This window comes from Bufo gargarizans, chromosome 1, assembly GCF_014858855.1.
Source record: "Bufo gargarizans isolate SCDJY-AF-19 chromosome 1, ASM1485885v1, whole genome shotgun sequence".
Taxonomy (NCBI): Eukaryota; Metazoa; Chordata; class Amphibia; order Anura; family Bufonidae; genus Bufo; species Bufo gargarizans.
In genome coordinates this window covers 754,177,072-754,321,250 of record NC_058080.1, presented here as the reverse complement: position 1 = coordinate 754,321,250, position 144,179 = coordinate 754,177,072, and the positions used below count along the sequence as shown (strand labels likewise).

At 45.3% G+C, this 144,179-nt stretch overlaps 4 protein-coding genes and 2 long non-coding RNA genes across 13 annotated transcripts in view; 3 read left to right on the top strand and 3 right to left on the bottom strand.

The window, feature by feature from the left end:
• Positions 1-19,754: 19,754 nt before the first annotated feature.
• Positions 19,755-32,192, bottom strand: LOC122938161 (zinc finger protein 2-like). Its single transcript, XM_044293507.1, has 4 exons — positions 32,137-32,192; positions 31,993-32,057; positions 27,942-28,716; positions 19,755-20,995 (listed from the first exon to the last, which is right to left on the bottom strand). Exons 1-4 carry the CDS (start codon positions 32,165-32,167, stop codon positions 19,848-19,850), a joined length of 2,019 nt encoding a protein of 672 aa, XP_044149442.1. The 5' UTR covers positions 32,168-32,192; the 3' UTR covers positions 19,755-19,847.
• A 271-nt stretch (positions 32,193-32,463) lies between these two features.
• On the bottom strand, positions 32,464-45,609 carry LOC122938155. Its single transcript, XR_006389982.1, has 3 exons — positions 45,508-45,609; positions 32,652-32,796; positions 32,464-32,523 (listed from the first exon to the last, which is right to left on the bottom strand). It is a non-coding gene; the product is annotated as an uncharacterized LOC122938155 (long non-coding RNA).
• An 18,978-nt stretch (positions 45,610-64,587) lies between these two features.
• Positions 64,588-111,629, bottom strand: LOC122925173 (zinc finger protein 2-like). Of its 7 annotated transcripts, none has more exons than XM_044276676.1 (8): positions 111,297-111,629; positions 76,872-77,021; positions 76,596-76,775; positions 76,389-76,512; positions 76,241-76,305; positions 75,559-75,788; positions 73,869-73,921; positions 64,590-65,731 (listed from the first exon to the last, which is right to left on the bottom strand). In XM_044276676.1, exons 2-8 carry the CDS (start codon positions 76,947-76,949, stop codon positions 64,725-64,727), a joined length of 1,737 nt encoding a protein of 578 aa, XP_044132611.1. In that variant the 5' UTR covers positions 76,950-77,021; positions 111,297-111,629; the 3' UTR covers positions 64,590-64,724. The 7 variants fall into 7 exon arrangements, with proteins under 7 accessions (XP_044132616.1, XP_044132617.1, XP_044132618.1 ...); XM_044276680.1 differs by lacking the exon at positions 111,297-111,629 and adding an exon at positions 87,490-87,538; XM_044276677.1 differs by lacking the exon at positions 111,297-111,629 and adding an exon at positions 83,706-83,896.
• A 2,142-nt stretch (positions 111,630-113,771) lies between these two features.
• On the top strand, positions 113,772-123,124 carry LOC122938150. The gene is made up of 3 exons (XR_006389981.1): positions 113,772-113,817; positions 122,685-122,833; positions 122,964-123,124. It is a non-coding gene; the product is annotated as an uncharacterized LOC122938150 (long non-coding RNA).
• Positions 123,125-123,298: 174 nt separating this feature from the next.
• Positions 123,299-129,272, top strand: LOC122938139 (gastrula zinc finger protein XlCGF26.1-like). Of its 2 annotated transcripts, none has more exons than XM_044293479.1 (4): positions 123,299-123,347; positions 123,430-123,494; positions 124,565-124,672; positions 127,699-129,272. In XM_044293479.1, the coding sequence occupies exons 2-4, from the start codon at positions 123,461-123,463 to the stop codon at positions 129,060-129,062; spliced, it is 1,506 nt and encodes a 501-aa protein (XP_044149414.1). In that variant the 5' UTR covers positions 123,299-123,347; positions 123,430-123,460; the 3' UTR covers positions 129,063-129,272. The 2 variants fall into 2 exon arrangements, with proteins under 2 accessions (XP_044149414.1, XP_044149405.1); XM_044293470.1 differs by having other exon boundaries at positions 123,307-123,347; positions 124,522-124,672.
• A 5,946-nt stretch (positions 129,273-135,218) lies between these two features.
• LOC122938131 (oocyte zinc finger protein XlCOF7.1-like) overlaps positions 135,219-144,179 on the top strand; it is a 20,510-nt gene continuing 11,549 nt past the window's right edge. Inside the window, exons 1-2 of the mRNA XM_044293458.1 lie at positions 135,219-135,258; positions 142,683-142,729. The gene's annotated coding sequence lies outside the window, so the exon portion shown is untranslated. The remainder of the gene's footprint in view (positions 135,259-142,682; positions 142,730-144,179) is intronic.

Below are 144,179 nucleotides of genomic sequence, written 5' to 3'. Positions count from 1 at the left end.
TAACCCTTCAGGTGAATGCCGTAAAAAAAATTTAAAATAAAAACGATGTAAAAAAAGCTATTTTTTGTCACCTTACATCACAAAAAGTGTAATAGCAAGCAATCAAACAGTCACACGCACCCTAAAATAGTGCCAATAAAACCGTCACCTCATCCCACAAAAATCATACCCTACCCAAGGTAATCGCCCAAAAACTGAAAAAATTATGGCTCTCAGACTATGGAAACACTAAAACATGATTTTTTTTTGTTTCAAAAAAGAAATCATTGTGTAAAACTTACATAAATAAAAAAAAAGTATACATTTTAGGTATCGCCACATCCGTGACAACCTGCTCTATAAAAATATCACATGATCTAACCTGTCAGGTGAATGTTGTAAATAACAAAAAATAAAAACGGTGCCAAAACAGCTATTTCTTGTTACCTTGCCTCACAAAAAGTGTAATATAGAGCAACCAAAAATCATATGTACCCTAAACTAGTACCAACAATACTGCCACCCTATCCCGTAGTTTCTAAAATGGGGCCACTTTTTTGGAGTTACTACTCTAGGGGTGCATCAGGGGGGCTTAATATGGGACATGGTGTAAAAAAAAACAGTCCAGCAAAATCTGCCTTCCAAAAACCGTATGGCGTTCCTTTCCTTCTGCGCCCTGCCGTGTGCCCGTACAGCGGTTTACAACCACATATGGGGTGTTTCTGTAAACTACAGAATCAGGGCCATAAATATTGAGTTTAGTTTGGCTGTTAACCCTTGCTTTGTAATTGAAAAAAAAAATATTAAAATGGAAAATCTGCCAAAAAGGTGAAATTTTTAAATTGCATCTCTATTTTCCATTAATTCTTGTGGAACACCTAAAGGGTTAACAACGTTTATAAAATCAGTTTTGAATACCTTGAGGGGTGTGGTTTCTTAGATGGGGTCACTTTTATGGAGTTTCTACTCTAGGGGTGCATCAGGAGGGCTTCAAATGGGACATGGTGTCAAAAAACCCAGTCCAGCAAAACCTGCCTTCCAAAAACCGTATGGCATTCCCTTTCTTATGCGCCCTGCCGTGTGCCCGTACATCGATTTACGACCACATATGGGGTGTTTCTGTAAACTACAGAATCAGGGCCATAAATATTGAGTTTAGTTTGGCTGTTAACCCTTGCTTTGTAATTGAAAAAAAAATATTAAAATGGAAAATCTGCCAAAAAGGTGAAATTTTTTAATTGTATCTCTATTTTCTATTAATTCTTGTGGAACACTTAAAGGGTTAACGACGTTTGTAAAATCAGTTTTGAATACCTTGAGTGGTGTAGTTTTTTAGAATGGGGTCATTTTTGGGTGGTTTCTATTATGTAAGCCTCGCAAAGTGACTTCAGACCTGAACTGGTCCCTAAAAATCGTGTTTTTGAAAATGTATAAAAAATTTCAAGATTTGCTTCTAAACTTCTAAGCCTTGTAACATCCCCAAGAAATAAAATATCATTCCCAAAATGATCCAAACATGAAGTAGACATATGGGGAATGTAAAGTAATAACTATTTTTGGAGGTATTACTATGTATTATAAAAGTAGAGAAATTGAAACTTGGAAATTTGCAATTATTTTTAAATTTTTTGGTAAATTTGGTATTTTTTTATAAATAAAAAAGATTTTTTTTTTTACTTTATTTTACCAGTGTCATGAAGTACAATATGTGACGAAACAATCTCAGAATGGCCTGGATAAGTCAAAGCGTTTTAAAGTTATCAGCACTAAAAGTGACGCTGGTCAGATTTGCAAAAAATGGCCAAGTCCTTAAGGTGAAATAGGGCTGAGACCTTAAGGGGTTAATAAGATTCCGTCCATAGCGACCGCTCCTCACAAGGCTTCTTTCTGACTATCTTCTCAAGATGGCCGCCGATGCCCTTACCCTGAGGCTAAGACCTCCCTCCCTAACTACCCAGAATTGATTCGGCTCATCTCAGGAACGCGCAGCCTCACCCCAACCAATCGGCTTTCTCCTGACTTAAACACGCCCTCTTCCTCCTGTTTAGTTGATTGCGAATTTTTATCGGAAATATTCTAATCACGACTTTTTAGTGCGAATATCGGCACTTTCCTGGTCCGACGGGAGCGCGCACGCAGCGTTCGGGACTGCCCACTACTGCGTCCTCTGTAGATAGGAGACGGAGGAGACCTAGCTACGCTGTTTTAGCCGCACCACTAAAATGCTTGGGGGAGGAAAGAACATGCTGCAATTACTAGGTAATTGAATACCTATACAAAAGTATTAACTAGGGAACTAAGGTAAACTTAGACCAATCCAATTACATAAAAAAAATATGACAGTTACCCTTTAAAATTCACTTACTGTAGATTTCCCAACCACATCTGCCGGAAGTCTCTTCCCAGTTTCAGCCACTCTTTCAGTAAAATAATATTTCCTGACATTGCTCATAATGTTACCCCCAGCTAATTTCAGATTGCGCCCCCTTGTTCTTGTGTTTAGCTTCTTATTGAGAACAGGTTTCAATCATGTCCCCCCTTTACTCCAGGCTATACAGATGGGAACACCTCTATGTTAGAATATACCACCGGATTTGAGTTATATTGTGAAAACTCAGATCCAACAGTATATTCTAACACAGAGGCGTTCCCATAGTGATGGGGACGCTTCAAGTTAGAATATACTGAGAACAGTGTACTTAACTGCCCCCTGCTGCCTGGCAGCACCCGATCTCTTACAGGGGGCTGTGATCCGCACAATTAACACCTGAGGGGTTAACTGTGCGTATCTCAGCCCCCTGATCGGGTGCTGCCAGGCAGCAGGGGCTAGACCCCCCTCCCTCCCCAGTTTTAAATTCGTTGGTGGCCAGTGCGGCCCCTCTCCCTAGTATTAAATTTATTGGTGGCCAGTGCGGCCCCCCCTCCCTCCCCAGTATTAAATTTATTGGTGGCCAGTGCGGCCCCCCTCCCCAGTATTAAATTCATTGGTGGCCAGTGCGGCCCCCCCTCTCCCCCCCCACAGACATCTCAGGTAAGTATAATGCTTCTAAAATTGCTAAGTAACCATGGCAGCCAGGACTGCAGTAGCGTTCTGGCTGCCATGGTAACTGATCGGAGCCCCATCGATTAAACTGGGACTTCGATTGGAATTCTCCGCAGCCACCAATGATGGGGGGGGGGGGGGTGATTTTAATTGGGGGGGAGAGGGGGGGCCGCACTGACCACCAATTAATTTAATACTGGGGAGGGAGGGAGGGGAGGCCGCACTGTCCACCAATGAATTTAATACTGGGGAGGGAGGGAGGGGGGGCGCCGCACTGGCCACCAATTAATTTTATACTGGGGAGGGAGGGGGGCCTCACTGGCCACCAATGAATTTAATACAGGGGAGGGAGGGGGGGCCGCACTGGCCACCAATGAATTTAATACTGGGGAGGGAGGGGGGCCGCACTGGCCACCAATGAATTTAAAACTGGGGGGGAGGGGGGTCTAGCCCCTGCTGCCTGGCAGCACCTGATCTTACAGGGGGCTATGATACGCACCTGAGGGGTTAATTGTGCGGATCACAGCCCCCTGTAAGAGATCGGGTGCTGCCAGGCAGCAGGGGGCAGTCATGGACACAGTTCTCAGCATATTCTAACGTGAAGCGTCCCCATCACTATGGGAACGCCTCTGTGTTAGAATATACTGTCGGATCTGAGTTTTCACAATGTGAAAACTCAGATCTGAAAAAGATGTTATGCAGACGGATCCGTTCTGAACGGATGCAAGCGTTTGCATTATAGGTGCGGATCCGTCGGTTCAGATACCAGACGGATCCGCACCAAACGCAAGTGTGAAAGTAAAGTAGAACTGGCTTAGTTGCCCATAGCAACAAATCAGATTACACCTTTGTATTTGGACAGCTCCTTTGGAAAATGAAAGGCAGAATCTGGTTGGTTGCTATGGGCAACTATGCCAGTTCCACTTTACACCAGTCTGATAAATGATCTCCTAAGCTCTTTAAAGGGAATCTGTCACCATTACCATGTTTAATAAAATACCTTATCTCCTGCAGTGGTCTTCTTTCTTCTCTTCATGGTTTTATTTTGTTAAAAAAGCGATTTTTGTATTATGCAAATGACCCTCAAAGGTGCCCAGAGGGGTGTTATTCATCACTCTTTGAGCCCAGTAACGCCCCCCTGCAGTTCCTAGCCCACCTTAATTTAGAGCCCAAGCACGCCTCCTCGTTATGAACTATCGTCCCACAGCCTAGTTTAACGGCGCCGCCCCCTCCGATACATCAACTAATTCATTCAAACTACGCACCAGGAATCTTCATTTCGTCCGCTGGAAATCTCGTGCAGGCGCAGTACCGCCTACTGCCTGCGCCTGTGCGATCCAATAGCTCCTGTATCCAATGGCCATACTGTAAAGTGGGGTCTGGTTGAGGACCTCCCCACTCCAGTAATGCCTGACACTGGGTTTTTTGACTAGGCCCATGTGCAGCACGAGGCCCCAAAACGTCCTCATCTCGGCTGCACTGACCGGAGTCCAGCCACCGGACCTAGCCAAAAAGGAGTCCGGGTGTTGAGCAATGAACTGTTGGGCGTACAAGTTCGTTTGCTCCACCATCAGAGTCACAAAGTGGTCACTGAAAAAAAAGACTAAAATAGTCATATTCAGTGAAGCCCACTGTGGGAATCTGGATTCCTGCTTGGCCAACAAAATCAGGAGTCACGGGCTCAAAATCTTCTGGGGTACACCATACAAGTTCACCGGTAGGGGGCTCAGGTGGACTTATCTGGTGGGCCGGAAAACTAGTACGAGCCCCAGAGCTGCTCGTACTAGTGTGGGCCACAGGGTCCCTGGCATGGCGGTACCCTGTCTCCGCCACCTTGGGGGCTCATCATCATCGCTAGATGATGAGGAGGACTCGGATGACAAAAAGAAAGTGGGGTCATCCTCGTCCTCACTGGGGCTCTCGGAGTTGGAGGCAAGCAGGTCGTATGCCTCCTCGGCCGAGAACGTCTGGCGGGCCATAGGGGAGTGTGTGTGTGCGTGTGCGTGCGTGTAAAACTTTATTCAGTGTGCGTGTGTGTGGGGACGGGTGTTCGCGTGCTTTGCCCTACACCTAACAGAAAAAAAAACTACTACTACTTCAGGGGAAGAAGCCAGTTATCTAGTGAAACATGTTGGGGGGCAGATTTAGTTTTTAAGTCAGCGATCCCCTCCACTGCCAATTAGCTAGTAGTAGTCCGGCTGGCCTACTTATCAAAGCTAGAGTAATTTAGCAGTGAGACACGGCATCAAAACTGTGAACATACCGCATACAGTGTGCACAATCATAGGGATAGACAAACCTTTTTCTTTTTTGGTTTGTTAATTAAAATAAAATAAAGGTACAAAGCACTCATTTTAACTCAAATAATAATAAAAGTGAAGTATTAAAAAAGTTTCACCTGGGGCAAGACAGGTTCAACGCCTGTATAGGCATTTGTAAATAAATTATATAGAGAGCTCGGAATACCCTAGAATTATGGGTCCCTTCAAACTAACGACGTGGTACTTGCTGGAGGACCTGAAAGATAAACTGGGGGCACTGAAAATTTCCCTAGAGTTTCCTGGAAAATTTCCTAACACAAAGTCTTATTGGATGGTATGGGGTGGGAATTAGTCAAGAAGCTGATACAAAGGTTTTGGGGAAATAGGGTTAGGGAGGGGGGGGGGATATTCTATCATTGTTATTATGTATGACATACAGTACAGACCAAAAGTTTGGACACACCTTCTCATTCAAAAGAGTTTTCTTTATTTTCATGACTATGAAAATTGTAGATTCACACTGAAGGCATCAAAACTATGAATTAACACATGTGGAATTATATACATAACAAAAAAGTGTGAAACAACTGAAAATATGTCATACTCTAGGTTCTTCAAAGTAGCCACCTTTTGCTTTGATTACTGCTTTGCACACTCTTGGCATTCTCTTGATGAGCTTCAAGAGGTAGTCACCTGAAATGGTCTTCCAACAGTCTTGAAGGAGTTCCCAGAGATGCTTAGCACTTGTTGACCCTTTTTCCTTCACTCTGCGGTCCAGCTCACCCCAAACCATCTCGATTGGGTTCAGGTCCGGTGACTGTGGAGGCCAGGTCATCTGGCACAGCACCCCATCACTCTCCTTCATGGTCAAATAGCCCTTACACAGCCTGGAGGTGTGTTTGGGGTCATTGTCCTGTTGGAAAAAAAATGATGGTCCAACTAAACGCAAACCGGATGGAATAGCATGCCGCTGCAAGATGCTGTGGTAGCCATGCTGGTTCAGTATGCCTTCAATTTTTAATAAATCCCCAACAGTGTCACCAGCAAAGCACCCCCACACCATCACACCTCCTCCTCCATGCTTCACGGTGGGAACCAGGCATGTAGAGTCCATCCATTTACCTTTTCTGCGTCGCACAAAGACACGGTGGTTGGAACCAAAGATTTGGACTTATCAGACCAAAGCACAGATTTCCACTGGTCTAATGTCCATTCCTTGTGTTCTTTAGCCCAAACAAGTCTCTTCTGCTTGTTGCCGGTCCTTAGCAGTGGTTTCCTAGCAAGATATTCTACCATGAAGGCCTGATTCACACAGTCTCCTCTTAACAGTTGTTCTAGAGATGTGTCTGCTGCTAGAACTCTGTGTGGCATTAACCTGGTCTCTAATCTGAGCTGCTGTTAACCTGCGATTTCTGAGGCTGGTGACTCGGATGAACTTATCCTCCGCAGCAGAGGTGACTCTTGGTCTTCCTTTCCTGGGGCGGTCCGCATGTGAGCCAGTTTCTTTGTAGCGCTTGATGGTTTTTGTGACTGCACTTGGGGACACTTTCAAAGTTTTCCCAATTTTTCAGACTGACTGACCTTAATTTCTTAAAGTAATGATGGCCACTCGTCAGGGCCGGCTCCAGGTTCATGTGGGCCCTTGGGCGATAAATCCCAGTGGGCCCCCATGAGGCATTTTTTTACATTGACATGTCCCCCTGTGGCTCCCGTGACAAAAAATTGGAAGGCACACCGTCACAAAATAAAGGAGTATATACCAAAAATAGGTGTAATGACCGGTGTCATGCTCAGGGAGGAAAACAGGGAAAGCCCTGCCCAAGGGAGAGGGAAAGGTGGTGACCCCTAACTCACCTTGCGGCTGACACCTGACTGCCCTGACGTCCCTAGACGGGTTCCTCACCCGTGCGGCGATCACGTGCCTAAACCCTGGCTTTCCCTGAAATGAGCTCTAGATAGTGAACGGGCCGGTGGGATCGCTAGTCCGCACCACTGCACTAAGAGGGAAACACCAGGGAGAGGACAGACAAATACAGACAAACACAAACACCCAGGTGGGCGACCACAGCAGTCCACAAAGGTCCAACAGGGATCCGGAGGGTAGCGTTCTGAATCAACAGTCAGAGAACGCAGCAACACAGCTCCAGTGGGTCAGGATAGATGTCCAGGCAGGAAGCTCTATCTCTGGCAACCAGAGAAGTGTGAGAGAGGAATATAAGGAGGTTTGGGAGTGCTGGACAAGGAACAGCTGAGGAGAAGGAGCTACGGATCCCTGAGTGAGCCAAAAGGGTTTGCAAAGCAAACCCAGAAAGCTACCATAAGGAAAACAGCCCTATCTTAAATAGAGCGTGCAGCCAACCGCTGCGACTTCCTGACCCCGGGTATAACGGAGTCAGGCGTGGTTCTCGATACCCTCGTGACAATAGGAGGTGCTCAGTGGAGAGGCTGTTTATGCCACTATCAAATAATACATAGATCCACGGCACACTCAAATAATAATATGTTTGAGAAGAATGTTTTATTGTTGTGTCCAACACCAACTTGGTTATATTATAACAAAGAAGCAGGGCCAACGTTTCGGTCCAAACCGGACCTTGATCACGGCCTGTAGACAATACAGAAATATTTATATAACATCAGTAGGTTGTTGGATCACAATGGTCAAATACAGAATATAACAAAATAAAACAAAGCAAAGAAAGTCCACATATTAGAAAAAGACTCATAAGTAATGAGAAGCAGCTGAATAGGTATTACTCTAACCGATAGTGGAGAGAATGAACCAAAAGGTGAGAGCTAGTCAAATCCTGTGGCTCCCACACGGTATAATGACCCCCAGTGGCCCCTATACAGTATAATGACTACTAGTGGCCCTTCACACAGTATAATGACTACTAGTGGCCCTTCACACAGTATAATGAACCCCCAATTCCCCCCCCCCCCTGTATAATGACCACCTGTGGCCCTGCATTCAGAATAATAACCCCCAGTCGCCCCCATTCAGAATAATGACCCCCAGTAGCCCCCAGACTGGGGGAATACTGTATGGAGGGGGCTCTGGGGGTCATTATACTGAATGGAGGGTCATTGGTGATCATTATACTAAATGGGGGACACTGGGGGTCATTATACTATGTAAAGGACCCTCACAGTATAATGACCCCACAGTGACCCTCCATTCAGAATAATGACCCCCAGTCGCCCCCACTCTGGGGGTTATGCTGTATGGAGGGGGCATGAGGGGTTATTATATTTAATGGGGGCTCTGGTGGTCATTATGCTAAATGGAGGGTCAATGGGGATCATTATACTAAATGGGGGGCACTGGGAGTCATTATACTGTGTAAGGGGCCCTCACAGTGTGATAAATGACCGCCCAGTGGCCCCCTCACATACCTATCATTGCTGGAGAGCAGGGGAGCTGGCAGTCCTGTCCATCACTAACCGCAGCTCCCTGCGCTCCTTCTCTCCGGCGGCCCGCTGCAGCAGTGAGCCAGGCCTGGAGGAGAGAAGGAGATGTGCAGTGATGTAGCTAGAACTGACTGGGCCCCACAGCAAATTTTAGTACGCCCCCCTCCCCCCCAATGTGTGTTCACATCACGTTTTTCCTATCGGTTTGATGTATACAAATGTGCAGCACTCCACGTTTTTGTATCCTGCAAAGTCAAGTAAAAAATACATACGTTATATGTTTTTTTACAATGGAACTGTATGGTGAACGGACGCCACTGTACGGCATCAGTCTGAGGCATCTGTTAACGCATACATTTTTGGTATACATTAAATGGATGGCACAAATGGGATGTGAACCCAGCACTAGTGTCAGAATAAGCCCCAGTACACAGCGGAGCAGCGTGGCGGAGAGGGGAGATCGCCATATACTGACAGAGCGCTACCTGCTCCTGGTGGTCAGGGATGAGGACTGTGTTTCCCAAGGATCATTTTCTACTGGGAAATACAGGGCACAGTATAATACACCAGAGTATATATAATATAAAGATATTAGCCCTACCCCCAAATAATAATACAATTAGGGGGTCATTTATTATATAGGAATACGTCTATATTAGGCGTAATTTCTGACACAGATTGTGGCGCAAAGGTCCTTAGCACCGCAATCTGTATCTTTTCCCGCTCATGCCAGGTCTAAAAAAAGTGGTGTGGGCATGGAAGGGGATACAGTTATGGCCATGCAGTTATTGGATACCACCGCCATATAGTGATAACACCGCCATACAGTGATAAAACCACCATACAGTGACCGGATAAAAGGGTATAAGAGGGCACAGTACAGGGAATGACTATGGGCACTGCACAGGGTGTGGTAAGAGGGCACAATGCAGGGTATAAAGGGGCACAGTACGGGGTTGGGGGCACAGTCACATGACCCTGTGACGTTAGAAGGTCCTTATGGTAAATGCGCTTCAGATGCCACCATAATGAGAGGCAGAGGAGTGAGACAGGGGCCCTGGATGGACAGGAGGGGAGGACACAGCAAGTAGGTGGAAGGGGCTCTGAGGGGGATTCCTACAACAAGTAGTGGCAGGAGGTCTGTGCAGGGCAGCAATAGGAGATAGGAGGGTGGGACAGGAGCTCTGGATACATGAAGGAGGAAAGGAGACAGCAGGGGCCCCATGAGGATGAGATAGGACAGGATATGGGGGGGGCAGGTGTCATGGAGGCAAACTGCTTAATGAAACAGTAACACAACTAAATAAAATGAAGCAGCATATCGAAGAGTCCCCCCCTTCTGTCCCACAGACAAGAGACAGCCACAGTGCAGGCCAGTGGCGTCGCCAGGGGGGGGCCAGAGGGGGCCACGGCCCCCCCTACATCAAGCTGTGCCCCCCATGTGCCCCCCCAACTAAAATGTCCCCCATTCATTTTGATACTAGTGTTGGTCTGTGCTGCCTGCTGCGCACTGTGTAGGCACTCCTACCGGACATCTAAGTTCACACATCTCAGTCTGATGATCTGACTGAGTCTTGGTACCCGGGTGCCGTTGCGCTCTCTCTCACTCTCCGCCCACTGCCGCCGCACACGTCATAAGCCCCGCCCCGCCATGTCATAAGCCCCGCCCCCGCCCGGCACGTCACAATCCCCGCCCCGCCACGTCATAAGCCCCGCCCCCAGCCCCATACCAGTTGAGTCAGACTCAGTGTCTGAGCTAGTCTCAATCACCTAGTCGAGACTAGCTCAGCTGATCTGAATTTATTCAACTACTGGCAGCAGTGCGGGAGGCGCTCCTGCTCCTCCTCCTAGGCGTGTGATGTCACCGTGAGTAGCCCTCCCACTGCCTGTAGTCTAACTTGCTTAAAGGGGTTCTGCACCTTCATTTAACTGATGATCTATCCTCTGGATAGATCATCAGCTTCTGATCAGCGGGGGTCCGACACCCGGGACCCCCGCCGATCAGCTGTTTGAGAAGGCAGCGGCGCTCCAGCAGCGCCGCGGCCTTCTCACTGTTTACCGCCGGGCCGCCCGCCCACTGACGTCACGACTTGTATCAACTAGAGTGGGCGCGGCTAAGCTCCATTCAAGTGAACAGAGCTTAGCCGCGCCCACTCTAGTTGATACAAGTCGTGACGTCAGTGGGCGGGCGGCCCGGCGGTAAACAGTGAGAAGGCCGCGGCGCTGCTGGAGCGCCGCTGCCTTCTCAAACAGCTGATCGGCGGGGGTCCCGGGTGTCGGACCCCCGCCGATCAGAAGCTGATGATCTATCCAGAGGATAGATCATCAGTTAAATGAAGGTGCAGAACCCCTTTAAGCCAGCCAGGGCCAGACGAGACTAGAGACTGACTGAGACAGACGAGACAGTGTGTGGCCTGGTGTGGCCCTACCGATACCGAACAGACAGACAGACAGACAGACTGGACTGAGACTGACCTAGTGATGACGGTGTGTAGCAAGCAGGACACTCAGGTTAACTTAATAATATAAGGTACTACAACTTACAAGTAGTGAGTGAGTGGACTGACTAAGGGCTCTTTCACACCTGCGTTCTTGTCTTCCGGCATAGAGTTCCGTCGTCGGGGCTCTATGCCGGAAGAATACTGATCAGGATTATCCTAATGCATTCTGAATGGACAGTCCGTCCTTCAGGATGCATCAGGATGTCTTCCGTTCCGGAACGGAACGTTTTTTGGCCGCAGCAAATAGCGCAGCATGCTGCGCTTTTTGCTCCGGCCAAAAATCCGGAACACTTGCCGCAAGGCCGGATCCGGAATGAATGCAAATTGAAAGGCATTGATCCGGATCCGGCCTTAAGCTAAACGTCGTTTCGGCGCATTACCGGATGCGACGTTTAGCTTTTTCTGAATGGTTACCATGGCTGCCGGGACGCTAAAGTCCTGGCAGCCATGGTAAAGTGTAGTGGGGAGCGGGGAGCAGCATACTTACCATCCGTGCGGCTCCCAGGGTGCTCCAGAGTGACGTCAGGGCGCCCCACGCGCATGGATGACGTGATCGCATGGCACGTCATCCATGCGCATGGGGTGCTCTGACGTCATTCTGAAGCGCCCCGAGAGCCGCACGGACTGTAAGTATACTGCTCCCCCGCTCCCCACTGCTACTATGGCAACCAGGACTTTAATAGCGTCCTGGCTGCCATAGTAACACTGAACGCATTTTGAATGTGTAACGTGTAATTCCGGCAAGTGGAGTACACGCCAGATCCGGACAACGCAAGTGTGAAAGAGCCCTAAGACTGAGAGGAGAGCTGGCTGGCGGCTGCCCCTGAATCTTCCTGATTTAAAAGTTAAAGGGGTTCTGCACTTTCATTTAACTGATGATCTATACTCTGGATAGATCATCAGCTTCTGATCGGCGGGGGTCCGACACCCAGGACCCCCGCCGATCAGCTGCTTGAGAAGGCAGCGGCTCTCCAGTAGCGCCGCGGCCCTCTCACTGTTTACCGCCAGCCCAGTGATGTCACGAGTTACGACTAGTATCAACTAGCGTGGACGTGGCTAAGCTCCATTCAAGTGAACAGAGCTTAGCCGGGCTCAGGCTAGTTGATACTAGTCGTGACGTCAGTCACTGGGCCTGCGGTAAACAGTGAGAAGGCTGCGGCGCTGCTGGAGCACCGGTGCCTTCTCAAACAGCTGATCGGTGGGGGTCCTGGGTGTCGGACCCCCGCCAATCAGATGCTGATGATCTATCCAGAGGATATATCATCAGTTAAATGGAAGTGCAGAACCCCTTTAAAGTTACTGTCAGTGCAGCCTGGATGATTACAGTGTTTACTTTACCGTTTAGAGAAATCCTGTTCAAATGTGAGTGGTGGGAGCGTGATGTCATGAGTCATTACACGGTCATAGGGGGGAAGGATCTGTGGATGATACTCTTATAGTGCTATAGGGAGGGGGATCGGGGGTCTGTGGATGTCATGACACTGTTATGGGGGGGGGCAGGGAATCTGTAGATGACACTGTTATAGGGACGAGGATCTGTAGATGACACGATTATTGGGGGGGAAATCTGTGCCACTCTGTGGATGACACTGTTAGGCTCCATTCAGACATCCATAACAGCGGCAATGTACGGGTCGGCATTTTTTTTTCGGGAACGGAATTGCGGACCCGGAAGTCCGGGTCCGCATTTCCGTATCCGCCAGCACGTCGTGCTGCCCTATAGAAATGAATGGGTCCGCAATTCCGTTATGCAAATTTCGGATGTGTGAATGGGGCCTTATGGGGAGAGGGATCCCGGTATGACACTGATATGGGGTGGATCTGTGGATGACACATATAGCATAAGATGCTATAAACGGTATGTCATCCACAGATCCCCCTCCACAAGGGTCATGCACAGATCCCCCTCCATAAGGGTCATGCACAGATCCCCCTCCATAAGGGTCATGCACAGATCCCCCTCCATAAGGGTCATGCACAGATCCCCCTCCATAAGGGTCATGCACAGATCCCCCTCCATAAGGGTCATGCACAGATCCCCCTCCATAAGGGTCATGCACAGATCCCCCTCCATAAGGGTCATGCACAGATCCCCCTCCATAAGGGTCATCCACAGATCCCCCTCCATAAGGCTACTTTCACTTGCGTTCGGAGCGGATCCGTCTGGTGTCTGCACAGACGGATCCGCTCCTATAATAATACTGAGTACAAGTACTTCAGGTGCTCGCCGATAGCGATACTATCGGTTCATGCCATGTGACAAAGAGAAGGGGACTTGACACAGCTGGTAGATGCTGTATCTGGAGTAATTCCAGCATGCCCAGGCAGCTAGGACATGTTGAAATCTGAGTGATTATTTTTATTTTTTTTTAAACCACAGACAGCAGGACTTTTCTTCCCTATTGCGGTTTTAGGTATTGGGTAAAGTATCGCAGCATTTCTACAGCATACTTGTGTAAATGTATCGTTGTTATAGCTGCCCCCCCCTACTTTTGTCCTGGCCCCCAGTGTGCCCCCCCAAAATTTGAAAGCTAGAGACGCCACTGGTGCAGGCTCACTCACAGACTGTCTTCACACTTCTCTGCTCCAGCTCCAGCCCTGCGGTCTCTCTCCTCAGGCAGCGTGTGTCCTGTGTAGAGGGGGCGTGTCCTGTGTAGAGGGGGCGTGTTCTGAGTCTCTGCAGCTCAGAGGGCCCACCAAAGGGGTACTGCGTAAGTGAAATGACAGCAGTGAGAGCTCCCATCTGTATTGATGGAAGTGCTCGTAGCAGCTCAGTGGGCCCCCCCAGGAGCATTGGGCCCCGGCACTTGCCCGGGGATGCCGGGTTATGACGCCGGCCCTGCCACTCGTTTTTCTTTACTTAGCTGCTTTTTTCTTGCCATAATACAAATTCTAACAGTCTATTCAGTAGGACTATCAGCTGTGTATCCACCTGACTTCTCCACAACGCAACTTATGATCCCAACCCCATTTATAAGGCAAGAAATCCCACTTATTAAACCTGACAGGGCACACCTGTGAAGTGAAAACCATTTCAGGTGACTACCTCTTGAAGCTCATCAAGAGAATGCCAAGAGTGTGCAAAGCAGTAATCAAAGCAAAAGGTGGCTACTTTGAAGAACCTAGAATATGACATATTTTCAGTTGTTTCACACTCTTTTGTTATGTATATAATTCCACATGTGTTAATTCATAGAAAAATGATCACTGTCAAATCATTAACAGATTTAACAGTGATCATTAAGATGACAATACCCCTTTAAAGGTGGAAAAAGTTCTGAAATGATTTATTTTAACAGGGGTGTGTAGACTTTTTATATCCACTGTACTTTGGGACACTGATCTCAACATACTGAGGGTGATGCCTTTTCCTATTGTCCTAACAGTAGCACAATAATGGGGTATTTTGGGCCCGTGGGCTAGTAGGACATTTTTAGGACTTTATATATCCACTGTACTTTGGGACACTGATCTCAACATACTGAGGGTAATGCCTTTTCCTATTGTCCTAACAGTAGCACAATAACGGGTTATTTTGGGCCCGTGGGCTAGTAGGACATTTTCAAATAATTAATTTCATTACAGTCCTCAACATTGAAAGTGCAACACCAAGAAAAATGAGCCATCGTGTTCTGAAAATCGAGGCACATGTCACTAAGATCTGCAGATGATGAAATTTTCAAGCACCTAGCTCCAAATCTGTGGCATGTGGTAGGGGCATAAAAGAAACATTGAAAACAAACAAAAAAATGCTATCATGTTGTGTGGGATAATTGTGTGATGCCTCCTATTCCTCGAAGTGGCAGTTATCACCACTTGGGTGGGATGGAATCCTTGACCTGAGAGATATTGGTTTATCAATTAAGTAGCTCACTAGGATCCTATGCTGAGTTGTCATCACTGGTCAGCGTTGCGTGTCCCTGTGGTTGGGAGAAATGAAATGAAAGCAAAAAGAGCACAGAGGACAACCTCTGCATGGACGGATCGTATGATTAGAGGAATGGTGCTTTGTGATCCATTCTGTACTGCACGTGAAATTTTCACATCCCAAGCCTAAGGTGGCAAACAGTGTCTACACAAACCATCAGAAGGCATCTGCACTCAATTGTCTCATAGACCAGGTCCAATGACTCCTCTTATGGGCAATCCCGCCTTTTCCCCGGGGTGTCAAGTGAATAGATTTCTGAAATGGCCCCGACCTGCATGTCCGAGAGTTAGGGATGCCATGACGGATTCTAAATTGACTCAGTTGGATGCCTTGGTGCCTTCGAATGTGAAACAAGGGAGTTGTTGGCTCAAATATGCCCAGCTGAAAGCATTTGTTGACGGATTATTTGCACTTTCCTCATATCCGGCAATGTCGGACTTCGATTCCCTCTTTCTCAAACCCGACACACACGACAAACTGTTCTCACAGTTATACAAATCTTACTAAAACAATGCAATAATGATCTAGCGCCCTATTTCCAAAAATGGGAAATGGATCTCCGATTGTCCTTCTCACCTGAGGAGGTTGACAAAATGTGTGCGTTCTCTCATGGATTGTCCATAGCAACTTCAGCCCAGGAAAAAATGTTTCCTTCTACTTCCAACTTATGTTGGAGATGTAAGGCAGATGAAGGTACTTTGTTACATATTTGGTGGGCTTGCCCTATGATCAAAATCTTCTGGGACAAGGTGCTACGGGTCTATAAGAAGTTCTCTGGGAAGGAAGTAGCAAATACCCCCCAAATTACCCTTCTTTCGCTAGTGCCTGGTTCTTTGGCGCAAGTAAAGAAGAATGCGCTAAGGTTCTTCCTCACGGCAGCCTGCATGACGATCCCGAGACATTGGAAATCTGTCGGAATACCCTCCCTGCATGAATGGGCGACGGAACATGGGCGAAGGAACTTCGACATTTACTGAGAATGGAAGAACTGATCGCTCTTTCGCATGAACAAGAGGAGAGATTTGAACGAAGATGGCGTCGTCTTTCTGAATTCCTTAGCTCCTCCGAGTTCTTAGTGGTATTTGTTGATGAGGTTGATGATGCTATACAGTCCACGGAACCTTCTCTAAGTCTAGATGAGATTTAGTGCTTCAACATTCGAGATGGCTCTATTGAGAACTAGACCGATTTCACAGAATACCCCCCCCCCATCATCTTCCCTTCCCTTTTCCTTCCCCTCTCAGCCTTTCCTCCCCCCTCTTTCCTTCCCTCTCTTCCCCCTGGTGTTTGTCAATTTACGTCTGAACGTTCCAATATCAAGACTGACCAGGCTGATTTAGTGAGTTTATTACTGTATGTAGCTTAGAGCAACTTTTTAATGGTCTCAATTGCAAAAGCTTAAATTATGGGGATCCTGCACGATCCTATAAGACTTATCTGTACATTTTCAAGAGATTGTTTTGCTGTTTTTGTCCTCTTATGAAAAATAATAAAAACAGAGTAAACACAGAAGGAATCTGCATAACATAGGGCTACGAGCCAGCCGTCCAGCTCAAGGTGTTCCATGACCTCACCCCAACTCTTTCTGGGCTTAGGTCTTTTTCACTCCCATCCTGAAGACAATTAAGAACAGTGTTAATGGAAGGCTTGCAATCATGTCAAGCCAGAAATTCATTCTTAATCCTGTGTCCCTAAGCTAAGCAAATTTTAACCTTTTTACTCCACAGCGGTCCGAAGATCATTGATCTTCAAAAAACTGTAACTAGTTTGAGGGCATACCATTCTTCTTTTTAAATTTCGAAAACTCTACTCACTAACCAAACTTTAATAAAATAATTGCAGAGATAGCACAAAGCCGACTATGGCATAAAAATTTGGTTTCACACTGCCGGCAGTAGCTCTCTGCATGTGGTATTGCATGGCTATTATGGGGTCCGGCAGAAATCCAGCCACTACTCGGCAATTCATGGAATTGTCTGCTGGACCAATATGCACCAATATGATCCTGCCCCAGTATTTGCACCTCTTGAACTGAAATAACCAACTTTCCTTCTGAAGTGGTCTAATCTCCAGTATCAGCCACCGATTGGGTCTCTTTGATGAAGATCAGTGTCAATATCATACCTGCCTATTGCTCTGAAATCACAAAAAACTGTTGCAATGAAAAAGAGGAATAGGAGACTGCCTTGCCCGGCTTGTTAGCATAATATAATTAATACAATTATCCTATATAAAAAGCTCACAGGTTATCAGACAAGATCCATTCCTGGAGACTCAGGTAATGGCTAAAAGGAAGTGGGGCATGTCGAAGCTAGCTGAGATCTTGAGCCTGATAAAACAACTGCTTCTGAACATTACAAGAACTTCTTGCCTTTCTGTGTTATTCCCCCCTTCTTATTTGTTCTGTGAGCTCAAGAGCCGAAAACAAACAGTGGGAAGTAAGGGAAATCATGCCACAGCTAGGGTTGGGCAATAAACCGGTATTAACAATATACCGCGGTATTAAGAAACAGAGATATGGCGATATCACCATTTCTTAATTACCGTGGTATTTTAGTGATGTTATAGGGGCAGTCGCATGTCACAGTGCTGAATGTCTCTAAAATGTCCGGTGCACATTACAGCCGGCACAGTGGAGAAGGAGAGAGTCCCTCCCCACTGTGATCCGGCTGCCGCTGTGCCACTAATGAGAAAGTAATCGCGAGGAGAGGGGGAGGGGCTGTGGCCGCTGCACCACCAATGAAAATTACCCTTAATACAAATATAAACTGCGGGTGCTGGCCGTATTACATACCCAGCACCCGGTATTAATGGCAGGAAGCAGCACCTGAGGGGTTAATTGGGACGGGTCGGCAGGATCCCTGTCATTGAGGCCGAGTGCCGGCTGTTTGATATGGCTGGCATCCGCAGTCTATATTTGTATTATGGGGTTAATTACATTCATTGGTGGTGCAGTGCACCCCCTCCCATACCCCAGTATTATAAATTATAATCCTCGGTGGCGCAGTCCGCCCAACCCCCCAGGATTATAAGCATTGGTGGCAGTGGCCACAGGGTCCCCTCCCCTCTTCATTGGTGGTGCAGTGGTAACTTCTGATCGGAGCCCCAGCAGTAAAATCTCAGGGCTCCGATCGGTTACCATGGCAGTCGGGATGCTATTGAAGCCATCCATGGCTGCCATGGTAAGCTCCCTGCTGCTGTGTGCACAAAGAACAGGGCAGCAGGGATAGTGTGAGATCCTATGCACCCTAATAGATCTCTATTAGGGTGAATAGGACAAGGAATGAAAAGATCCCAGGTTCTAGCCCCATAAGTGGGCTAATAGTTATTAAATAAAAAAGTTTAAAAAAAACAAAACACCAAAATATAAAAATTTTAAATCACTCCCTTTCCCAATTTACATAACAAAATATATAAACAACCAAAAAAATAATAATTAGGTATCGCCATGTCCGAAAAAGTCAAAACTATTAAAGTATTGAAAAATATCTCCTATGTTGTAAACGCCGTAAAAAAGAAAAGAAAATGTAAAAAACACACGATTTTCCATTTTTTTGTCTCCTTCTCCCCTAAAAAATAGGATAGGACTGTTCTATCATGGGCCGCACGTTCCATAAATTGCGGAATACACACTTTTTTGGGCATTACATTTTTCTTTGCATTTATTGAGTATTGCATTACTTTTTTATGGGACTGAAATTGAATCAAAATTTTAGTATTGTGACAACCCTAGTCACGGGGGTATAAGTCCTTTAGATCACAAAGAAATGGCATCTAGTGGCTGTAAACCCCCAGAGCCAGGAGACCGGCGCTGGATAACAGTTGCTGCACTCTAGGGGCTGCTGCATAGAGAGGCCGGGACTGAGAACATTCACTGCGCTCTGGTGGCTGCAGTAATATGGCTGTAGTGCGTAGGCACTAAGACACATATGGAAAGCACCAGTCTTTATTAAATGACCCCCAATGTTTTATTTGACTGAAAGGCATCTTTATGATGCCAAGGTGCCCTTCCTGACAATGTGCACCTATGATGGGCACACTCTAAACAACCCACTTACCAGGGTTTTCCACTAGGATGTCCCATTTCTATGGGAGCGGTGAAGATGGCTGATCGCTGCTATCTCCAGCACTCCCATAGACAATGAATGGAGCAGCAGGGGGCACGGTCAGTCCATCAGATTTGGGGGAACGTTGACCCCGTTCTTAATGGGCAACTAAGAGCTACTACTGCATCGGGGCATCAAGGAGACATTATAATGCATGGGGGCAACAAGGAAACACCCCCCAAAAATTTGAGTGTTTTTTTTCTAAATGGGCATTTATCGCGATATATATTGTTATAGTGGGAATATTTTTGATATCGCCCGACCCTAGTCACAGCAGTACAGTGCTGGCAGAAGGGAGATGCCCCCTGCTTCTGAGTGAAATGCATCTCGTTTTGCAGCCAAAAGAGGGAATAATACAGTATGTCTGAAAACAAAGCAAAACATTAAGGAATCCCAAACATAACTGCTCCTTCACTGTTATCATTGTACAAAAAAGCACAGCCATTATGCAACCTTTTTTGTAAACTTAGGTACGCTATAACATTTGAAGAAAGAATGATCCAAACCCAAACATAAAGGGCTAACATTTATTAATAATTGCTAATAAGTTTTGAAACACTGATTTGCTATTTGGATAACAGACCTTAATTGTATATGTTTTATCATCATCCATTGCTATTATTTGCTTTTCCTTTTTGTGGTAGGATATACCAGTATTTTGCCTCCAATTATTGTAGGTTTTTCTTTGTGTGTGTTCATTCTCTGGTGCTTAAGGAAACTTGATTTCTGAGTAAAACATTTCCCACATTCTGAACATGAATATGGCTTCACTCCTGTGTGAGTGTTTTGATGTACGATGACGTTCACTTTCTGAGCAAAACACTTGCCACATTCTGGACATGAGTATGGCTTCTCCCCTGTGTGAATTCTCAGATGTCCAACAAGATGTGATTTCTGAGTAAAACCTTTGCCACATTCTGAACATGAATATGGCTTCTCTTCTGCGTGACTCTTCAGATGTTGAGCAAGAAGTGATTTCACCGCATATCGTTTCCCACATTCTAAACATGAAAATGGTTGGTCTCCTGTGTGAATTTTTTGATGTATAACGAGAGATGATTTAGATTTGTAACATTTCCCACATTCTGGGCACGAAAATCTTTCTTCTCTGTGACTTCTTTGATGTGCATTAAGAGATGACTTCAGACTAAAACACTTTCCACATTCAGGACATGAAAATGGCTTATCTTCACTGTGAAGGCTTTGATGTTTGACCATACTTAATTTATGAATAAAACATTTCCCGCATTCTGCGCATGAATATGGTTTCTCTCCTGTGTGATTTCTCTGATGTTCAACGAGTCTTTTTTTCTGGTGAAAACGTTTCCCACATTCTGGACAAGAAAATGGCTTCTCCCCTTTGTGACTCACCATGTGTTGAACAAGATGTAATTTCCGAGTATAACTTTTTCCACACTCTGAACATGAATATGGCTTTTCTCCTGTGTGAATTCTCTGATGTCTTTCAAGATCTGTTTTCAGAGAACAACATTTCCCGCATTCTGAGCAAATAAATGTTTTCTTCCCTGTGTGCGTTCTTTGACCTACAACATCCTTTTTGTGACTATTATTCTGATTTACAGCTTGTGATGAATCAGAAGATAGGAGATGTTTAAAAGGATCAGATGATTGATCTCTGCTGTGAAGGGCTGAGGGTACATCTGAGACAATGACATGTTTTTCATATGTGTCTTGAGTAATACCACCTTCATCTGCTTTAAAATATGAAGATACCAGAGGTGTCTCTGAGCTCCTGGAACAGTCATCTGCCAAGTAAAAACCTAAATTATTATTTTTGAATACTATAACTTTAAAATTATATAGATATAACCTTTATAACTTTTCTGTTTAAAAAGTTCCATACAAATTCTAAAGCATGAATGAAAATTGAATTATTCCACATCAGACAGTGGTGGAAAACAGATCAAAATCTAACTCAGATCAAGGATAAGCCAATTTATATCTGATAGGAAGGTTACCTTTACCAACTGGAATACCCTTTTACCTACCTCATAGAAAGATTAGGGCCACCATTAGAAAACCTTCATAAACGCAAAATCCAGCACCAAAAATATAAAAACTGTAATTTTTATTCCTTCATATTAAAAAATATCAAACGCAGTTCCGCCCGGATGGAACACATCATTACTCATAAGTAAGGCTTCGTTCACATCACCGTTCAGTCATTCCTTTCTCCTGCCCCGTTTAGGGGCAGGAAAAGGGAAAGGACGGATTCGGCACATAACTGAGCTGAACGAATCCTATGGGCCCCATAGACTATAATGGGGTCCATTAGGTTTCCACTCAGAAGAAGATTTTTGAAGTGGAGACAAAAGTCCTGCATGCACAACTTTTGTCTTTGCTCCAAAATCTTCTCCTGAACGGAAACCTAACGGATCCCATTATAGTCTATAGGCCCGTGGGCTCCGTTCAGCTCAGTTATGTGCTGAATCTGTCCTTTCCATTTTCCTGCCCCGTAACGGAAAGGCTGAACAGTAATGTGAACGAAGCCTAAGGCTAGTTGCACACTAATGCTAAAATCTTTCAGCAGAGGAACAGCCTGCGTGAATTCATCGTATCCAGCAAAGTACCTCCAGACACCAATGACTATTATAGGACCTTGCGGGGATCCGGCCTGTTTCCAGCATTAGTCCTGGGATTTGGCCACACAAAAAACGGTTCTCGCAGAGGATTTTGTCTGGCCGAATTATGGTGCTAATGCCAGAAAAAGGCTAGATCCCATTATAGTCAAAGGGCTCAGTCGGGGAAAGGCTGCATGAGGCAGTATAAACTCCCTCCAAAGGCACATTTACATGGTGCAGTTTTTGCGGAGCCTATAAGAACCGGCCCAGAGAAAGGAAAAAAAAAAGACTAACAAAGTACCATATTTTTCGCCCTATAAGACGCACTTTCTCCCCCCCCCCCCCAAAGTAGGGAAAAAATATCACTGTGTCTTATAGGGCAAATACTAATGAGCAATTTCATTATGGAAGTGCTCATTAGTACCGGAGGCCCAGAAGGCAGTGAATGAAGCACTCCCCGGGCTCTGTACTCATCACTTTCTGGTCCTGTACCGTCAGCTGTACTGTGACTGTGCATAGCGCGAAGACGCTCTGTGACCTCACACTGTGCTGTGACACAACACAGAAGAAAAATAAACGAACCAGCACCTCCATAATAAGTGAATATGAGAACGCAGGTGCACGCTACCTTGGCTGAAACACAATTGGATTAGTAGAACTACAGGTAACAGCACTCTGCTAGTCAATTACACAAAGATATAAGCAAACACTGAAAGAATAAATACTTGGTGGTCATACTTACTGCAAATGCAGCTAGAAGCTCTTTGCGAATATAATTGATCAAAAATATTTCGGGCCCATCTACCAGTCGACAAGGTAGCTTCTAATCAGATGGGTCCTACTCTAACATGCCTCTCCTGGGCTTACAGCCTACAATCTGGGCAAAGTAGTACCAAGCTGCATCCTACACATGCCTCTCCCAGGCTATGAGCCTGCAGTATGGGCTGAGTAGAATACAGCTGTAGAAGCTATCTAATTAAAAGCACATGGTAAATGGGCTGGTGGTGCACGGTTCAATCTCACCACCAGGGGTAGCCACCCCCCTAGTGGCAGTGACAATGGGGAAGAAAAATAAACGAACCAGCACCTCCATAATAAGTGAATATGAGAACGCAGGTGCACGCTACCTTGGCTGAAACACTACTTTGCCCAGATTGTACTACTTTGCCCAGATTGTAGGCTGTAAGCCCAGGAGAGGCATGTTAGAGTAGGACCCATCTGATTAGAAGCTACCTTGTCGACTGGTAGATGGGCCCGAAATATTTTTGATCAATTATATTCGCAAAGAGCTTCTAGCTGCATTTGCAGTAAGTATGACCACCAAGTATTTATTCTTTCAGTGTTTGCTTATATCTTTGTGTAATTGACTAGCAGAGTGCTGTTACCTGTAGTTCTACTAATACAACACAGAAGAAGAGAGAGAGAGCTGGATCCTGGGAGCCCACGGCGTCCAGAGCAGAAGAGGTACGTTGATTTTTTTTTTATTTGCTCTGAGGCATGGGGGTCTGATCATTCACATTGGGGTCTGAGCTGAGGTCTGATTTTGGGTCTGATCTGAGTTTCTGATTGGGGATGTGAGCTGAGGTCTGATTAACATTGGGGGGTCTGATCTGAGGTCTAATAAAAAATAATTTTTCTTATTGCGCTCCTCTAAAACCGAGGTGCCTCTTATGGGCAGGTGCGTCTTATAGGGCAAAAATACGGTAGATAGTATCTAACACAAGGAACAAAAGATTTTAGGATTTGTAGGAATTTTCCATGCGATTATAGTGGAGTAATATACGTCCTGGAGTGCCCGTGTGGTCTCCAGTACGTGCGAAGAACTATGAGGAAATTAAAAATCAGAATCTAAAAACATTTGGAGTATCAAAAAGGATATAAATCAAGAAAAATTTGTAGCAAATAATAGCTTTATTTTAAGAAAATATGGCTGTAAAGTGATTACATAAAAAAGTGTCACGGCTGTGTTACAGTCTCGGTGTTTGCTGTGACACGTTTGCCGTGTATGCTGGTTGCCTGGTGCAACGTGTAGTTTATGCAGCATATGTGTGCACTGCTCCCTGTATCCTGGTTCCTTCCTGTCACGGCTAAGGATAGGGAAAACCCTCAGCCGTGCGATGCCGGGAGATGTTAATGGGTACTCAGCCAGAACAACAGAAATAGGGAGCAGGTCACCTCCTATTGCGTCCCTAATCGGACCCTAAACTCCTAACCGTATGAGCCAACCCTGATGGTAGGAGGGCTCATACACCGGAACCTAATAGTCCCTGCTAGCCCTCAGGGTGGCCCTGGACTAGGAGCTGGGTAGACAACCTGTTCCTCCTGGACACAGAAACAGGAGTCTCAAGTGGCCAAGCTACAAAGAAAAGGGAACAGAAACAGTCATATGGCAATGGCAGGTAAGTGCAACTAATACCACACCTACCTGCCACAGACACAGAGCCTGGAACCCAAGTATAAATGCTGCTGTCCAAAACAACACAAGAGACAGAGCACACACACCACACAGGAAGCCAGGAAACCATACGCTGCAATAAATAAGCATAACACACAAACACATCCTCATAACATCTCCCGGCATCGCACGGCTGAGGGTTTTCCCCATCCTCAGCCGTGACACTTCCCTGTCTGGTACTTGTGGGGTTAAGTTCCTGGGCTGGGTGTGGTGCCATTTATCCTGTTGCTGAGGGCCAGGAGGACACTATTACCAGGGTTCTACAGGGTGAGTTAGGGCCCTAGGTTACAGTGTATGAATGTCACGATGAGTGTGGGGGGGGGGGGGACTCCACACTGAACACAGGAGGGAAGGGGAACAGTAACTGGGCCTGGAAACTAGGGAAGAAACAGGTCACCTCCTATACAACCCTAATCCAGGCCCTGACTACCTATCAATATGTATAGACATTGAAGGTAGGAATATTAATAAGCAGGATACCTAGGCCCTGGTTTCCCTATACGGCCCTGGAGTAAGTATAGGACCAGAGACAACCCATTTCTCCCCAGATTGGCAAATGGAAGTCTCTGTCTCAGGCTTAGATACAACAACAGGGAATATAACAAATACACACAAACGCGACACTTAACTTCTGTAGAGATGGAAGAACTGGAACACCAGAGAGGATCTCACACCAGCTCAGCCAAACCCAAATTAAGCTATCAACCGCATAGTCAGAAGGGTGGGGTGAGACTATAAAGGGTAGAAGTGATGACCACTGAGCAACAGCTGAGAACAGGGAAGTAGTCATTAACCCTATCAACACTGAATCAAGAGAAATCAAGGAGGCTGTTAGATTCCTCCACGCTCTTCAATCTTCTTGATTTCCTGACATCAGTCACCTGAGGGTCCGTGACAATGAACTTCCATCCCATCGAGGCCTGTTCATACTTATAGTTAGTCAGGACTAGCATTAGGGTTGCTCTAGGAGGTGACTAGCTCCCTTTCTCCAGTGTCCAGGCCTAGTTTTTGTTCCCGCTTCCCATCGGTGTTCGGTGTGGAGTTTCTCCCCCACATCACACCGTGACAGAAAGATCTTTGGGGGAAACGAAGACTGAATGAGAGGAAAGCAAGGAGTGATCGACGTTATGAATGCGTAGCATTCAGTGAAGGGAATCCCATTGCTGATTGAGTAATGAAGTCACAGGACTTCATTCACAAGTGTAGCGGAGGGGGTGGGCAATAGAAACTCCTTCTCTGATTGGTGGTAATAGCCACGTGATTTAATTCATTATGAGAGCGCAGTTTTTCAAATATATTCTAATCATTTAGTGATGAGTGAAGCGAACTTCGGCTCCTAGATCCGATGTCGCTTTGCTCAAAACTTCGGATTAAGGGTTGCACGGCCATGCCCATATTGCGGGCCGCAAACAGCAGGTCCATAATATACGGCACCAGCCATTTGTGCACTGCTTCACGGCTGCGGATCTATTCACTTGAATGGGTTAGCAATCTGGAAGGTGTGGTGTGGAACGGAGGCACGGAACCCCACGGAAGCATTACGGTGTACTTCTGCTGGGTTTCTCTCCGTGCCTCCGCACAGCAAAAAAATAAAATAATAACTTGTACAATTTTTTTGCTGTGCAGACAGATCCCGGACCCATTCAAGTTGAATGGGTCTGCATCCGTCTGCGGAAACTGCATGGATGTTTTCCATGCATTGGTGACGACAAATTGCGGTCCCCAAAGCACAGAACGTCTGTATGAGCCCTAAAGCTGTACGGAGATCGGTCTCCGTATAGCATAAAAATGTACAACCTCCGATGAGGCGAAGTTAGTTATTTGCGAATTCGTGCAAGACTTTGTTGAATAAGTTTGTTATTTGATTTTTAAAAGTGAAAAACCACGGAGCACGAATCACTGAGAGAACACCGACAAAGACTGTAGTACAGAGGAGCAGCGGAGATTGAAGGTAGAGAACGGCAAACTGGTGGATAGATACTGGGATAGCAGCTGTTTATATTGGGAAGAACTGGATTCTTATCTTTCCAGTGTTCGTGCAGAGTGGATCCGGTAGTGTGGAACATTTACCTTGAGAATTAATGCCTATTCTTGTTTGGATCCTGCAGCCAGGGTTTTACGTTTAAAAAGTACAGTTCTTCTATAGTCTATGATCAATTATGGCAGAGGATTTTAATGCTAGTGTGCAACTAGCCTAAGGGCTCATGCATACGAACGTATTTTCTTTCCGTGTCCGTTCCATTTTTTTTCCGGACCTTATACGGAACCATTCATTTCAATGGGTCCACAAAAAAACGGAAGTTACTCGTGTGCATTCCGTGTCCGTATGTCCGTTCCGCAAAAAGATAGAATATGTCCTATTATTGCCCGCATCACAGACAAGGATAGGACTGTTCTATTAGGGGCCATCTGTTCCATTCCGCAAAATACGTAAGGTCGTGTGCATGAGCCCTAAGGATGTATTTAATCAGAAACAGTTTTTATAATTCTGCTGCTCAATTTTTTGTTTATGGATTCCATTCAAGTGACCCGAGCCATAGTGGTATCTCTACACTGATTGAAGATCTGTAAACGGACCTACACAACTGAAGGGCGAACTGTTTGGATTCTTTTATTTATCCTCACCCTTATCAGAAAGCCTCCCCTGGACCCATCTTTTATGCAGGCATTAAAATTAACGGTTGACATGGCTTTAGCAAAACTATCCTTCTAGATAAATGTCCTTGTCATTTTTGGGACCCAGAACCCAGAAATTTTCATCCATATTTAAACTGTATTTTGGCTGAAAGGGGAACCATGTGTCTGAAAATAGTGCCCGAACAGAAAGTTAAAGGAGTTGTGAGTAAATACTGATGACCTATCCTAAAGAGAAGTCACCAATATCAGTTCGGCAGGGGTCCGACTCCTGTTTAAGGAGGTAGCGGAGCTCCTACTTACGCTTCAAACATAGGCTACCTTCACACTTGCACTTTCTCTTTCTGCTATTGAGATCCATTATAGGATCTCAATAGTGGGGGGGAAACGCTTCCGTTTTTTCCCCGTTCATTGTCAATGGGGACAAAACTGAACTGAGCGAAACGGAATGCACCAGAATGCATTCTGTTTGGTTGCGTCCCCATCGTGGACAGAATAACGCTGCGAGCAGCGTTTTTCTGTCCGTGATGTGGTGCGGAGCAAGACTGATCCCTCCTGACACACAACGTAAGTCAATAGGGACGGATCAGTTTTCTCTGACACAATAGAAAACTGATCTGTCCCCCATTGACTTTCAATGGAGTTTATGGCGGATCCGTCTTGGGTATGTTAAATATAATACAACCGGATCCGTTCATAATGGATGAGGACGGTTGTATTATCAGAACGGAAGCGTTTTTGCTGATCCATGACGGATCCAGTAAAAAACGCTAGTGTGAAAGTAGCCTTACTTGTGCGTCGTCTCTCTCGTGCAGGCAGCGCAGTGTAATTACAACTTCAAGTGAATTGGACAAGAAGTTGCAATTATACTGCACCACCAATACAAGCGAGAGGATCCGCAAGTTGACTTGAAGCAGGATCGGCGGGTCATCAATAGTTATATCCACTGCACTTCCAACTGAAAATACAACAAATTATAGCTGTAGCTGAATAAGTAGAATATGTGACTCTTCTCTGCTTTATTCAGTGGATATTACTCACCTGGCTGGTTATATGTAGGAGATTCTTCCATATACTGTTCATCATCCCACACATATGTGTCCATAGTAATTTCCTCCTTACACTGGTCATCACCTTCCACATATGTATCCGTAGGAAGTTCCTCCTTACACTGGTCATCACCTTCCACATATGTATCCGTAGGAAGTTCCTCCTTACACTGGTCATCACCTTCCACATATGTATCCGTAGGAAGTTCCTCCTTACACTGGTCATCACCTTCCACATATGTATCCGTAGGAAGTTCCTCCTTACACTGGTCATCACCTCCCACATATGTCTCCGTAGGAAGTTCCTCCTTACACTGGTCATCACCTCCCACATATGTCTCCGCAGGAAGTTCCTCCTTACACTGGTCATCACCTTCCACATATGTATCCGTAGGAAGTTCCTCCTTACACTGGTCATCACCTCCCACATATGTCTCCGTAGGAAGTTCCTCCTTACACTGGTCATCACCTCCCACATATGTCTCCGCAGGAAGTTCCTCCTTACACTGGGCATCACCCCTCACATATGTCTCCGTAGGAAGTTCCTCCTTACACTGGTCATCACCTCCCACATATGTCTCCGTAGGAAGTTCCTCCTTACACTGGACATCAGCACTCACACATGTTTCTGTAGGAGGTTCCTCCTTACACTGGTCATTAGCACTCACACATGTTTCTGTAGGAGGTTCCTCCTTACACTGGTCATCACCGATCGCATATGTTTCTGTAGCATTAATATTATTCAGATCTTCCTCCTGATTCAAAAGCTGTGAAACAAATATTGTAAAAGTCACCAGAAGGTCAGAGAAGTCACAGAAGAAGAAATAATTCCTTATTATGATAACCAACAGCCAAATAGCTGCAGGTCTCCCAGAAGTTGCCATAGATATCAGATGGTAGATAAGTCCATCAAGTTCAACCAAGGGATGGGTGGGGACGCGAATCCCAGAAGGAACTGAGACTCAGATTTCTACACATTTTCATAAGCATTAATGTCATTTACTTTTAAGAATTCATCTTAACCCTTTTTAAAACTGTCCACTGTTCCTGCTGTGACAATGTCCTGAGGAAGTCTTGCACTTGATGTCCCAAACTGTGAGGTTCAGAATGGGTTGGATATGCTCCAGAATCAGTAATATTGAAGTACCAATATTAAGTATGATGCAAGCAAAATATCTGTTATTGTGCATCCTCCAATAAATCAAATGCAATGCAATTTAAATTCTGATGTTTCGGTCCTGAACAGAGAGAACAATGCAAGTACGTAGAAAGTAATATTGCATGTGGGTAATAGATGATCTGGTGATCATAGGTGTAGTTATTCTGTAGTTGCAAGCACTAGTCAATGTAGTCATTGGATGGGGCCAGGTGGCTGCCATGAAAGGATGGTATGGATGCAGGTGTCTGTGGATGCACATATAGTCACTAGTATAACCATAGTGGTTGTGAGTGCAACAATGTTAAAAGTGCATTATATTATATGTTGGGTCAGTTTTAAATTCCTTCTAGAATTATATTCATCTGTCTTCTTTGGTCTTGAGGTAGTGTGCAGATGCTCTGTAGACTATCTAGTCATGATTCTGGGAAGCACGCTGGTTCTGGGTGTGCAGCCAAAGAGTGAACAAGGAGACAAAAACATAGATAAGGGGAGTACGTAAAAGGGGAGTAGAAGGGATCATCCTTCTTCTGTACCAATCAATGTAAATGTCAAATGTTAGGTTTATGGTTTATGAAGGTTGGCATGTATCCATCACCTTGTCTGTAAGTATTATATAATCTTATGCACTGCTTCATTAAAGTAGAATGATCTTGTTGGACTTGGATTTGGATTTCACATGATAATCAATGGAACCTGATTGAGGTTCGATAACAGGGTTGAAGCTTATAAAGTATAAAAACCACATGGAAGGAGAACAAAACATAAAGCAATCTGTAGGGAGATCGAACTTGCATGATGAATAGTGAATATTTAGGAATGTCGAGCATGGGGAGTCCACCCAGTGTCGGCTCGGACACTTACCAAGAGAGAGGAGGCAGGAGGAGTGAAAGAAGACCCCAGAGGACAGCGGTGTGACGCTGAGGGGTGGACACATGTAGCACTGGCGAGTGTGCTAGTGTGCCACGTATGGCGTCTTATGAGTCCCAGTGCGGTTGTGCTGTGAGCAAAGTTTCGCTATTACGTGGATCGGACAATATCGTGTGGTGGTGTGACGTAATGGAGAAGTGTCTGTTAGCATCTGTGTCTTCTGCATGTATAGGAAGAAGCACAAGACTAAGGGCTAATGTGGAGCACCACGAGAACCATGTGTGATAAAACATATGTATTGAAGAGAAAATGGTGTGCGGTAAATAGATAATGTCATGAACAGGGACGTAGCTATAGGGGGTGCAGAGGTAGCAGTCGCTACCGGGCCCAGGAGCCTGAGGGGCCCAAAGACCCTTGTGCCACATAAGAAGACACTGGTATTCTAGAAGGTGTATGCAAGTTACACTTCTGGCTGGACAGAAGGGGTTAGGTTAAGAATTTGGTATGGAGGAGGGGGGGAGGTGCAGTTTCAATTTTTGCCTCCTGCAGCACGAAGGTTTGAGGGAAGGGGGGCCCAAGCTGAACTCTTGCACCAGGGCCCATGAGCCTTTAGCTACGCCCCTGGTCATGAATGAGATGATGCTTGTGTAACATTATGTAGTGTGATGGAAAGGCGAGATATATAAGTACTGTTCTTTGGTGTATGTTATGGCGAAAAAGAATAAAGGGAGAAAAGAAGAGTAGTAAAGAAAAGGAGAAAAGGGAGGAGAAAAAGGGGGGGAGCAAAAGAAAAACAAGGAGAGAGGGGAGAGAATAAGGAGAAAAAGAAGGTGAAAAAAGGGAAAGAAGGAGAAAAAAAAGGGGAGAAAGGAGAAAAAAGAGAATCACATGGGGGGGACTGGGAGGGAAGGATGGGGGGAGGATTGGAAAAGAGGGTTTTGGATCAATGTGTCTAAAAGGCAAAGTAACACCATTAGTAATAAAATATGAAACAATGCGTAACAATGGATAATAAATCAGATGGTAAACATGAAGTCTACAAGGCAGAGTAACACCATTAGTAACAAGACATGGAACAATGCATCGTGGTGGATAATAAATTAGATAATGAAAGTAAAGTCTCGGTTGAGGCCCCATCGGGAAGGAATTGAAGTGAGTATATCCAAAAAACGTCTCATTCTCTCAGAAGACGTACGTGGTTACCGCCTCTTCTTGGACGTTGCACTTGTTCGATGATTTGAACTTTAAGTTGAGCGATATTGTGACAAGCTTTATAGAAATGGTCAGGAAATGAAAGCCAGTTCTTTTGGCATCTAATGGTAGACTTGTGACTGATGATGTTGTCACGGATAGATTGTGTGGTTTCTCCCACGTAGAGGAGACCACAGGGACACTTGAGGTAAATGACAAATGGAGAGTCGCATGTGAGGAAACCTTTCATGGAGAAGGATTTGCCAATGTGAGGGTGTGTGTTTTTATATATCAACGCCTGTATACCCACATGCAATATTACTTTCTGTGTACTTATGTTGTTCTCTCCGCATTTGTTTGTGGTGACTCTGTGACCAAGGTCCGAGTTCACGACCGAAACATCAGAACTGAAAGTCATGTGTGAGCTTATGCCCTCTGTTATTGCATTTTATTTAATGGAGGATTCCCAGTAAGAGATATTTTACTGCATCATACTGAAGTGCGTTGGTACTTCAAGATTATAGACATCAGATGATAACTCAAACATGTATCCTCAGCATGGCTATATGTGGTACAAGTTGTTTCAGGGAAGTAGGGGAGATTAGCTTCTGCCAGACAAATTTGGTGTCATTTGTCTTGGGTAGAAATCCAACCTACGGTACTTGTTTGTTAGTCCCACCAGCAGTCTCCATAGCTAGAACATTGTGAGAAGATTCAGATAACATCTAATGTCTATGGTCAGCTTTAACCCCGTCATCTCCACCTTTCTCATTAAACAAATATACTTCACAGCCCTCTACAGATCATAGGGAATATCTCCATCTACCTGATGATCCTGTGGAAGAAGAGGACTGGGACATCTCTCTGGTGTTCTTCTCTTACTGGATCTTCCTGTAGGAGACACATACAGTGACTGAATTATCTGTATTGTAAAAATAAATTCAAAGATGTGTGTATTTAGTCCTAGTACCTGGTGATGTGAGGGGCTGGTGGTCCTCCATCGTGACGTCCTTGTACAGATCCTTGTGTCCTTCTACATACTCCCACTCCTCCATGGAGAAATAGACAGTAACATCCTGACACCTTATAGGAACCTGACAACACAATGACACAGTCATCACCCAGACCCCACCAGTGCTGTTACTGTATAATGTCCCAGCATTCCCAGCAGTGTCACCTCTCCAGTCAGCAGCTCCACCATCTTGTGGGTGAGTTCTAGGATCTTCTGTTCATTGATTTCCTCATGTATCAGGGGGTGAGGTGGAGGCCCCGTGATTGGGTTCAGGGTTCTTCCCCATCCTTCAGACACAGGAGCCTGACAGCGCTCACTAGAGGTCTTCTTCACCACTGTGTAATCCTGGGTATGGGGAGACAGATTTACAAATATCAATACTGACATTTCCATTTCAATCTCCTTTCCAGTCATATCACCTGTTATTACCATAGATAAGAATGATGCAATGTGACATCATCAGAATCTCTCACCTCTCCGGTAAGTTGGAAGAGTATCTCTAGGGTGAGATTTAATATCCTCTCGGCCATCTTGTCTCTGTTCCCATCCATTCCTCATGGATCAATCAGGAAAATTCTCTTTTATATAAGATATCAGATTATTTTATATTGCGGGAACCTGAATTGAAAGAAGGTGAAACAATTTAAAAGCCATGCAAAAATACATTAGGGCTACTTTCACACTTGCATTAGCAGGGTCCCGCGGGCTGTTCCGGATCCGTGCTAACGCTAGCCCACCGAAGCCGGAAGTCCGCTCTGGCCTTATTCACTATAATGGGGGCGGGCCAGAGGTCCGGCGGCAGCATGGCAAGCATGCCGGGAGGTGGCCGGACAAAAACTACTGCACGCTGCGTTTTTTGTCCGGCCGCCTCTCGGCTTGTTTGCCGTGCTGCGGCCAGACCACCGGCGCGCCCCATTATAGTGAATGGGGCTGAAGCAAACTTCTGGCGGCACGGTGGGCTAGTGTTAGCACGGATCCGGCAGGCTGTTCTCCTGCTGGAACAGCCTGCCAGACCCTGCTGCCGCAAGTGTGAAAGTAGCCTTAACTGTAGATAATAAGGGGAAACATTTGAGGAGATGAATCACAAGTAAAGTGTCAGAGCAAAATGAAATTCAGACATGAAATTGTACTTTAATTCATGTCCCCAAACAAAGTATTCAAAAACTAAAGTGCACATATCCTGGGATGGAAATACAGGCAGAGCGACACGCATTTCACGTCAGCTTTCTCAGTGGGTGCAGCAATCATAAGGCTGTTGGTGTTATATACGAGGGCGAATGGGAAGAAAAGGTACAAAGCCCAATAATATAATGAATACAGACAAGGCACAGAAATATAAATCTAAGCAACTGCAGTGAATTTTATGGCGCAGGTCACACCAGCAGCTTTTTATGACAGCTAGACAACCAAATATTATATATATAAAGAAGGACGTATATATGTATGTATGTTCCATGAGCACTCAAAAACACAACCATCAATTTCAACAAAACTTGGTATACATATCCCTTGCTACCTGGAAATAAATCTTGTGGAGGTCTCAGCTCTCTAGGACGTACCGTTCTTGAGATATTCCCCCAAAATGACCTGCATTAGCCAATACAAGCCTGAAAGTCTTTCTCTTTATATCCCAACTGCCATACACATGGTCACATGTCCTTTATCAGCCAATAGAAGTTCGCAGGCCCTTAGTCTCCACATACACACATTTTACTTCAGGTTTCCATAACAACCCAGCCATTTTTCTTCAGTGCTGTAGGTCAGCTTTAGGCTAGGGCTGCACGACACATAGGGCACAACCTGCACTGCTACATGTGTCGCGCGACAGATAATCTATGGTGTTGCACTGTGACATGTGACATGCTGCGACTGCAACGAGACAGTCACAGAAAAATCCATCTTGGATGGATTGCTTGCAACTGTCATGTCGCCGAATGTCACATGTCGCAGTGCAACACCATAGACTATCATTATAAGGGCTCAGAAGGAAAGGAATACCAAACGGTTTTTGGAAGGCAGATTTTGCTGGGCTGTTTTTTTTTACACCATGTCCCAATTTAAAGCCCCCTGATGCACCCCTAGAGTAGAAACTCCATAAAAGTGACCCCATCTAAGAAACTACACCCCTCAAGGTATTCAAAACTGATTTTACAAACGTCGTTAACCCTTTAGGTGTTCCACAAGAATTAATGGAAAATAGAGATACAATTTCAAAATTTCACTTTTTTGGCAGATTTTCCATTGTAATATTTTTTTTTCCAGTTACAAAGCAAGGGTTAACAGCCAAACAAAACTCAATATGTATGGCTCCTGATTCTGTAGTTTACAGAAACACCCCATATGTGGTCGTAAAATGCTGTACGGGCACACGACAGGGCGCAGAAGGAAAAGAATGCCATATGGTTTTTGGAAGGCAGATTTTGCTGGACTGGTTTTTTGACACCATGTCACATTTGAAGCCCCCCTGATGCACCCCTAGAGTAGAAACGCCCAAAAAGTGACCCCATTTTAGAAACTACGGGATAGGGTGGAAGTTTTGTTGGTACTAGTTTAGGGTACATATGATTTTTGGTTGCTCTATATTACACTTTTTGTGAGGCAAGGTAACAAGAAATAGCTGTTTTGGACCAGTTTTTTTTTGTTGTTATTTACAACATTCATCTGACAGGTTAGATCATGTGGTATTTTTATAGAGAAGGTTGTCACGGATGCGGCGATACCTAATATGTATACAATTTTTTTATTTATGTAAGTTTTACACAATGATTTTATTTTTCAAACAAAAGAAATCATGTTTTAGTGTTTCCATAGTCTAAGAGCCATAGTTTTTTCAGTTTTTGGGAGATTACCTTTGGTAGGGTAGGATTTTTGCGGGATGAGATGACGGTTTGATTGGCACTATTTTGGGGTGCATATGACTTTTTGATCGCTTGCTATTACACTTTTTGTGATGTAAGGTGTCAAAAAATGGCTTTTTTTACACTGTTTTTATTTTAATTTTTTTACGGTATTCACCTGAGGGGTTAGGTCATGTGATATTTTTATAGAGCAACTTATTACGGACGCAGCAATACCTAATATGTATACTTTTTTATTTATTTATGTAAGTTTTACACAATGATTTCATTTTTGAAACAAATAAAATCATGTTTTAGTGTTTCCATAGTCTGAGAGCCATATTTTTTTCAGTTTTTGGGCGATTATTTTGGGTAGAGTATGATTTTTGCGGGATGAGATGACGGTTTGATTGGTACTATTTTAGGGTGCATATGACTTTTTGATCGCTTGCTATTACACTTTTTGCGATGTAAGGTGACAAAAAATTGTTTATTTAGCCCAGTTTTTTTTTTTTTTTTTTTTACGGTGTTCATCTGAGGGGTTAGGTCATGTGATATTTTTATAGAGCCGGTCGATATGGATGCGGCGATACCTAATATGTATACTTTTTATTTATTTATGCAAGTTTTACACAATAGTAGCTTTTTTAAAACAAAAAAAAAAAATGATGTTTTAGTGTCTCCATATTTTTTTTTGGCCGATTGTCCCAGGTAGGGGCTCATTTTTTGCGGGATGAGGTGACGGTTAGATTGGCACTATTTTGGTGGGCAAACGCCTTTTGGATCGCTTGCTTTTTGTGATGTAAGGTGACAAAAAAATTGTTTATTTAGCACAGTTTTTATTTTTTACGGTGTTCATCTGAGGGGTTAGGTCATGTGATATGTTTATAGAGCCGGTCGATACGGACGCGGCAATACCTAATATGTATACTTTCTCCCCCCCCCCCCCCCATTTTTTACCATTTTTTTTTTTACTTTATTTGGGGGAAATGACATTTTTGTTTATTTTTACTTGAAACTTTTAATTTTTGGGGGGAAAACTGTATTTTTTTAACTTTTTTTTTAGTTTATTTTTGTCCCACTTTGGGACCTCAACTTTTGGGGGTCTAATCCTTTAAAATGCATTCCAATACTTCTGTATGAGTAATAATACTTGGCTGTATGAGTAATACTGTGTGTATTACTCATACAGCTTACGGCCTGTGAGATCCAGGGGGCTGGATCTCACAGGCTCGTCACCGGAAGGCAGCGCAGATGCCTAAGGAAGGCATCGCGCTGCCTTCCATGCCATCGGGTCCCCCCTACAGCCCCATGGGGACCCGATGGCACTGCCACCGCCCGCAACATGAAAAGCCGCAAACCGCAGGTCTGAATTGACCTGCGGTTTGCGGCGATCGCCGACACGGGGGGGTCGCGCATTTAGCCATGGTGCCTGCTCAATGATTTGAGCAGGCACCTTTTTCCGATCACCCTGTGTCCTTAAGTACCAGGACATCAGGGCGTACCTGTACACCCTATGTCCGGAAGAGGTTAAGCGGACAGGCCTCTGAGGAGGTCACTGTCAAGGGAGTGGGGTGCTATGAAACTCACTGTTAACCCCTTCCCGACACATAATGTACTATTACGTCATGTAAGCCACTGCGTTCCTGCAATTTGACGTAATAGTACGTCATGGTGATCGGGCTGGCACCGGAGCCCCTGCTGTATCCGGGCCCCTGCTGTATCCGCCGGCATCGCTGTAAAAGCCGATGCCGGTGGATTAACCCCTTCTATGCCGCGGTCCGTGCTGACCGCGACATAGAAGGGGTTTGTGTCGGGTGAGGGAGCGCATCGAGTCCCTGCGATGTGTCAGAAGGCAGACCGATGCTGTGCAAAGGCTGCCCAATGCCTTGCACGGCATAGGGACCTGCCTTCTACGGGTGCCCAGGAGATCCAGCCTCAGGCCCGTCTCCTAGGCAACCTGTTCCTGTACTACTCACTGATGTATTGTAATGCATTGCAAAGGGGATCAGACCCCCAAAAGTGAACATCAGAAATAAAGTTAAAATTAATAAAGTTTTTAAGTAAAAAAATAAACACCCCTTTACCCTTATTTTATAATAAAAAACAGAAAAAAAACAAAACAAAAAAACACATATTAGGTATAGCCACGTCCGTAATGATCGGCTCTATAAATATATCACATCATCCACCCTGTACGATAAACACCATTAAAAAATTAAAATAAAAACGGTGTCAAAAAAAGCCATTTTTGTCAATTTACATCACAAAAAGTGCAACACCAAGTGATCAAAAAGGCGTATGTCCCACAAACTGGTCTCAATAAAACAGTCACCTCATCCTGCAATAAATGAGCCCCTACCTAAAACAATCACCCAAAAAATAAACTATAGCTCTCAGAACGTGGAGACACTAAAACATAATTTTTTGTTTCAAAACTGCTATTATTGTGCTAAAGTAAAATGCATAAAAAAATATACATATTATGTATCACCACGTCCGTAACAACCAGCTCTATAAAAATATCACATGACCTAACCCCTCAGGTGAACACCGTAAAAAATATATAAATAAAAACTGTGTACAAAAAGGCATTTTTGTCACCTTACATCACAAAAATTGCAACAGCAAGCGATCAAAAAGGCCTATGCTCCTCAAAATAGTACCAATCAAACCGTCACCTCATCCCGCAAAAAATGATACCCTACCTAAGACAATCAGTCAAAAAATAAAATAGCTATCACTCTCAAACAATGGAGACACTAAAATATGATTATTTTTTGCTTCAAAACTGCTATTATTGTGCTAAAGTTAAATAAATAAATAAAAAGTATACATATTAGGTATCGCCACGTCCATAACAACCAGCTCTATAAAAATATCACATGACCTAACCCCTCAGGTGAACACCGTAAAAAATAAAAACTGTGTAAAAAAATAATACCCTACCTAAGACAATCAGTCGAAAAATAAAAAAGCTATGGCTCTCAGACTATGGATACACTAAAATCATTATTTTGGTTTCAAAAATGCTATTATTGTGTAAAACTTAAATAAATAAGAAAAAGTAGACATATTAGGTATTGCCATGTCTGTAATGATCTGCTCTATAAAAATGACCTAATCCCTCAGGTAAACGCTCTTAAAATAAAATAAATAAAAACTGTGCCAAAACAACCAATATTTTGGTCACCTTGCCCCATAAAGTATAACAATGAATGATCAAACAAATCATATGTACGGTACGCAAAAATGGTACCAATAAAAACGTCAACTCTTGCTCCAAAAAATGAGCCCCTGCACAAGACGATCGGCAGAAAAATTAAAAAAATAGGGCGTTCAGAAAATGGAGATACAAAAAACATTTATTTTTTTCAAAAATGCTTTATTATGTAAAACTGAAACGAACATCATAGAATGTAGACATATTTGATATCATTGCGTCCGTAACAACCTGCTCTATAAAAATAGCGCATGATCTAACCTGTCAGATGAATGTTGTTAAAAATGAAAAATAAAAACGGTGCCAAAACATCAATTTTTTGGTTACCTTTCCTCACAAAAAACATAATATAGGGCAATTAAAAACCACATGTACCCCAAAATAGTACCAATAAAACTGGCACCTTATCCCGTAGTTTCCAAAATGTGGTCACTTTTTTGAGTTTCTACTGTAGGGGTGCATCAGGGGGGCTTCAAATGGGACATGGCATCTACAAACCAGTACAGCTAAATCTGCCTTCCAAAAACCATATTGCGTTCCTTTCCTTCTGCGCCCTGCCGTGTAGCCATACAGCAGTTTACAACCACATGTGGGGGGTGTTTATGTAAACCGCAGAATCAGGGTAATAAATATTGAGTTTTGTTTGGCTGTTAACCCTTGCTTTGCTACTGGAAAAAATTTATTAAAATGTAAAATCTGCCAAAAAAGTGAAATTCTGAAATTTCATCTCCATTTTCCATTAATTCTTGTGGAACACCTAAACGGTTAACAAAGTTTGCAAAATCAGTTTTGAATACCTTGAGGGGTGTAGTTTCTAGAATTGGGTCATTTTTGGGTGGTTTCTATTATGTAAGCCTCACAAAGTGACTTCAGACCTGAACTGGTCCTTAAAAAGTGGGTTTTGAAAATGTTCTGAAAAATTTCAAAATTTGCTTCCAAACTTCTAAGCCTTCTAACGTCCCCAAAAAATAAAATGTCATTTTCAAAATGATCCAAACATGAAGTAGACATATGGGAAATGTAAAGTAATAACTATTGTATGAGGTATCACTATCTATTATAAAAGTAGAGAAATTGAAATTTAATAATTTGGGAATTTTTCAAAATTGTTGGTAAATTTGGGATTTTTTCACAAAGAAAGGTGAAATATATTGACTCAAATTTATGACTATCATAAAGTACAATGTATCACGAGAAAACAATCTCAGAATAGCTTGGATAAGTAAAAGTGTTCTAAAGCTATTACCACATAAAGTGACACATGTCAGATTTGCAAAAAATGGCCTGGGCAGAAGAGCGAAAACTGGCCCGGGGTAGAAGGGGTTAAAGGGGCGGACTGCTGTGAAGGTCCCATTTTAAATTGGCAGGGCACTGTGGGGGGTCAGTGTTAAGGGGTGGGGGACTGTGGAGTTCACTGTTAAAGGGACGGGTGCTGTAGAGGTCACTGTTATGGGGGATACTGTCGATATCTTTTAACGACACACACAAACATTAAATGAAATAGATTAAATATACCCGAGCGAAGTCGGGTCCTTCTACTAGTCAGATATGAACACAGAGGCAGATTTACTAAACCAATCATATTAAAAAGTCTGTGTCCAGTCCAGTAGGATGCGCCATATGTATGTATTAAGCGGGCAATAAATTAAAATCTATGTAAACTGTGGGCTGTAGATTTCAGCTCTCTAGTTTTCTGGCTTAAGTCATGATAAATAAATTGGCCCATGTTTTTGAAGTGGTTTAAGCATCAAAAATTCAAAAATATTGCACAACCCTACCTCCCAACCCCTCTCCCCACCTGAATTTTTTCAAATTGTGTAAAACACTAATACTTTGGTTCTTAACCAGGTATACAATGAACTCTGGAGGTCTTTGAATCCTGGCCAGGGGGCTCCATCGTAGACCGGAGATGTTTCATTCACAATAGGTAGGATTTAAGTGCAGGAATCCATCCAATATTATTATTATTTATTATCAAAGCACTATTCATTCCATGGCGCTGTACATATGATAAGGGATGCACATACATAATACAGACAATTGCACTAAGCATGAAGAAGACGAGTTACAAACTGGTACAGAAGGATGCTGCCTGTAAGGGCTTACCATCTACAAGGTATGGAGGAAGGACACAATAGGTGAGGGTAACTTTTGTCATGGCGGTATAGCAGCAGCAGGGTCACTGTAGGTGTAGGCTTGTCTGAAGAGGTGGGTTTTCAGTTTTTTTTTTATGTTTTCCACTGTAGGTGACAGTCTGCTAGGGTAGAGAGTCCCAGCTGGGGTAGAGAGTCCCAGAGTATGGGGGATGTACGGGAGAAATCGTGGAGGTCATTATGGGAAGAGGTGATAAGAGGAGACGCGAGAAGGAGGTCCTGTGAGGAACGGAGATTACATGTAGGGATGTATCAGGAAACTAGCTTAGAGATGTAAGGCGGGGACAAGTTGTGGGCAGCTTTATATGTATGTTAGAATTTTAAACAAAATTCGCTGAGCAATGGGGAGCCAGTGAATGGATTGGCAGAGGAGTAACGGGATGAGAGGTGGATTAGTCGGGCAGCAGAGTTGAGGATAGATTGGAGAGATGCGAGAGTGTTAGATGGAAGGCCACAGAGGAGGATGTTACAGTAGTCTAGGCAGGAGATGATGAGGGCATGTACAAGCATTTTGGCAGACTCCTGGTTGAAGAAAGTGTGGATGGGAGAGATATTTTTGAGTTGGAGGCGGTGGAAAGGGCTTGTCCCAGGCCGAAGTTGTAGATTGAGAAGAACTGGGGTCCTAGGACAGAACCTTGCGGGACACCAACAGAAAGGGAATGAGATGATGAGGTGATGTGAGAGTGGGAGACACTAAGGCCCCATGCACACGGCCGTGTTTCACGGCCGTGTGCGGGCCGTGGAACCGCGGCCTGGATCCCTCCTGAGAGCAGGAGCGCACGGCGTCACTGGTTGCTATGACGCCGTGCGCTCCCTGCTGCCGCCGCAATACAGTAATACACTGGTATGATCTATACCAGTGTATTACTGTACTGTGCCGGCAGCAGGGAGCGCACGGTGTCATAGCAACCAGTGACGCTGTGCGCTCCTGCTCTCAGGAGGGATCCAGGCCGCGGTTCCACGGCCGTGTGCATGGGGCCTAAATGTCAGGTCTGTGAGGTATGATGTTATCCAGGAAAGGGCCAGGTCCATGACGCCAAGAGATGAGAGTGTTTGTAACAGAAGGGTGTGGTCGATGGTGTCGAAGGCAGGAGGGCAGAGAAATGTTTAGTTTTAGCGATTAGCAGGTTGTTGGTGACTTTGGTAAGGGCAGTTTCAGTCGAGTGTTGGGGCTAGAAGCCAGATTGTAGCCGGTCAAAGAGGTAGCAGGAGGAGAGGTGAGAGGACAGTTCAGAATGGACAAGTTGTTCAAGTAGCTTTGAGGCATATGGGAGAAGGGATATGGGGCAATAACTGGAATAAAAAGATGGTTCAAGGGAAGGTTTTTGAGGATGGGTGTATTGATAGCATGTTTAAAACCAGAGGGGTAGACACAGGAGGTTATTGATAGGTTGAAGAGATAAGTTAGGGCTGGGATAAACACTGTGGTGAGGTTGGGGATGAGGTGGGATGGGATTGCATCAAGTGCACAGGTGGTGAGATGTGATCTGGAGAGTAGAGTGGAACATTTTTCTTCTGTAATGGTGGAGAAACTGGTTTGGGGAGAAGAGGACCGAGCAGTTGTGTAGAGGGGCTGTGGGGACTGTGTGCTGAAGCTTTCTCTGATGTTATCAATCATTTGTTTAAAGTATGTGGCAAAATCCTCAGCTGAGATGAGAGGTGAGGATGCTGAAGGGACGGAGAAGAGAGTTAAAAATGTTAAAAAGTTATTTAGGGTTGTGACACAGGGAAGATATGAGAGATGAGAAGTAGGCCTGTTTTGTAGCATAAAGTGAGGATTTGAAAATGAGGAGGGATTGGTTGTATGTGGTGAAGTGCTCCTTAGAATGGGATTTCTTCCTGGCATTCTTTAGTCAGGCTGGTGTGTCACGATTGCCTGTGGATTTTTCGGGTTTTGTTGTGTGTGACGGAGGCAACGGAGTCCAAAGCTGTAGTTATTGTGCTGTTATACAGAATGGTAGCAACATCTGCATCCTGGAGGGAACATATAGTAGAGAGTGGCAGAAGAGAGTCAGAAAGCAAGCAAAAGCCAAGATGTTTAAGGTTTGTGCGGTGGGGGGGGGGTTAGTGTGTGGATCGGGGGAGCAGTAGAAGAGATCAGTGAAGAGAAGGTGAGTAGGTTGTGGTCACATAGGGGGAGAGGCAAATTAGAAAGGTTAGATAGGGAGCAGAGGTGGGTAAAGATAAGATCCATCTCTGTGGATGGGAGTAGTGGACCACTGCAAGAGGCCGAAGGAGGAAGAGAGTGATAGAAGCTTAGATGCAGCTGAGTGGCAAGACGCAATGGTGATGTTGAAGTCACCCATGATGATAGTGGGGATGTCAGCAGAAAGAAAGTGTAGGAGCCAGGTGTTGAAGTGGTCAAGAAAGATGGTGGCTGGGCCTGGGGGGCGGTAAATGAGAGGAGAGTAGATGCGAATAGAGTGTACTTCAAATGAAAAGTGCGTAATGGAGGGTGGCAGTGGAGTTGGGCTGTAGGAGCAGTTGTCTGATAGGAGAAGACCAACTCCTCCACAATGTTTGCTGCCGGGGTGGGGGGTGCGAGTGAAATCAAATCCGCTATAAGAGAGTGCAGCAGGGGAGGAGGTGTCAGATGGTGTCAGCCATGTTTATGTGAGACTCAGAAAGGAAAGTTTGCTAGAGATGAAGAGGTCATGAATGTAGGACAGTTTGTTGCATACAGAGCTAGCATTTCATAATGCCCCTGCAAGAGGGACCAAGGGAGCAGGGGTCAGGGTTGGCCCGCATAATGGGCAGAGGAACCACTAGTCGTATTGCCGGTCTTTGGGTGCTGCTTGTCACTTCCACCAGCTGGATTTCACGCCAAAGACCGGCGCATATGCAATATGACTAGCGGTTCCTCTGTCCTTGATGGGCAGAGTAGTTTGTGTGTGCAGGCCAACCGTGGAGCGGCACATGCGCGAGATTAGGAAGGCAGAGGAGGACATGATAGTAGGAAAGAAGGGTGGGCCAGAGGGCTGAAAGAGGTATGGTTTTCTGGGCACATCGCTGTGGGGCCTGGTTCATTTGCATAAGCTAATTTGCATAAGTTTATCAAGTGTATTTTTCACGATCTCGACGAGGGACACAGACAAGAGAGGTACCATTGTAATGGGGGCCAAACAGTCTATAACCTGATCTTAGAGGTCTAAAATGCTCAGATTAGGTGACAAATTCCCTTTAAGGGGTCGCAGAATTTTGTAGAAGGGATTTGCTGAAGGGAGCCTGGATTTGGAGATTTCTTGCCAGCAATAAGAAGAAGCAGATACACTGTTAATAGGTGGGAGTAGGAGAGGGTGTGAGGAGGCATCTCTGTGTGTTTGGGAAGGAAGTGTTTTATGTTGCCTAACAGGTTTGTGCAAGTAGTCAGAGAAGTAGGTAAGATGAAGGGAGACCTAAATAGTTCCTTGCTGGGTGAAGGGATGTGAGAGTCTTTCAGTAGGATTTGGAAAAGTGGAAAAAGTAATAAGAAAAATTGAAATATTGTTTGCATCAACTATTTCTGTAGTTACCTTTGGTTCCCTTTTGGTTTAATTCTGATATAATTCAATATGTGCACTTAAAAGACCAAGGTCTGAAATACCAAGTGACAGATTTATACCACTCAGTGTTCAATCAGGTGTGAAAGAGAGGGGAGGGGGCTACATATGACCTAATCAAAAGAGGACCAGATACAGGGGTGAAATAGTCAATGTAAACAAATACTAAACAAACCCAGCAGGGAAACAGAGACATTAAAGTTTAGTACAGACATGGCAGGGGATGACAAGAAAGGAAGATGAGATGTGTGGACAATCAGACCTAGGGAAAGCTGGGTGGAGCAGTAACTTTCAGTGCAGACATAGCAGGGGATGAGAAGGAAGGAAGATGAGATATGTGGACAATCAGACCTGGGGAAAGCTGGGTGGAGAAGTAAGGTTCAGTGCAGACATGGCAGGGGATGAGAAGAAGGAGGAAAGAGGAGACATGTGGACAATCAGACCTGGGGAAAGCTGGGTGGAGCAGTAAGGTTCAGTGCAGACATGGCAGGGGATGAGAAGAAGGGAAATTGAGATATGTGGACAATCAGACCTGGGGAAAGCTGGGTGGAGCAGTAAGGTTCAGTGCAGACATAGCAGGGGATGAGAAGAAGGAAAGAGGAGATGTGTGGACAATCAGACCTGGGGAAAGCTGGGTGGAGCAGTAAGGTTCAGTGCAGACATGGCAGGGGATGAGAAGAAGGAAAGAGGAGATTTGTGGACAATCAGACCTGGGGAAAGCTGGGTGGAGCAGTAAGGTTCAGTGCAGACATAGCAGGGGATGAGAAGAAGGAAAGAGGAGATGTGTGGACAATCAGACCTGGGGAAAGCTGGGTGGAGCAGTAACGTTCAGTGCAGACATGGCAGGGGATGAGAAGAAGGAAAGAGGAGATTTGTGGACAATCAGACCTGGGGAAAGCTGGGTGGAGCAGTAAGGTTCAGTGCAGACATGGCAGGGGATGAGAAGAAGGAAAGAGGAGACGTGTGGACAATCAGACCTGGGGAAAGCTGGGTGGAGCAGTGATGTTCAGTGCAGACATGGCAGGGGATGAGAAGAAGGAAAGAGGAGATGTGTGGACAATCAGACCTGGGGAAAGCTGGGTGGAGCAGTAAGGTTCAGTGCAGACATAGCAGGGGATGAGAAGAAGGAAAGAGGAGATGTGTGGACAATCAGACTTGGGGAAAGCTGGGTGGAGCAGTAAGGTTCAGTGCAGACATGGCAGGGGATGAGAAGAAGGAGGAAAGAGGAGACGTGGACAATCAGACTTGGGGAAAGCTGGGTGGAGCAGTAAGGTTCAGTGCAGACATGGTAGGGGATGAGAAGAAGGAGGAAAGAGGAGACATGGACAATCAGACCTGGGAAAAATATGCGACTTGCTCACAATCCTGCTGGAAACTTGAGAAGACCCAGGGATGGAAGGTCCAGGTAGTCACACACATCTTCAGGCTCATGTTAGCGGCCACCCTACTCTGACCCAGGGTCAGCTCGTGGGCACACTCCATACATTCCTTAGCAAGCAATGACAGACATGTACGCATACGTCATTAAGGAGTTAAAGATACAATACTTTCCTGAACACTAATTCAGGACCACCTACCTCAGCCTCATCAGCCTCAGAGCCCATACAGTCCAGGGTTTACTGTACCTCCACCTGTAGAGCAGCCGTGTGGATATGCTAGATGCCAGAAGGAGGTTTGTGACATCACTGGTCACATGCTCCTTCATGGTCACATGATCCAATGTGGGAAGTGCTGGCAGACAGGGACTGCTGGAGTATGGAGTTTAGCTAATTTACTGTGAATCAGCTAAATCCCATCATAGTTCCAGACCTGACCACCAGGCGGCAAAAAGAGGTCCATCCAGGCATGGGAAATAGTTAAGACACTACCATGGAGTTTATGTGGAGGGAGGAGGGGCTGTGTGCCTGCAGGCGGCCCTGTACGGGAGGAGGTGGTGCAGTCCTGGAGCAGCATATGGAGCTCATATATGAGGACATGCCTCCCAAGTGTCCTTCTTTTGGAGGGACAGTCCGTCTTTTTTTACCCATGTCCCTCTTTGATCCTTAAATGTCCCTCTTTTTAACTTGGGGAATACAGTAAATGCAGAAATGTGCATTAATAAATGTACTAAAATGCTCCTTACTAGACTATCTGTATGGTTTCTACCTGTATATTAGACCAGAACTTCATTATTTGGTGCAATTTGGACCTTAAAATATCTATAATCCGATGAATTATGTGCTAATATTAAAAAATAGATATTGAAGTGCAATAAAAAATTTTTTTTTAAAAATGAAGGAACTGATACTCACCTAATCGATCCCCAGCTGCTGCACTTCTGATGGAGTCAGCAATTATGCTTTGGGCGGAGTTAGAGGCGTGGCCTAGTATGAAAAAAATGCTGTGATGCGCGCCGCACATATTGTCCCTCTTTGCGATTTTCAAAAGTTGGGAGGTATGTATGGGGGGAGGGAGGCCATGTGGAGCACTCAGGGGCAGTGGGGTTCATGGAGTGCAGGTGTATGTGGGGGGTGGGGTGGAATTTGGTGTAATTACAGGGGTCTATAGTACAGATCTGGGTGTATTCTGGGGGACATGAGGGTGCAGATCTGGGCGGGGGCTTTATGGGGTGTAAATCTGTGAGATAGGGGTGCAGATCTCAGGGGAGCAGAGATGACCTGTGTGCTGGGGGGTTGGGTGCAATGATGGTGACCTGTTCAGGTGCAGTAGAGATGGTCTAATACTGTACTCCGTACAGTATTAGAATGTATTGGCAGAGCAGCGCTGCCTCCTCTTCACTGTTTACCTTCTCGCCGTTGCATCCGCAGTGGTCAGCAGGTGTAATTACACCCAAGCCGTCCCATTAATTTCAATAGGATGGATCACTCCTATACAAGTGTATGGGAATGATCCGTCCCATTGAAATGGATGGGACGGTTAGGTGTAATTACACCTGCTCACTGCTGCGGATGCAACGGCGAGAAGGTAAACAGTGAAGAGGAGGTGGCACTGGCATGACGCACGCCTCCTCTTCAAACAGCTGATCGGCGGGGGTGCCGGTTGTCGGACCCCAGCCGATCTGATATTGATGACCTATCCTGAGGATAGGTCATCAATAAATAGAACTCGGACAACCCCTTTAACTAAGGCCCCAGTTCCAGCTGAAGAAAAGCAGCCCCTTGTCATGATGCTGCCACCACCATGCTTCACTGTGGGTATGGTGTTCTTTTGGTGATGTGCAGTGTTGTTTTTGCGCCAAACATATCTTTTGGAATTATGGCCAAAAAGTTCAACCTTGGTTTCATCAGACCATAACACCTTTTCCCACATGCTTTTGGGAGACTTCAGATGTGTTTTTGCAAAATGTAGCCTGGCTTGGATGTTTTTCTTCGTAAGAGAAGGCTTTCTTCTTGCCACTCTACCCCATAACCCAGACATATGAAGAATACGGGAGATTGTTGTCACATGTACCACACAGCCAGTACTTGCCAGAAATTCCTGCAGCTCCTTTAATGTTGCTGTAGGCCTCTTGGTCGCCTCCCAGAACAGTTTTCTTCTCGTCTTTTCATCAATTTTGGAGGGACGTCCAGTTCTTGGTAAGGTCACTGTTGTGCCATATTTTCTCCACTTGATGATGACTGTCTTCACTGTGTTCCATGGTATATCTAATGCCTTGGAAATTCTTTTGTACCCTTCTCCTGACTGATACCTTCTAACAATGAGATCCCTCTGATGCTTTGGAAGCTCTCTGTGGACCATGGCTTTTGCTGTGGGATGCGTCTAAGAAAATTTCAGGAAAGACCAACTAGAGCAGCTGAACTTTATTTGGGGTTAATCAGAGGCACTTTAAATGATGGCAGGTGTTTGCTGACTCCTATTTAACAGGATTGTGAATGTGATTGCTTAATTCTGAACACAGCTACATCCCCAGTTATAAGAGGGTGTGCACACTTATGCAACCACATTATTTTAGTTTTTTTTTGTTTTCTTCCCTCCACCTAAAAGATTTCAGTTTGTTTTTCAATTGAGTTGTACAGTTTATAGGTCACATTAAAGGTGGAAAAAGTTCTGAAATGATTTATCTTTGTCTCATTTTTTTACAGCACAGAGGGTGTGTAGACTTTTTATATCCACTGTATGTAGAATCAAATATTCTGCTGGGTACTGTGGGGATTTGCTCTGGTAGACAGGGTATGCGGACGCAGTACAGAGGCAAATTACCGGTTCTTAAATCAAACCTCCGTGTTTATTCACACATAAGGCAAAAACAAAACCTCACTTTGCAGTCTTGGTGTTCGTTCACACACAATGGAAAGTCCACATAGCAAAATGCACATTGTTGGCAGTTCTATCTCCAACAGTCCATAGCAGGCTTTTAGTGGGCCCATTTCCCCTAAACACGGGTCTCAGCCCTCCAGCACGGCACAAGCCTCAGATCCCAGCACACACACACTTTGCTGCTGAGCCCAGCTGTCATTTAAGGGCAGCTAAGTGCTGTTAAAAACCTGGACCGGCACTTAAAATCCAGTCCGGTGTTTGACCCTACCTGGCTGCAAATCAGTCCAGCAGCACACGCTGGGAGGAAAATACCTGTTTTTTCAGACCATACCCTGCACTGTGTCACATACCCACCCCTTTTTTCAACCCAAAGGGGGAGAACACTCGCCAGACAATGTACTCGGGACTGGCCTGATCTGTGTTCCACTGTAAATGTAAAGTTCTGTAGGGAAAGGAACCATCGGGTGACCCAGGGCATTTCTGTCTTGGCCTGGCTAATCCACTTGTAGAGGGGAGTGATCAGTCACCAAGTGGAATTTTCTCCCCAACAAATAATAGTGGAGAGACTTGAGTGCCCACTTGATAGCCAGGCACTCTCTCTCCACTATACTGTACCTGGTCTCGGCTGGGGTGAGCTTACGGCTGAGGAAGACAACTGGATGCTCCTCCCTGTTGACTTCCTAGGACTGTACAGCACCAAGGCCTACTTCGGAGGCATCCGTCTATACTATAAATTCCCGCTTGAAGTCGGGGGTCACCAAAACCGGGGACCCACACAGGGCTGACTTCAAGGAGGAGAACGCCTCTTCCACCAGATCATCCCAGTGAACCATCACAGACTTATGTCCCTTCAAGAGCCCTGTCAATGGGGCGGCTATCGTAGCAAAGTGGGGGACAAACCTCATGTAATAGCCCACGATCCCCAGGAACGACTTTACTTGCCTAGAGGTGACAGGTTGGGGCCAATTCTGTACCGCCTCTATTTTGTTTACTTTGGGTTTGATAACTCCGCGCCTAATGACATAACCCAGGTATTTAGTCTCCTCTAACCCTATTGCGCATTTCTTTGGGTTAGCTGTTAGTCCAGCCTTCCGAAGGGAGTCCACTACGGCCTGTACTTTGGGCAGGTGACTTTCCCAGTCGGTACTGTGAATGACAATATCATCCAGGTAAGCCGAGGCGTACCCCTGATGTGGACGAAGCACAATGTCCATTAGACGTTGAAAAGGGGCGGGGGCGCCATGCAGACCAAAGGGTAACACCTTATACTGATACAGCCCCTCAGGTGTGATGAAGGCAGTTTTCTTTTTGGCAGCCTCCGTTAAGGGCACCTGCCAGTACCCTTTCGTGAGGTCCAAAACAGAAAAATACCGTGCTTGTCCTAACTTCTCGATTAGCTCATCCACCCGGGGCATGGGATATGCATCGAATTTAGATATCTCGTTCAGCTTACGAAAATCGTTACAAAACCGAAACGTCCCGTCCGGCTTGGAAATTAAGACTATAGGACTGGCCCACTCACTTTTAGACTCCTCGATTACGTCTAGCCGCAGCATTAGCTGTACTTCATCCGAGATGGCTTGTCGGCGTTGTCGCCTCGGGTACTCTGTATGGCTTTAACCGGACTTTTGCCTGAGGCTCAGTGACAATGTCATGCTGGATTGCGGAAGTGCGTCCAGAGAGGTCCGAGAACACATCCGTGTTCCGACTAACGAACTCCCTGGCCTCCTGAGCCTGTTTAGAGGAGAGGCTGTCAGCTATTTTTACTGTGCAACCGCTTCCCTTGCATCAGACAGAGGGGCCGGAAACTCTTCCCTTAGAAAACCCGGCTGTGGGCTGTCTTCAGTACAGGTCTTCCTATCTTTCCAAGGTTTTAGTAAATTAACATGGTAAACCTGCTCCGGCTTTCACCGCCCTGGCTGGTGTACCTTGTAATTTACCTCTCCAACTTTCTCGAGTACCTTGCAGGGCCCCTGCCACCTAGCCAGGAACTTACTGTCCACGGTCGGTACCAGAACCAAAACCCGATCATTCAGGTTAAAGATTCGTACCTGGGCCTGCCGATTATAGATCACACTTTGTGCTTGCTGAGCCGCCTCCATATGCTCCCTAAAAAGAGGTAACACTGTCTCTATCCTTTCTTGCATCTAGGTAACGTACTCAAGGACACTTTTGTGCGGAGTAGGTTGCTGTCCCTATGCCTCTTTGGCTACGTCCAACAAACCACGAGGATGTCTGCCATATAGCAGTTCGAAGGGCGTAGAACCCAGTAGAGGCCTGGGGTACCTCTATCACAGCGAACATGAGATAGGGCAGAAGAAGATCCCAATCCTTCCCATCTTTAGACATCACCCTTTTTAACATGTTTTTTAATGTTTTGTTAAACCTCCCTACCAGACCGTCCATTTGCGGATGGTACACGGACGTCCCTAACTGTTTGATATGCAGCAACTTACAGAATTCCCACATGACCTTTGACATAAAAGGGGTCCCCTGGTCAGTCAGAACCTCTTCCGGTAGCCCCACTCGGGAGAACATCTCCATTAGCGCCTTAACTATACTGTAAGTTTAGCCGATGTATGTCGCAGTGGCACCGCCTCCGGGTACCGAGTGGCGTAGTCTAGGATGACCAAGATGTGTTGGTGTCCTCTAGCGGACTTCGGTACTGGGCCTACGAGGTCCATAGCAATTCGCTTAAATGGTACCTCGATGATCGGGAGAGGTACCAAGGGACTGCGGAAAAGGTGCTGGGGGCTAGTTGCCTGGCAGGTCGGGCATAACTTACAGAATTCGTCCACCTCCCTAAACACACTGGGCCAGTAAAACTGTTGTAGTATCCGTTCCTGTGTTTTCTGCATTCCCAGATGACCCCCGAGAACATGTTGGTGGGCTAACTCTAACACGAGTTTGTGATAGGCCTGGGGCACCACCAACTGTTCAATGGGTTCACCCCGCTGCTGGTTTATCCGATACATATTCTGATGAACCACAAAACGGGGAACGATGTTGCATGTCCTGCAACAAAGAGAGCGCTGCTGGAGATGCCGTCAAGTCACATAGTGTGCACCTTATTGTCCTATAGTCAGGAGTCAGGTAACCAGGAATCAAAGGCATGAGGTTCCTAATGTCAAGGAGAAGGACGGTGACCTCGGAGAAGATGTTCCTGGCACTCCCTCATCGCCCGGGACTGCCGAACCAGTGACGTCTGTGGGTAGGACTGTTCAGTTTTTTTCTTGTGTAAAAGTGACAGTGAGCACGGCTCTGGAGACTGGGAAGGTTGCTGACCAGCACCCTGGGGCTTCAGAAGCCGTGAACTCTGGTGTGAACCGGCGGCAGTTGCTATCTGTTGAGACACCAGGACTGGAGACTGTGCCACCAATGAAAGATGTGCGGGACAGTCATGTGGATAATAAGGACTAAATGGTGGTTCTCACTGAGGGTGAGACTATAGTGAGAACTGGGACTTATGACCTTGGTAATGCAAAAGTGCTCATGTATAAGGGAACGCTGGGCCGTGATTTCCCGTTGTTTTCTAAATTTTTGGGAAGTGGAAACAATTCTGCAGTCAGTGCACTCCTGCAGAATTGATACCTAGCCCTTTAAGTGAGGTGACCATTAGAAACAGTGGTGCTGACAAGGTGCTCCTAGAGTTCAGGATTGATATTGACACAAGCGGTATATATATGACGTATGTGCTGTGACCGATAACAACTCAGAGAGGAAAGCTACCATGTCAAGGTCTTGCAAAATTAAAGTAGTCACTAGTAGCGACCACGCGACAGCTATACCCGATGTGACAAGAGTTAAGTGGGGAGACCTCAGCCTAGTGACTGAGACCTATACCCAGGCAGTGGTAGATGACCTGACATGTCAGTACAGCTGCAATCAGGGAGATGATTTCTCTCTCTCGACACGGTCCCTAGATACGTTAGAGAAGGGACTAGCTGTCTTCACAGAGAAACTGAAAAAGTCTTCAGAAGGGTCAAAGGAGGAGACCCAGAAAGAGATGAGTGAGCTGATGGATCTACTGCCTGATATCCAGGTAAAGAGTAAAGGCTCCAAAGAAGCACAGAAAACTGTGGTAGACAAATTGCTTAAAGGGACCCTGGGTGGAACCCCCACAGGGAGTCCAAAAGAGATTGGTGGTACTCCTACATCTGCTGCTGCAGCAGAGCAGAGCGAGGAGCAGCTGGAATAGGAGGCCAAAGAGTGGGGCGCTTTCATCAAGCTTGTGCGCAAAACTGAGAAACTGTTTAAAAACATGGAGTTGATGGTTCCGCACCTGGAGAAAAAGGTTCTGACATACGAAAAGTTGGAGAAAACCAAGAACTAATTTCAGCGAGAATTTAATGATCTGATGGTGGACCTGGACCACCAGAGACAAATTATGTCTAACATAGAGAAGAAACAGAAGAAGATTGACCAGCTCCTGGCTGAAGAGAAATACGTCTCGGCCCGATATGCCGAAGAACGTGACCGAGCGGAGGCTGACGTTTGGGAGAAGGAGACCAAGGCCCTCTCCTTGGTTAGAGCCCTTGAAGAAGCGCTTGAGGAGTGAGGTGAATATGAGAGGCTGAACAAGCAACTCAGAGCAGAGATGGAGGATCTCATAAGCTCAAACGATGACGTCGGGAAGAATGTCTATGAGTTGGAGAAGACTAAGCTTGAAGAGTTAGAGGCAAGAGCTTCTCGAGATGACAGGTTGGCTCAATCAAAGGAAAATGAGAAACCTGAAAGAGAATCCTCTGAAAGATCCAAGAGTCAGAGCCTGTTAAGAATAGGCCTGGAGATGGTGGCACTGTGCTGCCAGCCGAGGCAGAGAAGATGGAAGAAGTTTCTTCTGAAGAAGTTGATGAAGCTGATGTGGAGGCAGAAGTCAAGAGACTCATGGCAGTGAGTAGCCAGGACAGGGTCATGAAAGATGTCCACTCTGCCAGTCGATGCCTTCCAGAAAGCCAGCAGGTCTGCTGGGGAAGAAATATGAGGAACAGACGGCCAGCATGCAGATGTTGTCTACTACTGTGAGATGGCTCTCCTAGAGCCTGCCTGAAAGGAGAACAATATCCTGGGTGACCCTCTGAAGGGAATGCCAAAAGACGAAGAGTCTGATGTGTCTCCAGTACCTCCAACCTTGATGAGAAAGATGAGGAGGGGTTAAGAATGCAAGTATATGATGCTCTGTCCGAGAAGGATGAGAAGGCTAACAAAGTGAATGAAGACTCCAAAGGAGACTCAAAGGCTGAAGAAGCTAAGGCCGATAAGTTGGAGTGGGAGAAATCCTCGGATGTTCCAGAGACCAAAGATAAGGCTGAACAAGAGTCTGCCAAAGTGTGCAGAGCAACTGAAAAAGCAGAAGACTCTGAAACTGAAGCCAAACCTGAGCTAACCCCTGTGGGGACAAAAAAAGAAAAGAAAAGAGACGTGTTATCTGTTGATAGAAGAAAGAAACAAAGCGAGTGTGAACACCAGGTGACACCAGAGTGGCTGAAGGGTGGTATAAAACTGACCAGCCGGATCTCCAACCAAAGGAGGAGGCTGGAGCTCCCCGTGGAAAATGCAGCTGTAAAGATTGCGTAAGTAGGAGGTCATGGACCTAAGAAGAGATCTGGAAAAGGAGTAAGCCAGAAAGCTAAGAAAAAGCTCTCCAGCGGAGAGGAGAAGGAGGAGTCCCTTAGACACTGTATGCTAGGTAGAGAGTCAGTGTTTATGAAAAACCAAGCTCTGCTAGCCTGGGGGTGGCAGAATAGAGAGAAATATGTGACATTGGCCACATCTTCCAGAGGGCATGGTACGATGTGAGAAAATCCCCAGACCTCCGATCTGAAGAACTGTGGCGATGTGAACTGTAAAATGCATGGGAAAGTCCTGGAAGGGGGGGTATATCTCTCCCAGGTTCCTCAACTGGCTGAGGTGGGTGAAATCCAGAATGACACTGGCTTCAGTAAATATAGTTGCTGGAGCTGTTTTATTTATTTATTCCGGGCTGGATTTTACTTGGATTGTAATTGTAGGTTTTGGCACTGGGACCTCCCAATCAACAGCCCCCATCCCCCCCAATTCCGGGGAAGGTTTTTCCCTAGCAGGAAGGTGATCGAAGGTGAGGCCTGCTGTAATCAGGCCGGCATAAAGCACCTCCCAGTGTGTCAGTCTGAGGAGTGAAAGAGTGTTTTGTGAAGCAGAGGCTCTGTGTGTGGTCTCAGTCAGGAGGAATGAGGGGCCACAAGACTTTGAATAGCCTGGAGTTTGGGGAACCACGCAACGTCCGCAGTGAGAGGGTTGCACGGCCAGAATCAGGTGGACTTCTGAGCCCTAGTTTCCCAGACATACAGCAATGCTGACCTCTCATGTTTATGTGCCTTCAAGTGTTTGATTAATACACAGATACGGGCTATGCTATAAGCGATCGGTGTGTGCCAGTGCACACTTCAATTAGAGTGGTGGTGTGGGGAAGTGCACTCCCATCCACCGTCTAAAAACGAAGCAATTCAATAACATAGTAATCTGGCACTAATAATGAGCATCAGCTAGTTTTAACCAACAGTGTTTAGAGCTCACTTATAATAGTTAATAGATGTGCTGACTTGACTTTAAGCGAATAATTAAAAGTTACATTTTATTATCTGGGACGAGAAAGGAAATTAGCCTGTAGCTATGTGATTGTGTATTGTTAAATCCTTTCCCAGATAGGGTCTAATTTATTCCTGTGTTGAATACTGTACGAAGCGAGCAATCTGTATAGTATTAGAATGTATTGGCTCCGATGAGCCAAAGTTATTACTTCGAGAAGTCTCGCGAGACTTCGCATAATAACTTCAGAAATTGATTTATAATGTGAAAAAACATTTCCCAAACTCGGGTTCAGTTCCAAGGTACCGTCACGGTCGTGGTTTGACCATGACGCGGTTGCCGTGCAGACTGGTTGCCGGGGGCAGCGAGTAGTTTTCGGTTTGCACGTGCACATCCCCTTGAAGTGGTGTCTCCCTGCTGTGTGGTGTGCGTGGGGTTAATATCCTGACTTGGTTAGATCAGGGTGTGGTCTCTTCTAGCTATTTAGCCTTTGCTTGTAGCTTGGAGGTTAGTTGTGCTCTAGCCTTGCTTTGGGCTGGAAGCTATGCTCCATTCTGTGGCTATTCCATCTGCCCAGTCATTGAGGACCACCTTGTTGGACATCAAGGTCTTTTAGCAATGTCATCCCTATGTCTTCTCCATGTTTCCACCCATCCTTATGTGTCTGTTTGGTGTGGGTTTGATTTGGGATTTGGTTGTTATGTCTTGTGCGTTGTTACATGTCTGGTCTGTTAATGTTGTGTCCAGCATGTCTGCTAGACATTTCCCCTGTTCGTCTTCTCCTCCCAAAGGTCCCATTGGTTTCCCGGAGGGCTGAACCTTAAAGACATTAGCAGCCTTGCCTGGAGCCACCTTGCTTCACTGTCCGCATGGGGGTCCAGGTTGTTTTTGTGTGGTTTTTCATTCTTTGCTGCGGCAGATAAGTCTTTGATGTTCTGTTGTTACACTGTGTTCTTACCTGCTGTGCAGTTGCTGCATCGTCTTTCCCCCTGTCAGCTACTAGGCCGCTGGAGACGTCTTTCATCCGTGGTGATGGATGAACAGGAGGTCTTTGTCTGTCACGATGATTGAGGGCGATGCAGGGATTCCTAGACCTCTAGGTTCATGGGTATGAGCCCCCTTACCATTGAAGGTGGCTCATACAGCCAGGAGACTAGGGCTATTTTAGGGAAGCTTTAGGAGGTGACCAGCTCCCTTTTCCCTGCCTACGGCCTAGTACCTGGTGACATTGTACGGTGGGGAGTTTCCCCCACTCCCCATCGTGACAGTACCACTTGGAACTGAACCAGAGTTTGGGAAATGGCTTTTTACAGTATAAATCAATTTCTGAAGTTATTATGCGAAGACGCGCTCGCTCCGTATAGTATTGAAACAAAGTTTTATGCAAATCGACTTCGGATGTTTCATCCAAAGTCTATTCGCTCATCCCTACTGGGGAATAAAGCAACCTCATTGTGTCAGTCTGGGAAACAGAAGGAAGTCTGAGGCTCCGTGTGGTAACAGCTAGGTGGGCCTTTGGACCGTAAGGGTGAGTGAAGTCTGAGTTTGGGGGACCCAGTCAAGCCTGGAGAGAGAGTCATGTTGGTCACAGCCAGGAGGCTGTTGGACCATATTGCTGTGTGAAGCCGGATTCCCCAATGTGAATAGCGACCTATAGGTGAGATAAGCAAGTGCTCTGTATTAGTGAGAGCCTAGACAGGCAAGGTTTGTTTATTTTGTGGCGTGACAATGGAACTGTGTTCATCGTGCCAAGTGATGCAAAACTTGGATGCTGTGTGTGCTGAAGTGACAAATAAAAGCACTGTTTGAGCTGAAAAATTTCCGTCTGTCATCACCGCTCCCACCGTGAGAGCAGATTCCGACAATATATATAATTAGATTTATATTATTTTATATAATTCTATATATATTCTTATATGCACATGGATTTACCTATGTGCATCAGGTCTGTGGGCTTAGCAATTGCGCAATCACACTTTTCCCTTTATTATGACAGGTCTCGATCTCTCTTGTGAGAGATCGCTCATGCGCGTCCTCATAGGAGCCGCCCGGCAGCCGCCCGTCTGGGAGCGAGTGTCAGGCACACAGGCTCTGATGTTTCGTACACAGAGCTGGGACACTAAGGCAGGGATAAGCTGGTATATGAAACGTCACCCGAGAGAGCCTGGTGGATGACGTCAGGGGTCACATGACCTTCAGTGCTGTGGGCAAACGGGCCAGAAAGGAACACAAAGTACATTAGGTTACTAGTGTTTAGGATGTATTAAAGTGCTCTGCATCAGATGAATATAACTTAAACAACCACATAAACCCTTTTTGACAGAACAGCTCAATATTTTTAATACAGACCAATTGCAAAAAAATTTTTTAACCCAAAATGATTAAACTGCAATAATAAAAAATTGCCCCCAAAAGTCTACATATCATTTTATTTTACTTAATGTATTAAAAACTTTGGAATGTATTTACTTATCCAAGCCATTCTGAAATTTGTTTTTTTAATCATGTTAATGGTAAATTTGGGGTGCTATGTTTTACCTTAATTTAACATAAAAAAAAAATATAATTGCTGAGAATTTGGAAAAATTAGCAATTTTTTTAATTTTAACTTCTCTTCTTTGTCACAAAATAGTTACTAAGTGACATTCTCCATGTGTCTAATTATGTTGGCATTATTTTGTAAATGTAAATTTATTTTTTTAGGATGTTGGAAGCCTTAGAATTTTAGAAGCAATTTTTTAAATGTTTTAAGAAAGTTTCCAAAACAGACTTTTTTAGGGACCAGTTCAGTTCTAAAATGACTTTGTGGGGTTTACATAATAGAAACTGTCACGGATGAACCGCGAGAAACCGCAAGATATCCGGTAATAAAACGCAATTGATTTTTTTATTGTCGCATCCAGGAATTACAGATTCAATTCCTGATACCCAGCAGATAACGCAATAAAGATAAATTAAATTCCTGTAGTTACAAGCTGTTGTCCTAAGAGGCCAACGTTCTCTTAACGTAATTACAGCTAGTCTCCTTAATTAACCCTACACAAAGAACTTCCTTGCTGCAGAAATCTCACAGCTAGGTGCGACCGAACCGACACCTGACAAGAACATTTGGTCTGTCACTGATAGAGGGCTTGTAAGCCAGCCTTTCTGGCACCAATGGAAAATGACATATTACATATGATTTTTACCCCTTTGTATGAATATCATACGTAGGATAGATATGTCAATTATATCATTTTGTTGGTCAGGATCCGCTGAGTATTCCGATATAAAACCTATGCCGCTGGGATAAGCAACATCCAGGTTATTAAACATCTCAGTAACCGAATATGATATAATTCTCATATATAGTGTCAATGAGATCGATATTTTCGGAGGATCGTAAATTGGTCATTAGTTGTGTGCGACGGACGTGTGCTGAGATAGAAAAAAAACAAAAAAAAAAACCTTTCTCATTGAGTCTGATAGAGGTCTGATATGAGGTCTGATATGGGGGGGTCTAACATGAAGGTCTGATCTGAAAGGTAAGGATGTATGTAACTTTATACTGGTGCATATAATAAGGTGGTATTTTTTGTACTGGCACACATTATAAGGAGAAATGTAAGAAACCCCCATATCAGACATCAGATCTCCTTTAGACTACCATGTCATATTCTCCCCATATCAGACCCTTATTATACCTCCATGTCACTACTGGGTGACTATGGGGAACAAACTTTGTAGAGACAATAGATGGCTGAAACAAATAATCATGGTGGTCTATTCTGAAAAAAGAAGTCTACATTAGAGGAGACATCACTGGATGTAAGAGGTATGTGGCGGTATCTTCTCTTGTATGTTTTATACCACTGTATGTAACGTTAGGAGGGAAGAGGTTAGGTTGAAAATTTGGCATGGGGGATTACAGTTTAAATTTTTACCTTAGTCAGCAGAAAGAGTAGTTCCACCCATGCTCCTTGCCACAAAGCACCGAGGGAAGTGGGCCCAAGCTGAACTCTTGCACCAGACCCCATGAGCCTCTAGCTATGCCCCTGCAGGAGAGCTATATTATTTTTTTCTGGCGATGTCTGTCTTGTGAGGGTTTGTTTTTTGTATGATGAGGTAATGTTTTCATTTATACTATTTTTGGTACATATTTCGCTTGATATAATTTTTTTATTTTTTTGGGAGGTGACTAAAAAAATGATTGTTCACATAGTTGTTTTTTTTTTTTTTTTTTTTTTTTTAACAGAGCTCACTTTAGGGGGTAGATCATGTGATATTTTTTAGAGCTGGTTGTTATACCAAACTTAATTATACAAATAGTAAATACCCACTTTATTTTTGTCCCACTAGGGGACTTCAAATTTTGAGAGCCTGATCTATCTTCTGTCTTTTTAATCAGCTACCAATATGTCTACCTCACATATATTTATGTATTTATTATCTGTTTCTCACTATATATGTATCTGTCTAGCAATGTAATTATCTGACTCGTAAATCCACCTATCTATCTATGGTGCTAGTTAGCCATCGCATGGCATATTAAAGCTATACAAAAGACTATCGATCTAACTATGAAATAAGTGGGCACATAACAGAAATACTTTGAACTGCAGGAGACTTATTTTATTTTTTACATGGGTGCAGTCCCTGTAAATCAGCAAACGCATGCAGACAAGCCCTGCGGCACTCCTGAAGAGGCTTTGATTATTGCCGATTAGACTTAGTAAAGCAACATAGGCTTAGTGCACGAGGCTCATCAACAGTTCAACCTACAAGAAAAGTATCGATGGCTCCAGATGAAGTTTGGCCACCAAGGCGAACTCCAGTCCAGCTCTTGAAGATGGTTGTGCTCCTTTTTCCACTACAGGGTAGGAACAGGCAGTTTGTCTCTGCTTGTGTGAGATTTCGATTAGGAATATGCAGATGTCACAGGCAAAGTCGAAAGATCACAAGGCGGGGGGGGGGGTTATTGAGGACAACTGAATAGGTGGACTTGGGTCTTGGGAAAGGAGGGCTTCGACTTTTGGAGGTTGATTCTATATACAGTGGAAGTAGGTGAAATTACTGTCGGCAGATGTAATTTTTATACCTGCGAGATAAATGTCCTGACTCCATGGGTACAGAAGACTACTATGTTTTTTAAAGAAGTCAACATTTACACAATAATTAAAGATCACATTTATTTCCCAGAGACAACATACGCAGATCTACTGAAATAGCCATGAGTTGGCAGCCAGTTGTTGTTGACATGTGTAATCAAGGGATGGGGGGGTGGGGGGGGGGGAGCAGTCTACTTTGTGGACCATACTAGCTAAAGAAAGTAGAAGGTTGGTGGCTGCATTCAACAAAATGCAGCATGGAAGTTAGCCCAACAAGGGGGGACCAATAGAATTTTTTTATTTAGGATAATGTAAATTAAAAGTAGTAAATTACTGGGACTCTACCCAACAATATACAGCAGTGGTGGTGCCTGAATTCAGAAGCATTTTTTTTATTTTTTAATTACTCATCTAGATGTTTTGGTAAACAGACAAAAGACAAGTTGATCCAATTCTGCTCCGTCAGCCACCATGACTCCCCAGTAGCCCTGGATGGACTGTCAAGTCCTTGAAAGGGAAAGTTCTTGTACACCTTTCCACCAGTTCCACTAATTTCAAGATGATCAGGCAAGAAAATGCTAGGGCAATAGTAATCCTTCTATTCTGGCCCTTCCAGACCTGGTTCACACTTGCATTAATGCTATTGAGAAGCACTAACCAGAAACTTACCGAGTGGCAAGATCTATTATAAAAGAAAACGTGGCACCCAAGCCAGGATAGATTATACCCAACGGTCTGGAGGGTGAGCTGAGACTTCTTCATATGGAAGGTTTTCCTGAAGAGATTCTGTCAACCTCAAAGAGGCCTAGTATGAGAAAGACCTATGCTAGGACTTGGGAAATTTTCTAGTCCAAATGGAAAGAGGAATTCACTGTTCCAGTTTATCTCTGTACTGACTTTTTTGCATGAATGTGTCAAGAAGGGTTTTAAACTCAATTCACTTTAATTAACAATTCACTGACGAGTTTTAAACGTTCCACCATCAAAATAATATCACTGTAGTACGGAACGCTATGAAAATTTGATAAAACTAATATTAATTTAAAAAAAGGGGGAGGGGGGAGGGAAAAACTACAACCTATATATAAAATTCTAGATGACCAAACCTAACCACAGTGTCTGAGCGATGAGTGGGGGCAAACTTATGCTTTTTGGATGTGGCTTGTATTGCGCTCACACTGCAGTTGAGGTCTGTGGTGTCCCAGCCCTCTGCATTGTGTGAGCGGCTGCAATCAAGCTTTCTTTTTGCTCAACCCAGCTAAGTTCAGTGTCCCTTGATTCGTGCTCGTAGGGCCGGCACTCAGACATCTGGTTCACAACTGAACAGATGGTTCTCATGTAGGTCGGACCCTATGGGCAGATGTTTATCAATGGATTAGCTTGCTAAATTTAGTCCAGGGTACACCAAGCTGGGTTTTCTTTTGAGCAGAGCACCTTGTCCGTACCACGGTGCACACTTCTGGCTGTATTAGTTCATCACGGCCGGCTGGCTTGGTGGTGCAGCCTTTAGTAACGCACCAGTAGTGGATTTTCTAGTGACCCTATCCACACCTGAGCGGTACCGCCCATTGCGGTTTCATGTGCCATCTTGATCCGCCTTCAGACACCGTGGTTAGGTTTGGTCATCTAGAATTTTATATATAGGTTGTAGTTTTTCCCTCCCCCCTCCCCCTATTTTTGAATTAAAACTAATACTTTATTATCTAATTTTCATAGCGTTCCGTACTACAGTGATATCAATTCACTTTAGGTTTGCACCATCAATTCATATCTCAAATAATCCTTTGATAAACATATATATATTTTTAAGCAATAAGGACTATCCATCCTCCATTGCATCATCCTCTATCTTTTTAGAACTTTAACTCTGATTGTGAATCAACTAACAGAGCTTCCATTTGAACCATTAGAAACCTTGTTCTAAGTGGTGATTTCCTCAGCATGTAGAAATAAGGAGTTGCAAGCTCTCTCCTCTAGGGAGCCATATTTAAGAGATTTGGGTAAATGTAACTGAATAGGTCCTCAGTATCTGATCGGTGGGGGTACAACACCCCAGACCCCCGCTAATCAGCTGTGTGAGAAAGCAGTAGCCCTAATAGTATCCCAGGGGCCTTCTCTCAGCTCACCAAGCACAGTGCCATACATTGACAGTGGCTGTGCTTAGTATGCAGCTCAGTCCCATTCACTTCAAAGGGGCTGAGCTGCTCCTAGGCAATGTGGCCAATGAACAGGATGAAAGCTGAAGAAGGCCGCGACACTACTGTGAGCACCGCTGTCTTTTCAAACAGCTGAGCAGAACCGATCAGATACTGCTTTGACCTATCCATGGAAAAAAAAACAACTGTTGTAAAACCCCTTTAAGCATTGCCAGTTATACATACATTACTGCTATTCAATGTCTCTGCGGTCTATGGACTCCAGGAAATTAAAATTTCAGCTAAACAAATTTTAACCTTTTTACTCCACGATCATGGATCCTCCAAAAACTTTTTTACATTTCAAAAACTTTACTCACTAACCAAACTTTAATGAAATAATTGCAGAGATCACACAAAGCTGATCATGCAATAGAAATGTGGTTAGGCTAGTTTCACACTGCCGGCAGGGTCCTAGCAGGCTGTTCTGGCAACCAACTGCCTGCCGGAGCTCTACGTATTTGGCATTGCATGATGTCACCGGAGTGCCCGCAGGTCCCATTAACTGTAATGGAGTCCAGCGGAGAACCAGCCTCTACCTAGCAATTCCTGGCATTGTCTGCTAGACAGAACACCAGGTCGCAGGTCTGATAAAGCCTTAGACAGAGGAATGAGGATGTGAAGTATCTACATCACAATACCAGCAGATGGATGCTGATTTTATGTATTTAATATGATCTTTTCCCCGTATTTGCACCTTTTGGACTAAAATAACCAATTTCCTTCTGAAGTGGTCTAATCTCCAGTATCAGCCACCAATTGGGTCTCCTTGATGAAGAGCAGCGTCAACATCATACCTGCCTATTGCTCTGCAAGCACAAAAACCTGTTGCAATGAGAGAGGAATAGGAGACTGCCTTGCCCGGCTCATTAGCATAATATAATTAATACAATTATCCCATATGAAAAGGTAATTTTTGAAGTGTCCTAGCAGATCCCACAATGTCTAGGATCCATGGTGCAATTATCACTATTTATACACAGAATGCATACCACTTCTTCCTAAGCTCCACAGATTCTGAGGAAATGCCTTAGAGTCCCTGTACCGTCACACAATTTCATTTTATAGAGAATGGTGTAAATAGCAAATTTCTAAATCACTTAATTTCTAAATCTGCCTACATCCACCTGGTCAAGGCCACTAGGGGTCTCACTTTCACCTAAGTTGCAGTCCACTCATAAAACGACTAAGCGGAAGTGGGAACGTGCCAGAGCTAGCTAAGACCCGGTAGATTATGTGCTATTTTTATAGAGCAGGTTATTATTGATGCGATGATATCAAATATGGCTACTTTGTTTGCTTCAGTTTTACATAATAAAGAATAAGAATAAAAAAATACATGTTTTTGTGTCTCTATTTTCTATTTTTATTTTATTTTTTTGCCGATCGTCTTGTGCAGGGGTTTCTTTTTCGCAGGAAGAGCTGACGTTTTTACTAGTACCATTTTTGGCTACAGATGATTTTTTTTTTATCAGTAATTATTACACTTTATGGGGCAAGGTGACCAAAAGATTGGTTGTTTTAGCACAGTTATTTACTTATTTTTACAGCGTCCACCTGAAGGGTTAGCTCATTTTTATAGAGCAGATCATTATGGATGTGGCAATACCTAATATGTATACTTTTTCTTATTTATTTAAGTTTTACACAATAATAGCATTTTTTAAACCAAAAAAATGATGTTTGTGTCTCCATAGTCTGAGAGCCATAGCTTTTTTTATTTTTTGACCAATTGTCCTAGATAGGGTCTAATTTTTTGCGGATGAGGTGACAGTGAGTGTTTTGGGGGGGGGGGGGGGCATACGCATTTTTGATCACTTGGTGTTGCACTTTATGTGATGTTAGGTTTATGGCTTTTTTGGCACTTTTTTTTTATTTTTACGGTGTTCACCTGAGGGGTTAGGTCATGTGATATTTTTATAGAGCTGGTTGTTACGGACGCGGCGATACCTAATATGTATACTTTTTTTAATTTCACATTAACACAATAACATTTTTGAAACAAAAAAAATGATGTTTTAATGTCTCAATGTTCTGAGAGCTATAGTTATGCCCTCCGGTATCTTCGGTCACTAAGTTACGGTAGGCGGAGATTTCGGTCACTAAGTTATGGTAGGCGGAGTCTGCCCTTGTTCTGCTGTAGCGCTGGCCAATTGCAGCGCAGAGCTCACAGCCTGGGAGAAAATAACCTCCCAGAGAGGCTGTACAGCAGAATACAGCGCTGTACAGCCTCAGTGCAGGGCTGATCGAGGTCTGTGGAAGACCCGACAGCTCCTGCACTCTCCCAGCCCCGGCAGTCACATGACCACCGGGTCGGGACAGGAAGCGCATAGCGTTGTGTATACAGCGATCTAGAAGGCAGGGACTCCTGCCTTCTTTTTGGGTTGCCCTGCTGTCACTGACAGCGGGCACCCCCGCTCGGCAGCTGCACAATTAGCGTGCAGCTGCCATCTCTGAATGGATGTTCAGAAACATCCATTCAGAGATGGAGATCCACCTCCCGGACGTTTATAGTCAACGGACAGACGGGAGGTAGTTAAAGGATAAAAGATTGGTCCAAACCCAAATATAGAAGCTAACATTTATTAATAATGGTTAATAAATTTTGAAACACTGATACATACACACATTGATGTTTGGATACCAGACTTTAATTGCTAATTGTATATGTTTCATCATCATCCAGTGCTATTGTTTGCTTTCCTTTTTTCTGGTAGGATATACCATTATTTTGCCTCCAATTATTGTAGGTTTTTCTTTTAGTGTGTGCAATCTCTGATGCGTAACAAAACTTGATTTCTGAGTAAAACATTTCCCACATTCTGAACATGAATATGGCTTCAGTCCTGTGTGAGTGTTTTGATGTACGAGGACGTTCACTTTCTGAGCAAAACACTTCCCACATTCTGAACATGAATATGGCTTCTCCCCTGTGTGAATTCTCAGATGTCCAACAAGATGTGATTTCTGAGTAAAACCTTTGCCACATTCTGAACATGAATATGGCTTCTCTTCTGCGTGACTCTTCATATGCTGAGCAAGAAGGGATTTCACCGCATACCGTTTCCCACATTGTGAACATGAAAATGGTTGGTCTCCTGTGTGAATTTTTTGATGCATAGAAAGAGAGGATTTAGATTTGTAACATTTCCCACATTCTGGGCATGAAAATGTTTCTCCTGTGTGACTTCTTTGATGTCCAGTAAGAGATGACTTGAAGCTAAAACACTTTCCACATTCAGGACATGAAAATGGCTTCTCTTCACTGTGAAGTATTTGATGTTTGATCATACCTGATTTATGAGCAAAACATTTCCCACATTCTGTGCATGAATATGGCTTCTCTCCTGTGTGACTTCTCTGATGTTCAACAAACCTTGTTTTCTTGTCAAAACGTTTCCCACATTCCGGACATGAATATGGCTTTTCTCTTGTGTGACTTGTCTGATGTCTCTCAAGATCTGATGGTTGACCTACAACATCCATTTTATGACTATAATTCTCATTTACAGTCTGTGATGAATCAGAAGATAGAAGATGTTGAAAAGGATCAGATGATAGATCTTTGCTGTGAAGGGCTGAGGGTATATCAGAGATAATGGCACTCTCTTCATATGTGTCTTCTGTAATATCACGATCATCTACTTTAAAATCTGAAGGTACCAGAGGTCTCACTGAGGTCCCGATACAGTCATCTGCCAAGTAAAAACCTGATTATTATTTTTGAATACTCTATATAACCTTTATAATTTTTATATATAATAAATTCCAAACAAATCGTAAAGCATGAGTCAAAATTCAATTATTCACCAAGACCGTGGGGACAAAACAGATCAAAATTTATCTTAGAGAAAGAATAAGCAATTGATATCTGATTGGCAGGATCCAACAAAAAACTCACCCCCCCACTGGCTCAGGCAGCAGAGATACACAGCTCTTTTTGTCGTGTAGTGAACAGAGCTGGTTACTGCTTAATTCATGGACAGAACTGTGTAGTTCCTGTGCCAGAGTTACTCTTTAATAGCTGATCCGTGGGGGTAGGGAGTGTCAGAGGTAGAGTTGCACCAGGTATCGAACTATCGATACCCAAATGATACTTTTAGACCCAGATCAATGCGATACCGGGTTTTACTATTTAACAATACTAGGCTGAGCTGCTGCACAAAACGCCAGATAATGAATATAATAAATCCTTTATTGGAATGAGACAAGTATAAAATACATATAAAAATGCTGGGAACAAGAAAAAAAACCCTGACGAAGGCACGCCGAAACACGTGTTGGGGTAGCGCCATCCTGGTCGGTCCACTCCTGGTCTGCTTCAGGTGAGGTCTTGCTCCATTGTTTACCCCGGCCTTTACTTATGTACTCATTCATCTTCATGTCTGATTTTTGTATGGCCGGGTGTTAATATCCAGCCTGGTTTTGGGCCCTGTTACTCTTTTTGACCCACCTGTTTATTATACAACCAGAATTGTCTGCGGGTAGGCTATTTACTTACTATATACTTTTATCCCGCTGACCTCCTACATACTTTACTATCCAGACCGGAGTGGTCCTCCCAGGGTGACGCTCTTTTTCTCCTCCCTGCTCCCCTTTTTTCTTGTTCCCCCGCATTTTTATATGTATTTTATACTTGTCTCATTCCAATAAAGGATTTATTATATTCATTATCTGGCGCTTTGGCTCCTGATATGTGCACTCGGGAGCTGTTGCCGAGTTACTCTACAGGGGTGTGTTTGTGAGCATACTAGGCTGGGCACGGTCCCTTGCCCTTTCCCCTTTCTTTCCTTGTGGCACCCCAAGGGTCGCCCTTTTGTTTTCTGAGCTGCTGCACAGCCTAGTATCAGAGCATGGCACGCGCCGCTCTCAGCGTGCGCCATGTTCTTTTCAGCAGCACACTGGAGAAGTAGGGAGTCTTCCCCTCCCCACTGTGCCGCCGCTGCCACCAATGGGAAGAGAGAGGGGAGGCCACTGCACCACCAATGAATATAATGAACACATTAATTCAACTGTAGGCTGAGGGTGCCGGCCTCCATAACAGGACAGGGTGATACCCCGAACCGCAGCAATTAACTCCTCAGGTGCCGGGGGGCATGGCCTGGCCAGCAATGTGAAAAGACGAATACATCTGAGCTCCTGAACAGCGCTTAGCAAAATCCTATGCCTCCTAATCTGCTTAACAGGAGAAGAGGAGGGTGGGCTAGCTCCCTGCAAGCATTTTTGGGCATGACCCGTATTACAAAGGAGAGGGAGGGCCGGAAGGGACCGGGACCAAAGCCGGCGAAACAAAATGGCGTCGCCGCCTCGTCCAGGTCTGCGGCAGCCTGATTAGAGCAGTTTGCCCAGGTCACTCATGCAGGAGGCAGCCCTGAGAGCACGGACGCACCACTGAAGAGGACGGAGGGATCAGAGGTGAGCTCCCTCATTAATAACACCCTGGGGGAAAGTGCCCGCCAAGATGGCGGATTCCATGTGGAGGAGGCAGGAGCTGGTGAAGGGGGAGCTCATAAAGTGCTAAACACACAGTCCATGCTACAACCACAGCTACAGTGCTGTCCATAATTATTCATACCCCTGGCAAATTTTGACTTAAAGTTACTTTTATTCAACCACCATTTGCTCAAATGTAAATAAAAGCCACAATAATGCCTCTTGTACATCGTCTTATTATCTTTTGGGAGAAACCTATGTCATTACCGTCAAAAAATTACTTGCTGGTTGAATAAAAGTAACTTTAAGTCAAAATCTACCAGGGTTATAAATAATTATGGGCAGCACTGTGCCCCTCCCTACCCTGCCACAATATACAGAGCCTACAATCAAAGATATATTTCAGGCAGTACAACACTGCAGCTCTGCATTAATGACCCTAAATAAATCCATGGGGTCCCTTCAAGAGAGGGTCTCTTTTATCCGACATGATATAAGGAAAGTTAATGAACGTGTTGCTGGGGTGGAGGAAAGAGTGGGCCTTTAAGAAGATCAAGTACCCCCTGTAAAGCGGGACCTGGCCAAAGTAATTCACGATATCACCCTTCTTATAAATAAAATGGAAGATTTGGAGAATAGATCACGGTGTAACAATCTCCGCTTGGTGGGAGTGCCGGAAAAGGTTAATGCTGCACAATTCTTTGAAGAGTGGTTTAAAGATAAATTTGGACAAAACTCCTTGTCTCCATCATTTGCAATAGAAAGGGTGCACAGGGTGTCATTCTCTCCGCCACCACAAGGGGCACCCCCCAGACCAATACTGCACTTTCAAGATCGGTACCCTATTCTCCGCAAAGCAAGAGATCATATGGATCTACTTATCAATGGTAATAAGATATCCATCTTCCCTGACTTCTCGGTGGAGGTCCAAAATTTTCTGGATGTTAAAAGACGTTTACGAATGAAAAATGTGCAGTACTCTATGCTTTATCCTTCAAAGCTGCGTGTGGTTGCTGGCGGAAATGTCCACTTGTTTTAATCACCTGAAGACGCCGCCCGCTGGATGGATCTAAATGAGAGCTCCCTCTGTGACCCTACCGGGACTGGCTGACTAAGGGGACTGACTCTTGAATTGGACTGTCACCAGCGACCGCTGAAGCCTAGTGATGAGTACTCTACCTCCTCTGTACTTTACTCTACCATTACTGTCCCTCCCTTCTCTATGTTCTACTGTCCACTAGACCGATGCAATGAACAGGGGGCTGTCCTAAGTTTTTACCTATTTTTTCCTTCTTCCCTCTCTTTTCCCCCCCTTTTTCTAGGCTTTGTTAGGATAGCCGTCTATGTATCTTAGTTATATGATTAAGATGCCGCTTGTTTGTATAAGGATTGGCGCTGCTCGGGGTTCTTTTTGGAAGGTTCTCTTATGTTCACAGAAAGCTTGCTTTATTGCAGCGCATTGTTAAGGTTAGGCCATTGTTGTCACCGCTTCATGTTTGCTGGCTTCAGGAAATTTTTGTGCCCCAAGTCCCCTGCGTGGGACAATTGGAGAGATTTTTTGGGGGATGTTCTTGTAACTGCGGAGAGACTACTTATTTTTATTTCCATCAGACCGATGGACACAGATTAATTCATATAGATATATATCCTACACATTTCTGTACTCTTCTAAAATATGGCGGGTTAGGCTCAGGTTATAGTCTGGAATGTCAGAGGCCTGGGGGATGCCACAAAACGTCAGGCAGTCTTTGTGGCTGTACAAAAGTATCAACCGGCCATACTGTGTCTCATAGAAACTCCTCAGGTGCCGCACCCGAGGGGTTAATTGACGGCGATCGCAGCGCCCCGTCATAGAGGCCGGGTACGTGATACCGCCGCTGGCACCCCCCAGCCTACACTTGAATTAATGGGTTAATTATATTGATTGGTGGCGCAGTGCGCCCCCCCAACCCAGTATTGTCTTCTGTTCTATTATGGGCCGGACGTTCCATAAAATGCGGATTGCGCATGGCTTCTTTTTCTTTTTTGCGTGGTATAGAATAATACTTTTTTATAGCATTGAAATCGAATAAAAAATTTTGCATCGTGACAACCCTAGTCAGAACCCCTCCAATCAGATATTGATGGCCTATTCTGAGGATATATACAACAGATTGTAGTCCGCTCAGGTCTCATCCACAATTGTCAAGCAGCCCCGTGCACAGATTCCCGGAGACCGGTAGACACAGCAACAGGGTACTTTTGAATATAATCTTGATTTATTTATTTTTTTCTATTAAGACACATTTATAATCTATCATACCAATGGATTATGCTTTTTGAACTCACAAGCTCTTAATTATAGCCTATCTATACGCTATTATTAAGAACAGATGAGTTTGAATCGAAACACTGTTAGCGGAGTTATCTCTGGTTCTAATGTATTCCTAGGCTGGTGGGACCCTGATGTTTTGTGAACAAGATATACAATGCATTGCAATTGTGGGCATATGCATGCGGTATATAGAGGATATCTTTGTAATGTGGAACGGTAGAGGGGTGGATTTTTACACCTTTATATCTATACATAACAATCAGACATCCTTACCATTTCTGGATGTCAAAAGACCCTCTGGTGAATTTCAGACCACCATATTCGGCAAACTTACTTCCTTCCACCTGTTAAAAGCTAAAGGTAGGAAAGTGGCCATCCTGTACCCCTCCTAAGGGGATTCCAGGAAGACAAGAATTTGCTCCAACAAAAAGTCTCAAGCAGAGCAACTGAGAAAGGCCTCATGCACACGGCCGTTGGGCGGCCCGCAAAACGGCGGGTCGGCAATCAGCGGCCGCTGGCTGTGTGCACCACGCATCACGGATGCGGACCCATTCACTTGAATTGGTCCGCAATTCCGGAGATGCGGAACGGAAAACTGGAAGCACTACGGAGCGCTTCTGTGGTGTTTCTTTACGTTGTTCCGCACGCAAATAAATATGACATGTCAAGTTGAATGGGTCCGGCCCGCTGCACGGATGTTGCCCGTGCATTGGGGACCGCAATTGCGGTCCCCAATGCACAGAACGGCCGCACAACAGCTGTGTGCATGTGGCCAAAGTCACTTGAGATATATATATATATATATATATCTCATCAGTTGAGTGAGCACCAAAAAGCTCAACTGCCTGATGGAAAGAGGAAGCACTGCTATTGGATAGAGATTAGAGCCACCATCAGAAAATCTTCATAAAAGCAAAATCCAGCACCAAAAATATAAAAACTGTAATTTTTATTCCTTGATATTAAAAAATATCAAACACAGTACCGTCCAGATGGAACACATCATTACTCATAAGTAAGGCTTTGTTTGCATCACTGTTTCCGTTCTCCTGCGCAGTTTAGGAAAACGGAAAGGACGGATTCGGCACATAACTGAGCCGAACGGAGCCCACGGGCCCCTTAGACTATAATGGGGTCCGTTAGGTTTCCGCTCAGAAGAAGATTTTTGAAGCGGAGACAAAAGTCCTGCATGCACAACTTTTGTCTTTGCTCCAAAATCTTCTCCTGTGCGGAAACCTAACGGACCCCATTATAGTCTATGGGGCCCGTGGTCTCCGTTCAGCTCAGTTACGTGCTGAATATGTCTTTTCCGTTTTCCTCCCCCTAAATGGGGCAGGAGAGCGGAAAGGCTGAACGGTGATGTGAACGAAGCCTAAGGCTAGTTGCACACTAATGTTAAAATCTTTCAGCAGAGGAACAGCCTGCGTGAATTCATCGTATCCAGCAAAGTACCTCCAGACCCCATTGACTATGATAGGACCTTGTGGAGATCTGGCCTGTTTCCAGCATTAGTGCTTGCAGAGGATTTTGTCTGGTCAAATCACGGTCCCATTATAGTTAAAGGACTCCGGCGGAGAAAGGTGTGTGGGGCAGCCTACGATCAACTTCGGCAGGCTGTTCAGGCAGAGGATTTTAACGCTCGTGTGCAGCTGGCCTAAGGCCTCTTTCACGTGGTCAGCATTTGGTCAGTATTTTTGCATCACTGTTTGTAAGCCAAAACACAGAAGAGGCACAAATATTTGAATTATACCTTTTCTCTGTAGGTTCCACTTCTGGTTTTGGCTTAATACCGACCATATACTGATGCAAAATACTTACCAAATACTGACTGTGTAAAACATATAGATCAGGGGTGCACAACCCGCGGCCCGTAGGCCTCATGATACCCCCAGAGCCAAGGTTTGCGGCCCCCATCCTCCTAAATAGAAACACAGCTGATCGTGAGATCAGCAGTGTTTCTGCCCGCAGCGACGCACGATGGATCATTACAGCTCCTGCTCCCGCTGGAGCCGCGGAGAAGGCAGAAGCATCAGTGCTTCTGCCTTCTCCTCACACAGGTGAGCGCTATGCAGGGTGGACCCGGCTTGGGGGGAGAGGAGCGAAGAGCTGCAGGGTCAGGTTCCTTTGTATGCCCCAGTTACAGTGGAAATAGTGCAAAAAAAAAATTCTGTGTCCCCAAAGGTCTTTCAGTGACCTCTTGGGGACAAATTATGTGGAAAAAAATATATAAAAAAAAAAGTAAAAAAAATTATTTAACAAAAAAATATAATTAATCACAAATAAAAGAAAAAAAAAAAATTAAAAATATGATGTGGCAAAAAAAAAATAAAAATGAAAATTATAAAAAATACAAATAAAAGAAAAAATAAAAGGAAAAATTGCAAAATAAAAGTGTTCACTGCCCCTAACTGTCTTTTTATGATCCCTTGGGGGACACATTATGTGGCAAAAAAATAAAATAAAAAATTTTATATATATATATATATATATATATATATATATATATATATATATATATATATTTATATATTATATGTAAAATACAAATAAAGAAAAAATAAAATAAAAAAAAGTGCAAAATAGTGCAGTGTTCATTGTCCCCCAACGGTTTTTTTATGACCTCTTGGGGGAGATATTATGTGGCAAAAATATATTTAAATAATTAATAAACAGATTATAAAAACAGAATACAATAAATTATTATTAAACTACAAATAAAAGTAATAAATAAAAAGGAAAGTGAAAAATTTACAAAAAGTGTCGCTGTCCACCAAAGGTCTTTTTATGACCTCTTGGGGGATATTATTTGTAGCAGAAATATATTAAAAATTAAGTAAAAAAAAATATAAAAAATAATAAAAATACACCAACCAAAACCGTTGCCATTACCACCCCATTCACGTGAAACTATACATATTATATAACAAATCGACCGGAAAAAATAGGTAACTAATTATAATAATTTATTTTGGTGTCAGTTTGCATATTTAAAGAATAAGAAGCTATAGTTTGAAAAATAAATATATTTTTAAAAATGTTTTGTACAGTTTCCCCCAAATACAACTAAAAAATACATTATAAGGCCCTACGTATTAAGTGAAAAATTGTTGAAAAAATTATTATGGTAGTTCCAACACATAAAAAAGTTCGAACCACCACATGCGCTAAATCACAAAAAAAAAAAAAAAAAAAAAGCGCGTCTTTTCAGGCCTGGTTATTAAATTGTTAACCAATAAGCGCTTTCCCCACTAGTAAGGGAAAGTGCTTACTGGTTATTGCGTGGCGCCTGTAACTGGCAGGAGGTGGTAATAACCAGGGAGCGCCGTTCTCTGCAGTGAAGGAAATCACTGATTTATGAACAAGTTCCTGCAGCATGAATTTGTCCCCGGGATCTATGACACACTGCAAGAGCTAAAGAGTCTTCTATAGACATAGTCGATTAATTAAGGACTCATTCTCAAGATCTTTGATATGTTGTTCTGTTATTTTTCAAATGTCCATTCATTCCCCCATGTCTCTCTTCTTATTGTATATATATATATATATATATATATATATATATATATTGCCGTTTCTTCATATATTCTTGTAGTACGCCTGATGAAGTGACTGGTGACGTCTCGAAAGCTCGCTATGTAACATCATTACTTCTATTTCTGTTAGCCATTAAAAGGTATCAAACCTGCAATATTCTTATTTTGTTTCTCTTAACGAGAGCACTGAACTAGTTTTCTATTGGCTAACACGGTACCAGACTTTTTCCTAACTCTGTGACAAACATACATTTGGGGGTCTCCAGCTGGAACTTCATCCTAGGTAGGATGCAAGTATTGATTTGTCCTATCTCTTGTACACCCTGGGGTGTCAGTCATGCGTTATAACGTTATAGACAGCCATGTGTTATATCATGACGGAAGGAGTCTCGCCCCATATTGCATATTTAGGCTAGTTATGTATTTACTTTTTATTCACACTTAGTAAAGATATTTTTCACTTAGCCTGCGTAAACTTATTCATTTTCAAATCTTTTGAATTCACGTTACGTTACAGACTCTTCTTTGCTTTATTTAGTGGTTATTACTCACCTGGGTGGTTATATGTAGGAAACTCCTCCTTACACTGGTCATCACTCCTCATACAGACGTGGACAAAATTGTTGGTACCCTTTGGTCAATGAAAGAAAAAGTCACAATGGTCACAGAAATAACTTTAATCTGACAAAAGTAATAATAAATTAAAATTCTATAAATGTTAACCAATGAAAGTCAGACATTGTTTTTCAACCATGCTTCAACAGAATTATGTAAAAAAATAAACTCATGAAACAGGCATGGACAAAAATGATGGTACCCCTAGAAAACACAGAACATAATGTGACCAAAGGGACATGTTAATTCAAGGTGTGTCCACTAATTAGCATCACAGGTGTCTACAACCTTGTAATCAGCCATTGGGCCTATATATATGGCTCCAGGTAATCACTGTGTTGTTTGGTGATATGGTGTGTACCACACTCGACATGGACCAGAGGAAGCAAAGGAAAGAGCTGTCTCAAGAGATCAGAAAGAAAATTATAGACAAGCATGTTAAAGGTAAAGGCTATAAGACCATCTCCAAGCAACTAGATGTTCCTGTGAGTACAGTTGCACATATTATTCATAAGTTTAAGATCCATGGGACTGTAGCCAACCTCCCTGGACGTGGCCGCAGGAGGAAAATTGATGACAAATCTAAGAGACGGATAATCCGAATGGTAACAAAAGAGCCTAGAAAGACTTCTAAAGAGATTCAAGGTGAACTTCATGCTCAAGGAACATCAGTGTCAGATCGCACCATCCGTCGTTGTTTGAGCCAAAGTGGACTACATGGGAGACGACCAAGGAGGACACCATTGTTGAAAACGAATCATAAAAAAGCAAGACTGGAATATGCCAAACTACATGTTGACAAGCCACAAAGCTTCTGGGAGAATGTCCTGTGGACAGATGAGACAAAAATCGAAGTTTTTGCCAAGGCACATCAGCTGTATGTTCACAGACGAAAAAATGAAGCATATCAAGAAAAGAACACTGTCCCTACTGTGAAACATGGAGGAGGCTCTGTTATGTTCTGGGGCTGCTTTGCTGCGTCTGGCACAGGGTGTCTTGAATCTGTGCAGGGTACAATGAAATCTCAAGACTATCAAGGAATTCTAGAGAGAAATGTACTAGCCAGTGTCAGAAAGCTTGGTCTCAGTCGCAGGTCATGGGTCTTGCAACAGGACAATGACCCAAAACACACCGCTAAAAACACCCAAGAATGGCTAAGAGGAAAAAATTGGACTATTCTAAAGTGGCCTTCTATGAGCCCTGACCTCAATCCTATTGAGCATCTTTGGAAGGAGCTGAAACATGCAGTCTGGAAAAGGCACCCTTCAAACCGGACACAACTGGAGCAGTTTGCTCATGAGGAGTGGGCCAAAATACCTGCTGAGAGGTGCAGATGTCTCATTGACAGTTACAGGAAGCGTTTGATTGCAGTGATTGCCTCAAAAGGTTGCGCAACAAAATATTAAGTTAGGGGTACCATCATTTTTGTCCATGCCTGTTTCATGAGTTTATTTTTTTACATAATTCTGTTGAAGCATGGTTGAAAAACAATGTCTGACTTTCATTGGTTAACATTTATAGAATTTTAATTTATTATTACTTTTGTCAGATTAAAGTTATTTCTGTGACCATTGTGACTTTTTCTTTCATTGACCAAAGGGTACCAACAATTTTGTCCACGTCTGTATATGCTTCTGTAGGAAGCTCCTCCTTACTGTTCACATATGTCTTCGTAGAAAGTTCCTCCTTACACTGGTCATCACTGCTCTCATGTGTTTCTGTACAATGTTCCTCCTTACACTGGTCATCACCTGTCACATATGCTTCTGTAGGAGATTCATCCTTACACTGGTTATCGGGGCTCACATATGTTTCTTTAGCTTTAATATTATTCAGATCTTCCTCCTGATTCAAAAGCTGTGAAACAAATATTGTAAAATTCACCAGAAGGTCAGAGAAGTCACAGGAGAAGAAATCATTCTTTATAATGATGACCAAAGCTGACATGGCAGCCAAATAGCTGCAGGTCTCCAGCCGCCATAGATATTAGATGATACCTCAATAACAAGAACCTCATGAATATGTATCTTCAGCATGGCTTGATGTCTATCAAGTTGTTTCAAGGGAGTGGGGGAGATTAGCTTCTTCCAGACACATTTGGTAGAAATCTAACCTATTTGTTATTCCCACCAGTAGTCTCCATGGCCAGAACACTGTGATAACAGATAATGTCTATGGTTGGTTGTAACCCTGTCATCTCTTCCTTTCTCATTACACAAATATAAGACATATAATACTATGGGATAAATCAAGACTGAACATAAGGACTTCACAGCCTTCTACAGACCATAGGTAATATCTCCATCTACCTGATGATCCTGTGGAGGAAGAGGACTGGGACATCTCTCTGGTGTTCTTCTCTTACTGGATCTTCCTGTAGGAGACACATACAGTGACTGAATTCATTCTTTTTATACAGATAATTAAAAGACATTTGTATTTAGTCCTGTCTATTACCTGGTGATGTGAGGGGCTGGTGTTCCTCCATCATGACATCCTTGTACAGATCCTTGTGTCCTTCTACATACTCCCACTCCTCCATGGAGAAATAGACAGCGACATCCTGACACTTTATAGGAACCTGACAACACAATGATACAGTCATCACCCAGACCCCTCCAGTGCTGTTACTGCATAATGTCCCAGCATTCCCAGCAGTGTCACCTCTCCAGTCAGCAGCTCCACCATCTTGTGGATGAGTTCTAGGATCTTCTGTTCATTGATCTCCTCATGTATCAGGGGGTGAGGTGGAGGCCCCGTGATTGGGCTCAGGGATCTTCCACATCCTTCAGATACAGTGGACTGACAGCGCTCGCTAGAGATCTTCTTCACCATCGTGTAATCCTGGATATAGGGAGACACAGTAACATCTACAGCCATGTCCGTCTGTTATTACCATATATAAGAATGGTGTAATGTGACATCATCAGAATCTCTCACCTCTCCAGTAAGTTGGAAGAGTATCTCTAGGGTGAGATTTATTATCCTCTCTGCCATCTTGTCTCTGTCCCTATCCATCCTTGTTGGGTGAAACAGGAAAAGTCTCTTATATAGCAGATATTAACAGAGATGATTCTATATTGTAGGAACCTGAATGAAGACAAGTTAAAACAATGTCAAAACCCAAAAATATAATTTAAAATACACTAGTTATAGATAATAAGATAACATTTGAGGAGATGAGTCACAAGTAAAGTTTCAGGGAAAACCAAATCCAGTTGCACTTTAGTTCATGTCTCCAAAGAGAATATTCAAAAACTAAAGCACAGAGTACAAGGTGGTATACCACCAGGACCAGAAGGAAAAAAGACACCTCCCATACAATGTCCTGGTATATATATAAAACAAAAGAACTCCCATACAGTATCCTGGTATTTATAGAAAAAAATCCCATACAAAGTCCTGGTGTATATAGAAAAAACCTGGGATATCCAGAAAAAAAAAAAAAAAAAGCCCTTACACTGTCCTGATGTGTGTGTGTGTGTGTATATATATATATAAAAAAAACTCCCATACTATTTCCTGGTGTGTGTGTGTGTGTGTATATATATATAATCCTCCGATACAATATCCTGGTGAATATAGAAAACCTCCCATACAATGTCCGGGTGTATATAGGGCTAGATCTGTAGGGTCCAGTACAACGTACATCTGAGTATATATTACATTTACTAGTATTGTGTCCTACAGCTCATTGGTTTGAGTATTTGCCTTCAATACAAAAGGTTAGGGGTTCGAGTTCCTGTGGAGACTATTTGAAAATAAAATTAAAAATAATTGCACAGGGGCGTCCCCCCCCCCAGGCATCTTTGGTCATCGATCCGACTGTATATGGACACAGAAAATACAAGCAAGTCAAAGGGTCGGTAAAAAAAATTAAATAAAAATATACAGTAATCAACAGTCTGAGCAAAATACCAGCTATGCCAGTGGAATACCAGCCAGGTGTCAGGTTAAACAATCACGATGTTAGTTATGTCTGATGCTGTCATTGTGGGCAGAGTAAACAGTATATCCGCACTGCCTGTATACGGAGGGGTCAGCAGTATAGCCGCACTGCCTGTATACGGAGGGGTCAGCAGTATAGCCGCACTCCCTGTATACGGAGGGGTCAGCAGTATAGCCGCACTGCCTGTATACAGAGGGGTCAGCAGTATAGCCGCACTGCCTGTATACAGAGGGGTCAGCAGTATAGCCGCACTGCCTGTATACGGAGGGGTCAGCAGTATAGCCGCACTGCCTGTATACGGAGGGGTCAGCAGTATAGCCGCACTGCCTGTATACGGAGGGGTCAGCAGTATAGCCGCACTCCCTGTATACAGAGGGGTCAGCAGTATAGCCGCACTGCCTGTATACAGAGGCGTCAGCAGTACAGACGCACTGCCTGTATACAGAGGGGTCAGCAGTACAGACGCACTCCCTGTATACAGAGGGGTCAGCAGTACAGACGCACTCCCTGTATACGGAGGGGTCAGCAGTACAGACGCACTCCCTGTATACGGAGGGGTCAGCAGTACAGACGCACTCCCTGTATACGGAGGGGTCAGCAGTATAGCCGCACTGCCTGTATACGGAGGGGTCAGCAGTATAGCCGCACTGCCTGTATACAGAGGGGTCAGCAGTATAGCCGCACTGCCTGTATACAGAGGGGTCAGCAGTATAGCCGCACTGCCTGTATACGGAGGGGTCAGCAGTATAGCCGCACTGCCTGTATACGGAGGGGTCAGCAGTATAGCCGCACTGCCTGTATACGGAGGGGTCAGCAGTATAGCCGCACTCCCTGTATACAGAGGGGTCAGCAGTATAGCCGCACTGCCTGTATACAGAGGCGTCAGCAGTACAGACGCACTGCCTGTATACGGAGGGGTCAGCAGTACAGACGCACTGCCTGTATACGGAGGGGTCAGCAGTATAGCCGCACTGCCTGTATACGGAGGGGTCAGCAGTATAGCCGCACTGCCTGTATACAGAGGGGTCAGCAGTATAGCCGCACTGCCTGTATACAGAGGGGTCAGCAGTATAGCCGCACTGCCTGTATACAGAGGGGTCAGCAGTATAGCCGCACTGCCTGTATACAGAGGGGTCAGCAGTATAGCCGCACTGCCTGTATACGGAGGGGTCAGCAGTATAGCCGCACTGCCTGTATACGGAGGGGTCAGCAGTATAGCCGCACTGCCTGTATACGGAGGGGTCAGCAGTATAGCCGCACTGCCTGTATACGGAGGGGTCAGCAGTATAGCCGCACTGCCTGTATACGGAGGGGTCAGCAGTATAGCCGCACTCCCTGTATACGGAGGGGTCAGCAGTATAGCCGCACTGCCTGTATACAGAGGGGTCAGCAGTATAGCCGCACTGCCTGTATACAGAGGGGTCAGCAGTATAGCCGCACTGCCTGTATACGGAGGGGTCAGCAGTATAGCCGCACTGCCTGTATACGGAGGGGTCAGCAGTATAGCCGCACTGCCTGTATACGGAGGGGTCAGCAGTATAGCCGCACTCCCTGTATACAGAGGGGTCAGCAGTATAGCCGCACTGCCTGTATACGGAGGCGTCAGCAGTACAGACGCACTGCCTGTATACGGAGGGGTCAGCAGTACAGACGCACTGCCTGTATACGGAGGGGTCAGCAGTATAGCCGCACTGCCTGTATACGGAGGGGTCAGCAGTATAGCCGCACTGCCTGTATACAGAGGGGTCAGCAGTATAGCCCGCACTGCCTGTATACAGAGGGGTCAGCAGTATAGCCGCACTGCCTGTATACAGAGGGGTCAGCAGTATAGCCGCACTGCCTGTATACAGAGGGGTCAGCAGTATAGCCGCACTGCCTGTATACGGAGGGGTCAGCAGTATAGCCGCACTGCCTGTATACGGAGGGGTCAGCAGTATAGCCGCACTGCCTGTATACGGAGGGGTCAGCAGTATAGCCGCACTGCCTGTATACGGAGGGGGTCAGCAGTATAGCCGCACTGCCTGTATACGGAGGGGTCAGCAGTATAGCCGCACTGCCTGTATACGGAGGGGTCAGCAGTATAGCCGCACTGCCTGTATACGGAGGGGTCAGCAGTATAGCCGCACTCCCTGTATACGGAGGGGTCAGCAGTATAGCCGCACTCCCTGTATACGGAGGGGTCAGCAGTATAGCCGCACTCCCTGTATACGGAGGGGTCAGCAGTATAGCCGCACTGCCTGTATACGGAGGGGTCAGCAGTATAGCCGCACTGCCTGTATACGGAGGGGTCAGCAGTATAGCCGCACTGCCTGTATACGGAGGGGTCAGCAGTATAGCCGCACTGCCTGTATACGGAGGGGTCAGCAGTATAGCCGCACTGCCTGTATACAGAGGGGTCAGCAGTACAGCCGCACTGCCTGTATACAGAGGGGTCAGCAGTACAGACGCACTCCCTGTATACAGAGGGGTCAGCAGTACAGACGCACTCCCTGTATACAGAGGGGTCAGCAGTACAGACGCACTGCCTGTATACGGAGGGGTCAGCAGTACAGCCGCACTGCCTGTATACGGAGGGGTCAGCAGTATAGCCGCACTGCCTGTATACAGAGGGGTCAGCAGTACAGACGCACTCCCTGTATACAGAGGGGTCAGCAGTACAGACGCACTCCCTGTATACAGAGGGGTCAGCAGTACAGACGCACTCCCTGTATACGGAGGGGTCAGCAGTACAGACGCACTCCCTGTATACGGAGGGGTCAGCAGTACAGCCGCACTGCCTGTATACGGAGGGGTCAGCAGTATAGCCGCACTGCCTGTATACGGAGGGGTCAGCAGTATAGCCGCACTGCCTGTATACAGAGGGGTCAGCAGTATAGCCGCACTGCCTGTATACGGAGGGGTCAGCAGTATAGCCGCACTGCCTGTATACGGAGGGGTCAGCAGTATAGCCGCACTGCCTGTATACGGAGGGGTCAGCAGTATAGCCGCACTGCCTGTATACAGAGGGGTCAGCAGTATAGCCGCACTGCCTGTATACAGAGGGGTCAGCAGTATAGCCGAACTGCCTGTATACAGAGGGGTCAGCAGTATAGCCGAACTGCCTGTATACAGAGGGGTCAGCAGTATAGCCGCACTCGCTGTGTATACAGAGGGGTCAGTAGTATAGCCGCACTGCCTGTATACAGAGGGGTCAGCAGTATAGCCGCACTGCCTGTATACAGAGGGGTCAGCAGTATAGCCGCACTGCCTGTATACAGAGGGGTCAGCAGTATAGCCGCACTGCCTGTATACAGAGGGGTCAGCAGTATAGCCGCACTGCCTGTATACGGAGGGGTCAGCAGTATAGCCGCACTGCCTGTATACGGAGGGGTCAGCAGTATAGCCGCACTGCCTGTATACGGAGGGGTCAAGCAGTATAGCCGCACTGCCTGTATACGGAGGGGTCAGCAGTATAGCCGCACTGCCTGTATACGGAGGGGTCAGCAGTATAGCCGCACTGCCTGTATACGGAGGGGTCAGCAGTATAGCCGCACTGCCTGTATACGGAGGGGTCAGCAGTATAGCCGCACTGCCTGTATACGGAGAGGTCAGCAGTATAGCCGCACTGCCTGTATACGGAGGGGTCAGCAGTATAGCCGCACTGCCTGTATACGGAGGGGTCAGCAGTATAGCCGCACTCCCTGTATACGGAGGGGTCAGCAGTATAGCCGCACTCCCTGTATACAGAGGGGTCAGCAGTATAGCCGCACTCCCTGTATACAGAGGGGTCAGCAGTATAGCCGCACTCCCTGTATACAGAGGGGTCAGCAGTATAGCCGCACTCCCTGTATACGGAGGGGTCAGCAGTATAGCCGCACTCCCTGTATACGGAGGGGTCAGCAGTATAGCCGCACTGCCTGTATACAGAGGGGTCAGCAGTATAGCCGCACTCGCTGTGTATACAGAGGGGTCAGCAGTATAGCCGCACTGCCTGTATACAGAGGGGTCAGCAGTACAGCCGCACTGCCTGTATACGGAGGGGTCAGCAGTACAGCCGCACTGCCTGTATACAGAGGGGTCAGCAGTATAGCCGCACTGCCTGTATACGGAGGGGTCAGCAGTATAGCCGCACTCGCTGTGTATACAGGGCTCAGCTCCATATATCTAGTGACAGAAATGAACACTTAAAAACACTTTCCTAAACTTTACCTGCCCACCTACACCCCCATCACCTGACCTAAGCCCCCCACAGCCCGAGCTTTACCATACCATCTCCTCTTCCTATGGCTGTTGTGTGGCCTGTGATGATGTCATAGTCATGTGATCAGTCACATGAGTGGGAGGAGTCAAGAATCACATGACCAAGTAATGTTGACACAGGTTAGTAGACACCAAATCCTAGTGAATGAAAGGACCTTTGATGATGTCACAGTCACGTGATCAGGTGTGTGGGCGGAGTCAGGCTGGAGGAGATTTTGTTAGTTATTGATTATGTAAAAAATGTCCTTTGAGGAGATAGAGATGTGTGCGCTGCCTGTGCCCGAGACATACACATCTGCACTGCTCCACACACACAGCACCGTATACACTACACCGTATACATTACATACACAGCTCTGCACCGTATACATTACACACACATCCCTGCACCGTATACATTACACACACAGCCCTGCACCGTATACATTACACACACAGCCCTGCACAGTATACATTAGACACACAGCACTGCACCATATACATTACACACACAGCTCTGCACCGTGTACATTGCACACACAGCCCTGCACCGTATACATTACACACACAGCCCTGCACCGTATACATTACACACACAGCCCTGCACCGTATACATTACACACACAGCTCTGCACCGTATACATTACACACACAGCCCTGCACCGTATACATTACACACACAGCTCTGCACCGTATACATTACACGCACGGCCCTGCACCGTATACATTACACGCACGGCCCTGCACCGTATACATTACACACACAGCTCTGCACCGTATACATTACACACACAGCTCTGCACCGTATACATTACACACACAGCTCTGCACCGTATACACTACACACACTGCTCTGCACCGTATACACTACACACACTGCTCTGCACCGTATACACTACACACACTGCTCTGCACCGTATACATTACACACACAGCTCTGCACCGTATACATTACACACACAGCCCTGCACCGTATACATTACACACACAGCCCTGCACCGTATACATTACACACACAGCCCTGCACCGTATACATTACACACACAGCCCTGCACCGTATACATTACACACACAGCCCTGCACCGTATACATTACACACACAGCCCTGCACGTATACATTACACACACAGCTCTGCACCGTATACATTACACACACAGCTCTGCACCGTATACATTACACACACAGCCCTGCACAGTATACATTACACACACAGCTCTGCACCGTATACATTACACACACAGCCCTGCACAGTATACATTACACACACAGCTCTGCACCGTATACATTACACACACAGCCCTGCACAGTATACATTACACACACAGCTCTGCACCGTATACATTACACACACAGCTCTGCACCGTATACATTACACACACAGCTCTGCACTGTATACGGAGGGGTCAGCAGTATAGCGGCACTGCCTGTATACGGAGGGGTCAGCAGTATAGCCGCACTGCCTGTATACAGAGGGGTCAGCAGTATAGCCGCACTGCCTGTATACAGAGGGGTCAGCAGTATAGCCGCACTCGCTGTGTATACAGGGCTCAGCTCCATATATCTAGTGACAGAAATGAACACTTAAAAACACTTTCCTAAACTTTACCTGCCCACCTACACCCCCATCACCTGACCACAGCCCGAGCTTTACCATACCATCTCCTCTTCCTATGGCTGTTGTGTGGCCTGTGATGATGTCATAGTCATGTGATCAGTCACATGAGTGGGAGGAGTCAAGAATCACATGACCAAGTAATGTTGACACAGGTTAGTAGACACCAAATCCTAGTGAATGAAAGGACCTTTGATGATGTCACAGTCACGTGATCAGGTGTGTGGGCGGAGTCAGGCTGGAGGAGATTTTGTTAGTTATTGATTATGTAAAAAATGTCCTTTGAGGAGATAGAGATGTGTGCGCTGCCTGTGCCCGAGACATACACATCTGCACTGCTCCACACACACAGCACCGTATACACTACACCGTATACATTACATACACAGCTCTGCACCGTATACATTACACACACATCCCTGCACCGTATACATTACACACACAGCTCTGCACCGTATACATTACACACACAGCCCTGCACAGTATACATTACACACACAGCTCTGCACCGTATACATTACACACACAGCTCTGCACCGTATACATTACACACACAGCTCTGCACCGTATACATTACACACACAGCTCTGCACCGTATACATTACACACAGCTCTGCACCGTATACATTACACACACAGCTCTGCACCGTAAACATTACACAGCTTTGCACCGTATACATTACACACAGCTCTGCACCGTATACATTACACACACAGCTCTGCACCGTATACATTACACACACAGCTCTGCACCGTATACATTACACACACAGCTCTGCACCGTATACATTACACACACAGCCCTGCACCGTATACATTACACACACAGCTCTGCACCGTATACATTACACACAGCTCTGCACCGTATACATTACACACACAGCTCTGCACCGTATACATTACACACACAGCTCTGCACCGTATACATTACACACACGGCTCTGCACCGTATACATTACACACACAGCTCTGCACCGTATACATTACACACACAGCTCTGCACCGTATACATTACACACACAGCTCTGCACCGTATACATTACACACACAGCTCTGCACCGTATACATTACACACACAGCCCTGCACGTATACATTACACACACGGCTCTGAACCGTATACATTACACACACGGCTCTGCACCGTATACATTACACACACGGCTCTGCACCGTATACATTACACACACAGCCCTGCACCGTATACATTACACACACAGCACTGCACCGTATACATTACACACACAGCACTGCACCGTATACATTACACACACGGCTCTGCACCGTATACATTACACACACAGCTCTGCACCGTATACATTACACACACAGCCCTGCACCGTATACATTACACACACAGCACTGCACCGTATACATTACACACACGGCCCTGCACCGTATACATTACACACACAGCTCTGCACTGTATACATTACACACACAGCCCTGCACTGTATACATTACACACGCGGCCCTGCAACGTATACATTACACACACAGCTCTGCACCGTATACATTACACACACAGCTCTGCACTGTATACATTACACACACAGCCCTGCACTGTATACATTACACACGCGGCCCTGCAACGTATACATTACACACACAGCTCTGCACAGTATACATTACACACACAGTCCTGCACCGTATACATTACACACTGCTCTGCACCGTATACATTACACACACAGCACTGCACCGTATACATTACACACACAGCTCTGCACTGTATACATTACACACGCGGCCCTGCAACGTATACATTACACACACAGCTCTGCACCGTATACATTACACACACAGCTCTGCACTGTATACATTACACACACAGCCCTGCACTGTATACATTACACACGCGGCCCTGCAACGTATACATTACACACACAGCTCTGCACAGTATACATTACACACACAGTCCTGCACCGTATACATTACACACTGCTCTGCACCGTATACATTACACACACAGCACTGCACCGTATACATTACACACACAGCTCTGCACTGTATACATTACACACTGCTCTGCACCGTATACATTACACACACAGCTCTGCACCGTATACATTACACACACAGCTCTGCACCGTATACATTACACACACTGCTCTGCACCGTATACATTACACACACAGCTCTGCACCGTATACATTACACACACAGCTCTGCACCGTATACATTACACACACGGCTCTGCACCGTATATATTACACACACGGCTCTGCACCGTATACATTACACACTGCACCGTATACATTACACACTGCTCTGCACCGTATACATTACACACACAGCTCTGCACCGTATACATTACACACACAGCTCTGCACCGTATACATTACACACACAGCTCTGCACCGTATACATTACACACACAGCCCTGCACCGTATACATTACACACACGGCTCTGCACCGTATACATTACACACACAGCCCTGCACCGTATACATTACACACACAGCTCTGCAATACATTACACACACAGCCCTGCACCGTATACATTACACACACGGCTCTGCACCGTATACATTACACACACAGCCCTGCACCGTATACATTACACACACAGCTCTGCAATACATTACACACACAGCCCTGCACCGTATACATTACACACACAGCCCTGTACCGTATACATTACACACACAGCTCTGCACCGTATACATTACACACACAGCTCTGCACATATACATTACACACACAGCTCTGCACCGTATACATTACACACACAGCTCTGCACCGTATACATTACACACACAGCTCTGCACCGTATACATTACACACACAGCTCTGCACCGTGTACATTACACACACAGCCCTGCACCGTATACATTACACACACAGCCCTGCACCGTATACATTACACACACAGCTCTGCACCCTGTACATTACACACACAGCTCTGCACCCTGTACATTACACACACAGCTCTGCACCGAATACATTACACACACAGCTCTGCACCGTATACATTACACACACAGCTCTGCACCGTATACATTACACACACAGCCCTGCACCGTATACATTACACACACAGCTCTGCACCGTATACATTACACACACAGCACTGCACCGTATACATTACACACACAGCTCTGCACCGTATACATTACACACACAGCTCTGCACCGTATACATTACACACACAGCCCTGCACCGTATACATTACACACACAGCTCTGCACCGTATACATTACACACACAGCTCTGCACCGTATACATTACACACACAGCTCTGCACCGTATACATTACACACACGGCTCTGCACCGTGTACATTACACACACAGCTATGCACCGTGTACATTACACACACAGCTATGCACCGTATACATTACACACACAGCTCTGCACCGTGTACATTACACACACAGCTCTGCACCGTATACATTACACACACAGCCCTGCACCATATACATTACACACACAGCACTGCACCGTATACATTACACACACGGCTCTGCACCGTATACATTACACACACGGCTCTGCGCCGTATACATTACACACACAGCTCTGCACCGTATACATTACACACACAGCCCTGCACCATATACATTACACACACAGCTATGCACCGTATACATTACACACACAGCTATGCACCGTATACATTACACACACAGCTCTGCACCGTACACATTACACACACAGCTCTGCACCGTATACATTACACACACAGCTCTGCACCTTCTTACTGAGTGCTGTTATATAGAGTAGCAGGGTGTTTACAGTTTGCACTATTAACTTCTTCACTACTGAGCCAATTTTCACCTTAAATCCCAGGCCGATTTTTGTGTGTCACTTGTGGTGATAACTTTAAAACGCTTTGACTCATCCAGGCCGTTCTGAGATTGTTTTCTCGTCACATATTGTACTTCATGACACTGGTAAAATTGAGTAAAAAAAATGTAATTTTTATTTATAAAAAAATAAAATAAAAAATTTACCAAAAATATTAAAAAATTTGCAAATTTCAATTTCTCTATTTTTATAATAGATATGAATACCTCCAAAAATAGTTATTACTTCACATTCCCCATATGTCTACTTTATGTTTGGATCATTTTGTGAATGCCATGAAATTTTTTTGGGATGTTACAAGGCTTAGAAGTTCAGAAGCAAATCTTGAAATTTTTTAAGGACCAGTTCAGGTCTGAAGTCACTTTGTGAAGCTTACATAATAGAAACCACCCAAAAATGACCCCATTTTAGAAACTACACCCCTCAAGGTATTCAAAACTGATTTTACAAACTTTGGAAAATGGAGATTACATTTCAGAATTTCACTTTTTTGGGCAGATTTTCCATTTTTATAAAAAAATTTCCATTAGGGTTAACAGCCAAACAAAACTCAATATTTATGGCCCTGATTCTGTAGTTTACAGAAACACCCCATAAGTGGTCGTAAGCTGCTGTACGGGCACTCGGCAGGGTGCAGAAGGAAGGGAACGCCATATGGTTTTTGGAAAGCAGATTTCCCTGGGATAATTTTAAGTTGCCATATCACATTTGAAGCCCCCATGATGCACCCCTAGAGTAGAAACTCCCCAAAAAAAGACCCCATTTTGGAAGCTACGGGATAAGGTGGCAGTTTTGTTGGCACTATTTTAGGGTACATATGATTTTTGGTTACTCTGTAATACACTTTTTGTGAGGCAAGGTAACAAAAAATAGCTGTTTTGGCACCGTTTTTATCTTTGCTATTTACAACATTCATCTGACAGGTTAGATCATGTGATATTTTTATAGAGCGGGTTGTTACAGATGTGACAATACCAAATATGACTACTTTTTTGGTTGTTTGTTTCAGTTTTACATAAAGCATTTGTGAAAAAAAAAATTTTTTTAGTGTCTCCATATTCTGAAAGCCATAAATGTTTTTTATTTTTTGGGCGACTGTTTCATGTAGGGGCTCATTTTTTGCGGGATAAGATGAGTTTTTGATTGCATATGACTTTTTGATCGCTTGCTATTGCACTTTTTGTGATGTATTTTTATTAACCTGAGGGGTTAGTTCATGTGATATTTTTTATTCAGCAGGTTCTTATGGACGTAATATGTATACTTTTTTTTATTTATGTAAGTTTTACACAATGATATCATTTTTGAAACAAAAAAAATAAATCATGTTTTTTAGTGTCTCCATAGTCTGAGAGCCATAGTTTTTTCAGTTTTTGGGCGATTGTCTTAGGTAGGGTATCATTTTTGCGGGATAAGATGACGGTTTGATTGGTACTATCTTGGGGGCATACGCCTTTTTGATCGCTTGGTATTGCACTTTTAGTGATGTAAGGTGACAAAAAAAGGTTTTTTTTTAGCAGTTTTTCTTTTATTTTTTTGACGGTGTTCACCTGAGGGGTTAGGTCATGTGATATTTGTATAGAGCTGGTCGATACGGACGCGGTGATACCTAATATGTCTACTTTTCTTTTTTTTCCCTATTTTTTACAATTTTTTTAAACTTTATTTTAAGAAAAGGACGCTTTTTTTTTTTACTTGAAACTTAAATTTTTTTGGGGGGGAAAACATTATTTTTTTACTTTTTATTTCACTTTATTTTTTGTCCTACTCTGGGACTTCAACTTTTGGGGGTCTGATCCCCTTTACAATGCATTACAATACTTCTGTATTGTAATGCATTGGCTGGATCTCACAGGCTCTCCCGGAAGGCAGCCACGATGCCTAAGGAAGGCATCGGGCTGCCTTCCCTGCCATGGGGTCCCCTTTTTTACAGCAGCTCGGGAACCCCATTGACACCGGCACCCGTGAAGATACCGCATGTGCCGCGGTCAGCGCTGACCGCGGCCGCGCAAAGGTTAATGCCCTGGGATCGGTGTTTTCACCGATGCTGGAGCATACAGCAGGGGTCCGGCTATCGGTGACAGCAGGACCCCTGCCTCTGATCGGGCAGGCGCAGCTCCTGCGCTGGGATTTCTGTCCCGCATTTATGCGCCGTACATGTACGGCGTTGGTATCCTAAGGGTTAATTGACAGGAACGCACACACATCCATCAAAGTCATGTGACATTTTCCACTGTGGTGGTTTTCTTACCCGATGACGCAACATCCACTTCTGAGGCACGTAAGGCCCTTATTGTAGACACATCATGCCTGCCTGCCTCTGAGGGTGCTCCTGTGCTCCTTCTCCTGGACCCTGCGCTGTAGCATACCTCCAAACCGTCCCAGAACCGGTGGGACAGTCCCGGATTTCATTGACTGTCCCAGAACAGCTGAGGTATGTCCCGCTGTCACTGTGTCCATAGGACGCAGAGACAGCCAATTGTAATGTTGAAGCAGGAAGCCGTCCGCTCCCCGCTCCACCATTCTCTTCAGCCGCTGGCGCTCACCAGCAGCAGCACGACGCGGGCAGACATCCCACTGCTGGTCTGTGTAGGAGGAGCGGTGGAATCAGCCTCTGTGCTCCTCCTCCTACACAGAAGCACGATTTGTGACAGTATCCTGCTGCTGGGGAGCGCCAGGTGAGCTGTAATCATCGGAGGAACTAGGTGTTTACAGGGGTTCCTCTGAAGGGGGCACATATCTAGGTATAACTAATACGAGGGGTCACATATCTGGTCATATCTACTGTGATGGGTCACATATCTGGGTATAACTACAGTGAGGGGCACAAATCTGGGTATAACGACAATACGCCAGTGGTTTTCACGCTGTGCAATCGGAGCCTGAAGCGAGGCATAAATGTTCTAAATCTGAGCACCACCTGCATGACCAGGCATCCAAATGCACGAGCTGCAGTGGAGTAGACACCTCAAAAACCACAAAAGATCTCGGGCTCCTCCTGCTCCCTCTTCTGCTGCAGTCTCTGCCTCTTCCTCCCCCTCTGGACTGACAGTGGCACCTGCCAACAGAGGATGTGGCAGCAACACCACCACCGTCACCAAGCATCTCCACACTGTCCCATGGAAGCGTTCAGCTGTCCATCCCCCAAACACTGGAGAGAAAGAGGAAGTACCCCCCTACCCACCCTCGATCCCTGGCCCTGAATGAAATGCTGTCATTCTATCTGGTGGCTGTCCCACAGTACATGGTTCCCAGCCACCACTACTTTTCCAGGCGAGCCATCCCTGCCCTGCACAACCAAGTGGCGGACAAAATCAGGTGTGCACTGCGCAACGCCATCTGTGGCAAGGTCCACATAACCACCGATACGTGGACCAGGAAGCACGGGCAGGGACGTTATATCTCCCTAACTGCACACTAGGTAAATGCAGTGGAGGCTGGGCCTGAAGCGGATAGCAGTTTTACGCATGTCCTTCCGCCACCGAGGATTGCAGGACGTTTCTCGTTGCTTCCTCCTCCGGTCAGCGTAACACCTTCACCACCAACTTCAGCATAGCCAGGGGATAATGACAGCAGGCTGTTTTGAAACTCATCTGTTTGGAGGGAAACCCCCACACCGCGCAGGAGCTGTGGACGGGCATGGAACAACAGACCGATAAGAGCCTCAAGCCCGGCCTGGTGGTGTGCGATAACGGGCAAAATCTCATAGCAGCTCTTGGCCTAGCCGGTTTGATACACATTCCTTGCCTGGCGCATGTGCTGTATTTGGTGGTGCAGAGGTTCCTGAAAAATTATCCCGATATGTCAGGGCTGCTGCAGAAAGTGCGGTCCGTCTGTGCGCGCTTTCAGCATTCTCCCCCTGCTGCTGCTCGCCTGTCTGCGCTGCAGCGTAACTTCGGCCTTCCCGATCCCTCCCTTCTGCACATGCTAGCCAGACTGTGCGAGCATCAGCAGGTGATAGTGGAGTTTCAGCTGCAGCACGCACGGGTGAGTCACTCTGCGGAACAGCACCACTTCACCACCAACAAGTGGGCCTCCATGCGGGACGTGTTTGCCATGTTGCACTGTTTCGAGTACTCCACTAACATGGCCAGTGTCGATGACGCCGTCCTCAGCGTTACTGCTATGTCTCCTTGAAAAAACGCTTTGGGCGATGGAAGAGGATGTGGCACAGGAGGAGGAGGAAGAGGGATCATTTCCACGGTTATCAGGCCAGTCATTCACAAGTGGCTCAGAGGGTGGGTTCCTGCACCAACAGAGGCCAGGTACAAACTGTCCAGCCAGGACACAGTTCCGGAGGATGAGGAGGAGAAGGAACCATGTTCACAGCAGGGTGGCACCCAAATCAGCTCATGGGCATCACTGGAGCATGGCTGGGGGGATACAGAGGACACAGACGATACACCTCCCACAGAGGACAGCTTGTCGTTGCCTCTGGGCAGCCTGGCACAAATGAGCAACTACAAGCTGCAGTGTCTCCGCAACGACTGCCGAGTTGCCCACATTCTAACCAGTGCTGATTACTGGGTGGCCACCCTGCTGGATCCCCGCTACAAGGACAACGTGCCGTCCTTAATTCCGTCACTGGAGCGTGATCGGAAGATGCGCGAGTACAAGCGCACGCTGGTAGACGCGCTGCTGATGGCATTCCCACCTGACAGCGGGGGCACAGTGGAAGCACAATGCGAAGGCAGAGGAGGAGGAGGAGAAGGAAGAAGTCTCCAACTCAGCTAGGGCACCACCAGCACCTCAGAAGGGAGGGTTAGCATGGCCGAAATGTGGAAAGCTTTGTCAGCATGCCACAACAACCAGCACCCCCAGCAGATATGGAACGTCTTAGCAGGAGGCAGCATTTCAGCAATATGGTGGAGCAGTATGTGTGCACACGCCTACACGTACTGACTCATGGGTCTCCCCTATTCAACTTCTGGGTCTCCAAATTGGGCACATGGCCTGAGCTAGCCCTTTACGCCTTGGAGGTGCTGGCCTGCCCAGCGGCCAGCGTTCTGTCTGAACGTGTGTTTAGCACGGCAGGGGGCGTCATCACAGACAAGCGCAGCCGCCTGTCCACAGCCAATGTGGACAAGCTCACATTCATTAAAATGAACCAGGCATGGAGCCCTCAGGACTTGTCCGTACCTTGTGCTGAATAGACAAGTATACCGGCCGCACCCCGCCATTGTTAGACTCCAGCGCACTTTCTCTTTGCATTCTCTTCTTCATTTACCAATGTTTTGCGGGTCTTCCCAAATTTATTAAAAATAAAGGAAAAAAACAAAAACAATCTTGTCTATCTCCTCCTCCACCGGCGCTTCCAACTACACCGCCACATCCACCGCCTCCTCGACCACCTACTCCACTTTGACCTCCGCCTCCTAGTTCAAGATTATTATTTTTTTAAAATTTCCTTTTCTATGTTATTATAAATCATTTCCCCATCCACATTTGTTTGCAGGGCAATTGTTCTGCTCTTACCCCCATTTTGCTTCCTTTTGCAGCCCTCTAGCTCTTACTATGACTATTTTACAGCCATTTTAGTGCACCAAAGTTCGGGTCCCCATTGACTTCAATGGGGTTCGGGTTTGAGTTTGGGTCAAGTTTGGGTCCCGAACATCCACGGGTCCACTCATCCCTAATAGACTTACATTAGAGCTTCAATGATACTCAATAGCAATGACACAGCAGTTTTTCCAAACAAAAACAAGTTTCCAGACATAACAACAGAGCTAAACCACATTCAAAAGGTCAGTCTGTCTGGTTTTGGTGGTAAACAAGTCAGTTTTTTTCCCTTCTCTTCTTTAACCCTTAGGGTAACTATTGAAAATTATCAGCTTCTCATTATTAGCTAAAAAGTCCCAGAAGTCTCTCAGTATTCATTAACCCTTTCCACAGTGCCATGCAACTACAGTGCAAATAAACAGGATTTATATCATAGCAAACATATAAAATGCAGATACACAGAATTAAAGGGCTTCTGTCACCCCACTAAAGCGTTTTTTTTTTTGGGCTACTTATAATCCCTATACTGTATTAATATATAGGGCTATTACTCATTTTGGTTCAGTAGTTAATTCAAAAAACGGACTTTTATAATATGCAAATTACCTGTCTACCAGCAAGTAGGGCGGTTACTTGCTGGTAGCAGCCGCATCCTCCTTTCATAATGACGCCCCCTCCTCATGTTGATTGACAGGGCTAGCGAACGCGATCGTCCTCTGGCTGGCCCTGTCTGCATTCAAAATCTGGCGCCTGCGCCATACCTGTCTTCAGTCGGCTCAGGCCGCTCCACCCTCAATGCGCCTGCGCCGATGACGTCACATCTACACCCGGCGCAGGCGCACCGAGGAAGGAGCAGCCGAGCGAGCGACCTCCTCTCAGCGCACCTGAGCCGACTGAAGACCGGTACGGCACAGGCGCCAGATTTTGAATACAGACAGGGCCAGCCAGAGGACGATCGCGTTCGCTGACCCTGTCAATCAGCATGAGGAGGGGGCGTCATTATGAAAGGAGGATGCGGCTGCTACCAGCAAGTAACCGCCCTACTTGCTGGTAGACAGGTAATTTGCATATTATAAAAGTCAGTTTTTTTAATTAACTACTGAACCAAAATGAGCAATAGCATTATATATTGATATATCCCAGTATAGGGATTATAAGTAGCCCCCCCCCCCCCCAAAAAAAAGACTTTAGTGGGGTGACAGAAGCCCTTTAAATCAGTATGAGTCAGTGTCAGTTTACCTTTTAAAGTGGAAAAGTAAGAATTTGCTGACTTTGCACACGGGAAATAGGGGCAAATGTCCAGACTTCAAAGTTCCCCCGCTCCAGGGCACTACACTCTCCCCTACTTTAATTGCGGTGTCCATGAAAGTCAGGACTACTTAAAGAGGACCTGTCATGTTTTTTTTTTTGTTTATACAGTATAAATACCTTTCCTTGCGGGGTACCCCCGCTGATGCTGTTATTTCTCAAATATCGCTCCTACGCCCCACTGTGCCCCACTGTAGTTTTCCCGCTCAGTATGTTAATCACAGCGGAGAGCGGCACAGCCAGGGAGAAGGAGACTCCCATTGAGAAACCCTGGCGTCTCCTCCTCCTTGTACCGATGCTCAGTATCAACATACTGAGTGGGAAAACTGCAAGAGGGCACAGTTGGGTATAGGAGCAGTATTTAAAAAAAAAAACAGGCAGGGTGGCAGCATAGTTTTATATGGAGGACCGCGCTGCTTTAATCTCCATCAAGGGGTAGACTTTCGTAGCAGGATTTTTCCACACTTCCCAAATGTAGTGACATATGAATCCTCAGAGTCGCTTACACCCTCCCGGTAGATCGTATAATTGCTTTCTTCCCTCCCTACCTTTCTCAAGGCGGCAGATTTCCTAGCGGACGCATCTACTGACGCGGTTCGGTTTTCTGCCAGAGCAGTGGCCATGTCAAACGCAGCTAGACTGGCTATTTGGCTGATACCATGGAAAGGGAATCAGGGCTCTAAAGCTAGGCTCTGCGCTATTCCCTGTGAAGGTTCTAGGTTATTTGGATCCTCATTAGATGACGTGCTAGAGAGAACTTCAGATAAGAAGGGATTCCCGGTTCCCCAGAGGCCTTCTTTTTTTTTCGTAAACCTCAGTCGAATTTTAGAAGGCAGAGGGGTAGACAGAGTGACAGAAGAGAGAAAGAGAGAGATTTCCTAAAATATCTAGTGTTTTTTTTGTTCAAGCCCCAAGAAAATAAATCCAAAAAACAAACAACAATGACGCCAGAAGTCAGGTGGGGGGGAAGGTTATCTGTTTTTTTCCAGCCTGAGGGTCCATTTCTCAAAACAAATTGTTATAGAGAAGGGTTTTCAGTTAGAATTCCTTTCCCGTCCTCTGGAATTTTTTACCCAGACAGTCTGCCCCAAGAACCCCGAAAAGAGGCAAGTTTTAGAATCAGAAGTATTTGCCCTTCTACACAAGGGAAGGATTTCTATTCCCCTTTGTTTCTAGTAAAAAAAAAAACATGAAAAAAAAAAAACGGGACATTCAGACTAATATTAAATCTAAAAGAGTTAAACAAATCCCTAACTTGCAAAAAATTCTGTATGGAGACCATAAACTACAAATCTACTCTTTCAGAACTGCTGGATGGCAAGCCTGGATCTGGAAGATGCGTATTATCATATTCCGATTCATGCTTATTCCCAAAGGTTTTTAAGAACAGCGGTTTGGGTAGAAGAAGTTGCTACACCTCCAATACAGGGAGCTTCCCTTTGGCATATCTCAAGCTGCAAGAGACTTTACCAAGGTGGTAGCAGAGATAGCAGCTGTAACAGCTTCTGCTGTGCGCCGCTGTTCCCCTTCTTATCGCCGCGGTCCCGGGCGACGTGTTCAGTGGTGATCTGCGGCTGGTGCTTCCCATTCACCGCTGCAGTCCTGGGCTCTGTCTGTGTGGGTGCTGTTGTTCTGGGATCCGCTCCACAGTTTGCTCTCAGCCCTGGCCACAGCATGCTTGCTGCTTGTTTCCAGCAGCAGTTCCTTAAGGGCCGGCGCGCGTCACTTTCTGCGCTTTATGGGTTGGGTCAATCCTAGCCCTCCTGCGCATATATAAATGGCTCAGCCCCCTTCCCAGATGCCTCAGTGTCAAGGTCCTTGTGTCCTGCTATGGTTCCTGTTTTCTGCTAGTGTTCCTGACTCGTATCTGTGTTCCTGGACTCTGCTACCTGTTAGATCCCTATCTGCTTGACTTGACTCTCCTGTTGCCGACCCGGATTGCCTGACCTGTACCTGTGCCACCTGCCCTGACCTTTTGCCTGTCTGACTACGCCTCTGCCTCATCCTTCGGTCCTGCACCTCTGGTACCTTTCTCAGGTACCTCCTGGTCCGCCTGAACCATCTATCTTCCTCAAGAGGTAGCGACCTGGTGTTCCCCTCAGGAAAGATTATCCTACCATTATGGGTACTGTGAAGATCCAGGGGTTCACTTAGACAATGCCCTTAGAAGGAGGTAGGACACGTTGCACAGTGAGTTCACACCCGCTGGTTCATGACAGCAGCATAAAACTATCAGGAATAACTTTGGTATCTTATTTGGACGATTTTTTTTAATAATCTCTCAAAAGTCAAGAGGGTTTAGAAAAAGATATACATTTTCTTTGCTCCACCTTGAAAGACTTAGGCGGACGCTTTGCATGTAGAAGAGGTGGAAATGGGGGAAGGCAGTACACAGGGTGATAGCCAGACCACCCTCAGTTCGTCTTCTCAGCCGAATTGGACGATGAAGAGGAGGAGGAGCAGGAGACAGTTGCCTCCGCTACAGAGGGTAGTACCCACAGCAGGTTTATTACATCTGTTCAGCGTGGATGGGCTGAAAAGGAGGAAGAGGAGGAGGTGATTGAGAGTCATCCTCCTGACGAGGACAGAGAAGTCTTGTCTGTTGGGACTCTGGCACACATGGCTGACTTTATGTTATGCTGCCTTTCCCGTGACAGTCACGTTATACGCATTTTGGCCAACACCGATTAATGGTTGTTCACCCTTCTCGACCCCCGCTACAAAGAGAATTTCTCATCTCTCATTCATGTGGTGGAGAGGACTAGCAAAATGGTTCAATACCAGAAGGTCCTTGTAGAAAAATTGCTCCAAAAATTTCCAGCTGACAACGCTGGGGGCAGAGTACGTAGTTCCTTGGCCAACCGAGGAGGGGAGACGAGGGGAACACACAGCAGTTCCAACAGAGGCAGAGCAACACTCTTCAAGGCCTGGGACAGTTTCATGACACCCCGCCAGCACCCTCACCCTGATGCGCGGGAAAATTTTTGGAAGATGGTGAAGGAGTACGTAGCAGACCGTGTCAGCGTCCTCAGTGATCCCTCTGTGCCTTACAACTATTGGGTATCCAAGCTGGACACGTGGCACGAACTTACGCTTTGGCGGTGCAGGCCTGCCCTGCTGCCAGCGTTTTGTCCGAGCAGGTATTTAGTGCTGCTGGGGGCATTAAAACAGATGAGCGCATCCGCCTGTCAACTGAAAATGCTGACAGGCTGACTCTTATCAAAATGAACAAGTTCTGGACTGACTATGACTTCTCTTCTCCACCAGAGGAAAGCAGCTGAACATAAAGGCAATTTAAATGTGGCTTTTCTTGTGTATTGAATACACTGTATTCCCATGCACCCCTTCCACCACAAAAAAGTGTATATGGTTCAATCTTCCTTTTCTCGTCATCGTCCTCCTCCTCCATCATATCAACATGCTTATTAGGCTGCCCTCACTCCTAATGTTTTAGAGGGTCAGCTCAGCAGCAGACCCTCACCCCTAATGTTTTAGAGGGTCCGCTCAGCAGCAGACCCTCACCCCTAGTTTTAGATGGTTAGCAGCAGGCCCTCGCCCCTAAGGTTTTAGAGGGTCACCAGCAGGCCCTCGCCCCTAATGTTTTAGAGGGTCACCAGCAGGCCCTCGCCCCTAAGGTTTTAGAGGGTGACCAGCAGGCCCTTGCTCCTAATGTTTTTGAGGTTCACCAGCAGGCCATCAATCATAATTTTTCAAGGGTGTGTATGATGCCCTCTTTTATGTGTAACAAAGGGTGTATTGGAGTACTGGTTCCTTTTTTTGGGCAGCCCTTTCACTTAGTGCATAGGCTTTATGAGTGTAGGAGTCCCACTACCTGAACTATTGTACCACAATGTGAATGAGGCCCTCCTTTATGTGATATACAGGTTGTATCGGAGTGCCTCTTCCTTGTAATTTTTGGCAGCACTTGCACTTTATATACAGTAAATATACAGGAAAGAATGTTTCCTAACAATTTTTCCTCTAAAATTGATTTTATCTTCGGTTTTGTGCGTATTAATGTCAGTCTGTAAAAGTGGAGTACTACTCGGACAACATCGTTCCCAGCAATGACCTGGGAGTCCAAGATGCATCCAGACATCCTCCCCATGCTGTTCCCGAACCATTTTGGTGGTGTTTCCATCTTTCTGACCTTTTCCTATGAACCAGACCCCCTCCCCTCTTCAGAGCAGGGGGTGCCTGGTTTATTGCTCGGGTTCTCCCATTGACTTCCATTGTGCTCTGGTGAGCATCCCAAAGTGTTCTACTCGAGCATCAGAGCACCCAAATAATTTGGTGCTCAATCAACACTACTCTAAATGCTGCTGACAGAATGGCAGTTACATAGTAGTCACTTGTGACCCAGTGTCCACTAAAGCAAGGCTGGACACCATTAATTGTAACAGTAATCGTAGGCATCAAACTAGTCAGTGGGTAATCGAACATAAATCCTAGGGTTACCATTAGAACCATATCTCGGTCTACCCTTGTACCTCTTTTTGTAGCACCTCAACATTTTTTAAATGCTGTAACACCAACTCCTTCAAGTTGAGTTCGGTATTTTCATCACACTTCTTAACATTACTCTACAGGTGTGCTCCTTTGCTCAGACGTAATGGCACAATTTTAACCTGGATCTGGATCAGAACCAGTACCTTTACTGGAATGGCATATCAGGGCGTAGTAATGCCAGAACTCTCAGCTGGGTTTTTATAGCATCTAGTCTGGCACCCTCTACTGACCTTGTTTGAAAGCTGGCATTCCAACCTTTCAAACGATACCAGAATCAGCATTATATCCACTATATCAGATGTGTGACACAGTGAGGGGTTGTGTCTGGCAAGGCAGGTATTTTCCTCCAAGCATGTGCCGTTAGGCTGGTGAGGTCAAATACCGGAGTTTAAGTGCTGGTCCGGGTTTTGGCAGCACCTGACTGTCCTTAAATAGGCAGCTGGGCTCAGCAGAGATGTCTCTATTTTTGAGATATGAGGCTTTGTGCAGTGCTGGAGGGCTGAGAGCCGCTGTGGACTACTGAAGGCAGAACTGGTGGATCCGGGGGGGGGGGGGGGGGAATATAGTGAGAGTCAAGCGCTCCATAGTCATCTGTATCGCCGTCCTCAGGACAGTGATACAGATGGAAGTGCTGCAGCGGGGCAGGGGAGGGAGGGGCGTCTCCCTTCCTTGTTCCTCTGATAGGCTGTGGGCCTTGTGCCTGATCTTCTTCAAGCCAAACCCAAACAGAAGGGAGGGAGGGCCCCCTTCCAGGCCCCACCCATGTCCCGCCTCCAGCCACGCAATTGCGGACAAGATTAGGCATTTTCTATTATAGTGCCGGAGATGTGCGGTCCGCAAAATGCGGAATGCACATTGCCGGTGTCCATGTTTTGCGGATCCGTGGATCTGCAAAACACATACGGATGTGTGAATGGACCCTAAAAGTGCTTTTCCAAGGGGATGTCTGGGATGTGTCTGCAGTCTTCTGTGGGGCAGTGCTCTTAGTTAGGCTACATGCACACGAATGTTGTTTGTTTCCATGTCCGTTCCGGTTTGTTTGCGGATAGGATGCGGACCCATTCATTTCTTTTTTTCTCAAGAAAATTTTTATTGTCAAGTAAGATAAGACAAAGTAGCAGATATTATGTGGACGCAGCCACTCACAAGCGGTAAACCTACATACATCTCATGATAAGTGGACGCAGCCACCATTAAGTAATTTGACAGTTTTATTATTGTAAGAAGTCCTACGGCACCCGCTCGGGTGCTGCCAACGTAGAACTTAGGAAAATGTTAAGGAAGGAACCAAAACAGTAGTACACTTGGCAACCAAGAAAGTAAATTATAGGGGAGGAAGGGGGAAGGACAAGAATATAGGGAAAAGGAACCGATGGAAAGACAGTAATGGACATATAATTTCCTACATAAAATAAACCCTTCTAGGCCACCACACAGAGTCAGTCAAGGATCTAGGGAGGGAAGTTTTATTACTAGGGCATGGGGAACTTAGCTAGCCAGGGAGACCATGATGCATAGAAAAATTTCAGCCTACCCACTCTCTGAGCCCACAGGTGTTCAAAGATAGCATGCGTAGAGATTCTGTCTATTAACTCATTTAGGGAAGGGATCTTAGATGATTTCCAAAGTTTGGCTATCAGTATTTTGGCCGTTAATAGAATGTGACAAAATATAGTTCTAAGTTGTTTGGGAATTGTGTCGATATCTAAAGAAAGGAGTGCCATAGCTGGAGACCATGTAAAACCGCGGCCTAAGACATCTTCTATTAGTCTTTTAACCTCCACCCAAAAAGGAAGGAGTCCAGCACATTCCCAGAATATATGAATGAGATCACCAGGCATCATATGGCAACGCCAACACAGATTCTCCGTATTGGGATAGAACCTAGCTAGCTTGACTGGGGTGAAGTACCAACGTGTGAGAAGCTTATGATAACCCTCCACCAAGCTGGCACTTCTAGTAGCTTTATAGGTAGTTCTAATCGCGATCTGCCACTTGGATAAAGAAAACGAGAGTTTAAGATCTTTTTCCCAATTCAGTAGATGCGCTTTTTTTGTTAAACATTCATCTTTTATCACCATTTTATATATTTTACTCGTGGGAACCTGCGGAGCACCTTGCGAACGAGACAGGGTATTAAGGAGAACCAATGGGAGTCTCACCACTCTTTCAGGACCCTTAGCTAGGAAGTGGACCAGTCTAGTGAACTGGTACTCATAAGAGTCCGGTATGTTAAACGAAGTTTGCAGACTTGCAAATGGCTTAATGCCATGTTCGTCGTAGAAATCATTTAGTACCTGAATCCCAGCTTTCCGCCATCCACTCACCGAGAAGTCTGCTATGTAATATTGCAGTATCTCAATGGGGGTCTGAAGAGTTTTCAATGGCGACGCAAGCTCCGCCTGTTGTAACAGTAATTTCCAAGCTTGAATAGAAGCTTTAATTGTCAATGATGTGGGCAGCGGAAAATTCTTATCTATGGCATATAATAAAAGAAGCGAGTGTAGAGACTTCCCCTTATTCAGATCTACCTCTATCTGTTTCCAACTTGGAAAATGCTCGGGACTAAACCAAAATTTTAGTTGTTTTAAGAGAAAAGAGATATAATAACCATGGAGATTCGGGACACTTAGGCCACCATGGGCTCTATGGCTATAGAGTATAGAGGCTGCAATTCTGTGAGGGCCCTTATTCCATATAAAGGAAAGCATTTGAGATTTAAATTTGGTAAAGGTCGAAGCAGGGATGGGAATAGGAAGTGTCCTAAACAGATATAGGATTTTTGGGAGTATCATCATTTTATAAATTACTACCCGCCCTAGCCAGGACAGCTCTAGTTTGGAGTATCTCATCAATTCGGTTTGAAGAGAATTGAACATCGCATCATAGTTGCACTTGACTAACCTAGAAAGCGGGAAGCAAATTTGGACCCCTAGATAAGTAATAGAGTGTTCTGCCCATTGGAAAGGAAATTCCTTTACCAAAATCTCTCTCAAGGATGGAGGAATCTTAATATTTAATATCTGGGATTTGGACTCATTAACTTTATAATACGAAACTTCTCCAAATTTTTTAATAATCTGAGTAGCTGCCCGTAAAGATGGAATGGGATCAGTTATGGAAAGGATGACGTCATCAGCAAACAGCCCTATTTTATGTTGACGATTGCCCGCCGGGATACCTCGAATCTTATCTGACATCCTTATCATCTCTGCGAAGGGTTCCATAACCATTAAAAAGAGGAAAGGCGAGAGGGGGCACCCCTGACGAGTACCATTTGTGATTAAAAACGGGGAGGACAAGGACCCGTTTACCAATACCCTAGCCGAGGGGGAAGTATACAGTGCTAAAATTGCGTTCTTTATGTGACCAGCAAACCCAAATTTGTCCAGCACAGCCGAAGCATATCCCCAATGGATTCGGTCGAACGCCTTCTCTGCATCCAAAGTAAGAAGCAGAGAAGGCGTCGCCATACTCCCAGCTTTCTGCAATAGACCCAGCATCCTTCTAGTACCATCAGGAGCCTCTCTGCCTCTTGTAAAGCCCACTTGATCACTATGAATTAACATAGGCAAGATTTTCTGGAGTCTATTGGCTAGTAGCTTGGCATACAGCTTTATATCACTATTAAGAAGGGAAATAGGGCGAAAATTTGCAGGCGAATCTGGTGTTTTCCCTGGTTTCGGGATAGTAACAATGGTAGCCTGTAGCATTTCAGATGGGAATTGTTCCCCAAGTAACACCCCATTGAAAAGTTTCACCAGGTGGGGCTGCAAAATAGAGGAGAATATCTGATAGTACTCGTTGGAAAATCCATCAGGGCCGGGTGACTTGTTAGCCTTAAGAGACTTAATAATAGTCTCGATTTCCGAATCAGAAATTGGGGAGTTTAATTCCGCCACTTGTGCAGAGTTTAGAGCGGGCAAATTGACTTTTTGAAGAAAGGAAGTAATGGTCTCTGCGGATGGTTGAGTCGTGGAGGTGTCTTTGTTAAGGTTATATAGTTTCGAATAGTATTGGTTAAATGCCTCTGCTATTTTATTTGGGTGAGTAATTTTCGTTATCTTATCAGGGCCTAGTATAAAGGGAATATTGATTTTTTGAGCCAGAGGTTTTACTTTCCTCGCCATCAATCTGCTTGGTTTATTGTATGATTTATAGTAAGACATGCGCATAGAAGTTAGCTGGCGGTCATAATCTATTTGGAGGGTAGAGTGAATTTCATGTCTCAAGGACATTAATTTTCTATGTGATAATAGAGATGGATCCACCCTCACTTGTTCTTCTAGTCTAGCCTCTTCTTCCAGAAGGGATGACAATTTGGCTTCCCTAGCTTTTTTGAATTGAGAACTTTGCTTAAGCAGTTCCCCTCTAATGGTAGCTTTATGAGCTTGCCAAAGAGTAAAGTTGCTAACATCCCCTGTGTCATTAAGGGAGAAGTATTCTATTATAGCTGATTTAGTACATGCATTGTAGGTGGGGTGACGGAGAAGGAAAGTGTTATTTCTCCACAGCCTTTGTGTATTGATCGGTAACATCTGAGAGATAGTACAGGAAATTGGCGCATGATCGGACCAAGATGTTATCCCTATTGCTGAACTAGAGATCTTAGACAAGAGGGATCTGTCTGATAGAAATAGATCAATTCGGGAGAAGGATCTGTGTCTAGCAGAATAGAAGCTATATTCTTTTGAGTTCGCATTTAAACAACGGAACGTGTCATATAACTGATTTTCCCGAATCCATCGTCCCAACGAAGGAGCCAATCTATTATTTAAGTTGGAGGAGTCCATGGATCTATCTGGGACAATGTTAAAGTCTCCACATATCATCAGAGATCCCTTTTGTACTTTACGGATTTTTTTCAGGATTCTGTTTAGAAACTTGACCGGGGATTTATTGGGAGCGTAGATATTGACCAGGGTCATTGCTGTTGATCCTATCAAGCCTACCATAATAATATATCGCCCTCCCTCATCACATATCACTTTATCAGCTTGAAAGCCCAGTGAATTTTTAATTGCAATAGCCACCCCTGCTTTCTTCTTACTCGAGTTCGCAAGTAACACCATAGAGAACTCCTTGTTGGATAAGTTTGGATGTTTGCCCCTCACAAAGTGTGTTTCTTGAATACAAACTATGTCAGTCTGAGAGGAGCGAACATCCTTCCACAGTGAGGATCTCTTATAGGGGGAATTGAGCCCCTTAGTATTAATAGATAGTACCTTAACTGCCATCATAAATAAAGACACTTTGAGGTTGAATACATAGTGTGGCCTCTATATCTCTAGATCGTGTAGGAAATCGATGTATTGTTGAATAACCATCTATAGAAAAAAAAAGATAATGAAAAGGAAAAGGGGAGACAAGAGGGAAAAGGGAATATAACAACAACAATAAGGTTAGTGCAACCTGCATTATAAACTGAAGCTAGGTGACCAGAATTTGTTATGACTGGTCTGGAGAAGGTTATTAGAAAAACCTGGACCAGAGAAATCTGGGGGAAACAGTCCGGCCCTACTCCTCCATCCTTAATATGGTGAGAAAAAGAAAGAACATTAACAAAGGGAACAACGACCCTTCTCAGCCGTAACTTTAGAATCAGTCTCCCACCGTGGACCAATCCGGGATTACATGGGCATTAGGCTTCTTCTTTGCTGGTGTCGGCGAACTCGGTCTTCCAACATTCCAGGATTTAAGTAGCGCTTCACCCTCTTCCGGGTTCTTGATGACAACTGTTTTCCCATCTTTGAGGATTAAAAGTTTCATCGGAAATCCCCACTTATACGGAATCTGTAAATCTCTCAAGACTTTGGTGATTGGGGAAAGCTGTTTTCTCGCTTGCAATGTCAATTGTGACAGATCGGCAAAAATTTGAATGTCCTGAAAAGGAGCAGGAAGGTTGCGGTTTTTCTTCATATAAGCAACTAGCTCTTCTTTTATGCAATAAAAATGAAAGCGTGCGATAACATCTTTGGGCACTGAGGCTGGGAGATGTTTCGGTTTAGGCAGGTGATGGGCTCTGTCGATCAGAAGGAGATTAGGATCCTTGTCTGGAAACACCAATTTTAGCATTTCTCCTAGATGTTGTTGTAAATTAGCTGGGTTGATCGTATCAGAGATCCCTCTGAATTTCAGGTTATTTCGCCTGTTCCTGTCTTCCAGGTCTGCCATTTTAGCTCTCAACCCCGCCACTTCATCTTCTAGAGAGTAATGTGCATCAATGAGGCTATTATGTGAGCTGGTTAACTCTCCCATCTTGCATTCAATGTGGTTCACTCTGGAACCTAAATCATCTACCGCAGAGGTAATGGTGGTAGCTACCTGCTGGAGCTGTGCTGTGAGGGAATGGTGAACTGCCGTCATCATCGCTTTTAGTGAGCTTTCCGACACTGCTTGATCCGTGCAGATAAAGCTTTGGAGGGGATCCGACAATGTAGCCCCTGAACTAGCTATGTTTAAGGAATGTGCTCGGGCCTTATCTGGAAGAGGGGTCCCGCCTGCCCTGGAGCCTGATGTATAATCGCTCACCGGGAGCGGAGATGTCATGGCGGCCCCTTGTTCATGCCCAGTGTCCACCCTGTGATCTCCGCTTCTGGGGTTATCTCTATGCGATGTGCGCACTTGTTCGTCTCCCTCTTCTGGTAGTTCATACCTGGGTGAAGGACGCGAAGCGCTTCCCCTGTTAGGGTGCTTGGCTACGCTGTCTTCCTCCTGCCGCGCTGGTGAAGCGGCACGTCTCAATGGCGGGAAACCATCCTCCGGCTCCTGTGCAGGGAAGAAGTCCGTCAGCCTTCTGAGACCCGGGCGAGACGCTTTTTTCCTGGTCATCATGACCTTGGGGTGGAAGGGAGCTTGGGGAGATAGTTCTGGCCTCTGTTCCACTTCGTCAAGACGCTGTAGGACGCTTTATCATGGATGGTAGTGTGGAGCTCTTTCACTGAGCAGCCATCTCAGACGGCAGCAGGCCACGCCCCCGGACCCATTCATTTCAATGGGTCCGCAAAAAATGTGGACAGCACATTTTATTTTTATTTTTTTGGACACTTCACCTCCCACAAAAAGGTAAATAAAAAGTGATTACAAAGTCTTACTTTTGGGAGAGGCTTAGACTGTGATGAGGGGGGAAGCGCTTCCCCTGACCTAGCTGGCTGTGTTGTACCGGAAGCCAGGAGCAAGGGTAAGCCTAGTAGTGGGCAAAAATAGACGAGGAGAGCAGAGTAGTGTCCAAAAAAAACTTTAATTCCTCTCAGAGAGCAAGGTTACAGAAAGCCTGGGAAATCTCTACGTTCGGGTTCGGGGTGTACCTCGTGAAGCAAGAAGAACGCCAGCGACCCAGCATTTAATCACGTGCGCCGGGACCCCATTTTTTGATGCTGAGGACGCGGCCCCGCTTCGGAGCGAGTGTCCTGTGATGACCAGCGGGTTGTAACCGAGACCTGAGGCCAGCGTACTGATGTGGGACACGAACTGGATTGACGTCAGGAAACCCCCCACGCCAAGGAAGCAGCGGGCCATCTAGGGGGGCATCTTGCAACAGGGCTACCAATTGACTGAGGACCACGACCGGGCACTAATCGTTCGGGGTTTTAAAGAACCTGACCTCCGAGGGAGGCCCATGCTGATTGGCCTTCGTGGAAGGGAGCCAGGAACAAAATGGTCATGGACCCAGGACAATTGCCGCACCTGCAATCCCTGACGTTTAGGGGAGGTGCTGGTAAACTCACCTGGCCTGAGGAACCCGTAAAACCCAAGGTACATGGCTGCCTTAATAACTAAACTAGGAGAGTGCCCAAAAGGATGTCCATGTTTGGGTAACGTACCTGGGCTTAGAGGCTACTACCTGTACTGATGTCTTGGGTCACCTGACCTTGGTCCAAATGTCGTACAAGTGAACGGTCAGGACACGTTCCTGAGAGGACAAATCCATAACGTTCGGAAGGGAAAGAGAACATAACTGGGGAGGATGACAGGCCTGGGTGAACCAGGAGACAGAGGTAGGTGTGAGCCTGGGTGAACCAGGAGACAGAAGTAGGTATGAGCCTGGGCGAACCAGGAGACAAAGGTAGGAGTGAGCCTGGTGCGATCCAGGAGGCAGAGGTAGGTGTGAGCCTGGGTGAACCAGGAGACAGAGGTAGGTGCGAGCTTAGGCGAACCAGGAGGCAGAAGTAGGTATGAGCCTGGGCGAACCAGGAGACAGAGGTAGGAGTGAGCCTGGGCGATCCAGGAGGCAGAGGTAGGTGTGAGCCTGGGCGATCCAGGAGACAGAGGTAGGTGTGAGCCTGGGCGATCCAGGAGACAGAGGTAGGTGTGAGCCTGGGCGATCCAGGAGACAGAGGTAGGTGTGAGCCTGGGCGATCCAGGAGACAGAAGTAGGTGCAAGCCTGGGCAATCCAGGAGGCAGAGGTAGGTGCAAGCCTGGGCGATCCAGGAGGCAGAGGTAGGTATGAGCCTGGGCGAACCAGGAGACAGAGGTAGGTATGAGCCTGGGCGATCCAGGAGGCAGAGGTAGTTGCGAGCCTGGGCGATCCAGGATGCAGAGAGGTAGGTGTGAGCCTGGGTGATCCAGGAGACAGAGGTAGGTGTGAGCCTGGGCGATCCAGGAGACAGAGGTAGGTGTGAGCCTGGGCGATCCAGGAGACAGAGGTAGGTGTGAGCCTGGGCGATTCAGGAGACAGAAGTAGGTGCGAGCCTGGGCGATCCAGGAGGCAGAGGTAGGTATGAGCCTGGGCGAACCAGGAGACAGAGGTAGTTGCGATCCAGGAGACAGAGGTAGGTGCGAGCCTGGGCGATCCAGGAGACAGAGGTAGGTGCGAGCCTGGGCGATCCAGGAGGCAGAGGTAGGTGCGAGCCTGGGCGATCCAGGAGGCAGAGGTAGGTATGAGCCTGGGCGATCCAGGAGGCAGAGGTAGTTGCGAGCCTGGGCGATCCAGGATGCAGAGAGGTAGGTGTGAGCCTGGGCGATCCAGGAGACAGAGGTAGGTGTGAGCCTGGGCGATCCAGGATGCAGAGAGGTAGGTGTGAGCCTGGGCGATCCAGGAGGCAGAGGTAGGTATGAGCCTGGGCGAACCAGGAGACAGAGGTAGTTGCGATCCAGGAGGCAGAGGTAGATGAGAGCCTGGGCGAACCAGTAGAGCAGGGAGACAACAGCATATAACGTGAAAGCACATACATATATCATGTGGCCCTGTCGCCACCATAGGACAGATGACTGCAGTGAGCGTTTAGTGACCGCTGGTCGCGTATGGCGTGTGATAACGACCTAGCCTACTCGTGGTGATACCCCCAGCTCTCTTTGGCCGCCGCACGGAAACTAGCGCCCTTCCAGCCCAGCGGGGGCCCGGGAGCCCTCCCCCTATATGGCGCTGTGTGGCACGGCGGGAGCGCGTATGAGATGGCTGGTTGTTGGATAATCCTGCTGAGGTTTTATTTTTATTTATTTTAATTTTTTTCGGCTGTTTGTAGACATGGGCCGTTGTTGCCCAGGGGCTAGATACCCCTATTTACTTCCTATATGGCCTGTTTTGACGTGCGTTCCACCCTGGAACGCACCGCCATCTAGCCCCGGAAGTAGATGGTTCGTGATGGAAATGTGCAGGGGGGTGACCGGGTGGACTGGGGGACGGGGCCCACCCGTCCCGAGTAGTAAGTGGGGCGGGCGAACTGGGTGTAGGGCAAGAGTCGGCGTGTGTTTCACTCCAAAAACCTCGTTGATCTGGACCCCGGAGGTTTGGAACATGGGGCCCGGGCCGGAGGCTTTTGTAACCCAGTGGGGACAGAATTTACCTATACTGGCGCTGCCGCACTGGAGCCGCCAGGTTGATTAAGTCCGCCGGGCCTGAGTGAAGATTCCGGCGTGCGCTCCACTCTGGAACGCACGCCGAACACGTGACCAGGAGCCCAGGCCCGGCGGAGGATTTCCAGCGTGCGCTCCACGCTGGATCACATGCCGGGCTGCAACGGCGCCCAAGCAAAAGACAGGACGAGGGAGGCCCTGTGGAGGGGGTAACCCGCAGGCCAGACCCTGCCCCCCTTGCTGCCTCAGGAGGGAGGTGAAAATTGCTTGGACCAGGGATGTATATCGGCGCTGACCCAGAGAGCCGGAAGTGTGTGACCGCCGCTGGAGGAGCCCTTGTGGAGCAGGGAGCATCATCGCACGTTATTTACCTCTCCTGAAGACGTGAACGGCGGTGTATGGAAAACGAAACAAAGCAGATGAAGCAACTTACGACGTGCACGGATGCAGTACCAGAGCAAGCGACTCCTTATCCAGGTATGAACAGAAGCGCCCTGAGGAGCTGGGGGTTGGAGCTTAAGAAGGTAAGATGCCCCTCCCACAAATTCAGGCTGACTTTTCAGCCTTCCACTTACCCCAAAATGGTATCAGTGGAAAAGTACAGAATAGTCAGAATATGGCTATATTTTTTTTTTAATTGAAGAAAAACTACACATATGTGGTATCGCCGTAATCACACTGACCTGGAGAATGAAATTAAGCATTCCGTTTTACCATATAGGGAACGCTGTAAAAACTAAATCCATAAAAATGTTGCAGAACTGTTATTTTTCCAATCTTACCCCCATTTGGAATTTTTTTTCCAGCTCCCTACTACATCTTATGTAATATTAGAAGGTGGAATTAGAAAGTGCAACTTGTCCCGCAAAAAAACAAGCCCTCATACGGCTATGTGAATAGAAAAAAAAAAAAAAGTTATGGCCCTGGAAAGGCAGGGAGTTAAAAAAACGAAAACGCAAAAACTAAAAACCCTCTGGGGCTGAAAGGGTTAAGCGGAGTCATCTTGTAAATGGCACTCATTTGATGTTTAAAGTCTTTGAGACCTGTAGGCTCTCCTCCATACTTAAGTAACCATGGTGCGCCAAAAAGTATGGTACTAACAAGGGTATTGTTGGAGCAGGACTAGCGGGCAAATCAGAGTCTCTGTCCACTGACATGGCAGCAAAGTACAGCAGCACAATAAGGCCTCATGCACACGACCGTAGCCTGTGTTGCGGTCTGCAAATTGTGGATGTGCAAAACACGGATAGTGGCTGTGTGCATTCCGTATTTTGCGAAACGGAACGTCCGGCCCCTAATAGAACAGTCCTATCTTTGTCCATAATGCGGACAAGAATAGGACATGTTGCGGACGGCACACGGAGTGCTGATCATATCTTAACAAGCTCCGCCTTACAGATGTAAGGCAGCTATCCTATAAATCGATGTTTAACCCTTTAAATAGGCCTTGAGACATGACGGATAATAACTAAGCCAGCACCTCATCTGCAGACAGCTGTTTCGGAGTGATTGCCCCTCAGCAGTGCAGAGCAGAGAGTTCTTCACAGAATTCCAGAGCACATGCGGGCTGCCATCTTGACTCACAAGTTTGGCGATACACAGGTAAGCCCTTACCTGTGCCGGGAGCCGGTCTGAAACAAATGCGGTCACCGGGAGCAGGCAGTTCCGAGAACAGCCCGATGAAGGCCCCCGGCGGCTGTTCTCGGAACTGCCTACTTCCAGTGACGGCATTTGATTTCAGACCGTCTCCCGGCACAGGTAAGGGCTTACCTTTGTATCGCCGGACTTGTAAGTCAAGATGGCAGCCCGCATGTGTTCGCCGGCGAACACTGCGAACTGGCCATCACTGTTCTGGAGGAGCGTGTATGACCTATAATTCTCCTCACGCCAATTAAGGCACTGATGGGCCTCTCACCCAGTGAAGCCAGTACTCTCTGCTCTGCACTGATGAGGGACAATCACCCCGAAACAGCTGCCTGCAGATGAGGTGCTGGCTTAGTTTTTATCCATCATGTCTCAAGGTCTATTTAGAGGGTCAAACATTGACTTATAGGATAGCTGCCTTACATCTGGTGGCATTAGAGGCGGACCTTGTTAAGAGCTCATTTGCATTCCTTTCTTCCCAGAATACCACAGGAGCATGTATGGCCTGTAAGTCTCCTCACGCCATTTAAGGCGCTCTCTCCCCAAGGAGAGAGAGTACCTCCCAGTTCTCCAGCTAGGAAAGCCTCATTCACATGTCCATGCTCAAATATGTGAAAAAGTGGTTAGTGATGCCTCCGTGAAGATGTCCTGGAAGGATCCGTGTGTCATCTCTGTGCAGCTGAAATTTTGCATCTCTTCCTAATGATCCATGAAACAGGGGTGGCATCTGTATTGCATCCGTGGTTTTCATGGAGCCATAGACTATAATGGGCGTGATGGATCCACGAAGACAGACAAAAAAGAAAATGCTCCCGTGCTAAAACCACGGACCGTGGTAAAACATGGATGTGTGAATACACACATTAAAATGAATGGATACATGAGCTGACGTGTGAATGAGGCTTAATGCAGGATCCAGTCTCACTAGCACAGTCCCTTGTATTAGACCCCACAAGGGGAGCACTTACATTTGCAGATGCTATTATGGGGCTGGTTCAGGCTGGGGTGTTCCTGTACTCACCACTGGCTGTCTTGTTCCACTGGGGCTGGGTCCCCCCCAACACCGTCGAGGTGTCACCACGTGTTGCTGCTCTCCAGAAGGGATGGTAAGGCGTGGTGCACCCCAATGGGAAATCAGTCCAGAGAGTCAGGGTCTGCAGTAACCAGGGAGCTTCTTTACTGCAGGAACGCTACAAGCGGTGCACTGAGCTGGCTTCTGCAGTCTCCTCCCGAGCAGAAGAAGGTTCTCTGCTGGAGAAAGGCCTCCCTCTCCCTCCCAGCTTCAGACATAATAACAGCTAAACCAGACATTGGAAAGGTCAGTTGTCTGGATTTGGTGTAAACAAGGTCTGGTTTTCCCTCCTCTTTAACCCTCCTGGTAACAGTGGAAAATTACATGAGCTGGAAAGTCCGGAAGTCTCTGTGTTCATTAACCCTTTCCACAGTGCAGTGCAAACACAGTGCAAATGAGCAGGATATACAGTATATCACAGCAAACAGAACTAAACAGTATAAGTCAGCGCAATGTAACCCTTTACAGCTGTGTGTGTAATGTGTACGGTGCAGAGCTGTGCGTGTAATGTATACGGTGCAGAGCTGTGTGTGTAATGTATACAGTGCAGGGCTGTGTGTGTAATGTATACGTGCAGAGCCGTGAGTGTAATGTGTACGCGCAGAGCTGTGTGTGTAATGTATACGGTGCAGAGCTGTGTGTGTAATGTATACGGTGCAGGGCTGTGTGTGTAATGTGTACGGTGCAGAGCCGTGTGTGTAATGTATACGGTGCAGGGCCGTGCGTGTAATGTATACGGTGCAGAGATGTGTGTGTAATGTATACGGTGCAGAGCTGTCTGTGTAATGTATACGGTGCAGTGCCGTGTGTGTAATGTATACGTGCAGAGCTGTGTGTGTAATGTATATGGTGCAGAGCTGTGTGTGTAATGTATACGGTGCAGAGCTGTGTGTGTAATGTATACGGTGCAGAGCTGTGTGTGTAATGTATACGGTGCAGGGCTGTGTGTGTAATGTATACGGTGCAGAGCTGTGTGTGTAATGTATACGGTGCAGAGATGTGTGTGTAATGTATACGGTGCAGAGCTGTGCGTGTAATGTATACGGTGCAGAGCTGTGTGTGTAATGTACACGGTGCAGAGCTGTGTGTGTAATGTATACGGTGCAGAGCTGTGTGTGTAATGTATACGGTGCAGTGCTGTGTGTGTAATGTATACGGTGCAGAGCTGTGTGTGTAATGTATACGGTGCAGAGCCGTGTGTGTATTGTATAAGGTGCAGAGCTGTGTGTGTAATGTATACGGTGCAGAGCTGTGTGTGTAATGTGTTTGGTGCAGAGCTGTGTGTGTAATGTATACGGTGCAGAGCTGTGTGTAATGTATACGGTGCAGAGCCGTGTGTGTATTGTATAAGGTGCAGAGCTGTGTGTGTAATGTATACGGTGCAGAGCTGTGTGTGTAATGTGTTTGGTGCAGAGCTGTGTGTGTAATGTATACGGTGCAGGGCTGTGTGTGTAATGTATACGGTGCAGAGCTGTGTGTGTAATGTATACGGTGCAGAGCCGTGTGTGTAATGTATACGGTGCAGAGCCGTGTGTGTAATGTATACGGTGCAGAGCTGTGTGTGTAATGTATACGGTGCAGAGCTGTGTGTGTAATGTATACGGTGCAGAGCTGTGTGTGTAATGTATACGGTGCAGAGCTGTGTGTGTAATGTATACGGTGCAGAGCCGTGTGTGTAATGTATACGGTGCAGAGCTGTGTGTGTAATGTATACGGTGCAGAGCTCTGTGTGTAATGTATACGGTGCAGAGCTGTGTGTGTAATGTATACGGTGCAGAGCTGTGTGTAATGTATACGTGCAGGGCTGTGTGTGTAATGTATACGGTGCAGAGCTGTGTGTGTAATGTATACGGTGCAGAGCTGTGTGTGTAATGTATACGGTGCAGAGCTGTGTGTGTAATGTATACGGTGCAGAGCTGTGTGTGTAATGTATACGGTGCAGAGCCGTGTGTGTAATGTATACGGTGCAGAGCCGTGTGTGTAATGTATACGGTGCAGAGCTGTGTGTGTAATGTATACGGTGCAGAGCTGTGTGTGTAATGTATACGGTGCAGAGCTGTGTGTGTAATGTATACGGTGCAGAGCCGTGTGTGCAATGTATACGGTGCAGAGCCGTGTGTGCAATGTATACGGTGCAGAGCCGTGTGTGTGTGGAGCAGTACAGATGTGTATGTCTCAGGCGACGCAGACATCTCTATCACCTCATGAGGGCGCACTTCTTTTTATCAAAAAGCATTTAATGAGTAAAGGCTAAATCCTATACTCGATTGGCTCCGCCTACACATGGTGACATGGTCCTGACATCACCAAAGGTCCTTTCGTCCACTTGGCTTCTGCATTTGTAGATAAATATAAAAGCCTGGTCATGTGACTCCTGACCCCTCCCACAGAGATAACTGATCACATGACCATGACCTCATCAGAAGAGCTGTATCCTAAGACCCTGCACCCGGCTGCTATGCAGGAGGAGGTACTGTAAAGCCTGGAGTGTGTGGGTTCTGGGGGTTTAGGTCATGTGATGAGGAACGTACTGTGTTTTAACCCTTTAAGGACTGCTGATGTGCATTTTTGTCACTGGTCAGTAAGGGGTGTATGGAGTGGCTCAGGAGCTGACCCCCTCCATACGCCGCAGGTGCTTGCCTTGTTATACAGCTGACCCCCGCTTGCAGTGACCGGGGTTGGAGAACACTCCCAACGCCATCCTTTAACCTCTCACATGCCATTTGCAATTTTTCTTTGTCCTCTGGTTGTTCTCCCGTCCCTTGAGTTTCATTGTTATGGCAGCTGGGGGTCTATTATTGTACAGCTGTTATCATAGGTAATTGAATGAAAGTATCTATTACTTTCAGAGTAACAGTTGCCGATATAGTGGAGACTCTATGTGTAATGGCAACGCCCCCATTGCTCCTAGAGGCTCATCATCACTTATCTTAGCAATGCGGGCACATATGAATATGGGGCCAACACAGATGCCGTAAGCTGCCAAGCGCCCATGTACAAGGTCAGCCAGTGTCATAGGTACAAAACTGCTGACAGATGCCCTTTAATATTATATTTTAAAGTAAAGTTTAGTTGATCGCAGACTAGTATGCCTGATGTAATGCGGTGCATCACAATTATATTGCTTTTATATTGGACTCATGTCATCTGCCTGTGAGAATGTGGTTGGCCGTAGCACAATCAGCAGCAGCTGCAGATACAGTTTCCTGAACTTGATGGAACAGTTTTTCAATTGCTTCAACGTGACGCACATTAGCAAATGGCTACGCATCACCTGAGTGACCAGGTCCTCTCCTATGCCACTGCTTCTACTACCGCCACTACTACTCCCCATATACAACCACACATCTGTAGGCTTGTTCATCATGTTCCGTACTGTTCTGTTGCTACTACCTATAATACTGCTGTTATTACTACCTACAGTTGCAAGAAAAAGTATGTGAACCCTTTGGAATGATAGTGATTTCTGCACAAATTGGTCATAAAATGTGATCTGATCTTCATCTAAGTCACAACAATAGACAATCACAGTCTGCTTAACTAATAACACACAAAGAATTAAATGTTACCATGTTTTTATTGAACACACCATGTAACCATTCACAGTGCAGGTGGAAAAAGTATGTGAACCCCTAGACTAATGACATCTGCAAGAGCTAATTGGAGTGAGGTGTCAGCCAACTGGAGTCCAATCAATGAGATGAGATTGGAGGTGTTGGTTACAGCTGCCCTATAAAAACACACACCAGTTCTGGGTTTGCTTTTCACAAGAAGCATTGCCTGATGTGAATGATGCCTCGCACAAAAGAGCTCTCAGAAGACCTACAGTACGATTAAGAATTGTTGACTTGCATAAAGCTGGAAAGGTCCCGTCCACACACACACAGGGGGGAGGATAGTGACCAGTGCGCTCCACCCTCACACCTGGCCCTGCCTACTTGCCTCACGAGTCCTGATGACAGGGGACAACTGGACGGCAGTCCTTAACTTAGGATACGTGCGGGAAGGACAGACCAGACAAATAACGGATAGTGAACAGACCGGGTCAAAACCAAGAGGACAAGCCAGTACAGAGGCATAAGCAAAGAATGGTCAGGAGAAGCCGGGGTCATAAATACCAGGAGAGTCGAGGTACCAAAGGAGTCTGCAAAGAATAGTCAGGTGGAAGCCGAGGTCAAAATACCAGCAGGAATGCGCAGTACAGGAGGAGCAGGCAAAGAATCGTCAGGGAACAGGATCAGGTAAGAATACAGGTATCTAACAAACACCAGGAACCTAAATTAACAGGCAACCTGTGGCCAGCAGGCTGCCTGTATTTATAGTGGGGAGTGAGGATCATGTGACGTGGCCAGCGTCACATGACCGACAGACCAACCAGTCGAGCACCGAGTGATCAGCTCGGCGCTCAAGGCATACCTAGGAGCAGGGAGCCTCCCAGCTAGAAAAGCCACCCTGGGAACGAGGTCAAACACAGATCTGAAGCTAAGCAGCAGGTCTGTGGCTGATGGGAGACTGAGTGCGCCTTCGGCACCCCGTTACAGCCTTGCTGTTTATCAGTCCACGGTAAGACAAATTGTCTATAAATGGAGAAAGTTCAGCACTGCTGCTACTCTCCCTAGGAGTGGCCGTCCTGTAAAGACCTGCAAGTGCACAGCGCAGACTGCTCAATGAGGTGAAGAAAAATCCTAAAGTGTCAGCTAAAGACTTACAAAAGTCTCTGGCATATGCTAACATCCCTGTTAGCGAATCTACGATACGTAAAACACTAAACAAGAATGGATTTCATGGGAGGATACCACAGAGGAAGCCACTGCTGTCCAAAAAAAGCATTGCTGCACGTTTACAGTTTGCACAAGAGCACCTGGATGTTCCACAGCAGTACTGGCAAAATATTCTGTGGACAGATGAAACCAAAGTTGAGTTGTTTGGAAGAAACACACAACACTATGTGTGGAGAAAGAGGCACAGCACACCAACATCAAAACCTCATCCCAACTGTGAAGTATGGTGGTGGGGGCATCATGGTTTGGGGCTGCTTTGCTGCGTCAGGGCCTGGACGGATTGCTATCATCGAAGAAAAAATGAATTCCCAAGTTTATCAAGACATTTTGCAGGAGAACTTAGGGCCATCTGTCCACCAGCTGAAGCTCAACAGAAGATGGGTGTTTCAACAGGACAATGACCCAAAGCATAGAAGTAAATCAACAACAGAATGGCTTAAACAGAAGAAAATACACCTTCTGGAGTGGCCCAGTCAGAGTCCTGACCTCAACCCGATTGAGATGCTGTGGCATGACCTCAAGAAAGCGATTCACACCAGACATCCCAAGAATATTGCTGAACTGAAACAGTTCTGTAAAGAGGAATGGTCAAGAACTACTCCTGACCGTTGTGCACGTCTGATCTGCAACTACAGGAAACGTTTGGTTGAAGTTATTGCTGCCAAAGGAGGTTCAACCAGTTATTAACCACTTCAACCCCGCTAGCTGAAACCCCCTTCATGACCAGAGCACTTTTTACACTTCGGCACTACACTACTTTCACCGTTTATTGCTCGGTCATGCAACTTACCACCCAAATGAATTTTACCTCCTTTTCTTCTCACTAATAGAGCTTTCATTTGGTGGTATTTTATTGCTGCTGACATTTTTACTTTTTTTGTTATTAATCAAAATGTAACGATTTTTTTTGCAAAAAAATGACATTTTTCACTTTCAGCTGTAAAATTTTGCAAAAAAAACGACATCCATATATAAATTTTTCGGCAAATTTATTGTTCTACATGTCTTTGATAAAAAAAAATGTTTGGGCAAAAAAAAAAATGGTTTGGGTAAAAGTTATAGCGTTTACACACTATGGTACAAAAATGTGAATTTCCGCTTTTTGAAGCAGCTCTGACTTTCTGAGCACCTGTCATGTTTCCTGAGGTTCTACAATGCCCAAACAGTAGAAAAACCCCACAAATGACCCCATTTCGGAAAGTAGACACCCTAAGGTATTCGCTGATGGGCATAGTGAGTTCATAGAACTTTTTATTTTTTGTCACAAGTTAGCGGAAAATGATGATGATTTTTTATTTTATTTTTTTTCTTACAAAGTCTCATATTCCACTAACTTGCGACAAAAAATAAAAAAATTCTAGGAACTCACCATGCCCCTCACAGAATACCTTGGGGTGTCTTCTTTCCAAAATGGGGTCACTTGTGGCGTAGTTATACTGCCATGGCAATTTAGGGGCCCAAATGTGTGAGAAGAACTTTGCAATCAAAATGTGTAAAAAATGACCGGAGAAATCCGAAAGGTGCACTTTGGAATATGTGCCCCTTTGCCCACCTTGGCTGCAAAAAAGTGTGACACATCTGGTATCGCCATACTCAGGAGAAGTTGGGAAATGTGTTTTGGGGTGTCATTTTACATATACCCATGCTGGGTGAGAGAAATATCTTGGCAAAAGACAACTTTTCCAATTTTTTTATACAAAGCTGGCATTTGACCAATATATTTTTCTCACCCAGCATGGGTATATGTAAAATGACACCCCAAAACACATTCCCCAACTTCTCCTGAGTACGGCGATACCAGATGTGTGACACTTTTTTGCAGCCTAGATGCGCAAAGCGGACCAAATTCCTTTTAGGAGGGCATTTTTAGACATTTGGATCCCAGACTTCTTCTCACGCTTTCGGGCCCCTAAAAAGCCAGGGCAGTATAAATATCCCACATGTGACCCCACTTTGGAAAGAAGACACCCCAAGGTATCCAATGAGGGGCCTGGCGAGTTCATAGAATTTTCTTTTTTCGCATAAGTTAGCGGAAATTGATATTTATTTTTTTTTTTTCTCACAAAGTCTCACTTTCCGCTAACTTAGGACAAAAATTTAAATCTTTCATGGACTCAATATGCCCCTCAGCAAATACCTTGGGGTGTCTTCTTTCCAAAATGGGGTCAGTTGTGGGGTGTTTGTACTGCCCTGGCATTTGAGGGTCTCCGCAATCATTACATGTATGGCCAGCATTAGGAGTTTCTGCTATTCTCCTTATATTGAGCATACAGGTAATGAGATTTTTTTTTCCGTTCAGCCTCTGGGCTGAAAGAAAAAAATGAACGGCACAGATTTCTTCATTCGCATCGATCAATGTGGATGAAAAAATCTCTGCCAAAAAAAAATAAATGGAGGGGAAAGGCGTCTGCCAGGACATAGGAGCTCCGCCCAACATCCATACCCACTTAGCTCGTATGCCCTGGCAAACCCGATTTCTCCATTCACATCAATCGATGTGGATGAATAAATCATTGCCGGGATTTTTTATTTTTTTTATATATACAAAGTGTTTGCCAAAGCATAGGAACGCCGCCTCCTCCTCAGCTCGTATGCCTTGGCAAACGTATCTGTTACTGCAGAGTAGAAATCTCGTCTTGCAGCGCCGCATACACCGACTTACGTGTAATCTGACAGCAGCGCAATGCTTCTGTCAGAATGCACATCAGTGCTGCAGCTGATCGATCGGTTGGTCCACCTGGAAGGTAAAAAAAAAAAATGAAAAAACCAGGCCACAACGCAATAATTTTATTAACTTTGGAACAGAATATATAAACTTTAACTTTTTTAACTGAACATTAACCTTTTTGCTTACTGGTGTTTGTTTTTTTTTTTTACCTTTATAGAACAAACCTCTCCTTCCCCATGGGTCAATGTGCAAAGCGCAAATCGCCCAAAGATGTGGCGAAGTGCGTTATGCACTTTGTCCCATGTGAAAGGAGACGTTTGCAGCAGCTGTGTGAGTGAATGGGCCCTAATAGCCCTGTGTGCCTGTCCTGGTGAGATGATCCCTATGCTAATAGTGTACCTGTGAGTGGTACTTCCGGAAACACTCTCCAAAGCATAGGGCAGGGTGGTCAGGACAGAAATAGCGGGTGTCACGCCTTATTCCACTCCTGCTACAGACACGACATCTTTTTCGGGGTGACTGTTGGGTTGAGGTACCAGGAACGACATTGGGGAAATGTCGCTCGTGTAGACGGCTAACTACACTGGTGGATGGGGCCACGGAACCTCCTGGGTACAGGAGGTTCTCGATGATCTCTTCCTGAAATTTGAGGAAGGATCCAGTTCTCCCAGCCTTACTGTAGAGAACAAAACTATTATACAGAGCCAATTGAATTAAATATACAGACACCTTCCTATACCAGCGTCTGGTTCTGCGGGAAACTAAATACGGAGACAACATCTGGTCATTGAAGTCCACCCCTCCCATGAGCAAATTATAGTCGTGGACTGAGAGGGGCTTTTCAATGACACGGGTTGCTTGCTCAATTAGTATTGTCGTGTCTGCGTGAATGGAGGAGAGCATGTAAACGTCACGCTTGTCTCTCCATTTCACCGCGAGCAGTTCTTCGTTACACAGTGCGGCCCTCTGCCCCCTTGCAAGACGGGTGGTAATGAGCTGTTGGGGGAAGCCCGCGCGACTAGTTCGCGCGGTACCACAGGCGCCAATCCGTTCTAGAAACAAATGCCTAAAGAGGGCCACACTTGTGTAAAAATTGTCCACATAAAGATGGTACCCCTTGCCGAATATGGGTGACACCAAGTCCCAAACTGTCTTCCCACTGCTCCCCAGGTAGTCAGGGCAACTGACTGGCTCCAGGGTCTGATCTTTTCCCTCATAGATCCGAAATTTGTGGGTATAGCCTGTGGCCCTTTCACAGAGCTTATACAATTTGACCCCATACCGGGCGCGCTTGCTTGGAATGTATTGTTTGAAGCCAAGGCGCCCGGTAAAATGTATAAGGGACTCGTCTACGCAGATGTTTTGCTCTGGGGTATACAAATCTGCAAATTTCTGGTTGAAATGGTCTATGAGGGGCCGAATTTTGTGGAGCCGGTCAAAAGCAGGGTGGCCTCTGGGACGGGAGGCGGTGTTGTCGCTAAAGTGCAGGAAACGCAGGATGGCCTCAAAACGTGCCCTGGACATAGCAGCAGAGAACATGGGCATGTGATGAATTGGGTTCGTGGACCAATATGACCGCAATTCATGCTTTTTTGTCAGGCCCATGTTGAGGAGGAGGCCCAGAAAAGTTTTAATTTCGGAAACTTGGACTGGTTTCCACCGGAAAGGCTGGGCATAAAAGCTTCCCGGGTTAGCGGTGATAAATTGTGTGGCATACCTGTTTGTTTCGGCCACAACTATGTCTAAGAGCTCCGCAGTCAAGAACAGCTCAAAAAATCCCAGGGCCGAACCGATCTGAGCTGTCTCAACCCGAACTCCAGACTGGGCAGTGAAAGGGAAAACTACAGGTGCGGCTGAAGTTGGGGACTGCCAATCAGGGTTTGCCAGCACCTCAGGGATTCTAGGGGCTCTACGGGCACGTCTTTGCGGTGGCTGTGACGGGGTCACTACTGCACGTGCCACCGTACCAGCTTCAACTGCCCTTCTGGTGCTCGCCACTTCACCAGGTTGTACGGCAGTGCTGGTACTAGGTCCAGGGAGGGCTGGGCTGCTGGTGTATGCCTCACCACGTAATCCGACAGCACCAGCCCCACTCTGCTGCTCTTGAAGCGGATCCTGCGCAACCTGTGGTCTAGCGACACGGGGCCGGGTACGCCTGGTGCTATCAGGGACCTCAGCCTCCTCGTCCGAACTTTGGGTCAGAGAGCCACTGCTTTCTACAGGTTCGTATTCTGACCCGCTGGATTCATCAGATGAGGGTTCCCACTCCTCATCCGACTGGGTCAGAAGCCTGTAGGCCTCTTCAGAGGAATACCCCCTGTTAGACATGTGGGCAACTAAATTTAGGGGTATTCCCTGAGACTACCCAAGAAAAAAAAAGCAAGCCTGTCTTACAAAGGGGAGGCTAGCGAAGTACCGGAGGCCGCTGCGGTTGATAAAAAATATCAAAACTGATTTTTTTATCGCCGCAGTGCGTGTAAACTGATTGTGCAGTGATCAAAAAAAAAATTTTTTTTGCCACTGCGGTGGGGCGGGCGTGGGCGAACGCACGTGTGGGCGACCGATCAGGCCTGATCGGGCAAACACTGCGTTTTGGGTGGAGGGCGAACTAAAGTGACACTAATACAATTATAGATCTGACCGTGATCAGTTTTGATCACTTCCAGATACTATAAAAGTACAAATGCTGATTAGCGATACACTAATCAGCGAATAACGGACTGCGGTGCGGTGGGCTGGGCGCTAACTGATCGCTAACTACCTAACCAAGGGACCTAAACTATACTGAAACCTAACGGTCAATACCAGTGAAAAAAAAAAGTGACAGTTTACACTGATCACTTTTTTCCTTTCACTAGTGATTGACAAAGGGGTGATCAAAGGGTTAATTGGGGTTCAGGGTGGTGATCAGGGGCTATAGTGTAGTGTTTGGTGTACTCACTGTGTAGCCTGCTCCTCTGCTGGATCCAACCGACGAAAAGAACCAGCAGAGGAGCAGGCAGCCATATAACAGATCATATTTACAAATATGATCTGATATCTGGCTCTGTGATTGGATTTTTTGAAAATCATCAGCTTGCCAGCCGCGATCATTGGCTGGCAGGTTGCTGACGAAATGGTCCTCTACGAAATTCCGGCCCGAACTGCGCATGCGCGGGCCGCATAGCGCGTCATCTCGCGTCTCGCGAGATGACGCGTATATGCGTCGTTGTGCGCAGCGCTGCCGCCTCCGGACCGCACATCTGCGTTAGGCGGTCCGGAGGCGGTTAAATCCAAGGGTTCACATACTTTTTCCACCTGCACTGTGAATGTTTACATGGTGTGTTCAATAGAAACATGGTAATATTTAATTCTTTGTGTGTTATTAGTTAAGCAGACTGTGATTGTCTATTGTTGTGACTTAGATGAAGATCAGATCACATTTTATGATCAATTTGTGCAGAAATCCAGATCATTCCAAAGGGTTCACATACGTTTTCTTGCAACTGTATAAACACCCGCAGGTATCTGCTTCTGCCAAAAAGGGAATTTATTTTATTTAAAAAAGCATCAAAATCCAGCAGTTTGCTATGAAACAGGATATTTGCTATCACTGGTTGCCATTCGTTTACCCACAGCCGTATAGGTCAGTGTTACTTTGATATTACTACTGCTGTCGTGGCATTAAAAAACTTAAAAGGTGTTAAATATAGTCCTAGAGAGTCCAGAGTGTTATGCAATTGTTATGCATTTTTGATTAGGGTTGAAGTTATTCAGACCTGGACAGGACAGAACTCTAAATTAATTTCAGGAAATGTGTTCATCTCTAATAACTATGTCATGGTGTAAGAAGTTTGACCAAACCACAATGTGCATTTTTTACATTTTTTTTATCTCGTTTCCATTCAGGTTCCTACAATATAGACTTGTCTCCTTGATATCTTTTATATAAGAAAATTTTACTGACTGACCCATCAAGGATGGATAGGGACAGAGACAAGATGGCAGAGATGATAATAAATCTCACCCTAGAGATACTCTTCCAACTTACTGGAGAGGTGAGAGATTCTGATGATGTCACATTACACCATTCTTATCTATGGTAATAACAGACGGACATGGCTGTAGAGGTGACAAACTCTGGAAATGTTAGTAGTGATATTTATTATTGTGTCTCCCCATACCCAGGATTACACAGTGGTGAAGAAGACCTCTAGTGAACGCTGTCAGGCTCCTGTGTATGAAGGATGGGGAAGAACCCTGAGCCCAATCACAAGACCTCCACCTCACCCCCTGATTCATGAGGAAATCAAACAGAAGATCCTAGAACTTACCCACAAGATGATTGAGCTGCTGACTGGAGAGGTGACACTGCTGGGAATGCTGGGACATTATACAGTAACAGCACTGGAGGGGTCTGGGTGATGACTGTATCATTGTGTTGGCAGGTTCCTATAAGGTGTCAGGATGTCACTGTCTATTTCTCCATGGAGGAGTGGGAGTATGTAGAAGGACACCAGGATCTGTACAAGGACGTCATAATGGAGGACCACCAGCCCCTCACATCACCAGGTAATAGACAGAACTAAATACACCTGTCCTTAATTATCTGTATGTAAACAATGCATTCAGTCATGGTTTGTGTCTCCTACAGGTAGATCTAGAATGAGAATGACACCAGAGAGATGTCCCAGTCCTCTTCTTCCACAGGATCATCAGGTAGATTGATGTATTCCCTATGATCTGTAGGCTGTAAAATCCTTGTGTTCTGTCTTCTTTCATCCCATAGTATTATATGTTTCATATTTGTGAAATGAGAAAGGTGGAGATGACAAGATTAAAGCCGGCCATATACATTACTTGGAGCTTGTCACAATGTTCTGGCTATGGAGACTGCTGCTTGGAGTAACAACCAAATAGGTTGGATTTCCATCCAAGACAAATGACACTGGATGTGTCTGTCAGAAGCTGATCTCCCTACTCCAAAAAACTTAATGTCTAGTCATGCTGAATATACATGTGGATGAGGTTCTGTCACTGCCTGCCCTGTGAGAGATCTGAGAAGATCGGATAGACTTGCAGCATGTGAGTCTGACAGGTCTTTCTGTGTTTCCTTTCTGTTTGTTGTTGTGGGCTGGATCCCACATCTCCACAGGTTCTGCTCGTTAGCTGTGTAAGAGGCTCTATTTAAGTCCGACTCTTACTGCTGACTTTGCGGTTGATATTTTCCTTCTGGAGTTCTATACTGGTTGTTTGTGGATCCTCTACTTCCCGCTCATCTCAAGCTGAGTTCTCCTGTTTTCTCCTTTTGTGCGTGTGTTGCTGCTAGGTCTCAGGGAGACGCTGGTCCCTTCACGGTGGAAGGTAACGGCTGTCTCATTCCCCTCTCTTTAAGTTAGGGTTTTGCTACAGTGTCAGCAGGGCTTAGGTTCCAGCGTATGAGTTTGTTCACCATCAGGACTTGCTCATACTGTCAGCAGTCAGGGAGAGGCTCAGGGATTGTTAGGAGGTTACCATTCCCTCCTCCCTAGCTTTGGGGCCTAGTCTGTTTACCTGTTGTTGTTTGTTTTCTTGATGTTCCTCTTATCCCCACTTGCCATGACAGGTTCTTGTTTTTGAGCCATGATCTAATATCTGTTCTGCTTCTGTCTACTGCTGTCATATCATTTATTTATTGTCCTTCTACTCATCTAGAAAATTCCTTTGACTTCTCTGTCTTCTGACTTTTACAATATTTGTTTTATAGCTTTTGAATCGGGATAAAGTTCTAAACAATATTAATCCTACAGAGACATATGTGAGAGGTGATGACCAGTCTAAGGAGGAAATTTCTACAGGGACATATATCAGGGGTGATGACCAGTGTAAAGAGGAAAATCTTGCAGGCAACAGCCCAGGTGAGTAGTAACCCTAAAAATATAGCAGAGAAGAGTCACAGATTCTACTTATTCATCCATATGATGACTAGAAAATCTTTCTTTGAGAACCCCCAGCCGTTATATATTGTAAGGGATTAGATAGTGGGTCTTCAGTTCACAGAGATTGCCTTCGGCTGCCACACATGAAGAAGTTGCAGTCCACACAGGACTTAGGGTGCACGCCAGTTGTATTCACAGTCCACACAGCAAACAGCAGTTTACATGTCACAGCAAAATTAAATAATTCCGAGCCTTGTCCAAGCGCTGGCTAAACATAACCTGCTCTATCAGGTCCTTGGTCTAAACATAGTACCTCAAACCCACAATTCATACCGTCCATAGAATGACTCTCTCAGACTTTACATTGCCTGCCCGCTCCCCAGACTGGGAGCCAGACGCCCGAGGGAAAATCTCTGCCCATTTAATGGGAGCCCATCCAGCTGACCCCTAATGAGCCTACGATATGGGTGGAATTGGGAGCCCACCCTCCTTTGTCCAAACTCCATCAAACCAGACCCTTTTCCAGGTATTCTAACAATCGTAACCATGGCTTCAATGTACAGTTCATTCCCTGGTTGCCAACACCTCACCCTTCAGCGTTATAATACTGCCACATATCTGCACTCTGGCAGGCCCACTGTCACAATACATTTGCATGGATCATAATGGCTGGTTTACTATTATACTCTTTGCACTCGTATCTCCAGATCTTTCAGGTGCCATAAATGTGCATATTTGGGAAACAGATTCTGAATATTTTTGTCCAAATATGTCCGAAGATGATTGTTTTTCAAGTAATGTTAAGATTGTGATCTGTTTTGCCACCACTAGCCAGGGACTAATTCAGTTTTGCTACGTGAAATAAAACTGGTTGTATTACTCGCACTTGCACAGCCAGGCCATTATATCACCAAACTCCTGGATCACACTCACTTTTCTGTGAGAAAACATAGGACTTATATGACAATGTATAGTCTGACCAGCAGATACACTATATGGGACACACATCTTAATCGTTCACGTGTTTCATTCAGTCCCACTGCCATCCAGCCCCTCGCCGTGCAGTCGGCTTTACACACATTTGTAAAAGAATAGGTCATTCTAAAGAGCTCACTGCATTCCTGCAATAGGAGGCCGCTTCTGTAACAAGTCACTTTTTTAAATGTCTTCCCTCCTTGATATTCCACCACCTCCTGTGAGTGTTATTGTGAAGTGGAATGACCCACAGCAATTCAACCATGAAGTGGAGACCATGCAAAGTTACACATCAGGGTCACCAAATGCTGAGGAGCATAGTGCATAAAAACCTCCCCTGCCATTAACATCAGCACAAAAACTGGGCAATGCTTGGAGCTTCATGGCACAATGCCAAACGTTGGCTGGAGTGGTGTAAAGCACCCTGCCACTGGACTGGGGAGCAGTGGTAATGTCTTCTGTGGGAGACCAATCACACTTCTCTATCTGGCGGTCAGATGAGTCTGGGTTTAGCGAATGCCAGGAGAATGTTGGCCGTCTGACTGCATTGTGCCAGCTGTACAATTTGGTGGAGGATGTATAATGCTGTGTGTTGGAGGGGAGGGGGGTTTCATGGGTCGGATTCGAGACTTCGTTCCAGTAAAGGGAAATCTTAATGCTTCAGCATAACAAGATATTTTAAACAAGTGTATGATTCCAGTCTTGTAAGAACAGTTAGGGGAAGGCCCCTTTCTGTTCCCGCATGACTGTAGCCCAGTGCTCACAGCGAGGTCTATAAAGACAGGGTTGGGGGAGTTTGGTGCAGAAGAACCTGAGTGGCCACACAAAGCCCTGATCTCAACTCCATCAAACACTTTTAGGATAAAGTAGAACAAGACCCCCTTGTCCAAAATCGGTGTCTGACCTAACAAATGCTCTTCTAAATGAATGAGCAAAAGTTCTGACAGACGCATCTTAAAATCTTGTAGAAAGCCTTCCCAGAAGAGTGGAAGTTGTTATAACTGCAAGGGCAACTACATATTAATGCCTATGGATTTAGAATGGGATTTTATAAAAAGTCTCCCAATACTTCTGTCCAGCGCTACTGAGGATATATGGAAAATTTAATAATTATGCCTTTTTCTATAATGTTACATGGTCAACAACAAGAACTGAATAATGACGCAGTACTACACACTTTCTGGTTGGACTGTTGAACACTCAGTTAAAGGGTTTGTCCCACAAAAAATATTCTACAGTTTTCAAACCAGCACCTGGATCTGAATACTTTTGAAATTGCATGTAATAAAAACTTTATCGCTATTGAGTTATTCACTGAAATCTATCTGTGTAGCACCACCTGCTGTTTGTTCTTTTGTTCTTTATTTTATGCACTTATATAGCGCTACTATTCCGCAGCAGGAGATATTCTAGAACTCCTCATTATCCACTTCTTACACACTGTCCAATTGTCCACCCTTGTCCAACTATTAAACCCCTTGATGACACGTGGTCGTATGTCATCTCTTTAAAGAAGGTGCCCGCACCAGAGCAAAGCAGGTGCCATAGTCTTCCAGTGCCTGATATTTTTTCACACAGCACACACCTTGGCATAATATCTGCGATTAGCATTAACACTGATCGCAGATATTTAACTGCTCAGATGCCATGTTTAGTGGTGACCACGGCATCTGAAGCTGCTTTTCCTGAGAGCACTGTGCTCCCAGGGCCCAAACAGTTTTCTGGTGCTGAGATCTGTGAAGCCGTCCCTTGGCAGTGATAGAAGCAACCGGGCCATTACACCTAGAGGCTCATGCATAGACTATGCAAGCGCAAGTAATAGAACCAATTTTATTTTGTGCTGTTCTCATAGAAGAGGTTCTGTGGTAGGGAGGGAGCCCTGTTTTTACTCTGCAGCTGCATTTTTTTGACGTGAAGGTTGTTAGATTGCAGAAGGTAGCACTGATGCATTCCGATATATTAGTGTGAACAAATTTTGCCACTTGCCTTAACCTTTGTAATCAAAAATAATAACCTTTTTTACTTTGCAGATGACTGTACCAGGAGCTCAGAGGGACATCTGATATTTTCCGGTTCTAAAGCAGATGATACATATGAAGAGCATGCCATTATCTTAGATATACCCTCGGCCCTTCACAGCAAAGATCTTTTGTCAGGTCCTTTTAAACATCTTTTATCTTCTGATTCATCTCAGACTGTTAAGAAAAATAAAAGTCGCAAAACTGGTGTTGCAGATCAAAGAGCGGACACGGGGGAGAAACCATTTTCATGTTCAGAATGTGGGAAATGCTTTACCCTGGAAGTGACTCTTGTTAAACACCTGAAAATTCACACAGGAAAGAAGAAAAACTCGTTTTCATGTTCAGATTGTGGCAAATGTTATAGCGCTAAATCGTCGCTTGTTAACCATCAAAAAATTCACACAGGGGAGAAGCCATATTCATGTTTAGAATGTGGGAAATGTTACGCTGTGAAATCACATCTTATTCAGCATCAGAGAAGTCACACAGAAGAAAAGCCATTTGCATGTTCAGAATGTGGGAAATGTTTTACTCAGAAATCATATCTTATTCAGCATCAGAGAATTCACACAGGTGAGAAGCCATTTTCATGCCCAGAATGTGGGAAATGTTTTACTCAGAAATCAAACTTTGTTGTACATCAAAATATTCACAGAGTGGAGAAGCCATTTTCATGCACTGTATGTGGAAAGTGTTTTTACCACAAGTCAGCTCTTACTGCACATCAAAGAATTCACACAGGAGAAACCTATCCATGTCCAGAATGCGGAAAATGTTTTATCCAGAAATCAGATCTGGTTAAACATGAGAGAATTCACACGGGGGAGAAGCCATTTCCTTGTCCAGAATGTGGCAAATGTTTTTCTCAGAATTCATCTCTTGTCGCACATCAAAGAAGTCACACAGGGGAGAAGCCATATGCCTGTTCAGAATGTGGGAAATGTTTTATTCAGAAGTCAGATCTTGTTCAACATCAGAGAAGTCACACAGGGGAGAAGCCATTCTCATGTTCAGAATGTGGGAAATGTTATAGCGCTAAAAAAAATCTTGCTGACCATCAAAAAATTCACACAGGAGAGAAGCCATTTTCATGTTCAGAATGTGGGAAATGTTACGCTGTGAAATCACATCTTGTTCAACATCAGAGGAGTCACACTGAAAAGAAGCCATTCTCATGTTCAGAATGTGGGAAATTGTTTACTCAGAAATCACATCTTGATCAACATCAAAGAATTCACACAGGAGAGAAACCATATTTATGCCCAGAGTGTGGGAAGTGTTTTACTCAGAAATCACATCTTGTTCAGCATGAGAGAAGTCACACAGGGGAGAAGCCATTTTCATGTTTAGAATACAGGAATTGTTTCACTTAGAATTATACCTCATGCACACGTCAGTGTTTTGGTCAGTGATTTCAGTCAGTAAAGACATGTCCTACAAGAGAAAGGGAAAGTGAATAATAGACTAATGGATGATAAGATTCATACAATTACCAATAAACGTCTGTCATCCAAACAGCTAACAGAATACAAATAATGCAGAGATATATCAGCTGTGTGCCTAGAATATTTTACATTAAAATAGTACCATGTCTCATAACTTGTTACCAATCTTTATTAATGTTTGCTTCAATGCTTCTGTTTTGGATGATCTTTCTTTTATCCTTTAGATGTTAAAGGGTAACTATGTTTTTGTACAAGTTTATTTGAAATTAACCTAAATGTAATTTTTTGGTTGTATTGTTTTATTACCAAAATAGGCACCTGAAGATTAGGGTGTCTTTTGTGCTGGTATCCTGTGCCCGTTGCTGCCCTGTTCCTTCTTGTGGGCTCAGCACAACTTTCCCAGCCAGTCCCTGCCTACTGCTCTTCTTCCAGCTGGCAGTGCTCCCGGTCACCAGTAATGTCAGTGTCTTCTGCAGACTGCAGCCTACGTACTCTCCTGAAGGCCTCCAGACCTGTCCATAGGATGTCTCTCTCACTAGAGGCTTCTTGATGGGCCAGGGCACACGCATCCAAATTCTTCCCCAGCCTATGGCTGACTGCCTCATGGTATGTAAGGTAAGGCACCTTATCCAGTGGGAGGGTGCCTAAGCTTTGGTTTTCCTAGTCCTTAGTAACCAGCAAATGTGCTTTCTCTGCCCTGACCTCAGACTTGTTATGGATATGCTAGTAAGCTGCCTGCTCTGACCTTGGCCTGTCTTCAAACTACGCATATTGCCTGATCCTTTGGTGATTTCCACTGGTGCCTCTGACCCCATTGATCAGCCACCATGCACACCGGGACTATCTTGGGAGGTTGTGGTCTGGTGGTTCCTCCACCGTGAAGTCCAGATCCCTGTAAAGGGTTTAAGGGGTAAATACTGGAGCTAGCCCAAAGGCAAACCAGTTGGTTGGTACAGTGCCTATAGCACTTTGGAATCTGTACACCACTGACACGTTTATGTATGGGCTCCACAGTTCTGCTGTAATAGGGGTTGCAGCGAGTTTAGGACTGGCAGGAGCAGACATCGCAGCTTATAACTATGCCTACTCTACAAAGCTAAAGCTTGGTATAGCACATTGGTACAGGAAATCCTTCACCTATGTGCTAAGCCAGGTTTAAGCAGAGTGGGCACAGGCAGAAGTTGGGATGTGTGCTCCTGCTGGTACTGATCTTACTGTGCCACCTATCCCAGCAGAAATGTGGAGCATGTACACCACATACATGTTAGAGGTGTACATATTCCAAAGTACTATAGACCCGCTGTACTGTGGGTTCCTATTTTGCCAGTAAAAACAATAAATAAAGTAAATTTAAAAAAATACGTTTTCAGGCCATAACAGTGTGTCATCCACAGATCCCCATAATGGTGTCATCCACAGATCCCCCATAACAGTGTGTCATCCACACATCCCCCACCATAACAGCGCATAATCCACAGACCCCTATTAGTTCAAAACCCACCAAAAGCACACCATTTGGTTCAAACTATTTTTATTTATAAAACGCACCTGATAAGACACACCTAGGTTTTTGAGGAGGAAAATAAGAATAAAAATATTTTGAACCAAAAGGTGTGCTTTTGGTGGGTTTTAAACTAATGGTGGTCTGTTGATGACACTTATGGGGGGGATCTGTGGATGACGCACTGTTATGGGGATATCTGTGGATGACACTGTATTGGGGGGGATCTGTGGATGACACATATATTGCATCTTATGCTATATATGTGTCATCCACAGATCCCCGCCCCATAACAGTGTCCCTGTGTAAATAATGACCCCCAATACAGGGGTTGGTGGCCGGCAACTGGTGTTGAAATCGCGTCGGGGCCCGGTGCAGTCACTGTACTCTTACACCGGGCCCCGCTCACAGCAGTCTTTATATATAAAGTGTAGACATGGGAGCTTTGTTAAAGTATGGCAATCCTCTGCAGTAGAGCAATCCTCTGCAGTACTCACTATCAAACTACCGTAGCAGGCCGGCCGGCAGCGTAACGTCCCTCACTCCCTCATGCGCCTGCTTCATTAATAAAGTGGGAAGAGCAGGCGTGTGACGAAATGAGGGACGTTACGCTGCCGGCCAGTCTGCTACGGTAGTTTGATAGTGAGTACTGCAGAGGATTGCTCTACTGCAGAGGATTGCCATACTTTAACAAAGCTCCCATGTCTACACTTTATATATAAAGACTGCTGTGAGCGGGGCCCGGTGTAATAGAGTACAGTGACTGTACCGGGCCCCGCCGTGATTCCAACAGCAGTTGCCGGCCTCCAGCCGCTCCCCCCTCCCCTCTGATACATCGCAGGCCGCACTGTGCAGCATGGCGTCCGGCTATGTATCAGTGTCAGCAGAGTAAAAATGGTAGCATTCGCTTTAAGACGCGCTGCCATTTTCCCCCCACTTTTGGGGGGGGGGGGAGTGTGTCTTATAAAGCGAAAAATACGGTAAGTCCATCAAGTTCAACCAAGGGATAGGTTGAGACGAGAATTTTAGAAAAGGGGAGTTAGACTCGCACATTTTTATTAGCATCAATTTCATTTAGTTTTTAAAAAAATCTAAAACTGACCAATGTTTCTGCTGTAACCATGTCCTCATCCACAGATTCACAGTTCTTACAGTAAGAAGGCAATGCCCCCTTGTCTTTTCAGGGGATGTTACTTGGAACAGCTTTTTACCATATTTAACCCTCAGATGCCATTGTCAAATTGAACCACAGATCTGAGAGCTAAAAAGCTTGGGAGCATGCGCCCCTGGGGCCAGAACACCTTCCTCTGGCTAAGATCCTTAGTAGTAATAGGCCTAAGCATCATAAGCGTCAGGCCCTATGAAGATTTTAAAAAATATTAAAAAGGAAAAATATAAGAATTCTGATCATCTCCTTTCCCCTAAATTAAAATATACAATGTCCAAAAACACCCTTACTATCAAAATATAAAAATATGTATCCCATACGGCAAGCGGAATAACGGGCAAAAAAAAAAACTAAGTGGCCAATTCAACAATAAAAAGTGAAAAACACTGTAAATAGTAAAGTGTAAAAGGTTAGTTATTAGTGTTGATCGAGCACCAAAGTGCTCGGGTGCTCGAGTAGAACACCTCGGGGTGCTCCGAGCACAATGGAAGTCAATGGGAGAACCCGAGCATTAAACCAGGCAGCCCCTGCTCTGAAGAGGGGAGGGTGTCTGGTTCATAGGAAAGGTCAGAAATTGATGGAAACACCACTGAAATTATTCGGGAACAGCATGGGGAGGATGTCTGGATGCATCTTGGACTCCCAGGTCGCTGCTGGGAACGATGTTGTCCGAATAGTACGCCACTTTTACAGACTGACAATAATACGCACAAAACCAAAGAAAAAATCGATTTTAGAGGAAAAATTGTTAGGAAACATTCTTTCCTGTATATTTACTGTATATAAAGTGCAAGTGCTGCCAAAAATTGGGACTCCTACACTCATAAAGCCTATGCACTAAGTGAAAGGGCTGCCAAAAATTACAAAGAACCGGAACTACAATACACCCTTTATTACACATAAAGGACAGCATCATACGCAGCTTTAAAAAAATTATGATTAGTTGCTGGTGACCCTCTAAAACATTAGGGGGGAGGACCTGCTGCTGAGCTGACCCTCTAAAACATTAGGAGCGAGGGCAGCCTAATAAGCATGTTGATATGATGGAGGAGGAGGACGAGAAAAGGGAGATTGAACCATATACCCTTTTTATTGGTGGAAGGGGTGCATGGGAATACAGTGCATTCAATACACCATAAAAGCCACATTTAGAGTTCCTTCATGTTCAGCTGCTTTCCTCTGGTGGAGAAGAGAAGTCAGGGGCAATCCAGGCCTTGTTCATTTTGATAAGAGTCCACCTGTCAGCATTTTCAGTTGACAGGCGGATGCGCTTATCAGTTATTATGCCCCAAGCGGCACTAAATACCCGCTATGACAAAACGCTGGTGACCAGAACCTCCAAGGCGTAGAGCGCCAGTTCGTGCCACGTGTCCAGCTTGGACACCAAATAGTTGTAAGGCACAGAGGGATCACTGAGGACGCTGACATGGTCTGCTATGTACTCCTTCATAATCTTCCAAAACTTTTCCCTCCTTGTGACACTAGGCCGGGTGAGGGTGCTGGTGGGGTGTCATGAAACTGTCCCAGGCCTTGGAGAGTGTTGCTCTGCCTCTGTTGGAACTGCTGGGTGTTCCCCTCGTCTCCCCTCCTCGGTTGCCCAAGGAACTACGTACTCTGCAGCCAGCGTTGTCAGATGGAAATTTTTGGAACAATTTTTTCCACAAGGACCTTCTGGTATTGCACCATTTTGCTCATCCTCTCCACCAGAGGAATGAGAGATGAGAAGTTCTCTTTGTAGCAGGGGTTGAGAAGGGTGAACAAACAGTAATCGGTGTTGGCCAAAACGCATATAACGCGACTGTCACTGGAAAGGCAGCATATCAAAGTAAGCCATGTGTGCCAGAGTCCTAACAGACAAGACTTCGCTGTCCTCATCAGGACTACGCGACATAGCTCCCAAAAGCCAATCCTGCAAAATCTGTCCTCCAAAAGCCCTATGGCGCTACTTCCCTTTTGGACCCTGCCATGCGCCCATACATCATTTTTTTTTAGCACATATGGGGTGTTGGTGTATTCGGGAGGAAATAGGGAACAAAATGTGAGGTGCATTTTGTCCTGTTACCCCTTGTGAAAGTGAAAAATGTGGGTGTAAAGCAACTTTTTCTGGAATTTTTTATTTATTTTCACAGCCAAGCATTTCCTAATTCTGTGAAACGCCTGATGGGTCAAAGTGCTCACTACACACCTTGAAATGTTCCTTGAGGGGTGTAGTTTCCAGAATGGGTTGACTTTTTGGGGGTTTCCATTGTAGGGCCACCTCAGGGTGTCTTCATAGGTGACATAGCTCCCAATTACCAGTCTAGCTAAATCCGCTCCCCAAAACCCATATGGTGCTCCTTCCACTCTGAAGCCTGCTGTGCGCCCATACATCAGTTTTTGAGCACACATGGGGTGTTTCTGTAAACCCCAGATTCAGGGTAATAGATTTTGAGTTTTGTTTGGCTGTTAACCCTTAATGCGTTGAAGAAAAAATTGATTAAAGTTTAGATCCTGCTAAAAAAAAGTGAAATTTTGAAATTTAATTCCCATTTTCCTTTAATTCTCGTGGGGCACGTAAAGGGTTAACAAAGTTTGTAAAATCAGTTTTGAATACCTTGAGGGGTGTAGTTTCTAAAATGGGGTGATTTATGGGTGGCTTCTAATATGTAAGCCCCAGAAAATTACTTCATAACTGAACTGGTCCTGAAAAATTTGGGTTTTGGAAATATTGTTAAAAATTTTAAGATTTGCTTCTAAACTTCTAAGCCTTCTAACATCCCAAAAAAATTAAAATGTCATTTTCAAAATGATCCAAACACGAAGCAGACATATGGGGAATGTAAAGTAATAACTATTTTTGGAGGTATTACTATCTATTATATAAGTAGAGAAATGTAAATATGGAAAATTTGCTAATTTTTCAAAATTTTTGGTAAATTTGGTATTTTTTTTATAAATAAAAAAGATTTTTTTTAACTCATTTTTACCACTGTCATGAAGTACGATATGTCACGAGAAAACAATCTCAGAATGGCCTGTATAAGTAAAAGTATTTTAAAGTTATTACCACATGGCAGGAAGGTGAAAACCGGCCTGGGGTTGAAGGGGTTAAAGAGAACCCATCATCTCAGGGACAGGACTCATCTCAGCTTAATTTGCATATGTATCAAATCATTTTTTTTACACAATAAAAGCACACAGAGCTATGGGGACTGGATATTGCGGATGTGCTAGCGGCCATCTAGCAGCCCATGTCCTCAGCTCTGTACACAAAATCTCGGTGACAGGTTCCCTTTAAGACCTCAGGAGGACGAATCTGTATTTTCTCAGACAGAGATACCTGGAGCCTGACTCCGCCCACACATGGTCACATGGTCATGACATCACCAAAGGTCCTTTAGCCCACTAGGCTTTTAGCATTTCCAGATGAAGCTGTGACATCTGGTCATGTGATCACTGCTGCTTTACAGGACGAGGTAAGCATCTCCCTTTTGTGTCTTTAAGGCGCTCGGACCTCACGTTGTTGTTGTGCTGCAAAACCCCGTCCCCCACTGTAGCACACACTGTAGCGGATTTGAAGTCTGAATTTCTGGCGGTTGTCGTCTCGTGGTCACAATTACTATCATTCATCACCATTGATATCTTAACCCCTTCATGATCACAGCAAGTAAATTAACAGTTAATGGGCCTGGGCTGCAGTTCCAAGCACTGCCACCATACAGCGGTTGGAGCTGTGGGGAGGCCGCAGCGCTTATAGGTGTTGCAGCCTATTAAAACAGCTGATTGGCCGGTATGTGGGTGTCAGATAATGAGGACCTATTTTGAGGATAGTCTATTAGTGTCGAACATAAAAAACCCTTTGAATCGGTAGGGCAGTGGTGTACATGAGGAATAAGGCTATATCTGGCATTTTTGCTATATTTTTTAACTATTTGCAAGATCTTTAGGAGACTAGCCCCTGTATATGTCACAGAAAGTAGAGAAGAATCTGCTTCCTATCTTTCTCTTAGGGTTCATGCACTCGGCCGTAGCCGTTTTTGCATTTCTCACATCGCGTGCCTGCATAACAAGAAAACTGTTCGCATGCATTCCGCATTTTGCGGAATGGAACGTCCGTAATACAGAACGGATATACCGATGCTGTCTGCATATTTTGCAGCCCCATTAAAATGAATGGGTCTGCTTTCGATCTATATTTTTTGCGGAAAAGATTGGTCGTGAGCATGAGCCCTTAATCATTAGCAGCCCCAAGATCACGGGGGACATTACAGAGAAGTCCTGACCTGTATGTAGTGTCTGTGGCTGTTTGTGTGTCTCTCCACTGTCTTCTCAGCTCTTGCTCCCCCATTCCCATCTGGTCCACCTGGAGAAGTTTCTGAGAGAAAAGTGCTTATCAAGGGTAGTGGGAGTGGGGTTTGGGGGAGGTAAACAGCTGCTAATAGAAAGATTTTTTCCATCATCCTATGACAGCACCAGGAGAGGGTCCGTTTCCCAAGACAGGAAACCTGCAGATATAAAAAGGAGCCTCTCCACCCCTCAGAGGTTTCCTGTCCTAGGAAAAGGATAACGGGAGAACATTGTGCGTTTACAATAGGAATAGGAGAGTTGTTTCTCTCCTCGATAATAAGCTAGCTGGGTAGGGGTTTGTTTGTCGGGCGAGTTCCCCGCTCCACACATCCTGAAGTTTGTACTTGCGTTTTACTGGATATCCATCTAGATCCCCTATAGAATAGCGTGGGTAAGGCATCGAGAGTGTAAATGTTTGTATCGCGAGACCAGAGCACGTGATGTCACCAAAATCACGTGTCACACATAATCTTGGGGAAGGGTGGTCAGAAGTGGTGACGTCCCGGATCCCACGAGATTTCAACTGGGAAGCACGAGGAACGTGCATTTTTTTTTATAATATTCAAAAGCTCAGCTGGTAGCCCCAAGGATCCTTTTCGAGAAGGTCCAGATCTTAAGCATACAGGATCACAGAGCATCATGGAGAGCAGAAGGAACCATTTACCCCTGCACCTGTGGTATGGATTGGAGAGTATGTACGGTGGATGTATTCAGGTGAAAGGGAAATCACTGCAGCTCTCACCTACCACCTCCCAGTGTTTTTTCTTGATGAAGGGCTAAGATGTTATAGCCCGAAACGCGTTACAGCAAAATGTCCTATTTGATGTCGTTTTTTATGGAAGTTGAATAAAGCATTTTTATTAAGAAGAGCTGGAATCCATTGTTTTATACCATATGAATAGCAGCTTATTGCAGCATGTTTTTTGTCAGGATAAATAAAAAAAGGCATTCTCCAAAACAAGGCACAAGGAGTGTGGGCTGGGTATGCCCAAGCTAGCCCTCTCTTATGTTAAATTGCTTTGTTGTTCCTGCATTGAAAGTACTATAGCAGAAGAATCTCCTTCTATGATGAAATGTATGAAACAATTAATTAGAGAAGGTAATGCTCTTAAACCTAAAAAAGGACAAGTTTCCCCTTGCACCCGCGTATTCGCATATCTCTGGCTCAGATAAAAAGGTCCAAGCGGTAGATATGGGGAAGTTAATTTGGATTCGTCGTCTGAGGAGATAGACCAACTCCTAAAGGCCATTAGGGCCTTGATGAACATTGAGGATTCAAAAGAAGTGTCTTCAGTACAGGATGCTATGTTTGAGGGCCTAGACAGAAGGAAAAAAATATATATTTTTCCTTCATAAGAATGTGTTGGCTATGATCACTAATGAATGTAAGAATCCAGATAAACATAGCTTTATCCCTTCCTCAGTAAAGCTGAACTACCTCTTTTATGAGGCTGATTCCCTGTCCTGGGATGGGCTCTTAAGATTATGTACCGATAGCTAAGGTCTCCCATATATTATCCCTTCACTTTGATGACCTGGGTCAGTTAAATGATGCCATGGACAGAAAGGCTGATAGCTTTCTTAGATGTGCTTGGGAATCAGTGGGAGCTTCTTTTAAGCAGCTACATGTACTGCTAGAGCTCTCATTCTATTGGTTAAACAAGGGGAAAGCCAGATAAGAGACAGAGTCCCTAGAGATCAGCTGTTGGAAATTGTTTCAGTCATTGCCAAAGCAGTAGATTTATTTGGCAGATGCATCTGCGGATGCAGTCCGGTTATCTGCCTGTGCCTCTTCCCTTGCTAACTCGGCCCATAGAGCCTTGTGGCTAAAACATTGGTCAAGGGATGTGGTGTCTAAAAACCGCCTTTGTAATGTTCTGTGTGAGCGGGCAAATACTTATTCGTCCAGCTCTTGATGATATTCTGGAGAAAGCATAGGATAGAAAAAAGCTTTAGCTTTCGGGGGCAGAATGACTCCTTTCGACAAGGCAGGAGATTTTCTTGTAGGGAGAGGAGCCCAAATAAAAAGGATAACAAGTGGAAGTTCTCTACTTCCAGAGCAAAAGTCTTCCTGTTCAGAAATTAAAGTTCAGCTGCAACCAAAAAAGACAACCCCCAATGATGCCAGGGAGGTAGGAGGGCAATCAAGCTTTCAAACCTAGCCTGGATAAAAATATCCACAGCATATGGGTTTTAAAGTCTTTGGAAGAAGATTTCAGACTAGAGTTTAGATCTACTCCTCCAGAGAGATTTTTAATCTCAAAAGTAGGTCAAGCGGCTCAGGGGCCCTTAGAAGAGGAAGTGAGACTGCTACTCAAAAAAGGGGCCCTTATTCCTTGCCAGCCATCAGAAGAAGGGATATGATTCTATTCTAATCTTTTTCTGGTAAAGAAACCAAGTGGGGAATACAGGACCATCATAAACCTGAGAAGCCTGAACAAGTCCCTAATGTACAGGAAAATAAAGATGGAGATGATGAAGTCGGTGGTGGATCTCCTTTACAAGAACTGTTTTATGTTGGTCCTGGATATAAAGGATGCATACTACCATCTTCCAATATATCCAGAACATCAGAAGTATCTGAGAGTGGCACTACAAATGCAGGGAAAATTAAGACATTTTCAATTCCAGGTGCTGACTTTCAGGATATCCATGGCTCCCCACATCTTTACGAAACTGATAGCAGAAGTGAGAAAGATATTCTGTGCCATCCATACCTTGACGACTTTCTAATTGTGGCTCAATCTAGGCAAACTTGTCTCTCGCAGGTGGAACAAGTGATACAGATACTGGTGTCATTGGGTTATATTATCAACACAGAAAAATCCTGAATGATTCCCCAGAAAATACAGCGATTCCTGGGCATTTTACTGTACTCAACATATCAAAGATCTTTTTTGACCCTGGACAAAGTCCAAAATGTAAGGTTTGTAGTACAGAAAATGATATAGAGACCATATGTGTCAATTAGAAAGGGGATATTGATCCTAGGTACGTTAAGATCCTGCATGCCGGCAGTGCTGTGGGCTCAGGCCCATTCCAGGGACCTTCAATGGGAGATCCTTCAGACCTGGTCAGGAGAAGTTAGACAGCAAAATTTTGATGTCCAAGCAGACATGCTGAGCTCTAGACTGGTGACTTTGTTCAGAAAACCTAATTCAGGGAATCTTTTGGAGAGTGGTAGACCCCTTGGTAGTTACAACGGAAGCCAGTCGGTCTGGTTGGGGAGCTCATGTGCAGGACAAAATTCTTCAGGGGGTTCCTTTGACGAATCAACTTGTGATAGTTCTTTAAATGTGAAGGAACTGATGGCAGTCTTGCTGGCATTGCAGGAAATGCTGCCTTTACTCCACAACCGACAATTTTGTTAGACAATGGTTCCGTAGTAGTATCTAAACCATCGGGTGGGGGAGCCGGTCCAAAGAATTATAAAAAATTGATGCTCAATTTTTTTCTTTCATAGAAGGAAGAGTTTTATCCCTGTCGGCCCTCCATATCAGAGGCATAGACAACTGGAAAGCGGGTTTCTTGAGTTTTCAGACATTAAATCAGAGGGAGTGGTCATTAAGCCAAGATATTTTTTCCCAGATAGTACAGCTTTGGGGAGTTTTGGAGTACCTCCAGAAGGGGCTAGAAAAAGGTCTGTCCTTGAGTACTTTAAAAGTGCAAATTGCTCCTTAGAGTGTCTTGTTTGACACAAAACTGGTGTCTCATCCTTTAGCTATTAGATTTTGCAGGGCGATTTCTGGGGACATTCCAGCTAGGTTCTGTAAGGTCCCCCCCTGCCTAGTATTACAAAGTTTGGTAAAAGAACCCTTTGAGACGCTTTCTAATATCCCCATCAGGGTACTAACTTTTAAGTGTGTTTTCCTAGTAGCCTTAGACCAGACCCAGCTTTTCTCCCCAAGGTGATCCATCGGTTTTTCTGTAACAACGCTAAGAATCAGAAAGAGGTCAAATGTAATTGTCTAGATGTTAGAAGATGTGTGTTGGCTTATTTGGAGGCTATGAGGGAGTGGAGGAAGTCTTCATCCTTATTTGTGAAGTTTGCAGGACCAAACAAAGCAAAATCCGCTAGTAAGGGTTCATTGGCTAGATGGATTAAGCAAGCCAATACCTACTGGATGGTCAGCTCATTCGACAGGAGCAGTATCTACATCTTGGGTGAAAAAGGCTGATGCACCGATTCAAGACATTTGCAAGCCTTGTTCCTCTTTTACCTGGTCTTATCCATACTGACCAAGTGTGCTTCATTCCATCTAGAGAGGCTAGCAATAATACTATTAAAGTGCTGAACCTGATTCACCATGCTAAACTACAGCGCTCTTTTTTCTGTCTCTTGTCCACGGATGCCGAAAAGGCATTTGATAGAGTGAGTTGGCTTTGGCTCTTTGCGGTTTTAAAGCATGTGGGCATAGGTGACTCCATGATGGCCTGGATCCGTTCCCTCTACACCTCCCCTAAGGCCTCGACGAAGGTTAATGGTGTATTAGCGTCCGCTTTTGACATACAATTGATTTTTGTTCTTACCTTAGAGCCCTTGCTCCGTACAGTGCGGATGAATCCCAATATTACAGGCATCTCCGTGGGTGCCCAGGAATTTAAGATTTCTGCATATGCGGATGACCTGATGTTTAAAATCACTAGGCCCCTAACCTCTTTCCTGAACCTGATCACAGGGGTTAATACATTCAACACTTTAGCCAATCTGAAAATCAACTTCTAAAAATCAGAGGCTTTAAATATATCGTTAGCGAGTTCACTGGAATCCACCCTAGCCGTCTCCCTAATAAATTAGATGGACAGTCGGAGCCGTAAGATACTTGGGGAGCGGGATGCCAAGGGATTTGAAAGAGGTTTACAGCAGGAATTATGCCCCCCTTTTGGGTCGGGTTAGAGAGGATCTCAATAGATGGTCGAAGGGACTATACACATGGTTTGGTCATTGTGCCATATTTAAGATGAATGTTCTTCCTCATCTGCTGTACCTCTTTCAAACCCTCCCCATAAAATTACCCCCAAGTTTCTTTGTTACTGCTCACCAAGATCTTTTTAGGTATATCTGGGTGGGTAAGAGACCGAGGCTCGCCCATTCCTTACTGCATAACCCGAAGGAATGGGGAGGCCTGGAGATACCCAATCTCCGCAAATATTATGCAGCCACCATGCATCAACGAGTCATGGACTGGTGCCGTTGCGCTCCTTTTAAGCAAATTGTTACCATTGAACATCAGTGTTCCCAGTACCCCCTTGCTCTCTTACCTTGGGTGATGTCCCAGATTCCTACCCACCCCACCATAGGCCCTACCCTACTTAAATTTCACTAAAACGCTAGTGTGGACACAATCTCACCATCCCCACTGTTCCCAGTCCTAGGACACCCGGATTTCCCACCTAGCCATTTCCCTAGCCCTTTTTATGACTTGGCACCTGGGGGGGGGGGGGGGAGTGTTGAGCTCCTTACTTTAGAACATCAGGATGATGGTTTACATATCCTGAACTACTAAATCTCTCAGACCCATGTGTGTTGGGGCCTTGGAGAGTTAGGCAACTCCCATTTCCTTTCCACTATCGCCTCGACCCCGGGATTTGATAGACCTCTCACTCCTTTTGAAAAAAATGTGTATTGGCTCGAGTGTATACCGGCATTCTCTGTCTAAATTCTATAGGATTTGGTGACGCCCCACTCGGATTTCCGCCCTCCCTACATTGACAGATGGGCCTCTGATCTAGAAATGGACATCCCCTCTGACCAGTGGCCAAGACTATACCGTCTCACACACAAATCCTTGATAGCTAGCAAATTCCAGGAAGCAGGTTACAAAATACTGTCTAGAAGGTATTATGTACCGACCCTGTAGCTGACCAGCTAAGACCTGTCCTAGGTTGCTAATATAGTGTGGTGTCTCACAGGGTAAAGTAATTGAGGGTGTATATGTGTCTCCCAGGTTCCTAACATATGCTGAGGAAAGCTATTTAGGAAAGGGTTAAAAACCTAAGTCTGGGTCCTGATGAGCCCCATCTGGCGAGTTGCTAGATAACTAGGCTGGCAGCACACTTGCTCAGAACTTCCTGGGAGTGAGAGAAGCCATATCTCTCTGAGAGACCCTTAAGGTCCAGAGCAAGGAAAACCGCAAGTATCACAGGTTGCTGTTCAGACTGTGTGTCTATTTTGGGTGGACTGAGGCTAGCTCAGCCACGTCCTAGAGAGGGACCTACTGTTTAGTTAGAGCCTGGGCAAGGTTAGGTGTTGTGTTTATGATTTTGTTTTATGCAACCTGTGGAAATAAAACTGGCCGGACGCCAATTTAAATGCACTTCTGTCTCCCGAGTCCTCCTTGTGCGTAAAAAAATGACTATTCCCCCCTACTCTTCACCCCTGGCAAGGTGAGCTTGCAAGAAGGACTGTCACAATAGCTTATATGTTTATACAGCTAGACCTGCCAATAACCTTAATACAGTTCCTATGTTTGTGTGTTAAAGACAAAAGCAGAGTTATTTACAGTGACTTCATGTTTGGATGTCATATAACTGTTATATTTTGTGTTCACAGAAGCAGAAAAGATAATATGCCTTTAAGATTCATTATATGGATGTGAGGTAAGCTTAATGACAAAGCAGAAACAACAGAAAGCATAGAGTTAAACTGTTGTTGCTGGGCAGGAGTCTAGACCAATAACAGCCAGCCTCAAACACAGCAGGAGTTTTTACCAATTACAGCCAGCCTCACACACAGCCTGTGTGGGAATCCCTCTAGCAGGAGCTGCTGGAATAATTATTCACCAGAGAGAGGAGCTGAACAGACACACACTCCACTAAAAGCTGAGTTTTTGGAAGCAAGAGGCCAAAATAGTTCCACCAATTGCAAACTACAAAGTTCACAATTCAAATTCCATATTGCAATCCAAATGGCATACAACCATACCAGATCATACTTAACCAATCTGCAAATAGTTACTGCTAACTGTATACTGCAAATTGCAACCAAATTCAGCAAGTGAACTATTAGTTAGACCTCAGATATACCTCTCAGAGAGATCATAAAGTGCTTAAATAACTTAAAGTGATAGTACAGATACTCAAGAGAGAAATATATCCACCATTTTATGTTGAATGACAAAATTGAACAGTTGAAGCACCATTTTATGCATACTGCCATTTTCTGAGTCTTTATGCAACACGTGTTATCTTCTGCGGAGGCGGCAGTGTTATATATGAAGAAAAGTTAAAGTTAAAAAAAGTTATTTGAAGCATTTGGTGTTCTCTTTAAACCTACTGTTTTTATAGAACGGCGCTAGAGTAATTACAGAGTAACAGACAGTCTGGTTAGACTAAAAAGTCAGAGATATTAGAATTCTTCTAATGCCACAGCGCATAGTGCTGCGCCTGCCACAGACCCGTCTTCATAAAATGTTTCCTTCTGCCTCCCCATTGTGCTGGCGTTGTGAGTCAGTGCAAGGCTCTCTGATTCATATCTTCTGGCATTGTAGTAAACTTAGACAGTTTTGGTAGTCGATTTTCCATACCAAATACCCCTGGTTTCTTTTTGCTATTCTTCTCGGATTTGCCTACTCGTCTGCTCAGTAAGTCAATCTTGCTTCGTTTGGTTAGTGCTGCTCGGGCCTGCATACCAGCAAGATGGAAGTCCCCCTTCCGACCTTCTGTAGATCTTTGGGTTCACAATGGGGAAGACATCCAGAGAATGTAGGAACTGACAGCTGTCTTGAGAAACACCCACAAGGCCTTTATTACCTCTTGGACCCTGTGGTTTGGGTTCCAGGACACCTCAGAATATCAGGCTTTGTTGGCCTAATGGAGACCCCCCCCCCCTTTTTTTAACCAATTTCATTTCCTACATCTGTCTCCCCCACCTTTCCTACTGTCCCAGTCTGTCCCCCCTCTAGTTTCCAATTGTTGTCTGTCTTCCCCTTGCTCATAGTATATTTGACTTTCGGCACGTGTGTGGTTATAGGAAGATCTCCCACGCTCTGTTAGATAAGAAATACCATCTTGTTTTTATGTGACTTTCTGATATCTATACTGATATATG

Bases quoted from the DNA above. Each gene is read 5' to 3' on its own strand.
- LOC122938161 (XM_044293507.1), bottom strand. From the start codon at position 32,167: ATGGAGGACCACCAGCCCCTCACATCACCAG. The intron at 32,058-32,136 runs GTACTAGGACTA...TGTCTCCTACAG, and splicing joins CCAGCCCCTCACATCACCAG to GAAGATCCAGTAAGAGAAGA. The intron at 20,996-27,941 runs GTGAGTAATATC...TTTACTTGGCAG, and splicing joins TCCTACATATAACCAGCCAG to ATGACTGTTCCAGGAGCTCA.
- LOC122925173 (XM_044276676.1), bottom strand. From the start codon at position 76,949: ATGGATAGGGACAGAGACAAGATGGCAGAGAGGATAATAAATCTCACC. The intron at 76,513-76,595 runs GTGACACTGCTG...TTGTGTTGTCAG, and splicing joins TGGAGCTGCTGACTGGAGAG to GTTCCTATAAAGTGTCAGGA. The intron at 65,732-73,868 runs GTGAGTAATAAC...TTTACTTGGCAG, and splicing joins TCCTACATATAACCACCCAG to ATGACTGTATCGGGACCTCA.
- LOC122938139 (XM_044293470.1), top strand. From the start codon at position 123,317: ATGGAGGACCACCAGCCCCTCACATCACCAG. The intron at 123,495-124,521 runs GTAGATTGATGT...TTTGTTTTATAG, and splicing joins TTCTTCCACAGGATCATCAG to CTTTTGAATCGGGATAAAGT. The intron at 124,673-127,698 runs GTGAGTAGTAAC...TTTACTTTGCAG, and splicing joins TCTTGCAGGCAACAGCCCAG to ATGACTGTACCAGGAGCTCA.